The sequence below is a fragment of the Ranitomeya imitator genome, chromosome 3 (genome assembly GCF_032444005.1).
Source record: "Ranitomeya imitator isolate aRanImi1 chromosome 3, aRanImi1.pri, whole genome shotgun sequence".
In the NCBI taxonomy this organism is placed as follows: Eukaryota; Metazoa; Chordata; class Amphibia; order Anura; family Dendrobatidae; genus Ranitomeya; species Ranitomeya imitator.
The window spans coordinates 230,421,597-230,555,519 of NC_091284.1; the positions used below are offsets into that span (position 1 = coordinate 230,421,597).

Consider the following 133,923-nt stretch of genomic DNA (forward strand, 5'->3'; position numbering starts at 1 on the left):
ACTGACCATATGGCGGTAATGTCTATGTTGGTCTTTGTATAGAGATTATTTTCAGTAATAGGGTGGTCATCTGCTGAGGTTCTCCTCCACTATTAGCGTGTGTCACCCAGTTATAATCAAGGTCACCTGGTTTGGGCCCACACAAGTTTCACCCCCCCGAACCAAAATCCTAGCTGCGCCTCTGGTATGTGTGTTCTCAATAGGCTGTAAGCCAGGCACTGTGCATAACACATACTGTATCTGTGTGATTGGTGCCCTATGCGATCCTCATCTGTGTGCATTTCTAATACTAAACAACAACCGTGAATGATAGGTGTGTGAGTAGTTGTTTCTTCAGTATTTTACAACTGTGCTGTCCCCCACTTTTATCATGGGGGTCTGTTGCATACTACAGTGCTTTGATATTGTGATGTGGTGCTTCATGTAATTCTTTTCTTACTATTAAATATTTCAGACTTGCTGAAGAAGTATTTATGACAACTAATTGAGCTGAAAACAGTGGCATTTTATTCTGCGATAATAAAAGATAATACAAATAAATAAAGCCCTGGTATGTTTGTTGATTGCACTAATTAAAGACTTTATAGTTTTTAACGGATTTTGATTTACACACGAAAGTTGATAACAAGAGAGAAGCTGAATAATAAAAGTCAGATATTAATATTGCCTATTCAATGGTGGATCTGACCTGTCAACTACAGATATTTTCTTTATTAATGGCACATGTCATATTGTACAGTGGCAGAAACATTGATTGTCTTATCCGCAGGTTACAACTTTATGGGCCCGCTCACATGAGCGTATAACTTGGCCGAGTGCTACCTGAAGTTTTATCGGCTAGTACTCAGACCAGTGTTATGCTATGAGGCAGTGCAGATCTGCAATTATTTTCTCATGCTGAATCGGCATGAGAAAGAATCGCTACATGCTGCGAGTGCATTCAATAACACAGGTCTACAAAAAAATATTTTTTGTAGGCAGCTCAGGTGATTTAAAAAATGTATATAGTTTTTCTGTAGCACGTATAGTTTCCATGGAGCAGCATCATTATTATAACGTATCGGAAATATACTGGCGACATTAAGAAAACAGTAATCTACATCAGGAAAAAAATGCTTCACCTTACAAAAGTTTTTATTGAACCAAAATAATTTCACATGCAAAATAGAAACCAAAATATGAGCAGAAATTAAAAGTGCTTGATATTAGATTGTCGTTGATACGATTTTTCAGGGTTGTCCCTATATAACATCCAACAGTAATCTGCCATCATTGAATCATTCCAAAAACCCTGGAAGTGGTGTTCCATTACTTTAATGTCCTGGTGGAAAAGCTCGCCCTGTTCATCGCTTACATCCCCAAGATTTTGAGGGAAGAAATCTAAATAACACATGCATTTTCAGAGATTTTTGTTTTCCTAAGAAGTTTTCATAGATCCACTTGAAGCTTTTCCAAGATATCAATTCCTTATCATTTAGAGTTCCTTCAAACACATCATCTCTCATAAGCTCTCTGATCGGAGGACCAACAAATACCCCTTCCTTCAGTTTTGCTGGTGAAATGCTGGAGAATTGATAATGTTGGCCCCCTCAATGTAATCTGGGAGAAATGGTGCAAGAGGATCAGGACAAACCAATCTACTATATGCCTTTATCTCTACAGTATGTACACAAGAAAATCCCATGATTACGTGATCAGTGTTTTCCATTAAGTGTCAACTGCTTTTAACCCAGTAGGAAGTACAGCACAGTCTCAAAATTACTAAAGTAGACACATCAAAAGACCCTGATGATATACACCCCCGAGTACTGCAGGAATTAAGGAAGCACTCCCAACAAAGTTTTTATTCTGTAAGGACAACTTTTTATTCTCTTAGTATATTGCAATCATCATGTTATATAGCACTGTGTATTTACAATTGATCATTTTGCTCTTCGACCCAGTTAATTCTTCTCTTTTCCATTAGGTCTATGATTAAAAACTGACTTGCTGAATCTTTCTAAGCTCTATGTAGGGACAGGAGGTCAATTTTCACAGCACAAGTCATGAGTCGCTGCAAAAGTCTATGAGGAGGGCAGGGTGAGCAGCTGGGTCAGGAGTTGAAGAGGGGAATGATTCAGGCAGGGAAAAGAGAATTCCTGTTTCTACATGGATCAGAGAAAAGAGAAGAATTAACTGGGTAGAACGGCAAAATAGGGGGGACATGGCAGTGACATCTTGCGCCATGGCTCGCACATCGAAGTTCATGTATAGCAAGAAGGGAGCAGCAGATCAGAGGCAGGAGCTGCTGGACAGACAGAGGACAAGCGTTTCACCTATCATGTCCTCCCACACACTGGGAAACTTTCAGTGCTGAGAGAAGAGAACTGTTCTGCATCTATGCCAGGTATCGGGGCATTATTCCCTGATGTCAGAGATAGAAGCGGAGCAGTGTATGTAATGACACACGTCTGCTCTCTTCCTCTGCACTTGTAATCACAGTAGGTGAGGACACTGAGAGCTGTGTGACCCCATTAGACATCAGTTTTACAACATCTCACTAAGAAAGCTAGTTCTGACCTTCTCAGGGGGCATTTTTTCCCACAGTCATCTAATTATTATTACAGGCAAGAATAAATGAAAGTTATCACATAAATATATGATTTTCTATGAAAAACAGAACCATGTACAGGACAATGATTTTCTGGTCTCATTCATCAAAATTGTTGTGAAACAATAACATAACATAACAAACAATCACAGCTCAGTTTTCATTTTACTACTGAAGCTAAAAGTATCTGGTCTAAAATGATGAGTCTGCAGTCCCTCCGTGTGACTGCAGACTCATGAATCCCCCCAGTGTACGCACTGTGTACTGCGAGTATTCGCTGGTTCCTGAGCCGGGACCTGTGAGTTGCGTTGTGTATACTCCAAGCCAGACAATGACTAGTGGGCACTATCTGGCACCATAGACTTGTATTGAGTGAGGCCTCACCTGTCTACTTACACAGCCGTCCAGTGGGTGTAGCCTTGCTCAATAGAAGTGTATGGAGCCAGGCTGCGCCCGCTGGCTGGGGGAATGTATGACACATATGTTCTCTCCGGTCCCGGTTCAGAAAAGGGTGAATCCCCACAGAGCACAGTCATTTTAGACCAGAGAACCTTTTAAAGAATTGAATCCTTCTCTGCCAACTTAGTAGTACTCTTTTTGATAAGCAGTAGTGATCTCCATGAAATGCTGGGAGAAGAAGAGACATGTGACTGTATGAAGGGGGAACCCTCAACTTCTGGAGATTTTATCTAATATATAATTGCCTAGAATACTACTTCCTGCAATTTGTGCCAACTTCCTGTCCGGAGCTAATGTCCGGAGCTAATGTCCGGAGCTAATGTCCGGAGATAAGTGACGTCAACAGTGTCCAGTGTCTGATTGGTTGCCGCCTGCTGCGAGCGACCAATCAGAAATGTGCCGTACTGTGACACACTCCGCCCGCCATTTTGGTGTGATTTTTGAATTTTTACCTCACAGCAAGTTTCAACTGCGTGGAGGCGGGCCCAGTGACGTTGCTCTTCAAGCTCCTGCCGAATTTCGTCAAAAAAATGATAATACCATTTACCAAAACTATATATATTTAGTTGTGAAGTGGTTCAGTGACATTTTCACACCAATTTTGAACTTTTGTTTGGTGTTTTCTCCATATACTGCCTATTATTCACTGACTGTTATACTGAGAGACTGCCGTTTATTAACCTCTTCTTTGCCACATTGGGTATATTGCTCTATTATTTGCCACATAAGGACATTGTCCATTATTGCCCAGCAATTTCTTAAATAACAAGAATTGTCAAGAGCTGGTAAGTGCAGCCATTTTTTGTTCTTTCTTACTATTATTTATTAATTGTATTATTCTTACATTTGAATAAATAAAGTATATATGGATTCTAGACTCCCGATTCTTTAGAATCGGGCTGCCATCTAGTTATCTATAAACTGATTGGATTAGGCTGAGTGCTTCCCCTTTCAGAAACAGGAGTCCATTTGTGTGCCTGGTTTCTAATTACTGTTGGGAGGGAAGAGTTTAGAAAAAATATAACTTATTGTCTTATTGTTTCTATGTCTTTCTCCTATCAAAAGAGATGGCAGAAGTATTTCCTGCCCACCCGCTCCCCATTTTTCTTTGTTTTACTGTGCAAATATATACTGTAGTTGATATCTTACTTGATTGCTTTAGTTAAACTATATGTATTATTGTATGTTTTATCTGTAACCTTCCTTTGTTCATATTATCATAGAATTAAAGAAAATGATTGGCATTTTTGGCATAAAAAAACTTTGAAAGAAGAACTATAAGCCAACTCACCCGTGATGCATTAACCAAGTTTCAGGAGCACAGACCCGCTGTGTCCAGGCGTATAAAGTCCAAAAAAAAGGAAGAGAATGTCCAGCTTCACCGAATCCGTAAAAAAGAGTTTTCTTTATTCACAAACTTTAAGCATAGAGGATACAGACTTCAGCACGAACCATATGGGTAAGCATCTCAATGCGTTTCTGGAGACTGAGTTGATGGTTTTTGGCATCAACCTTCTAAGACTAATAGCAAAAATACTGACTGGCACTACCAAGCTAATGTGAATAGGTACAAACAAGGAGCAGCTACCTCCATATACAATAATCAAAAAAGTTGCACTCTGTAGTGCTAAAGCATGTCAATGTGAAATATATGAAATACTAGCTATTGAACTCGTTCTACGCTCGGGTGGCGAGAATTTATATTGGTATATGGTCTCCATCCTGGTATGTGCTGCTTCCATCCTGCGCCCTAATCTTGTCATGTGCTGCCACCATCTTGCGCCCCCATCCTGTCATATGCTGCTCCCATCCTGTGCTCCCTTCCTGTCATGTGCAGCCCCCATCCTGCGCCCTCATCCTATTTTGTGCGCCTGCTCCCATTCTGCGCCCCAATCCTGTCATGTGCTCCCATCCTGTGCCCCAATCCTGTCATGTGGTGCTCCCATCCTGTGCCCCCATCCTGTCGTGTGGTGCTCCCATCCTGCACTCCCATGTTGTCATGTGCTGCTCCCATCCTGCACCCCATCCTGTCATGTGCTACTCTCATCCTGCGCCCCATTCTGTAATGTGCTGCTCCCATCCTGCGCCCCATTCTATCATGTGCTGAACCCATTCTGCGCCCCCATTCTGTCATGTGCTGCTCCCATCCTGCTCCCCCATTCTGTCATGTGCAGTAAAAAGTGACTGGCTTGCTGCCCTGACGTATTTTCTATATATATTCAGTAGAAAGTGCCTGGATTGCTCCACTGATGTATTTCATATATGCAGACCCTGTAGAATAAGTCAGCACCCCATAGGCAGACCGTGTAGTATAAGGCAGCACCCCACAGGCAGACACTGTAGTATAATGCAGCACCCCCCCCACAGTCAGACTCTGTAGTATAAGGCAGCACCCCCTTCACAGGCAGACTCTGTAGTATAAGGCAGCACTCCCCCACAGGCAGACTCTGTAGTATAAGGCAGCACCCCCCACAGGCAGACCCTGTAGTATAAGGCAGCACCCCCCTTCACAGGCAGACTCTGTAGTATAAGGCAGCACCCCTCCACAGGCAGACTCTGTAGTATAAGGTAGCACCCCCCCACATGCAGACCCTGTAGTATAAGGCAGCCCCCATAAGGAAAGCAATAAATAAATACTCACCTCTCTTCCTGGTTCCTACGCTGCTCCCTGCTACTGCTCACCTCCAGACCACGAGCGCCGGGCAGTGACATCACGCCCCCTGTCAGCGTCAGCATCGGAGATGTCAGACGCTGACAGGGGGATGATGGGAGAAGGAGCGTAGCACTCTTTCCCTCATCAATGCGGTCAGCTGCATCGGCTAGATGCCAATACAGCTGACCCTGTGATGACAGGTGTGGAACCCACTGCTGGCACTGCCCCCCCTCCCCCCCCCCCCCCCCCCGCCTGCTCAGGGGCCCAGAGCGACCGGGCGGCAGAGCAGGGAGAATCGATTACCCTGCTCTGCGCAGAGTGTAACTGTATCGGTGTGCTGTGCATGCCAATATAGTTACAGTAGCATAGCTCTGGGTGGGCCCCCTCTGAGCACTGGGTCTGTTTCAATGGCTCCCTCTGCCCCCCCAGTAGCTACGCTACTGCTGGATAGGTAAGTTGTTGTGCCGGAAATCATGGTATGCATTCAGTGCTTACGCATACCGAGATCTCCTGGGCCACAGTCCTCATCCCCGGATGCATAACTCTGTGGGGTCCAGACTGCGCAGGCATGTCACGCTTGCACAGTCTATAAAGGCTTTGGACAGAATGACGCTCCTATCATTATATTATAGATGAATAGCAATACTGCTTCTGGATACTAGGAGAAAATGAGACGCTTAGCACATAATTTGTCCAATTCATGCATGCACATCAACCAACGACAATTTGGTCTCAAAACTGATGGGTCGCAACGTGTCTAGTGTGAATACCTCTCTAAGATTGAAGTCTGAATTCCTGGGTAGATGTGAATACCTCTCTTCCAACTCTGATTGTATTGGTAGATAGGACCCTTCTAAGACCAAGGGAAGGCAATCCTTCAGTCATGGTTCCCTAGATGTTTCCTCCTCAGGGTTTTTTCCTCTCCTGAGTGCTGAAGTGTAAGCAGGTTGAGGGATACACTGATGCAAGGAAGACAAAGCAAGGGTTAACAATTTAATTAACAGTAGAGATACCCCTCCCAGGGAGATATACAGTTAAACAGGGGATGGATACTGAGCAATGGCACAGTTCACTCAGCAAACTTATTGTGTCTGGGGTCTCCTCAGACGCAGATGTCCCGCTGAGGGTTGTAGTCCTTGGTGACAGCCGACGAAATGTCCTCAGATGGGGATTATCAGCTCCTGGTCCAGCTTCTGGCGGCAACTGGCAGTCTCTGGTTTCACCCATTGAGCCCCTAGTCCATGACCTCGTGCAGTCAAATTCACAGATGCTGCAACAATCCCGGTATCAGATGAAGTCTCTCATGTGAAGGTCAGTAAGGGGGACTGCAGTGCTGCGTCCAGTACAGAGCCCACGCTTCTATGCACTCTGGCGGCCCTAAACTTAACTGAGCCTACATGTCTGCCTCTGCTCACAGTTCTGATGCCGTGCCCGCGGGAGGTCAGCTGCAGCCAGTTGCGACTCTACTCCCCAGAGACTGGAGCATGCTGCGCACGCACCCCTTCTACCTCAGTCTCTGCCAGCGGGAAACTGCTTGCCGTTGCGAGCGCCTTTGCTTTTAACACGCTACTCCTTCCCGGGTCAATGGGTCTTTCCGGTCCCCTATTCCTTTCCCCGGGCAACATGGGATGCAGCCTCAACAGTTCCGGACCCGGCTCAGTACAGGTACCCGCAGCCGGTCTTTCTCCTTACAGGACAACTCTTCATGAGTTGGAGGTTTAGTGACTTTTTTGCAGAAAGACATTAACCCATCTAAAAGTTATCACCTACCTTCTAGATAAGTGATAACTTGTTCCAACCAGACAGCCCATTTACAGTTCTTAAGTCACTTGACTTCTTATCTAACTTCTATCAGTAATAACATTAATTATACTAAGCATTTATACATTTAGAAACTTTGAAGTAATTATAATTCACTCCAATACTTGACTCTAATAACACTAGTTGTACTAAATGATCAGTAAAAAAAATCTACTTTCTTGGCATTACGTAAAGTAATAGAGGCTTATATCCAAAAACTAGAAAAACAAACTGCTTTCCTTCTCGCTGACCGATATCCGTTTAAATTCCTTCACTCCAGGGGCCTCTTTAATTAAATGAAGATTTAAAAGTATATCAATGTATAATCCAATTAGAAATGAGGCTGCTGGTGAGTTAAAGCCTAAAGCAGGAAAAAAATGGTAGAAGTGACAGAGAACAAACTAACTTAAAGTAGACATAATTTCATTTATTAACCATTTCATAATATGGTCTGGTTTAAATTTGAATGCACAACATTGTAGATACAACTGATATATCAAATCTAAAACTCCAGTCCTAAAAAGATACACAAGATCTGATAACACTTTAGAAGATAAAGCTAAGATAAAATCCCATGTTGATTGCTACCCCTAAGGCTATGTTCACACTGCGGTAGCAGCAGCCCGTTCTGCACATACGCTAACGGGCTGCTGCTAGCGCAAGTGCCAACGTTTGCATCGCGCTAGCGCAAATAGAGCATCTGCTAGCTCTATCTGCGCTAGCAGTGACGGACCCGGAAACGCTGCAGCCCGCGTCTCCGGGTCCATCACTCAATGACGGCACATCCCTAGCGCACGCCCATCGCGCTAGCGATGCGTCCGACATTGCTGTCAATGGCGGCCGTAACGGACTATGTTACACCGCGTTTATGCCGCCGTGTAACGTAGTCCGTCTAACGGACTGCCTAGACGCAGTGTGAACCCAGCCTAAGTGAGGTAAAGGGTGCTATATTGAAAAATGATGTTTCTGCTGCGTCTTCTATAACACCTTTAAATACTGGCCATTTTTTACTTTTTTGCATTATTTTCATCTTCGAACACCGATAGCATGTATCTTTTTTACATTCCTATGAGTGATTGCTTATTGTTAGAAAAGTTGTAATTTTGAATGATAATGTTTAAAAAAAAAAATAGAGACCAGAATTGCAAAAAAAGAAGATCTGCCATTATTTTTTTAACAAATAGTTTGCTTTTTGTTGCCATATTCTGAGACCCATTCAATTCTTCTTTTCTGCCAATGGAGCAGTACGAGGGCCAATTGTTTTTTATAATCTGTCAATTTTATTGGCACCATTTTGGGTTACATACAGGTTTTTGCCAACATTCAGAGGATTTTCTGCTGTTTATTAGTTTGCGGAAAATTAAATGTGTTTTTAAGAATTCCAGTTTAGATGTTGAAAAACAATGTAAACTGGTTAAACTAATATTATATAAAAATATGTCTCGTTACCAAGGTGCCACACAAGAAACATCTCATGATGGGTAAACCCACTGAGCTGTCTCAAGACCTTTACAGCCATTGTTGCGAAAAATATCTGCAGCATAAGCTGACAAGAACTGTGGGTTTGAGATCCAGAGCATGTCAATCTGTGCTGTGCATGTCAATATGAATTTCTGAATTTCATTATTTGCAATGCAATAAGTGAAATTTGCACCACCACATCCCCTGCATACCGAGAGTGGTAAATATTGTTGCAGGAGAACCTCAATTAATATGTAGCGGGTGATATGTGTATTTAAGAAGTCACCAATTTTCTAAGTAAATATACACTGCTCAAAAAAACAAAAGGAACACTTAAACAACAGAATATAACTCCAAGTAAATCAAACTTCTGTGAAATCAAACTGTCCACTTAGGAAGCAACACTGATTGACAATCAATTTCACATGCTGTTGTGCAAATTAAATAGACAACAGATGGAAATTATTGGCAATTATCAAGACACACTCAATAAGGGAGTTCTGCAGGTGGAGACCACAGACCACATCTCAGTACCAATGCTTTCTGGCAGATGTTTTGGTCACTTTTGAATGTTGGTTGTGCTTTCACACTCTGGGTAGCATGATATGGACTCTACAACCCACACAAGTGGCTCAGTAGTGCAGCTCATCCAGGATGGCACATCAATGCGAGCTGTGGCAAGAAGGTTTGCTGTGTCTGTCAGTGTAGTGTCCAGAGGCTGGAGGCGCTACCAAAAGACAGGCCAGTACACCAGGAGATGTGGAGGGGGCCATAGGAGGGAAACAACCCAGCAGCAGGACCGCTACCTCAGCCTTTGTGCAAGGAGGAACAGGAGGAGCACTGCCAGAGCCCTGCAAAATGACCTCCAGCAGGCCACAAATGTGCATGTGTCTGCACAAACGGTTAGAAACTGACTCCATAAGGGTGGTCTGAGTGCCCGACGTCCACAGATGGGGGCTGTGCTCACATCCCAACACCATGCAGGATTCTTGGCATTTGCCACAGAACACCAGGATTGGCAAATTCACCACTGGCGCCCTGTGCTCTACAAAGATGAAAGCAGGTTCACACTGAGCACATTTGACAAACGTGACAGAGTCTGGGGATGCCATGGAGAGCGATCTGCTGCCTGCAACATCCTTCAGCATGACCGTTTTGGCAGTGGGTCAATAATGGTGTGGGGTGGCATTTCTTTGGAGGGCTGCACAGCCCTCCATGTGCTTGCCAGAGGTAGCCTGACTGCCATTAGGTACCGAGATGAGATCCTCAGACCCCTTGTAAGACCATATGCTGGTGCAGTTGGCCCTGGGTTCCTCCTAATGCGGGACAATGCCAGACCTCATGTGGCTGGAGTGTGTCAGCAGTTCCTGCAAGATGAAGGCTTTGAAGCTATGGACTGGCCCGCCCATTCCCCAGACCTAAATCCGATTGAACACATCAGGGACATCATGTCTCCCACCATCCACTAAGGTCACGTTGCACCACAGACTGTCCAGGAGTTGGCGAATACTTTAATCCAGGTCTGGGAGGAGGTTCCTCAGGAGAACATCCGCCGCCTCATCAGTAGCATGCCCAGGCATTTAGGGAGGTCATACAGGCACGTGGAGGCCACACACACTACTGAGCTTCATTTCCTTGTGTTGAGGCATTTCCACTGAAGTTGCATCAGCCTGTAACTTCATTTTTCACTTTGATTTTGAGCATCATTCCAACTCCAAACCTCCAGGGGATATTAGTTGTGATTTACGTTGATAATTTTTAGGTTTTATTGTTCTCAACACATTCCACTATGTATAATGAATAAAGATTTACAAGTGGAATATTTCATTCAGTGATATCTAGTATGTGGGATTTTAGTGTTCCCTTTATTTTTTTGAGCAGTGTATTTCTAAAGGTGTTATTAACATGACATTCTCACCATCTAACAACCCTTCCAATCCGCACAGGCAATGACATCAAATCATAGATGACCATAAATTAAGTTCTGCGTAATAATGATAAATTACACAGGGAAAAAGTATTGAACACAAGAGGAAAGATATGTGCAAAAAACATGGGAATTCAAGTCACCATCTGAAATCTATAAGTAATTAGAAAGCAATCTTGCCACTCAGTGAAAAACAATGTAAACTGGTTAAACTAATATTATATAAAAATATGTCTCGTTACCAAGGTGCCACACAAGAAACATCTCATGATGGGTAAACCCACTGAGCTGTCTCAAGACCTTTACAGCCTTAGGCCGGCCTCACACTTGCGAGTTTTTCGGACGTAAGAGAGGTGCAGAAAATACGGATTGCACACGGTACAATGCATCTCTATGGCCAAGCTTCTACCTGCCGTATTTTACGGATCCGTATTACACGGGCTTCTACGGCCATAGAAAATCGCAGCATGCTGCGTTTGTCACCGTATTGCGCAAAAAAAATCGCCAATGAAAGTCTATGGGGGCGAGAAATATACGGATTACACACGGAACAACAGTGTGACTTGCGTGAAATACGCCAGACATCTCCAGACATCGCCAGGTGCAAGGAATTGAGACAAGCCCTCAATCATGAATCTCAGACATGCTAATTAGCTCAAAAAGCCACACAAACATCCCGGAAGTCTGGTGCTCGCCTCCACAGAGTTCCAAGCAGCATGGCATCCATCATTAACGTGGATATGCTCCTCATCCTGGTCCAAGAAAGGCCAGAAATATGGGACCAGCGGGATCCCAACTACTCCAACCGGGCCAGGAAAGAGGCAGCTTGGAGGGCCATCTGTGGGCTACTATTCCCCGATTATGCCCAACGGCCACGTGCGGAGCAGACAAGTCTATGTAAGTACACTCATGTATTCACAAGATTGAACTTTACAAGATGCTTTCCCTACATGATTACTTGAGCAATCATTTTTATCTTTTTATGTCATTTATGGCCATTTTTGGCAATTTCTAAAGCTGAGTAACATGCCAAAGTGTTTCTGGACATAGTTAATCTTGATCTTGCCCTGCTAAATATTTTCTTGGCCTCATACCCCGTCCAGAGGGGTGTTGTCCCTTGTCTTATTTTGACATAATTTCGCACATTAGGCTCATTATTGCACAAGGCTGTTGTGAGTTCTGTTTTTGGGCTCCCTCTGGTGGTTACTGATGGTACTGGGTGATTTGTGTTCTGCTGTCTCTGGTGTCCACCTGTTCTATTAGGGTTTGGGAGTTTCCTATTTAACCAGGCTTTCTTGTCATTTCCCCGCCGGCTATCAAGGTTATCAGAGTGTTTTGTTACCTCAGCTTCTGGCTTCAGTAATCTTCAGGACAAGCTAAGTTTTTGATTTTCTTGTTCCACGTTTTGCTTTATTTTTGTCTTGTCCAGCTTGCATATAATTGTTTCTTTGCTGCTGGTTGCTCTAGCGGGCTGTAATTGCTCCTCATGTTCCATGAGTTGGAACATGAGTTCAAGTAATTACAGGATGGTTTTTTGAAGGGTTTTTTGCTGACCGCGCAGTTTACTTTTGTATCCTCTGCTATCTAGTTTTAGCGGGCCTCATTTTGCTGAATCTGTTTTCATACTGTGTATGTGCCTTCCTCTCATTTCACCGTCATTATATGTGGGGGGCTGCTATTTCTGTGGGGTATTTCTCTGGAGGCAAGAGAGGTCTGTGTTTCTTCTAATAGGGGAAGTTAGATCTTCGGCTGGTGCGAGACGTCTAGGATCAACGTAGGCACGTTCCCCGGCTATTGTTATTTGTGTGTTCAGGTTTAGGGTCGCGGTCAGCTCAGGTTCCATCACCCTAGAGCTCGTTGGTGCTTGTCCTTTTGTGATTCCCTGCCATTGGAATCATGACAGTATAGCCGGCCCAAGATGTTTGGGCTGAAGTAGGAGGAAAAGTAGTCTGAGGAAGTTTTTATTTTTTCTCCTCTGAGCTTGCTGCCTAGCCCTAATTGCAGCCTGGCTGATTTTTTTTTTTTCCTCCTCTTAATCCTTGAATGGCTCTGACCTTAGCTGTTTATCATGGACGTCCAGAGTTTAGCTTCCAGCTTGAATAATCTTGCTGCTAAGGTTCAAAATATACAAGATTTTGTTGTACATGCTCCTATGTCTGAACCTAGAATTCCTATTCCAGAGTTCTTTGCTGGAGATAGATCTAGTTTTCTGAATTTTAGGAACAATTGCAAGCTGTTCCTTTCTTTGAAATCTTGCTCTTCTGGAGACCCTGCTCAGCAGGTTAAGATTATTATATCTTTCCTGCGGGGTGACCCTCAAAATTGGGCATTTGCATTGGCACCAGGGGATCCTGCGTTGCTTAATGTGGATGCGTTTTTTCTGGCATTGGGTTTGCTCTATGAGGAACCTAACCAAGAGATTCAGGCTGAAAAAGCTTTATTAGCTCTCTCTCAGGAGCAAGATGAAGCAGAAATATATTGTCAAAAATTTCGGAAATGGTCAGTGCTTACTCAATGGAATGAGTGCGCCCTGGCTGCAAAGTTCAGAGATGGCCTTTCTGAGGCCATTAAAGATGTTATGGTGGGGTTCCCTGCGCCTACGGGTCTGAATGAGTCTATGACTATGGCTATTCAGATTGATCGGCGTTTACGGGAGCGCAAACCTGTGCACCATTTGGCGGTGTCTTCTGAACAGGCACTTGAGACAATGCAATGTGATAGAGTTCAGTCTAGAAGTGAACGGCAAAACTATAGGCGGAAAAATGGGTTGTGCTTTTATTGTGGTGATTCAGCTCATGTTATATCAGCATGCTCTAAACGCACAAAAAAGGTTGATAAATCTGTTGCCATTAGTACGTTACAGTCTAAGTTCATTCTGTCTGTGACTCTGATTTGTTCATTATCATCCATTTCCGTCGATGCCTATGTGGATTCAGGCGCTGCCCTGAGTCTTATGGATTGGTCATTTGCCAATCGCTGTGGGTTTAGTCTGGAGCCTCTGGAAGTCCCTATTCCTTTGAAGGGAATTGACTCTACACCTTTGGCTATAAATAAACCTCAGTACTGGACACAAGTGACCATGCGTATGACTCCCGTTCATCAGGAGGTGATTCGCTTCCTGGTATTGTATAATTTACATGATGTTCTAGTACTTGGTCTGCCATGGTTACAAACTCATAATCCAGTCCTTGACTGGAAAACAATGTCTGTGTTAAGCTGGGGATGTCAGGGGGTTCATGATGATGCACCTCCGATTTCTATCGCTTTATCTACTCCTTCTGAGGTTCCTGTATTTTTGTCGGATTATCGGGATGTTTTTGAGGAGCCTAAGCTCAGTTCGCTTCCTCCTCACAGGGATTGCGATTGTGCTATAGATTTAATTCCTGGTAGTAAATTTCCTAAAGGTCGTTTGTTCAATCTGTCAGTGCCAGAGCATACTGCTATGCGGGATTATGTTAAGGAGTCCTTGGAAAAGGGACATATCCGTCCATCTTCGTCCCCTTTGGGAGCAGGTTTTTTTTTCGTGGCCAAGAAAGATGGGTCCTTGAGGCCTTGTATAGATTATCATCTTTTGAATAAGATTACCGTAAAATATCAGTATCCTTTGCCTTTGTTGACTGATTTGTTTGCTCGCATTAAGGGGGCTAAATGGTTCACTAAGATTGATCTCCGGGGTGCGTATAATCTTATACGAATAAAGCAAGGTGATGAGTGGAAAACCGCATTTAATACGCCTGAGGGCCATTTTGAGTATTTGGTAATGCCTTTCGGACTTTCTAATGCTCCTTCAGTCTTCCAGTCCTTTATGCACGATATTTTCCGTGTATATCTGGATAAATTTATGATTGTGTATTTGGATGATATTTTGGTTTTTTCTGATGACTGGGAGTCTCATGTTCAGCAGGTCAGGAAGGTGTTTCAGGTCCTGCGGGCTAATTCCTTGTTTGTAAAGGGCTCAAAGTGTCTCTTTGGAGTCCAGAAGATTTCTTTCTTGGGGTATATTTTTTCCCCTTCTACTATTGAGATGGATCCCGTCAAGGTTCGGGCTATTTGTGACTGGACGCAGCCTGCATCTCTTAAGAGTTTGCAGAAGTTCTTGGGCTTTGCTAATTTCTATCGTCGTTTTATAACTAATTTTTCTAGTGTTGTTAAGCCTTTGACGGATTTGACTAAGAAGGGTGCTGATGTTGCTGATTGGTCTCCTGCGGCTGTGGAGGCCTTTCAGGAACTTAAACGCCGGTTTTCTTCTGCTCCTGTGTTGCGTCAGCCTGATGTTTCGCTTCCTTTCCAAGTTGAGGTTGATGCTTCCGAGATTGGAGCGGGGGCGGTTTTGTCACAGAGAAGCTCCGATTGCTCGGTGATGAAGCCATGTGCGTTCTTTTCTAGAAAATTTTCGCCCGCTGAGCGGAATTATGATGTGGGTAATCGGGAACTTTTGGCCATGAAGTGGGCATTTGAGGAGTGGCGTCATTGGCTGGAGGGTGCTAGACATCGTGTGGTGGTCTTGACTGATCACAAAAATCTGATTTACCTTGAGTCTGCCAGGCGTCTGAATCCTAGACAGGCTCGTTGGTCACTGTTTTTCTCTCGTTTCAATTTTGTGGTTTCATACCTGCCAGGTTCAAAGAATGTGAAGGCGGATGCTCTTTCTAGGAGTTTTGTGCCTGACTCCCCTGGAAATTCTGAGCCCACTGGTATCCTTAGGGATGGGGTGATTTTGTCGGCCGTCTTCCCAGACTTGCGACGTGCTTTGCAGGAGTTTCAGGCGGGTAAACCTGATCGTTGTCCACCTGAGAGACTGTTTGTTCCGGATAGTTGGACCAGTAGAGTCATCTCCGAGGTCCATTCTTCTGCGTTGGCAGGTCATCCTGGAATATTTGGTACTAGAGACTTGGTGGCCAGGTCTTTTTGGTGGCCTTCCTTGTCGAGGGATGTGCGTTCTTTTGTGCAGTCTTGTGAGGTTTGTGCTCGGGCTAAGCCTTGCTGTTCTCGAGCCAGTGGATTGTTGTCACCTTTGCCTATCCCGAAGAGGCCTTGGACGCACATTTCCATGGACTTTATTTCGGATCTCCCTGTCTCTCAAAAAATGTCCGTCATCTGGGTTGTGTGTGACCGCTTTTCTAAAATGGTTCATCTTGTACCCTTGCCTAAATTGCCTTCCTCCTCTGAGTTGGTCCCTCTGTTTTTCCAGAACGTGGTTCGTTTGCATGGGATTCCGGAGAACATCGTTTCTGACAGGGGATCCCAGTTTGTGTCTAGATTTTGGCGGACGTTCTGTGCTAAGATGGGCATTGATTTGTCCTTTTCGTCTGCATTCCACCCTCAGACGAATGGCCAGACGGAGCGAACTAATCAGACCTTGGAAACTTATTTGAGGTGTTTTGTTTCTGCTGATCAGGATGACTGGGTTACCTTTTTGCCGCTGGCCGAGTTTGCCCTTAATAATCAGGCTAGTTCTGCTACCTTGGTTTCTCCTTTCTTTTGTAATTCGGGGTTTCATCCTCGTTTTTCCTCTGGTCAGGTGGAGCCTTCTGATTGTCCTGGAGTGGACATGGTGGTGGATAGGTTGCATCAGATTTGGAGTCATGTGGTGGACAATTTGAAGTTGTCCCAGGAGAAGGCTCAGCAGTTTGCTAATCGCCGTCGCCGCGTGGGTCCTCGACTTCGTGTTGGGGACTTGGTGTGGTTGTCTTCTCGTTTTGTTCCTATGAAGGTCTCTTCTCCTAAGTTCAAGCCTCGGTTCATCGGTCCTTATAGGATCTTGGAAATTCTTAACCCTGTGTCGTTTCGTTTGGATCTCCCGGCATCGTTTGCTATTCATAATGTGTTCCATCGGTCGTTGTTGCGGAGGTATGAGGTACCTGTTGTTCCTTCGCTTGAGCCTCCTGCTCCGGTGCTGGTGGAGGGAGAATTGGAGTATGTTGTGGAGAAGATCTTGGATTCTCGTGTTTCCAGACGGAAACTCCAATATTTGGTCAAGTGGAAGGGTTATGGTCAGGAGGATAATTCTTGGGTGGTTGCCTCTGATGTTCATGCTGATGATTTGGTCCGCGCTTTTCATAGGGCTCATCCTGGTCGCCCTGGTGGTTCTCGTGAGGGTTCGGTGACCCCTCCTCAAGGGGGGGGTACTGTTGTGAGTTCTGTTTTTGGGCTCCCTCTGGTGGTTACTGATGGTACTGGGTGATTTGTGTTCTGCTGTCTCTGGTGTCCACCTGTTCTATTAGGGTTTGGGAGTTTCCTATTTAACCGGGCTTTCTTGTCATTTCCCCGCCGGCTATCAAGGTTATCAGAGTGTTTTGTTACCTCAGCTTCTGGCTTCAGTAATCTTCAGGACAAGCTAAGTTTTTGATTTTCTTGTTCCACGTTTTGCTTTATTTTTGTCTTGTCCAGCTTGCATATAATTGTTTCTTTGCTGCTGGTTGCTCTAGCGGGCTGTAATTGCTCCTCATGTTCCATGAGTTGGAACATGAGTTCAAGTAATTACAGGATGGTTTTTTGAAGGGTTTTTTGCTGACCGCGCAGTTTACTTTTGTATCCTCTGCTATCTAGTTTTAGCGGGCCTCATTTTGCTGAATCTGTTTTCATACTGTGTATGTGCCTTCCTCTCATTTCACCGTCATTATATGTGGGGGGCTGCTATTTCTGTGGGGTATTTCTCTGGAGGCAAGTGAGGTCTGTGTTTCTTCTAATAGGGGAAGTTAGATCTTCGGCTGGTGCGAGACGTCTAGGATCAACGTAGGCACGTTCCCTGGCTATTGTTATTTGTGTGTTCAGGTTTAGGGTCGCGGTCAGCTCAGGTTCCATCACCCTAGAGCTCGTTGGTGCTTGTCCTTTTGTGATTCCCTGCCATTGGAATCATGACACAAGGCATTTTCCTTTCCTATCCTATCTTACCTAATGTATGTTTTCAAGAACAGGGTTCTCTCCCCTCTCTACCAGTCTGTTACTGTCAAGTTATTAACTGTGGGCGATATATAGACCTCTGCATGTAACCCCTTTATCATCTGCATCACCATGGAAATTATGGTGCTATAACAAATTTTTACACAAAAATACAAAATATGACTGACAACTGGAATAAGCTATGTTCAGAATGATATTGAACAATATTTCTGACCATGTAATTGCAGTGGATGATGTTATGACACGATGGCGCAGCATCCGGGACCAATACCGGCGGGAAAGACAGCAGCGGGCTAGAAGTGGGTCAGCAGCCCCACTGAAGTAGCGCAAATATATATACTATGACCGTCTTTCCTTTTTGGATGTCAGTATGGATCTTAGGCAGTAAGTAAAAACCACTCAACACATTTGTAATGAAACTAAATCTTAGTCTGTTTTGTGGTTTAGGGTTATTACATTGCAAATTACATGTAAGGATGTGTCAATATAGTGCAAACAATAATGTAAACAAGCATAAATTCCAAAAGGGTCCTGGAGGAGAGAGGACCCTGGCCGCAAAGCATCCCAAGCTTCAACAAGGGATGGGTGAGAATGTAGTATGCAAGTTTAGAGATGTTCATGCAGTGTTTTGTTGGATGGGTTGTTACTGCATGTTATCTGATTGTTTGAAGAGGTGGGTCTTCATGGTTTTGGTCTAGCTTGAAATGGTATGCCACATTATGATGTGTTGTGATAGTGTTTGGTACATTTGTGGGGATCCACAAGACAAATCTTGTATATTCTTGTGTGCATATGAGATAAGAGGGGAGTAGAGAAGGAGATGTTGTGCTGATCTGAGGTTGTGTTTTTTTTGTGGTAATATTGCTCACAGATGTGTAATTAAACAATGGCCACAAAATAATTACCTTTTATTGTTTTATTAACAGAACACAGTCTAACCTTACAGAGAGGGAAACCGGATCTGAATCTGAGGCTCTCATAGATCCTGTAAGTGTGGATGAAGAGGTTGCAGGACCATCTTTGGCTTCATCAGCATCCATCCTTGAGGACCCATCAGCATCATCATCACTGCAGGCAGCAGCAAGTGAGGAAGATGCAGCACCACCACCCTCAGCAGCACATGATGCGGAAAGCCTTGAGGAACATGGCCAGAGCAGCAGCCCTACAGGCCCACTGGTGTCATCCCCACAGGCAGCTGGGCCTTTACGGAGATCCCGCCGAAGGAGAGAGCTGGAAGCCAGAAGAAGTGATGTTGATGCTGGGGTCCTCAATTATTTGGCCAGTGCAGCCACGGATGATGGAGAGGAGGCCTTTGCCCGCAGCCTTGCCCGTTACCTTAGACCCCTTCCCCGTGAGGTGAGGCTACGTGTGAGAGGGTGTATGCAAATCCTGATTGATTTAAGCACCCCTCCAAATAACCCCTATGAGGTTTTTGAATATCTGGAGCGAAGGCAGCTTGGCCAAACCAACCTCTTGCGCCTTCAATTCCCTCAACAGGATCGCAATCAATCAGGATTTGCAGCACCTACTCCACGTATGCCTCCACCTCAACCCCTCCCACCCCAAAATCTACAAAGGCCATCAGACTACCAAATGGCAGGCTACAACCCCCAATCCCAATATGGCCACTTTTCCAGACCCAGTGATGTTGGCTGGTCCCAACCTGGGTTTGGACAACATGGCCATTTTGGGTTGGGGTATGATGCAAGCCAATATGTACGTCAGCATGATGCCCAGAGACAATTGGCTTATGGTCACCACACAACTGGCCAATATGGACAAGGCCAGTATTCTGGCCCACAAGCCACTGCATCCTCACAGGATGAACTCCCATCGGCCCAACAAAGGCCCCCTTACCAGGACCCAGAGCTGTAAACATCTCCCCCACCAACTTACAGGGATCTGTAATTGTTTTGTGTTTTTGCTGCTTTTTTTTTATTTTGGTAGCTGGCTACCATGTTAATTTTGTGTTTGCCCACCATTTCCACTTTGTCGTGGATCCTTGTTAGAAAGCCACCCAAAAAAAGGGTTATACAAACCATATGCCAAATATATGGTTTAAAGATACAAAAAAAGGGTTGCTATGTTAGTAAAAAGTTATCACCAAAGCCAATTGATGTTTGTGGATTAATCATTTTTGCATCACATACATATTCAGAAAACATAAACATATGGTCAGTAAGGAAGCAAAACACTCACAGTACTGTTTCAGAGGATGAAAATAGTATATTTCCCAAACATATCTTTAAAATAATGAAATCACAACTGAGAAACAGCATAATCTTGCCAGGGAGTAGAACCCTGAGGAGAAACAAATAAATTGGTCAATACATCCCTAACTTTTAGGCCAGAAAGGGGACGGCGCGGAGGAGGGCCATGTGGTTTTGGCCTAATTACACTACGCAACATGTGTTCATCATTACCATCTGAGAAGCAATCATGTATGCGGGTATAGTTGTGCAAAATTACTGATGCTTTGATTACTTTATTTACTGTAGCCTCACTGAGCTGTATGGCAGTCTGTAGGACACGCCATTTGGCCACCAGAATACCAAAGGCGCACTCCACCAGTCTGCGTGCCCTAGAAAGGCGCAAATTAAATATCCTCCGACGGTGGTCCAGGTTGCGCCAGGGATAAGGCCTCATGACGTGTCTGGTGAGTTGGAAGGCCTCATCTCCAACAAAAAAAAAGGCAGTGCTTCTGAAGTGGAGCCTGGGAGTTGTTGTGGTGGTGGGAGGTCTAACTGGTTGTCACGTAGCCGCCGACCCATTATAGACGAATTGAAGACCCTAGAGTCTCCAGTTCGGCCATAGGCCCCAATGTCTACAATTATAAACCTGTAGTTACTGTCAACTACAGCTAACAGAACTACAGAGAAAAACTGTTTATAGTTGTAGAATTGTGAGCCAGAGTTCGGCGGCTTACGTACCCTAATATGTTTCCCATCCACCGCTCCAATGCAGTTTGGGAAGTCACAATTGACCTGGAACCCACGGGCTATTTTGAGCCAATCAGCCTGTTTTGGCTCAGGCATCACAAGGTCCTTGAGTCTATCCCATATTTGGCGACAGGTTAACCGCACAATGCCAGAAATGGTGGAGCGGCCAATCAAAAATTCAAGGTGGAGACCCGCAAAGTACAATCCAGTGGACAGGAATCTGTAAGGCTACGTTCACATTAGCGTTGCGCGCCGGTGCGTTGGCGACGCAACGCACGACGCACAAAAAACGCGCGCAAAACGCGCGCAAAAACGCTGCGTTTTGCGACGCGTGCGTCGTTTTTTGACGAAAATCGGACACACGAAAAATGCAACTTGTTGCATTTTCTTGCGTCCGACGCTAGCGTCGAAAACGACGCACATGCCGGAAAACGCTACCAAAAAAACGCACGCGTCCCCCATGTTAAACATAGGGGCGCGTCGCCGCTGCGTCGCCGCTGCGTCGCCGACGCAACAGCGACGCACATTAGCGAAACGCTAATGTGAACGTAGCCTAAGTGAAAAACAAAAAAAAAAAAAAGGTATGTTTCAAGAGTGAACACAAAACATGAATAAGCACAATCATATTTGCATTTGTCTGATACTAGATTAATGCTGGAAAGGGAAAAATGTCCTTAAGGGGCTTAACTATAACAGTTACGTCACTTTGTCACATCTGCTTGGGACATAATGTACACATATTCCGGCAAAAAACAGATTAAAACAAAAAAACGAAAAGAAAAAAGATCATCAACATACAGTATGTGAGGATGTAGAATACATACCGTAACGTGAGGAGAAGACGCTCCTCAGCGGAGATGGCTTTGCGCATCCTTGTGTCCTGAAATGTTATTCCTGTGCGTAACATCTCCAACAATCTGTCAAATGTTTGGATTGTCATGCGACAGTAGAGATAAAACTTTTCAGGATGTTCCCGCAGAGTTGTATATAGCCGATGAAAATGGCCTTTAGTGAGGCGTTTAGTCAGAAGAGGATGCACCCACAATTCTTCTGCTCCTCCTTCGCGGATCCACAATCACAGGGTATGGGTGCCCAAACCGACGAGACAATAGCCAGTTAAACAAAACCCGCTGCGTTGGGGTGAACTGCAGGTGGTCAGACATGGTACAAATGTTACCACAACACTACAACAGTTGACAAACCACAAAATGACCATATGGGAGTGAGACACCTGTTGTAGAGGCCTTAAATAGGGTTGATGAGGGTAATTGAAATCAATTTCACCCTCCAAAACCGTTAAATGTCCATTTTGTCAGGTTGCGTGAAAAATACGCATTACGGTGGGCATACGGATTACATACGCAACATTACATGCGCAAAATACGCGACCACACCTTGCCTACGGAGTTCTTACGGATCACCGTATTTCTAATTTTGAGGCGTATTACGGCCGTAAAATACGGACCGTATTTTTCAACGCTGAGTGTGAGGCCGGCCTTATTGTTGCAAAACATACTGATGGAGTTGGTTAGACAAGAATTTCTAATCTACTCAAGGTTACAGTGAGCACTGTTGGGGCCATAATCCCGAAGTGTAAAGAACATCATTTCACCATAAACCAGCTGTGACCAAGTGCTCCCAGCAAGATTTCAGATAGAGGAGTGAAGAGAAGTATCAGAAGAGTTGTCCAAGAGCCAAGAACCACTTGTGGAGAACTACAGAAAGACCTAGAATCAGCAGGTGCAATTGTTTCAAAGAAAACAATAAGTAATGCACTCATCCTCCATGGAGTCACATCTCCACCAGAACCTGCTAGTGCAACTTCTGCTTCTGTCACCAGGTGCAGTTATATTCACTGTGTAGGCAGTGCTGGTGATGTCAGAACCAGATGCTCTGGACGGTAGGTTCTGTCCAGCCACTAATGTTAGATTGTCTGGGACCTGTAGTACTGTCAGTCTGGTATGGCAGTATGCGTGTGTGTGCTTCCAGCTGAAGTTATCAGTAGAGTTGAGCGACCTTGACCTTTTTAGAGTCGAGCCGGGTTTTGCGAAACCCGACTATGTCCAAAGTCGGGTCGAGTGAAATCGGCCGATTATGACGTAAAGTCGGGATCGACCGAAACACGAAACCCAATGCAAGTCAATGGGGCAGCATAGTCGGCAGTGAGTGGGGGCCAGGAAAACACCTAGAGTACACATTTTAATGTCAATACCATCCATTCTTCTTAATGAAGCTTGTCAAGCGTAATTTACCTTATAATAATTGGAAGGCATTTGAAATTGGGGGTCATTTGGCTAAAGTTGTGGGGGGTAGGGCTGGTTCAAGTAATTAGTGGGCCCAGGAAATCTGGACCACGTCACGGCAGTGGAGCAGGGAGAGGTAAGTATTTCAACTTTGCAAGTGCTGTGAACCTGAGCAAGCAGGGGGGGCCCACTCGTTGGCATTGGCACTGGCACAGGGCCCCTCAAAGTACAGCGGTGTGTTTGCACGGCGGGGGCGCCTCCCACCGGCAGCAACACTTTTGCGTACTATGAGAGGCCCTGTGCCAGTGACGTCGCCAACTAGTATTCCTCCCCCCACCTGATGAAGGAACCTGCACTTTCATCTGCACCTTCCTCTTTGTCCCCGTGTAAGGTGGTATGGTATGCGGGAAGAGCAACCTGACTTTCAGCAGGGTCACAATGTTGTTGTGTAGCGTGCACGGGGAATGTTGCGTTATGGGTCAATGTACCAGCAGACTCATCTATCACTGGCTGGGCAATGGGCACGATGAAGTGGAAACACAGATATAGGCCCAAAGAAGAAAGTGGGCTAAATGCAGTTCAAAATTGGTAACACAGGAATAACCAGGGGGCATTGCAGTGGAGGACAACTGGAATGAGAGGCTGACACAGAGAGTAGGGCCAAATCAGTAAGTAGTCAAAATGCAGTTCAAAATTGGCAACCGTAGTAAACAGGCGGCACAGCTTTGTTCAGTGGAGGAGAACAGCAAGGAGTGGCAGACACCGATAGTAGGCCCCAACCCAACAAGTAGGCCAAATGCAGTCTAACATTAACAACTACTTAACGAGAGGCTGAAAATGGAATTTCAGGACAGGAAACCAGGAGAACAGCAAGGAGTGGCAGACACCGATAGTAGGCCCCAAACCAACTAGTACGCCAAATGCAGTTGTTCCATTTAACCACAATTTAATGAGAGCCTGAAGATAGAAGCTCAGGAAAGGCAACCTGGGGAACACCTTGGAGTGTAACACACCATCTCTCTCCACCCCATACCCATTTTTTAGGCCTAATGCAGTGTACTTTTCTACAACTACTAAACGAGAGTCGGAAGACCGAAGCAATGGCAAGGAAACCTGGGGAACACCTTGGAGTGTAACACACCATCTCTCTCCACCCCATTCCCCATTTTTTAGGCCTAATGCAGCCTACTTTCCGACACCTACTAAACGAGAGCATGAAGATCGAAGCTCAGGAAAGGCAACCTGGGGAACACCTTGGAGTGTAACACACCATCTCTCTCCACCCCATACCCATTTTGTAGGCCTAATGCAGCGTACTTTTCTACAACTACTAAACGAGAGCATGAAGATCGAAGCTCAGGAAAGGCAACCTGGTGAAAACCTTGGAGTGTAACACAACCTGTCTCTACACCCCATACCAAATTTGTAGGCCTAATGCAGCGTAGTTTCCACCAACTACTAAACGAGAGCCGGAAGATCGAAGCTCATGAAAGGCAACCCGGGGAACACCTTAGTGTAACACAACCTCTCTCTACACCACGAAAGGGCTGATTCTTAGGAAGGAAGGCTGTTGTAAATAAGCATTGCGCGTCCGAGGGTGATTATATTCTTATTCGGTATCTACTCACCCTTGGACGCGCCATGCTTCTTGATTTGTAATTAATGTTTATTTGCAATGTGCTTTTGACTTACTCAATTAATTTTTTAATTATTGATTTTATTAAATTAATAGTTTAACATCTTATTGGAAATAATTTAAAGGAGACGCGACAGGACAACACTCGGTGGATGCCATATCTGTGTTAACAACTCCAAAAAACTTTCAGTTAACTTCTTGCAGGAGAAAGAAATTGTAGCTGTTGGACCTTTGTAGTACAGTTCCAGATATTTGTTGTGTGTTTGTTTTGATTGTTAAAATGTCTGCATTTGAGATCTCAACACGATCTTATTTTTTATAATCAAATTAATTTTTAAAATATTTTATTAGGTTGGTTCAAGGGGTACACGGGCCGCAGTAGACAGGTCAGAGGAGGCCTAGTGGAAGGAGGGACCGCAGATGTGCCACTGTTTCACCCATACACAATTAGTAGGCCTAATGCAGCGTAGTTTCCAACAGCTACTAAACGAGAGCCGGAAGATCGAAGCTCAGGAAAGGCAACCTGGGGAACACCTTGGAGTGTAACACAACCTCTCTCTACACCACGGAAGGGCTGATTCTTAGGAAGGAAGGCTGTTTTAAATAAGCATTGCGCGTCCGAGGGTGATTATATTCTTATTCGGTATCTACTCACCCTCGGACGCGCCATGCTTCTTGATTTGTAATTAATGTTTATTTGCAATGTGCTTTTGACTTACTCAATTAATTTTTTAATTATTGATTTTATTAAATTAATAGTTTAACATCTTATTGGAAATAATTTAAAGGAGACGCGACAGGACAACACTCGGTGGATGCCATATCTGTGTTAACAACTCCAAAAAACTTTCAGTTAACTTCTTGCAGGAGAAAGAAATTGTAGCTGTTGGACCTTTGTAGTACAGTTCCAGATATTTGTTGTGTGTTTGTTTTGATTGTTAAAATGTCTGCATTTGAAATCTCAACACGATCTTATTTTTTATAATCAAATTAATTTTTAAAATATTTTATTAGGTTGGTTCAAGGGGTACACGGGCCGCAGTAGACAGGTCAGAGGAGGCCTAGTGGAAGGAGGGACCGCAGATGCGCCACTGTTTCACCCATACACAATTAGTAGGCCTAATGCAGCGTAGTTTCCAACAGCTACTAAACGAGAGCCGGAAGATCGAAGCTCAGGAAAGGCAACCTGGGGAACACCTTGGAGTGTAACACAACCTCTCTCTACACCACGGAAGGGCTGATTCTTAGGAAGGAAGGCTGTTTTAAATAAGCATTGCGCGTCCGAGGGTGATTATATTCTTATTCGGTATCTACTCACCCTTGGACGCGCCATGCTTCTTGATTTGTAATTAATGTTTATTTGCAATGTGCTTTTGACTTACTCAATTAATTTTTTAATTATTGATTTTATTAAATTAATAGTTTAACATCTTATTGGAAATAATTTAAAGGAGACGCGACAGGACAACACTCGGTGGATGCCATATCTGCGTTAACAACTCCAAAAAACTTTCAGTTAACTTCTTGCAGGAGAAAGAAATTGTAGCTGTTGGACCTTTGTAGTACAGTTCCAGATATTTGTTGTGTGTTTGTTTTGATTGTTAAAATGTCTGCATTTGAGATCTCAACACGATCTTATTTTTTATAATCAAATTAATTTTTAAAATATTTTATTAGGTTGGTTCAAGGGGTACACGGGCCGCAGTAGACAGGTCAGAGGAGGCCTAGTGGAAGGAGGGACCGCAGATGTGCCACTGTTTCACCCATACACAATTAGTAGGCCTAATGCAGCGTAGTTTCCAACAGCTACTAAACGAGAGCCGGAAGATCGAAGCTCAGGAAAGGCAACCTGGGGAACACCTTGGAGTGTAACACAACCTCTCTCTACACCACGGAAGGGCTGATTCTTAGGAAGGAAGGCTGTTTTAAATAAGCATTGCGCGTCCGAGGGTGATTATATTCTTATTCGGTATCTACTCACCCTCGGACGCGCCATGCTTCTTGATTTGTAATTAATGTTTATTTGCAATGTGCTTTTGACTTACTCAATTAATTTTTTAATTATTGATTTTATTAAATTAATAGTTTAACATCTTATTGGAAATAATTTAAAGGAGACGCGACAGGACAACACTCGGTGGATGCCATATCTGTGTTAACAACTCCAATAAACTTTCAGTTAACTTCTTGCAGGAGAAAGAAATTGTAGCTGTTGGACCTTTGTAGTACAGTTCCAGATATTTGTTGTGTGTTTGTTTTGATTGTTAAAATGTCTGCATTTGAAATCTCAACATGATCTTATTTTTTATAATCAAATTAATTTTTAAAATATTTTATTAGGTTGGTTCAAGGGGTACACGGGCAGCAATAGACAGGTCAGTGGAGGCCTAGTGGAAGGAGTGACGGCAGACAGGCATCAAAGGCCTAACATTGGGCTGGCTGTAGGCAAGTTAAAATTGGTTCCAGGGGAACACGGCCATCAGTGGCCTGGTCAGTGTAGTTGCAGTTGAAAGAACGGGACGCAGACAGGCTTCGAAGGCCTAACATAATAACATAGGGCTGGCTGTAGGCAAGTTAAAATTGGTTCCAGGGGAACACGGCCATCAGTGGCCTGGTCAGTGTAGTTGTAGTTGAAAGAACGGGACGCAGACAGGCTTCGAAGGCCTAACATAACAAACTTGGGCTGGCTGTAGGCACTTTTAAATTTGTTCCAGGGGTACATGGGCAGCAGTGTATGGTCAGTGGAAGTCTAGTGGAAGGAGTGACCGCAGACAGGCTTCCAAGGCCTAACATAACAAACTTGGGCTGGCTGTAGGCACTTTTAAATTGGTTCCAGGGGTACATGGGCAGCAGTGGTCTGGTCAGTGGAAGTCTAGGGGAAGGAGTGACCGCAGACAGGCTTCCAAGGCCTAACATAACAAACTTGGGCTGGCTGTAGGCACTTTTAAATTGGTTCCAGGGGTACACGGGCAGCAGTGGTCTGGTCAGTGGAAGTCTAGTGGAAGGAGTGACCGCAGACAGGCTTCCAAGGCCTAACATAATAAATTAGGGCTGTGGGCACTTTTAAATTGGTTCCAGGGGTACACGGGCAGCAGTGGTCTGGTCAGTGGAAGTCTAGTGGAAGGAGTGACCGCAGACAGGCTTCCAAGGCCTAACATAACAAACTTGGGCTGGCTGTAGGCACTTTTAAATTGGTTCCAGGGGTACACGGGCAGCAGTGGTCTGGTCAGTGGAAGTCTAGTGGAAGGAGTGACCGCAGACAGGCTTCCAAGGCCTAACATAACAAACTTGGGCTGGCTGTAGGCACTTTTAAATTGGTTCCAGGGGTACATGGGCAGCAGTGGTCTGGTCAGTGGAAGTCTAGTGGAAGGAGTGACCGCAGACAGGCTTCCAAGGCCTAACATAACAAACTTGTGCTGGCTGTAGGCACTTTTAAATTGGTTCCAGGGGTACATGGGCAGCAGTGGTCTGGTCAGTGGAAGTCTAGTGGAAGGAGTGACCGCAGACAGGCTTCCAAGGCCTAACATAACAAACTTGGGCTGGCTGTAGGCACTTTTAAATTGGTTCCAGGGGTACACGGGCAGCAGTGGTCTGGTCAGTGGAAGTCTAGTGGAAGGAGTGACCGCAGACAGGCTTCCAAGGCCTAACATAACAAAATTGGGCTGACTGTAGGCACTTTTAAATTGGTTCCAGGGTAACACGGCCAGCAGTGGCCTGGTCAGTGTAGTAGTTGTAGAAAGAAGGGACCGCAGACAGGCTTCGAAGGCCTAACATAACAAAAATGTCAAAACAATGGTATTGTCAGTGCCAGGCATTGAAGGATGTCAGCGCCTAGACTACACATTGGTGAAGCTGTGAGAGATAATTTTGCTAGTGGTAGAGCACTGTTTGAGCTGGGGGGGGGAACTGTCTTGTGGCCGGCGGTACAGGCACAGGACCCCTCATATTACAACGGTGTGTCTGACGTTGGGTGCGCACCACCACCGCCAGAGACACTTTATTGTACTATGAGGGACCCAGTGGCAGTGCCGTCGACCAAAAGCGGCCACACCCACCTCTTCAGACAAACAGCACTCTCAAGGGTCCAAGCGCAAAGTGTCGATAGCACGGCCCCGTGTGGGGAGTTTGGCCATTTCGTGAGGTGGAAACATGTCGTATGCTGGACAATCAGGTGAAGAAAATTACGAGATTGGAAAAGTCATTCAGAATAGTCCACAGGCAAGACCTTTTCATAGGAAAGCTAGGTGGCAGCCGGGCAGGGTGGGGCAAAAGATTTTGAAATCCAGTTGTGGTTCATTTTAATGAAGGTTAGATCATCTACATTTTGGGTAGCCAGACGAGTCCTTTTTTCGGTTAGTATTGAACCTGCAGCACTGAATACTCTTTCTGATAGGACACTAGCTGCCGGGCAAGCAAGCTCCTGCAATGCATATTCTGCCAATTCTGGCCAGGTGTCTAATTTGGATGCCCAGTAATCAAATGGGAATGACGGTTGAGGGAGAACGTCGATAAGGGATGAAAAATAGTTTGTAACCATACTGGACAAATGTTGTCTCCTGTCACTTTGAATTGATGCTGCAGTACCTGTCCTGTCTGCGGTCATAGAAAAATCACTCCACAACCTGGTCAGAAAACCCCTCTGGCCAACGCCACTTCTGATTTCTGCCCCTCTAACACCTCTGGTCTGCTGGCCCCTGGAGCTCGTGTGAGAACGATCACGGGCGCTGTGTGCAGGGAATGCCAGAAGCAAACGGTCAACAAGAGCTGATTGTTTTGTTGCTAATATTAGTTCCAAGTTCTCATGTGGCATAATATTTTGCAATTTGCCTTTATAGCGAGGATCAAGGAGGCAGGCCAACCAGTAATCGTCATCGTTCATCATTTTTGTAATGCGTGTGTCCCTTTTGAGGATACGCAAGGCATAATCCGCCATGTGGGCCAAAGTTCCCGTTGTCAAATCTGCGGTTGTGCTTGGTTGAGGGGCAGTTGCAGGCAAATCTACGTCACTTGTGTCCCTCAAAAAACCAGAACCCGGCCTTGCCACGCCACCAATTTCCCGTGCCCCCGGGAAAGCTTCCTCATTAAAAATATACTCATCCCCATCATCCTCCTCATCCTCCACCTCCTCTTCGCCCGGTACCTCGTCATGTACACTGCCCTGACCAGACAATCGCTGACTGTCATCAAGGCTTTCCTCTTCCTCTGGTGCAGACGCCTGATCCTTTATGTGCGTCAAACTTTGCATCAGCAGACGCATTAGGGGGATGCTCATGCTTATTATGGCGTTGTCTGCACTAACCAGCCGTGTGCATTCCTCAAAACACTGAAGGACTTGACACATGTCTTGAATCTTCGACCACTGCACACCTGACAACTCCATGTCTGCCATCCTACTGCCTGCCCGTGTATGTGTATCCTCCCACAAAAACATAACAGCCCGCCTCTGTTCGCACAGTCTCTGAAGCATGTTCAGTGTTGAGTTCCACCTTGTTGCAACGTCTATGATTAGGCGATGCTGGGGAAGGTTCAAAGAACGCTGATAGGTCTGCATACGGCTGGAGTGTACAGGCGAACGGCGGATATGTGCGCAAAGTCCACGCACTTTGAGGAGCAGGTCGGATAACCCCGGATAACTTTTCAGGAAGCACTGCACCACCAGGTTTAAGGTGTGAGCCAGGCAAGGAATGTGTTTCAGTTGGGAAAGGGAGATGGCAGCCATGAAATTCCTTCCGTTATCACTCACTACCTTGCCTGCCTCAAGATCTACAGTGCCCAGCCACGACTGCGTTTCTTGCTGCAAGAACTCGGACAGAACTTCCGCGGTGTGTCTATTGTCGCCCAAACACTTCATAGCCAATACAGCCTGCTGACGTATGCCAGTAGCTGCCCCATAATGGGAGACCTGGTGTGCAACTGTGGCAGGTGCGGATGGAGTGTTTGTGCGACTGCGGTCTGTGGACGAGCTCTTGCTTCTGCAGGAGGACGAGGAGGAGGAGGAGGAGGAGGGGGTGCGAACGGCTACAGACAACTGTTTACTAGACCGTGGGCTAGGCAGAACTGTCCCAAACTTGCTGTCCCCTGTGGACCCTGAATCCACCACATTTACCCAGTGTGCCGTGATGGACACGTAACGTCCCTGGCCATGCCTACTGGTCCATGCATCTGTTGTCAGGTGCACCTTTGTGCTCACAGATTGCCTGAGTGCATGGACGATGCGCTCTTTAACATGCTGGTGGAGGGCTGGGATGGCTTTTCTGGAAAAAAAGTGTCGACTGGGTAGCTCGTAGCGTGGTACAGCGTAGTCCATCAGGTCTTTGAAAGCTTCGCTTTCAACTAACCAGTAGGGCATCATCTCTAACGAGATTAGTCTAGCTATGTGGGCGTTCAAACCCTGTGTACGCGGATGCGAGGCTAAGTATTTCCTTTTTCTAACCATAGTCTCATGTAGGGTGAGCTGGACTGGAGAGCTGGAGATCGTGGAACTAGCGGGGGTGCCGGTGGACATGGCAGACTGAGAGACGGTGGGAGATGGTATTGTTGCCGCCGGTGCCCTAGATGCAGTGTTTCCTACTACGAAACTGGTGATTCCCTGACCCTGACTGCTTTGGCCTGGCAAAGATACCTGCACAGATACAGCAGGTGGTGCGCTAAATGGTGGTCCTACACTGCCGGAAGGGATGTTGCGTTGATGACTAGCTTCATTGGCCGAGGGTGCAACAACCTTAAGGGACGTTTGGTAGTTAGTCCAAGCTTTCAAATGCATGGTGGTTAAATGTCTATGCATGCAACTAGTATTGAGACTTTTCAGATTCTGACCTCTGCTTAAGGAAGTAGAACATTTTTGACAGATGACTTTGCGCTGATCAATTGGATGTTGTTTAAAAAAATGCCAGACTGCACTCTTTCTAGCATCGGATACCTTTTCAGGCATTGCAGACTGAGCTTTAACCGGATGGCCACGCTGTCCTCCACCAGGTTTTGGCTTTGCCACGCGTTTTGGGCAAGATACGGGCCCGGCAGATGGAACCTGTGGCGATGTTGATGCCTGCTGCGGCCCCTCCTCCTCCTCTGCTTCAGAACTGCTGCCGCCTGCACCCTGTTCCCCCAATGGCTGCCAATCGGGGTCAAGAACTGGGTCATCTAATAACTCTTCTTGTACCTCCTGCGCAACTTCGTCTGTGTCACCGTGTCGTTCGGTGGTATAGCGTTCGTGATGGGGCAACATAGTCTCATCAGGGTCTGATTCTTGATCACCACCCTGCGAGGGCAATGTTGTGGTCTGAGTCAAAGGACCAGCATAGTAGTCTGGCTGTGGCTGTGCGTCAGTGCACTCCATGTCAGATCCAATTTGTAATGGGCATGGACTGTTAACTGCTTCACTTTCTAAGCCAGGGACGGTATGTGTAAAGAGCTCCATGGAGTAACCCGTTGTGTCGCCTGCTGCATTCTTCTCTGTTGTTGTTTTTGCTGAAGAGGACAAGGAAGTGACTTGTCCCTGACCGTGAACATCCACTAACGACGCGCTGCTTTTACTTTTACCAGTTTCACGAGAGGAGGCAAAAGAGCTAGAGGCTGAGTCAGCAAGATAAGCCAAAACTTGCTCTTGCTGCTCCGGCTTTAAAAGCGGTTTTCCTAATCCCAGAAAAGGGAGCGTTCGAGGCCTTGTGTAGCCGGACGACGAACCTGGCTCCACAGCTCCAGACTTAGGTGCAATATTTTTTTCCCCACGACCACCTGATGCTCCACCACTACCACTACCCTCATTACCAGCTGACAATGAACGCCCCCGGCCACGACCTCTTCCACTAGACTTCCTCATTGTTTTAAAAACGTAACCAAACTAACGTTATTTGTTGCAGTCACACAACTTACACGGTGAGCTATAACTTCAGTATGATTTAGCTACCCCTTTACAGGTTGGTGAGACCACAGCGAAAATCAGGGCCAATGTTACACACTCTTTTTTTGGTGGCTGCAAATTAGAGAGATGCCCCACACGCAGGACTGTCACTGAAGCACAAATGTTAATATTAATGTCACACTATTATTTTTTTTTTATTTTTATTTTTTTCAGGAACACTTTAGAAACCGCAAAAAAAAAAAAAAATAGATTTTTGCAGGGAGAATTTAGAAAACAAATGTAACAAACTATATGCTTTCTATGGGCCACTGAGTGAGAGATGACGCACACAGGAATCAGGAGTGGCACACAAGCCCAGAGGCCAATATTTTTCTACCAATGATTGATGGAGTTATTTTCTCTGGTAGATTTTTGAACCCAAATCAAGGAAAAAAAATATAGGCTTTCTATGGACCACAATTGGAGAGAGAGAGAGAGAGAGAGAGAGAGATGGCACACCCAGGAGTCAAGACTGGCACACAAGCAGAAAGGCCAATATTAATCTCCCAATTTTTTTTTGGGTTTGTTTTTTTTTTTTTTTTTTCAGGGAGACTTTAGAAAAAAAAATAATAAAAAAAAAATGATTTTATCAGGAAGAATTTAGAAACCAAATAAAATAAAATGATTTTTTCAGGGAGAATTTAGAAAACAAATAAAACCAAAAATAGGCGTTCTATGGCCCACTGACTGAGAGAGAGAGAGAGATGGAACGCTTAGTACTGGCACACAAGCCCAAAGGGCAATATTAATCTCCCTTTTTTTTTCAGGGAGAATTTCTAAAACCCCAAAAAAAAAAAAAATAGGCTTTCTATGGCCCACTATTTGTGAGAGAGATGGGACGCTCAGGACTGGCACAGATGGCACGCTCAGGACTGGCACAGAAGCCCAGAGGCCAATATTAATCTCCCTTTTTTTCTGGGAGAATTTATAAAACCAAAAAAATATTTAAATAGGCTTTCTATGGCCCACTATTTGTGAGAGAGATGGCACGCTCAGGACTGGCACAGATGGCACGCTCACAACTGGCACACAAGCCCAGAGGCCAATATTAATCTCCCTTTTTTCAGGGAAAATTTATAAAACCAAAAAAAAAATTAAATAGGCTTTCTATGGCCCACTATTTGTGAGAGAGATGGCACGCTCAGGACTGGCACAGATGGCACGCTCACAACTGGCACACAAGCCCAGAGGCCAATATTAATCTCCCTTTTATCAGGGAAAATTTATGAAAACCAAAAAAAAAATTAAATAGGCTTTCTATGGCCCACTATTTGTGAGAGAGATGGCACGCTCAGGACTGGCACAGATGGCACGCTCACAACTGGCACACAACCCCAGAGGCCAATATTAATCTCCCTTTTTTTCAGGGAGAATTTATAAAACCAAAAAAAAAAATTAAATAGGCTTTCTATGGCCCACTATTTGTGAGAGAGATGGCACGCTCAGGGCTGGCACAGATGGCACGCTCACAACTGGCACACAAGCCCAGAGGCCAATATTAATCTCCCTTTTTTCAGGGAAAATTTATAAAACCAAAAAAAAAATTAAATAGGCTTTCTATGGCCCACTATTTGTGAGAGAGATGGCACGCTCAGGACTGGCACAGATGGCACGCTCACAACTGGCACACAAGCCCAGAGGCCAATATTAATCTCCCTTTTTTCAGGGAAAATTTATAAAACCAAAAAAAAAATTAAATAGGCTTTCTATGGCCCACTATTTGTGAGAGAGATGGCACGCTCACAACTGGCACACAAGCCCAGAGGCCAATATTAATCTCCCTTTTTTCAGGGAGAATTTATAAAACCCCCAAAAAAATAAAATAGGCTTTCTATGGCCCACTATTTGTGAGAGAGATGGCACACTCAGGACTGGCACACAAGCCCAAAGGCCAATATTAATCTCCCACTGTATTTTTATCAGGGAGAATTTATACACCCCACACAAAAAAAAATACAGAAAAATGAAAAGGCTTTCTATGGCCCACTATGTGAGAGAGATGGCACACACAGGGATGGCACTCTAGCAGAAATGCCAAATTGCCAATCTTAATCTCCCACCAAAAAAAAAAAAAAAAAAAAAACAGGGAATGTCCTACAATTACTATCTCCCTGCCTGCAGTAATCTCAGCCAGGTATGGCAGGCAGCTACTATCTCCCTGCCTGCAGTAATCTCAGCCAGGTATGGCAGGCAGCAATAAGGAGTGGACTGATGCACAAATGAAATAAAAAGTGTGGACAAACAAAAAAGATAGCTGTGCAGAAAGGAAGGAACAAGAGGATTTGTGCTTTGAAAAAAGCAGTTGGTTTGCACAGCGGCGTACACACAGCAATGCAGCTATCAGGGAGCCTTCTAGGGCAGCCCAATGAGCTACAGCGCTGAGGGGAAAAAAAAAAAAAAAAAACTTCCACTGTCCCTGCACACCGAGGGTGGTGTTGGACAGTGCAAATCGCTGCAGCACAAGCGGTTTTGTGGTTAATGGACCCTGCCTAACGCTATCCCTGCTTCTGACAAAGCGGCAGCAACCTCTCCCTAAGCTCAGATCAGCAGCAGTAAGATGGCGGTCGGCGGGAACGCCTCTTTATAGCCCCTGTGACGTCGCAGACAGCAAGCCAATCACTGCAATGCCCTTCTCTAAGATGGTGGGGACCAGGACCTATGTCATCACGCTGCCCACACTCTGCGTTTACCTTCATTGGCTGAGAAATGGCGCTTTTCGCGTCATTGAAACGCGACTTTGGCGCGAAAGTCGCGTACCGCATGGCCGACCCCGCACAGGGGTCGGATCGGGTTTCATGAAACCCCGACTTAGCCAAAAGTCGGCGACTTTTGAAAATGTTCGACCCGTTTCGCTCAACCCTAGTTATCAGCTCCCTGTTCCAGCCAATTGGAGAGCACTACACCCTACTAAGGCTTCCTGGTTGCTGCTGGAAACTGCCAGATATAGCTTTGTGTTTCACTGGCTTGGTGTCTGTATTCTCCTGTTTAATGTAGTGTATTTCTCTTTTAACCTCAGCTTGTTTCTGACTATTCTTACAGATCCTGATTTTGTCCTTGATGTGATCTCTCACCTCTTACCCTGCTTGGCAGCCCTTCAATGGTATCATTCCACTGGGTCCTATTGTAAAACCAGATCCCCATACAGGTGTTAAAGGGTAGAATTTGCCAGATGGAGTGGCTTGTTGCAAGTCTGTCGGAGCAAGCCTTCTGAGCCTGTGGCCTCAGGCAGACATTATTATTATGTTTTATTATAACGCCATTTATTCCATGGCATTTTACATGTCAGGAAGGGGGTATATAATAAAAAACAAGTGCAGTAATATTAACCCCTTCATGACCGGGGGATTTTTCGTTTTTCCGTGTTCATTTTTCGCTCCCCTCCTTCCCAGAGCCATAACTTTTTTATTTTTCTGTCAATTTGGCCATGTGAGGGCTTATTTTTTGCGGGACGAGTTGTACTTTTGAACGACATCATTGGTTTTAGCATGTCGTGTACTAGAAAACGGGAAAAAAATTCCAAGTGCGGTGAAATTGCAAAAAAAGTGCAATCACACACTTGTTTTTTGTTTGGCTTTTTTGCTAGGTTCAATAAATGCTAAAAATGACCTGCCATTATGATTCTCCAGGTCAGTACGAGTTCATAGACACCAAACATGACTAGGTTATTTTTTATCTAAGTGGTGAAAAAAAATTCCAAACTTTGCTAAAAAAAATAAATAAAAATTGCGCCATTTTCCGATACTCGTAGCGTCTCCATTTTTCATGATCTGGGGTCGGTTGAGGGCTTATTTTTTGCGTGCCGAGATGACGTTTTTAATGATAGCATTTCGGTGCAGATACGTTCTTTTGATCGCCCGTTATTGCATTTTAATGCAATGTCACAGCGACCAAAAAAACGTAATTCTGGCGTTTCGAATTTTTTTCCCGCTACGCTGTTTAGCGATCAGGTTAATACTTTTTTTTAATTGATAGATCGGGCGATTCTGAGCGCGGCGATACCAAATATGCGTAGATTTGATATTTTTTTTATTGATTTATTTTGATTGGGGCGAAAGGGGGGTGATTTAAACTTTTACGTTTTTTTTATTTTTTTCACATTTTTTTAAACTTTTTTTTTAAACTTTTGCCATGCTTCAATAGCCTCCATGGGAGGCTAGAAGCAGGCACAGCACGATCGCCTCTGCTACATAGCAGCGATCTGCTGATCGCTGCTATGTAGCAGAATTGCACGTGTGCTGTGAGCGCCGACCACAGGGTGGCGCTCACAGCGACGGGCGATCAGTAACCATAGAGGTCTCTAGGACCTCTATGGTTACCATCCAGATGCATCGCCGACCCCCGATCATGTGACGGGGGTCGGCGATGACGTCATTTCCGGCCGCCTGGCCGGAAGCGGTAGTTAAATGCCGCTGTCTGCGTTTGACAGCGGCATTTAACTAGTTAATAGGTGCGGGCAGATCGCGATTCTGCCCGCACCTATTACGGGCACATGTCAGCTGTTCAAAACAGCTGACATGTCCCGGCTTTGGTGTGGGCTCACCGCGGAGCCCTGCATCAAAGCAGGGGAGCCGGCATCGGACGGTATAGTACGTCCGATGCCGGTAAGGGGTTAAACAATACAATTCACAACTGGTACAGAGGGGGGGCTGTAGGAACGGAGTTAAGGAAAGCCCCCCATGACTGCGCTGCCAAGGGAACGCAGGGGAGCAATTTTTAAATAATAGTGCAGGGAGAAGGGATTGGTTCAGGGGATGGGGAGGAGTAGAGGGGTGGACTAGTGGGGGGGCGGGTCATGGGAAAAGTGCGGGAAAGGGGCCATTACTGCTGGAATATCTGACCTGAGAAGACGTGCAGGATGGCCTCCGTCGACGAAATCCTGGGGCAGCTGAGGGAGATGGCGAGGTCGCGGCGGGGAGGCTGGCTGGAGGACCAGCTGGCGTCTTTACTGGGCAGTCCGGGAGCCCAGGGGACCAGATCCAGGAGGACCCGTCCTCCGGAGCGCCTGTCGCCGGAGATCGGAGGGCGCGGCAACCACCGGCCACGGAGCCCCTCTCGGGACCCTGCGGAGTGTGCGGGCCGGCGGTCACCTACTCCCCCCGGCCCGTCCTCCGGCAGGAATCCACAGGCCGGCGCTGCTGGCGCTGGACGGCGGTCGGGAGCAGCGGCGTCGGAGGCCCAGAGAGGAGCACAGGCCGCACCGGAAGTGCCTGGAGGAGTTCCGGGTCGCGGCTCCAATATGGCGGCGCGCAGCAGGAGCGGTACCCAGCGAGCAGCGGCGGTGTCTGCGGCGCCGGCGACGTCACCGGCGACAAGGAGCAGAGCGCAGGGAGTGGTGGGACAAGTGAGCAGCAGCGGAGTGGCGGCGGGTACTTCGGGGTTTGAATCACCCCGGGTGCCTGGCAGAGGCGGCGCGGCAAGAGGCAGAGCGACGGGCAGGCGTACCTCAACCCCACAGCCTGGCCCAGCACGGCGGGGGCGAACGTTGGCAGCTGCTGGGGCTCGTGGCAAAGCCCAGCAAGAAGCCAGGTTCCGGAGTCGGGCTGGCGGCTGCCAGGTCCAGGTTACCCAGAAGGTCCAGGGAAAGTTCCAGTTCTCCTGCTCCGGTCCCCCCTGGTGATGTGGAGGCCAGGGGCGCGGGCCAGGAGCAACACAGCGGCGCAGAGGATTCCGGTTCCAGGAGCGACCCGCGGGAGTTCGGTGATCGCACGGCTGGCGAGGACACAGCACCCGCGCAGCTTGGTGAGTACGAAAATAATTCTGTTGCGGGGTGGGATAGTGGTGCTCGGGTTGGGGATAGTTGGTATGGTGGGGTCGATTTGGTGGGGAGTGGGGGGCCCAGCACCGGGGGGGTCCCGGGGGTCAGGTAACTTTTGGCGGGTATGTCCCAGATTTTGAGGAGATTGGATGGGGAGGGCCGGGATAGTGTGCGGTCGTCTCCGTTAGGGGCTTGGTTGCCGGTTTCAGGTACGGGTTCGGGAGTGGGAGTCGGGTCCGGTAGGGCTAGTGGGGTAGAGCAGGCGTCGTCGGCGGGGGTGTCGGTGTCGGTACAGACTGACAAGGATAAAAGGGATAGGAGCAATTTGGATGATAGAGCTAGGGGGGAGGTTTATGTGTGTTTTGAGGGGCCGTTGGGGGCTCATTTAAAGAAAGAGGTTAAGGAAAAAATATGGAAAGATGAATATGTAGAGATTTTCTCCCTGTTGCCCCTGGAGAAGTTTAATCTGGATAAGGGTAAGAAAGAGGATAGTAAAAAGGAGGAGGAGGAGAAGAGGCGTTGGCGATTGATACCGCAGGCATTTGCGAATTGGCAGCAGGCGTTTTTTATTTTGGCAGGAGTTATAGGTGAGAAGTTTCCGGAGAATTGTACAGGTTTGTTCTGCTATGTCGATGCGATAGGGGAAGCATACAGGGCGTATGGGGGCCAGGCGTGGTTACGCTATGACGAGCAGTTTCGGCAAAGGAAGGCGATTAGACCCGAGATAAAGTGGGAGCAAAAAGACATAGGTTTGTGGTTGAAGGTGATGGCTCCGACGAGGTTTGGGCAGTCCTTTCATGGGGGTGGAGGGAGTAGCGGTCAGCAGTCAGGACAAGGAAGTGGGGGACAGGGGTCACAAGGGGCCAAGGACAAAACAGGGACGTGTTGGCAGTTTAATGATGGCCAATGCAAATATGGCAGTACATGCAAGTTCAAGCATGTCTGTTCCCACTGTGGAGGGGCCTCACATGGAGTGGCCAAGTGTTTCAAGAAAGCGAGGGGTAAACCAGGAGTGGGAGGCGGTCATGGGGGTGACACCGGTGAAGGTTCTAAGGATATACGAGTGCAGTGATTACTTTGACTTTATGACTTGTGGGATCGAGTATCCCGTTCACTGGCACCGTGAACTTTAGTTGATTGAGTGCTAGCTTTCAATTCTTTCTACTATTTGGATAGGTGTTTGCCGATGGGTTGTTCGATATCCTGCTCGCTGTTTGAAGCCTTTAGTACTTTTCTGGAGTGGGTCGTTCGGGATGTTTCTCAGGTTCCGTCTGTTATTCATTACTTAGACGACTTTTTGTTTGTTGGCCCCCCGGATTCTTTGTTGTGTGGTAATTTGTTGGCTACGATGGAGTGGGTAGCAGGTCAGTTTGGTGTGCCCTTAGCGCGTGATAAAACGGAGGGACCTGTCACGGTGTTGAGTTTTTTAGGAATTCTCATAGATTTGGAGAAGATGGAGTGTCGCTTGCCTGAAGAGAAGCTGTTGGCTTTACGGCAAGAGGTGATGAGATGCGAGAAGTTGCGCAAGGTTACGTTGAAAGAGCTTCAGTCACTGTTGGGGCGGTTGAACTTTGCGTGCCGTATTATGCCTATGGGCAGGATATTTTGTAGGAGATTGTCGAGAGCTACGGCCGGAGTGCGGTCTGCACATCATTTTGTACGCTTGAACAAAGAGCACAGGGAGGATTTGGCGGTTTGGAGGCGTTTTTTGGACAACTATAATGGTAAGGCCCTGATCCAACAGGAGGATTTGAACGATTTTGATTGTGAAATTTTTACGGACGCGGCTGGTAGTGTCGGATATGGGGCTTATTGTGCTGGAAATTGGAGCGTTGGGGGATGGCCGGATTGGTGGCGTGAAGCGGGGTTTACAAAAAATTTGGCGTTGTTGGAGTTGTTTCCAATTGTGGTTTCGGTGGTCATTTGGGGCAGTACTTTTAAGGATAGGCGGATACGTTTCCATTGCAACAATTCGAGTGTGGTGTCGGTGATCAATAGTCTGTCTTTTTCATCCCCTCTGGTAATCAAATTGGTTCGGGAGTTAGTTTTGCGGTGCTTGGAGTTGAATACATGGATTTCGGCTGTACATGTTCCCGGCGTGCAAAACTCTATAGCCGATGCTCAGTCTCGTTTACAGTGGGAACGTTTCCGGGAGTTGGCTCCAGAAGCGGAAGATGCAGGAACGACATGCCCTTTTCATTTGTGGCAGATTGTTGCAGACGAGGAGGTCGGCTGATACAGTCGTCAGTGTCTGGAAGGACGTGGTCAGGTTATGAGGCGTCATGGCATTTGTGGGAAGGGTGGTTGGAACAGTTGGGTTCAGTTGAATCGGATGGTGACAGGGTAATGGCGTTTTTGCTTTTAATTGGATCGGCGGAGGAATTGAATAAATTTATAGCTGGTGTTGCTTTTGGTTTTAAGCTCCAGGGTTCCGTTGATGTCACTAAGGATTTCTTGATTCGGCAGGCATTAAAAGGTTTTAGGAAGGGTTTTTCAACTTGCGATACTCGGCGGCCCATATCTTTCGGGATGTTGGAGCGTCTGGGGGTAGCATTGGGGGAAGTTTGTAGTTCTGATTACGAGGCTGTTTTGTTTCGACTGGCGTTTTCGTTAGCCTTTTTTGGGGCCTTGAGAATAGGGGAGCTGGCTTCCCCTAGCAGGTTCACAGCCGGGAGTTTGTTGGCGGAGGATATTGAATTTTGGTCAGGTGGGGTTGCTTTTTGGATTCGGCGGTCGAAGACTGATCAGTTGGGGAAAGGAAGGCGTGTGGTTTTAGGAAAAGTGATTGGGGGGGCGATGTGCCCTCATAGGTGTTTGGAAGAATATTGGGGATTGGATCCAGATAGGTCTGGCCCACTTTTGCGGCACCGTCAGGGTGAATTTTTATCGCGGTTCCAGTTCACGGCAGTTTTGAGACAAGCGTTGACAATTTTAGGCCTGGATCCGTTGTCATTTGGGACGCATTCATTTCGAATTGGGGCAGCATCTGAGGCTGCTGGTTTGGGGCTGGGTCCGGAGGTTATTCGTCGTATTGGCAGGTGGTCGTCGAATCGTTATTTATCTTATGTGTGTAATTGATTTTGTTTATTGTCTAGTGGGGGCATTAATTATCATTGTATTTTGCAGGACGGACCCCACTTCTGGCGTGGATTTTCGGACATTCTTTTGTGCATTGGGGGGCGATTCGTGCCGATGTTAGACAAAATGGTAGGCAATTGGGATTTCAGAGGGAGGCGGTGGTGGTCCGTTGGTTGGGTTTTCGGGGCATGTCGTGGCGCGGGTTTTTGACCGAGTTTTCCAGATCGGTTAGTTTTGATCGTTCCCCGGACATCGCAGTGGTACATTTGGGTGGTAACGATTTGGGGTCTAAGCTGGTGAGAGAATTAATTCGGGATATACGGTATGATCTTTTGCGATTGTGGGTATCCTTCCCAGGGATGGTTACGGTGTGGTCCGACATAGTGCCCAGAAAAACGTGGAGGGCAGTACGCTCTATGAAGGGTATCAATAGGGCCCGGGTTAAGCTAAACAGGGCTGTGGCGAGTTTTGTTTCTCGTAACGGGGGGGTGGCGGTCCGCCACTTTGAGTTGGAAGGTGGTGTTGGAAATTACTGGAGGAGGGATGGCGTTCATTTGAACGATATTGGCTTGGATTTGTGGATGTTGGCAATACAAGAAGGGGTAGAGAGGGCCATGGCGGTGGTGGGGCACTCACGAGCCTGAGGTGTTCAGTGCTGCTCGTGGTTGGTGGGGGGCGGGGTTCTTGGAGTTGGTTTCATGGGGCTGATCTGGCTTTGGTTTACTGGCTCTGGACGAGGATTTGGCCTCGGGTGGTTACGGCTGAGGGTAAAGAAGGGTTTTTCCATGTTGGTTTTGGGCTTTGCCTATTAGGTGCCAGATTTATTAGCTCCAAGAACCCTTCCCTCAAGTTTTTATACAAATGTATAAATGGTTTTTATGTTTGTTATTTAATAAAATGGCCGCTGTGGCCAAATTATCCAAAATAAATAATTGTTGTGTTTTAATTTAGGGGTATTAATTAGTTCTGGGGTATAAGGATCAATGTGGTAAGAGAGGCCTGGTATCTCGGAGGTCCCATCTTGGAATACGCAGTCAAGGAGGAAAGAGGACCCTGCCAGCGAGGGCTTACAATCTACAAACATTACACATGTAGCCCAGTATAAAACGGTCCTCTGTGATATGCATTTCCAGTAATATACAAATCCAAGCAAAGAGCGGAAGCAAAAGAGCATAAAGATATCTTTAAAAATATATGTATTCTATATTAAAGAGTAAATATTAAAAAAATATATGTGAAGAAACCCCTGAGCAAGCCGACGTGAAACGCGCGTTGGGGTTAGCGGTACCTCAACACCAGGTTGTATATGGCTCCATTATAATATCTGATCAGTTGACATTGTGGTCTTCTTTATGCATGTTACAGGATCATAGCTGGTCTGTTATTTATAGCATGATTTTGACTGATGGAGTGTTACTATACTACTTAAGATATTTCCTTCTAATTTATAGTAGTACCTACGGTATTTATTTATCCATTTCTCCACTGCTGTCATTGTTGCATTGTATTACTATTTCATATGACAAGTGACCTCTGCTATTGATGCACTGATACTTTTGTTGATCACTCTTTATTGTATTATGCTGACAACCATCAAATTATTTGTGACATTATGTTCAAACTATTTTTACTTATTTTTACTCAACGATACATCTCCTGTTTTTATATTTTTTAATATTTACTGTATAATAAATAATATATATTTTTAACGTTATTTGTATGCCCTTTTGCTTCCGCTCGGATTTAGACATTACACATGGCCTGGATGCACGCTCACCACGCAAGACTCCATTTCTTAGCAAAAAGCACTTTAAACATGTCTAAAGCTTTCTCAGCAACATTTAGAAAAGCCTGTGAAATACTGGCAAAATAGAGTCTGGTCAGATGAGACCAAAATTGTACTCTTTTCATGCAGTAATACACAGCATGTTTGGAGGCCAAAAGGCACTGTATATTACCCCAAAAGCATCATACCAACATCATAGTGTAGGACTTTCTTTCAGCATACGGCACTGGCAAACTTCATATAATTTAAGGAAGCATCACCCTCCCTCCCCCCCTCCCCCACCCAAGATCTCACGTGCAATGGTTTCTGCAGTATGCATGGTTGCGGGGCATTATACTGTGTTGGGATTCTTGGGGGTTTCATACTGTCTTGGGGGCACAGTTGGGGCACCATACTGTGCGTGTGAAGACTATCATAATGTGTTGGGTGGGGGCATTTTTATCAGCTTCATACTTTATTTTAGCTTTTAAAGGATATCAAAGAGGGTGAGAACAGTGGGGAGCTTTAATTGGGGCAAAATTACTTTGTAAATTAAGGAAATATTTGTCCCTCTCTCTGAAGTCTGAACTATGGTAAAAGAAAACTGCAAAAATCTTTACAAAAAATACCTTAAACACAAAAACCTGCTTTAAGTAATTCAGTAGGTTTTTATGGGGGTTTTTTATTGTGGATTTTGACTAAGGAATCAGCACCATCAGAATATGCTTCTAATCAGCTTGCAATATTCTTCAAATTCATTAGTTTGAAAAAACTTTACTTTACTGACATGTTTTTTTCCTTAATAATTTATTACCGCACGTATAATGGTAATGTGATATGCACTCAGATAATGTACCTTGGAAAAAAATCTAATTGTGAATATTGTGTCTGAGTATGTAGGTATTCGCTAATTCATGCCTCGCAAACAATGATCCTCTAATCAGGTTTATACATTCCTCCCCAGCAAAGTTGAGAGTGTGTCCTGGTATTGCCTGGGAAAATATACACTGGCCTTGGGCTCCCCCTTCTGGTTTTGTCTAGTCAAATAATTTTACATCGTATTTATTCTAGCTTGATATTGCCTAATTTAGCTTTACCAGATATGTATGATGTATGGTAGTAGGAAGAGCTGCTAGTTACTACCGCTACGCTTGTTTCGTATGGGCCATAATGGAAGACCATACATCACTGGTCTGGATTTCAATGGTATCTGCATTTATTTTATTTATCATGCATTGCTTATATCATATTGCTTTACATGTGTTATCATCACTGTCCCCATTGGAGCTCACAAGCTAAATTCCCTATCAGTGTGTCTTGGAATGTGGGAGGAAACCAGAGAACCTGAACCCCATGCAAACATGGGAAGAATATACAAACTCCTTGCAGATGTTGTCTTTGGTGGTATTTGAACCCAGGACCCCAGTGCTGCAAAGCAACGGTGCTAACCGCTGAGCTACCACACCTCTATAGTTGCACACACTAGTGGAAGAGAGCTGAAGAGTCCTCCTCCGTCATTTAACCTGTCTATTTAATGCAGAAGGTGTAATAATATCACTAGAGCTTCAGTCCAAATGCTGCACAGAGCAGAGTGGTTTATCGGGGGATCACAGCTAGGTGAGTAGGTGTTAGTCAGTACTTGAGGCTGTGGGGGCCTTCATACTTTGTATAGGGAGCTGCAGCTGCGGTGATATCATACTATGTATAGGGGAATATGCAAGGGTGTAATGATCACGGTTGCAGGGGTGTAACTGCAACAAGACCCAGGGACGAGGGGATCGCATCCAAGCCATTGCTATTTTCCACTGAAGGTGAGCCCTTGGAAGCCCCTCCAGTTGAAATCTATTTCAGAGCACAGAGCCACTGGTTCCCCGCCCTTGACTCTACATCCTCAATTGTAGAGGATGCAGGGCACGCTGGCGTAATGGCAGCAGGCGGCGCAATGCAGTGACGTTATTAGGTTAGCGTGCTCTGAATCTGATAGGCCTAGAGAAGGATGAAAACCAAGAAACTCAGCATGGGAAGGTGGACAGGTGAAAATGTTTTTGTTTAAATGGTAATATGAAGATTATTTTGTGGCTACATGTGGGCACATAATTAGAGTATATCAGCTTTATAGAGGGAAATAATTATGGTATGGGGGGCCTCACTATGGGAAATAATTAGGGTATGAGGGCCACATAGGGGGGAAATTATTAATGTGTGGGAGCCACAAAGGGGAATATTATTAGATATTGGGGACACCGAGGAGGCTATTATTAATATATGACGATCATGTAGGGGGATATTATTACTACACATTTCTGTAAGCAGAAATTTTCTAGAAACACTACTATACTGTGTCATTATTTTTCTTGTTCTGTATGTTAGGGTGTATGTTAGTTGCATGCTACCAGGGCCAGTTTTAGACAATATTAAAAGTGGAGGATGGGGGACAGCAAATGATGAATTGAGGGTGGGGGACGGGGACCATAAATGATGACTTGAGGGTGGGGGAAAGAGCAAAGAATGATGAATTGAGGGTAGGGTACGGCAAATTATAATGAATTGAGGATGGGGAGAGAGAAAATGATAATAATTTGGGGGTGGGGAGAGCAAATAATGATGAATTGTGGGAGGGGGACAGCAAATGTTTAACTAAGGGTGGGGAATAGGGTACAGCAAATAATGAATTGAGGGTGGGAGGAGATCAAATGATGAATTGAAGGTGGGGAGAGCAAAAAATTATGAATTGAGCGTATGGAACAGCAAATGATAATGATAATGTTTTGATGATGGTGGAGAGCAAATGATGATGAATTGAAGGTGGGGTGGGAGAGAGGACATAACATAATTATTTGGGGGGAGCGGGGCATGTAAATATAATGAATCAGTGGATGCAGGAGTGTGACTGGTAATAAATTGGGAGACAAAGTACAGATTCCAATTCATTTATGTATTTATTGGGTGGGGAAAGTGGCTATTTATTGTTCATGCAGGCACAGTGGTGGATTAATTTATATTTGAAATGATGGGTTGCATAATAACTAATTATATATTAATTTTGGGTGCATGTCTATATTCAGCTACATTGTGCAGAAGTTGGGGAAAAAAGTGGGGAATGTGCTCTGGAAGCGGTGCTCTAGATAACTGTGTTATTTCCTGCAGAGACCGGAAGAAGTGATGGCGGTCTGAGCTGGTTGAAGAAGAAAAGCCAAGATTAAGGACTTCAACTAGACACGTCACTGGTGAGTCAGTGTATTACCTGTACACTTACACTATACACTGAATACTACATAGAGATCTCTTACCTGTACACTGACACTATATACAGACCTCCTGTGTACAATGTCACTGGTGATCTTTGTATTACCTGTACACTGACACTATAGACAGAGCTTCTGTGTATAATGTCACTGGTGATCACTGTAATAACTGTACAATGACACTATATACAGAGCTCCTGTGTATAATGTCACTGGTGATTATTGTATTACCTGTATACTGCATAATGTATACAGAGCTCCTGTCTAATGTCACAAGTGATTATCGTATTACCTGTATACTGACACTACATGCAGAGCTCCTGTGTACAATGACACCGGTGATCACTGTATTACCTGTACACTGACACTACATACAGAGCTCCTGTGTATAATGTCACCGGTGATCATTATATTACCTGTACACTGCATACAGAGCTCCTGTGCATAATGTCACTGTTGATCACTGTATTACCTATACACTAACACTATGTACACAGCTCCTGGGTATAATTTCACTGGTGATCATTGTATTACCTTTACACTGACACTATGTACAGAGTTCCTGTGCATAATGTCACTGGTGATCACTGTATTACCTCTACACTGCATACTATATACAGAACTCCTGTGTATAATGTCACCAGTGATCATTTTATTACCTTTACACTGACACTATATACAGAGCTCCTGTGTATAATGTCACTGGTGATTACTGTATTATCTGTACCTGTGATCACTGTATTACCTGTACACTTACACTATACACTGTATACTACATAGAGATCTCCTATGTATACTGTCACCTGTGACCTCTGTATTACCTGTAGAATGACTCTATATACAGAGCTCCTGCGTATAATATCACTGGTGATCACTGTACTACCTGTACACTGACACTATATACAAAGCTCCTGTGTATAATGTCACTGATGATCATTTTATTACATGTACACTCCATACTATATACAGAGCTCCTGTGCATAATGTCACTGGTGATCACTGTATTAATTGTACACTGACAATATGTACAGAGCTCCTGTGTATGTCACTGGTGATCATTGTATTACCTGTACACTGACACTATATACAGAGCTCTTGTGTATAATGTCACTGGTGATCACTGTATTACCTCTACACTGCATACTATATACAGAACTCCTGTGTATAATGTCACCAGTGATCATTTTATTACCTTTACACTGACACTATATACAGAGCTCCTGTGTATAATGTCACTGGTGATTACTGTATTATCTGTACCTGTGATCACTGTATTACCTGTACACTTACACTATACACTGTATACTACATAGAGATCTCCTATGTATACTGTCACCTGTGACCTCTGTATTACCTGTAGAATGACTCTATATACAGAGCTCCTGCGTATAATATCACTGGTGATCACTGTACTACCTGTACACTGACACTATATACAAAGCTCCTGTGTATAATGTCACTGATGATCATTTTATTACATGTACACTCCATACTATATACAGAGCTCCTGTGCATAATGTCACTGGTGATCATTGTATTAATTGTACACTGACAATATGTACAGAGCTCCTGTGTATAATGTCACTAGTGATCATTGTATTACATGTACACTGACACTATTTATAGAGCTCCTGTGTATAATATCACTGGTGATCAATGTACTACCTGTACACTGACACTACATACAGAGCTCCTGTGTATAATATCACTGATGATCACTGTATTATCTGACACTATATACAGAGCTCCTGTGTACAATGACACCGGAGATCACTGTATTACCTGTACACTGACACTACATACAGAGCTCCTGTGTATAATGTCACCGGTGATCATTGTATTATCTGTACACTGATGCTATGTACAGAGCTCCTGTGTATAATGTTAACGGTGATCAGTGTATTACCTGTACACTGCATACTGTATACAGAGCTCCTGTGCATAATGTCACTGGTGATCACTGTTTTAATTGTACTCTGACACTATGTACAGAGCCCCTGTGTATAACGTCACTGGTGATCATTGTATTACATGTACACTGACACTATATACAGAGCTCCTGTGTATAATGTCACTGGTGATTATTGTATTACCTGTACACTGCATACTGTATACAGAGCTCCTGTGTATAATGTCACTGGTGATTACTGTATTAACTGTACACTGACAATATGTACAGAGCTCCTGTGTATGTCACTGGTGATCATTGTATTACCTGTACACTGACACTATATACAGAGCTCCTGTGTATAATGTCACTGGTGATCATTGTATTACCTGTACACTGCATACTATGTACAGAGCTCCTGTGTATAATGACACCGGTGATCATTGTATAACTTGTACACTGCATATTATATACAGAGCTCCTGTTTATAATGTCACTGGTGATCACTGTATTACCTGTACACTGACACTATATACAGAGCTCCTGTGTACAATGTGACAGGTGATCACTGTATTACCTTTACACTGACACTATTTACAGAGCTCCTGTGTATAATGTCACTGGTGATCATTGTATTAACTGTACACTAACATTATATACAGAACTCCTGTGTATAATGTCACTGGTGATCATTGTATTACCTGTACACTGCATACTATATACAGAGCTTCTGTGCATAATGTCATCGGTGATCACTGTATTAGCTGTACCCTGACACTACATACAGAGCTCCTGTGTACTGTACAACATCACCGTTGATCACTGCATTATGTGTACACTGACACTATATAGAGAGCTCCTGTGTAGAATGTCACCTTTGATTACTGTATTATCTGTACACTGACACTGTATACAGTTGTGTGAAAAAGTGTTTGCCCCTTTTCTGATTTCCTATTCTTGTACATGTTTGTCACACTTAAATGGTTCATATCACCAAACAAATGTAAATATTAGACAAAAATAACACAAGTAAACAGAAAATTTAGTTTTTAAATAAATTAAGGTCTTTATTATTAAAGGAAAAATAAATCCAAACCCACTGGGCCCTGTGTGAAAAAGTGATTGGGTCATGTAGCATCATCTCTATGGGCCAGAAATTGTTTTCATCACTGCAATCCTGAGAGATTCCAGCATCTTATAGAATCATACTGATCAAGCAGCTTCCTGTCCACACAAAAGACTTTGCCTGAGACAGCTAGTTTGAAGCGAAAAAGAGAATTGTTGAAGCAAACAAGAGAATCAACCCCCTTTAAACATACAGTCCCATGTAAATACCATCACATCCCACCTTCAATTACTTTCAACACACAGTCCCATGTGCAAAACATCACTCCCTTCCCTTCAGCTCCCTCCAATACATGGTCCCATGTAAATAACATCACTCCCCTTACTTCAGCCTGCTCCAGCATAAAGTCCTATGAAAAAAGACACCATTTTCCTTCCATCAGCCACCACCATGTTTCTAAAAAAATGCACCTCCCTCTAAATACAGCTCCCTCCTGTAGTACATCACTCCTCTCAGCCCCTTTATATATAACTAGATGGTTGCCTGATTCTAACGCATTGGGTATTCTAGAATATGCATTTCCACATAGTATATTGCACAGCCCACATAGTATATAGCCCAGCCACGTAGTATATTGTCCAGCCACGTAGTATATTGTCCAGCCACGTAGTATATTGCCCAGCCACGTAGTATATTGACCAGTCATGTAGTATATTGCCCAACCACGTAGTATATTGCCCAGCCACGTAGTATATTGCCCAGCCACGTAGTATATTGACCAGTCATGTAGTATATTGCCCAACCACGTAGTATATTGCCCAGCCACGTAGTATATTGCCCAACCACGTAGTATATTGCCCAGCCACATAGTATATTGCCCAGCCACGTAATATATTGCCCAGTCACGTAGAGGAAAAGGCAACAGAAAATGCTTTGCTACCTTCTTATAGCCTTCTTCTGCTTTGTGGGCCTCCGCCATTATCCTTTTCAGAATGCTGGGCAACTGTTTAGAAGGATCCACGGCTGCTGTTTTTGGTACACGGTTAGAGGATGCTGGGTTTTTATAAAGCTGGGAAATTTGCATCACCTGGCATTTCCTAACAATGATTGTGAACAAGCCACAACTATATCAGGCTAGTTAGGGTCTGAAACCTTGGCTAAAGTTATCTGAGCACACAAATCTCCAAGGGTGATAAAACTTTTGCGTTTGCCCATTTTCCTTTTTGTAGTTTTTATTATGAAAATAAAAGAATATATATATACTAGATGGTGGTCCGATTCTAACGCATCGGGTATTCTAGAATATGTATGTCCATGTAGTATATTGCCCAGCCACGTAGTATATTGCCTAGCCACGTAGTATGTTGCCCAGTCACGTAGTATATTGCCCAGCCACGTAGTATATTGCCTAGCCACGTAGTATATTGCCCAGTCACGTAGTATATTGCCCAGCCACGTAGTATATTGCCAAGTCACGTAGTATATTGCCCAGCCACGTAGTATATTGCCCAGCCACGTAGTATATTGCCCAGTCACGTAGTATATTGCCCAGCCACATAGTATATTGCCCAGTCACATAGTATATTGCCCAGCCTGTTCCTGGCAGTGCGAGTCCTGTTTACAGAGAATGATGATCTTTTGTGCAGCACAAAAAATCATTTCACCTGATGAACAAGCGTTTTGCCTATTCAACAGGTGATCAGCAGCATGTTCACACTGAAAAAATGTATCATAAGAACACTTCTTCAAGGATTATCTTTCAGTGCAAATGCAGCATTATTTGCAGAGCGATGACCGGAGTAATACTTTTGTTTGCAAAGGAAACTCCCTTGTTATGTAAAACGCCGTCCCCTAGTATATAGGGTCTTCCCTTGTTATGTTCAGCGCTGTATGTAAGGGAACAAATTTTCCCGTTTTCCATAGCAACCAATCTTGTTATGTACAGCGCCGTCCCTTATTACATAGAATCCTCTATTATTATGTTTAGTGCTGTATGCAAGGTAAAAAAATTGGCATCTACATCTAAAGATGTGCATCAGAGCACCTGTGTTTTCATCATGCTGCCTATCAAATGACCTCACAAAATTAACATGTGTTGGGGGTCCCATGCACCCTAAACTGCCCAGATCCCTGGCTACACTTAATCTGCCCCTGAAAATGCCCATTGTTATTTATTACAGTGATTTGTTCATAGTATAATGCTGCTTATGAGCTGCATTGTTGGGTTTATGCTGTAGGAGGGCACATAATATTAGGCAGAGTCTACTTAACAACTTTGGCTATGACACACCTCATGTGGCCAAAGATCACGTAATGTTGTTAATGAACTGTAATGTTAGTTAATATGGTCGCATGAAATGTAAAAGTCAAAATCGTTTGGATTTCTCGCAACCTGCTTTACAGCGATCACTTACAGCACAGTGTGAAGTAGCTGCAGGATAATGCAATCTTTGTATGTGCAATGAGTGCCATAGCCAAAATTGTCACATAGTAGTATCAACTAAAGGGTTGCTGCCACCTAAAAAAAACCCAACAACTTTTTTTGGTATTTTTCATGGCATTTTAACTTTATTATATTTGCTGGGGTTCGATTCTTCCAGGGATACATTTTTTTATTGCGTAGACTGGACTATATTTATTTTACTTGTTTACATAGTACCGTTATTTCCGCAGCCTTTAATAGACTTTGTCATCATTTTCCCCATTGGGGCTCACAATTTAGGTTCCCTATCAGTATGTCTTTGGAGTGTGGGGGGAACCAGTGAGCCTGGAAGAAACGCACAAAAACACGGGGAGAACATACAAACTCCTTGTAGATGTTGTCCTTGGTGGGATTTGAACCTAGGACCCCAGCTCTGGAAGGCTTGGCCACCAACTTAAAAATAATAAACCCAGAGCCATACTCACCTACCCGTGCACCCAAGCCAGCTCCCTACCACTACCCTGTTCTTTTACGACCTCATAACTAAAATATATGTGAACTATCTCTGGGCTCAGTGGTCCCGTGAAATGTAGTCGTAATATCACAACTGCAGTCTGAGAACAAAAACTAAGGGAGGGTGAGTTTGATGGTTTTGTCATTTCCAGCGTATGCAAATCTGTGGGAAATAAGATTTTATCCTGGGCAAACCCTCTAAAGGAGTGGCGAAGGTCATGACAAAGCAAAGCAAGACTCACAGAACCTTGTCGTAGAACCTTGCGCTGTGAGCTGTTTTGTTTGCTAGATGGGGGGCAAATGTATATGTTGCCTGGTGGGCTTTGTATGTCAGGGCTGATTTTTAGCCCCAGCCTGGGCCTTGAGTCTACATAGATTACCGAGGCACCAGGTTATCTGCTCACATCACACATGGCCTTAATCATTTGACTGTATTTCATCATCTGTCCATTCACATAGAAGTAACTAAGAGTCAATATAATAATATAACGCGAAGATTTCATCAACAGCAGGAGTCCCCCACGGAGTGTTTCATTGGAGTTAATTTGATAGAATCAGTAAGATGACTTTCTCGACACTCCTGGTACTGTGAAAATAAAAAACATACAAATATAAGCAGATAAAAAAATGAAGAGGAAATGTTTATGATTTTACACTCCCAACAACAATATTAAGTTTGAAATAGTTCTCTTAGACCTGATGAGGCTGGTGTCATTGTGCACCCGGAGCGCATGGGGAACCCTCCAGTACACTGGGCATAGGCTGGGTCCTGTTCTACTGTCACATGGCCAGTGGTAGAGAGATATAAGGTGCGCCTTCAGTGTTAGGGCTCATACCCATATGTGAGAAAAACAAAGGTCCAATTTCAGGACTGAAAAAATGGACTAGTGCTATGCGAGTGTCATGCGAGTACAATGCGATTTTCACACCTAGCATCCGATTTACATCCGAGTGCATTGTGATTGCTATCCGATTGCAATGCGATTTTAACATGCGCTTTTACATACAGCAGTTCTGTATGTCATTTACACATCCTTTTTAAAGGAAATATTAGTCAAAACACACACAGATATATAGATAATAGATAGATAGATAGATAGATAGATAGATAGATAGATAGATAGATAGATAGATAGATAGATAGATAGATAGATAGATAGACACTGACAGGTTTGACACTGATAGGCTTCTGTAAAATCAATGCAGGAGTCGACAGGATAGGAGACATGGTTTACATACAGTAAATCCATGCACAATAGTTAGATCTAATAGATGTGTGTAATCAATACAATTATTATAGTGTGTGTGCAAATTAGGGGACATGTACTGTATGTATTTAATAAAATATTATTTTCGGGGGAAAAAATGGCGTGGGCTCCCGTGCAATTTTCTGATCCAGAGAAGGAAAGCCAGTGACTGAGGGCAGATATTAATAGCCTAGGAAAGGACTATGGTTATTGCCCCCACCTGGCTAAAAACATCTGCCCCAGCCACTCCAGAAAAGGTGCATCTTGGAGATGCGCATCTTAGCCTCGCTCTTCCCACTGCCCTATAGCGTTGGCATATGGGGTAATAGTTGGAGGTTGATGCCACCTTTGTATTGTAAGGTGACATCAAGCCCGGCTTAGTAATGGAGAAGTGTCAATAAGACACCTATGCATTACTAACCCTATAGTTGGTAAAGGGTTAAATAAAGACACAGCCAGAATAAAATCTTTTAATGAAATAGAACACTAAACACAGTTTGACCATTTTATTGTTACTGCTAATCCATGCAACGCCCTTGATCTCCTGAAATAAATAAAAAAATAACAAACCAACAATCTACCATACCTTCAATCAATCGAGCCAAATCTTGTGCTCGTGAGGATTTACTGCGCCCTAAGATTAGGCAGAATAAAATGGAAAATAAAATCCGCTATATATCAACATATAATGGACAGTGGGCGGAGATGAGAGCCTGCATTCAAAAAAACTGGTGCTCAAAATTGACGTGACACTTGCTAAATGTCTCACTGATTTTCCTCTTATGACCTCGAGACGTAGTAAAAATTTGGGGAATTTATTGATAAGCAGCCATTATGTCTCGGCCATAGACCACAGAGGTGCCTATTTTGGTTCAAGTGGACCCGTTAAAGGTTGTTTTTCTTGCGGGAATTGTATCGCGTCTAAGAACATTACCCATTCCACAAATTTTGAATCAGCAGATGGAAAAAACAATTTACCATTAGACAGCATATAACTTGTAAGACAACACAGGTCATTTACTATGCGCAATGTTACTGTCCAAAGATATATATTGGTCTGACCTCGAGGAGTCTTGGCACTCGTACACATGAACATGTCTGGGACATTATGGCCGCAGAATCAGAAATTGAGATTTTACATTTAAAAACCTTGCCCCGTCATTTTCGGTTGTTTCACAATTGTAATCCCAAATTTCTCTACGTGAGGGGTATTGAGCATGTGCAATGTGGGATAAGGGGAGGCGATATCAAACGCCTTCTAGCACAAAAAGAATGCAGGTGGGTCTTTACCTTGGGCACTATGGTGCCCGATGGGTTAAATGAAGCCACAGGCTATTCATCCTTTTTAGGCCGCCGTCACACATGCGAGTTTTACGGACGTAAGAGCGCAGAATCTACGTCCGTAAAACTCGCAATAAATACGGCACAATTATTCTCTATGCCCCTGCTCCTATTTGCCGTATTTTACTGATCAGTATTATACGGCTTTCTACGGCCATACAAAATCGCAGCATGCTGCGTTTGTCACCGTACTGCGCAAGAAATACGCCAATGAAAGTCTATGGAAGCGTGAAAAATACGGATTACACACGGACAAGCAGTGTGACTTGCGAGAAATACGCAGCGCTGTTAGAGAGAAAAGCCGGTAATTCAGTGCGGTGTACAGTAAAATCACACTGACAGCTTACAGTAGAATAGGTAGAATAAATGTGTACACATAGAATAGGTATATATATATATATATGTCAGTGAGACACATATATGTATATATATTAATATTTATTCCAGCGCTAGACAGCTTGAAAGCCGGTAATTCAATTACCGGCTTTTTCCTTCTCCTTCCTAAAACCCGACATGATTTGAGACATGGTTTACATACAGTAAACCATGTCTTCTCTCCATTTTTTTTGCAGATTCCACACTACTAATGTCAGTAGTGTGTATCTGCAAAATTTGGCCGTTCTAGCTCTTAAAATAAAGGGTTAAATGGCGTGTGGCGTGTAGCGGGTGGCATTAACCCTTCATTACCCCATATCCCACCGCTACACGGGAATAGGAAGAGAGTGGCCAAGTGCCAGAATAGGCGCATCTTCCAGATGTGCCTTTTCTGGGGTGGCTGGGGGCAGATATTTTTAGCCAGGGGGGGGCCAATAACCGTGGACCCTCTCCAGGCTATTAATATCTGCCCTCAGTCACTGGCTTTACTACTCTGGCGGAGAAAATTGCGCGGGAGCCCACGCCAATTTTTTCCGCCATTTAACCCTTTATTTTAAGAGCTAGAATGGCCAAATTTTGCAGATACACACTACTGACATTAGTAGTGTGGAATCTGCAAAAAAAATGGAGAGAAGACATGGTTTACTGTATGTAAACCATGTCTCAAATCATGTCGGGTTTTAGGAAGGAGAAAGAAAAAGCCGGTAATTGAATTACCGGCTTTCAAGCTGTATAGCGCTGGAATAAATATTAATATATATACATATATGTGTCTCACTGACATATATATATATATATATACCTATTCTATGTGTACACATTTATTCTACCTATTCTACTGTAAGCTGTCAGTGTGATTTTACTGTACACCGCACTGAATTACCGGCTTTTCTCTCTAATATATGTGTCTACTGACATATATATATATATATATATATATATATATATATATATATATAGACAGTATATATATATTTTCTTTTCTTTTTGGGACACATGGATCACTTCTATAGCGGTATGTTGGTTTTGCTAGCCTGCGAGAAAACCACGCAGTACGGATGCCATACGGATTACATACGGAGGATGCCATGCGCAAAAAACGCTGACACACCCTGCCTACGGAGGAGCTACGGACCACTTTTTTCGGGACTTTTCAGCGTATTACGGCCGTATTATACGGACCGTATTGTTTTACGCTGTGTGTGACGCCGGCCTTATAGATTTAAAGTAACTCATATCCGGACTCTGTATTGGTTGAGCTCTTCTTTCTTCCGATGTATCACCGCTTGTTTGTTGATCTCCCTTTTAATTGCATATTTTTTATTTGTTTTTAATTGCATTTTTTTTTGCCAATTTTTAGTTTTACATTGGTCTGATGTGATCTGAACTTATAGTCAACTATGATGACGTCTGGTGAACATTCATCTTTATTCATTGCAAGTGATTGCCATTTTCTTCAAGAACTACACCTTGATATTTTATATAAATGTTTACTAATTATGGACAATTTAATGGAATAATGTGCCGATTATTCATTTTTCACTTTACTTTATTACACCAACTCACATATTTTTTATTTATTTTTTGTTATTTTTTTATTTTATTTTCCATTTTCTATAATTTTTCTATTTCATATATTAGAAATTTTGGATGTTTCATCACACATTGTAATATTATTCATTATTGTATAATGGATTAATGTATATGACATTGCTTATACATATTTGTAATCGAGTGATACATGTGCACATTGTATTTTTCACATGTCTCCCTAAAGTATTATATATACAACTAGATGGTGGCCCGATTCTAACGCATCGGGTATTCTAGAATATGTATTTATGTATGTATATAGCAGCCACATAGTATATAGCACAGGCCACGTAGTATATAGGAGCCATGTAGTATATAGCAGACAAATACTACGTGGCCTGTGCTATATACTATGTGGCTGCTATATACATACAGCACATATTGTAGAATACCCGATGCGTTAATACAGGCCACGCAATATATAACAGTGGTCACGCAGTATATAACACAGCCACGTACTATATAACACAGCCCACGCAGTATATAGCAGCCACGCAGTATATAACACAGGTGACGTAGTATAAAACACAGGCCACGCAGTATATAACACTGGCCATGTAATATATAGCACAGCCCACGCAGTATATAGCAGCCACATAGTATATAACACTGCCCAGGCAGTATATAACAGTGGCCACGTATTATATAGCACGCAGTATAGAACATAGCCCATGTAGTATATAGCACAGCCACATAGTATATAACACTGCCCACGTAGTGTATAACACTGCCCACGTAGTATATAACACTGCCTATGTAGTATATAGCAGCCACATGGTATCTAACACAGCCCACGTAGTATACGGCAGTGTGGGCACCATATCTCTGTTAAAAAAAATGATTAAAATAAAAAATAGTTATATACTCACCTCTAGGATCCAGCGAAGCTCTGGCGATACGCGCACAGCTGCCACCATCTTCTGTTCACAGGATGCATTGCGAAATTACCCAGATGACTTATCGGTCTCGCGAGACCGCTAAGTCTTCTGGGTAATTTCGCAATGCATCGCCGGGAACGGAAGATGGCGGCAGGCACGTGCGGCTCGGCGGACTACGGAGGGTGAGAATAGCAGGTTTTTTGTTTTTTTTTAAATTATTTTTAACATTACATTTTTTTACTATTGATGCCGCATAGGCAGCACTATTAGTAAAAAGTTGGGGACACACAGGGTTAATAGCAGCGGTTACGGAGTGCGTTACCCACGGCATAACGCGGTCCGTTACCGCCGGCATTAACCCTTTGTGAGCGGTGACTGGAGGGGAATATGCGGGCGCCGGGCACTGACTGCGGTGAGTAAGGAGCGGCCATTTTCTTCCAGAATGTGCCCGTCGCTGATTGGTCGCGGCAAAACAGCCACGACCAATCAGCGACTTGGATTTCCATGACAAACAGAGGCCGTGACCAATGAATATCCATGACAGACAGACAGAAGGACAGAAGGAAGTGACCCTTAGACAATTATATAGTAGATTGATCACTTTTTCATCACTTTTTTTATTTCTATTGCCATTGTTGTTTTCACTCACTTTGTTATTGTTTTTCCGTTTGCGTATTCGCCATATCCTGGGTTCCTGTGCCCTCGCCACAGTGCTCTGTCCCTGTCAGGTGTCATGCGGCTAGGCGCCAGCTGCTGCTCCTGGCTTGTGCATTGGCGGTGTGGAGTTTGTGCTACTGGACCTGGGAGTGATGTCTGCGCATGCGCGAAGACGAAATATGCAATTGGTCTTTTTCGGTCATGTGACCGGAACGACCATGTATTTAATGCCGATGTTTATCTAATTGAGACCACGCCCCCTTGAGGAAGCGACAGTTAGGCTTGCGAAATGCGCATCGGGTGAGTGGTCGCCCCTGGACTGGACCGGAGAGACTATTACTATAGGTAATTAACCCTTGACTTATCTTATGCTTTATATGTTTTTGGTGCAGCGCTTCAGCATGGTCTATTTTGTGGCTCTCATAGCCCATCTTAGCCATATGTTTTGACTGGGATTGCCTTACTTTTTTGCTTTGCTATATGTGGGTTAATGGCTTATGACCTTTTCTTGTTACTATCATAGGGCTATATATACATGTCCACTTGGACATTGTATCTGGTGCGGCACCATTTGGGTCCAGGTTAGCGGCTACTCAATATTTTCACCTTTCAGGATCACACTTTTATCCATACAAATGTAATATTTATAGAAATTGTATTGAGTACTTATTTTATGTTTTTGTACCAATAAATGCTATTCTTTAATATATGAGGACTCAAGTTCTCCTATTTTCTAAATCTACCAAACCTATCCGGCGTTCAGTCCCATGCCGTAATCCATATTTAGGGGATATACAGTTTACAACCAGGAGCGGTGCTAATGCGACCGCCTCGGCTATAAACCACTGATGAATGAATGAGAAGCTGCCGGAGGCAGCATCAGTGACTAGCGCTGACTTCACTAATGCTGCGCTGACTCAAAGCTTGACCGGTGGTGAACTCTTGAGCGTGGGAAAATGAACTGGCATTTTCCCATGCTCCAGAGGTCATCTCAGTTCAGCATAGCTGCGAGCGGCAGCTTCAGTGACTAGCGGTGCCGTCACTCAAGCTGTGCTCCCTCACAGCGCCTTGACACCTCTCCATTACTAAGCAGGGCTTGATGTCACCTTTCAATTCAAAAGTGACATCAACACCACAACTATTACCCCACTTGCCACCACTACAGGGCAAGTGAGAAGAGCGAGGCTAAGTGCCAGAATTGGCGCATCTTACAGATGCGCCTTTTCTGGGGAGGCTGAGTGCTGATGCTTTTAGCCAGGGGGTGCAATATCCATGGTCCCTTCTTAGGCTACTAATAATCTTTTATTAATTAAATACATATCCAGTAAATTGCACACACACTGTACTAATTGTATTCGTCACTGACATCTATATATCTACCTATTCTATATGTATTTACTGTATGTAATCCATCTCTTCTATTCTGTCGGCTCCTGCAGTGATTTTACAGAAGCCGGCAAATGAATTACCGGCTTTTCTTCCATCTCTCTATCTATGTAATATAAATACATATATATATGTGTGTGTCACTGACATGTATATATATATATATATATATATATATATATATTCTATGTGTATATATCTTTTCTATCTTTTCTATTATAACCTGTCAGTGTAATTTTTACAGTAGCGACGTATGAATTACTGGCTTTTCAAAGGACACCGGTGCGTAAAAAAACAGACAGCACTCACATGCTGCGAGTGCTGTGCGTTTTTTTCTCGCATCCATTGATTTGCATTGGTGAGTCTCGTACGAGATACGCAGCATATTGCAGCATGCTCCATTTTTTTCTCAGTCCGATTTCAGCTGAGAAAAAAAATCACAGATGAGATGTCACCCATTGAATAACATTGGTCCGAGTGCAATCCGATTTTTTATCGGATTGCACTCGTCCATATTTCTTGCAAGTGAGTATGAGTGCTTAGGTAGATAGAGGTGCAGGCTGAACAGGAGAATCGAAATTAAGTCAAATTGCAGGAAATCAGCCACACTCACATTGAGATTTTTTTAAAAGATTGCTTGTATTTATTTACAGTACAATATTTCACTGAAGTGCAGGGCAGAAAAATATAGAGCGACAAGTCATATATTTCCACCTGTTGCGGGTCTTTCAAACGTCACTTTAATCACAAGGATAGGGTGTACTGCTCAGCACACACTTCAGCCAGTTCCAGAACCCGGAAACGGAGGAGGGTATGTATGATTTATACTGTACATACCCGCGGCCTCACTCCATACAAGTATATGGAGAGGGAGGCCGGGCTCAACTGTCAGGGGTATGTATAACTCATATATACCCTCTGTTTTCGGATCTGAAGCCAGCAAATCCCAGCATAGCCCAGTGCATGTACTTGGGGGATTCAAAAGTCCACAGTCACACAGAGTGACTGCAGACTTATCAGTTTTGACTGGACAACCTCTTTAAACTGTGTACACTTGAGGGTCAAGGCATTCCTCCAACTCCAGTAGTAGAAGCGTAAAAAATGCTAAAATTGCTGTACAATCCTTTCTTTAACCCCTTTCTGACATTAGATGTATCCGCCCATGTGACCTGGGTCTATCTGACCAGGGACAAATTATTACATCTACGTGATCGCCTGCACACACGTGTGGTGTGCGGGCGATCGCCACTGGGTGTCATCTCATTCTGACAGCTGACACCCGGCAGTAAGTGCTAGTAGTGGTCACACACCACTCCTGGCACTTTAACCCCTGAAATGCTGCTATTGAACGAGATTGCGACATTCTGGGAGCCAGCAGAGGGCTGACAGCCCCTCTGCGTTTGGATTGGAGACCCCGCAGCGTGATGCAGGGTCCTGATCATTGCCATGGTGACCTGATGTCATCATGACGACATCTGGGTCACTAGGGCTAGGAAACATGCTGATCGTGCGCAGAGCATGTGTGGCACCCCAGGAGTCTGGGTACCACAGTAGTATTGCCTTCCTCACTGGGAGGGTGATGCCATGCCTGGAAACGAGGAGGATCCCTTTAACAGGTAACACGTACATTCAACACTTTCTGACTCCAGGCCAGAAGGGGGAGCTCTAGACCTGGTTTCAGGGGAGCTTCCCTATATATATTCTGGCTGGGGGAGGAGTTAGTCTGTTAGTCTGTCAGTGAGTCAGTCAGTAGGGAGTCTGTGGAGAGTGTGAGGGGAGAAGTGAGGAGCTGGAGGGGAGCTGCGACTGAGCACCCTCCACGCTGAAGCGCAGGAAACGGACACCGGGAGTCCAAGGCTGTGTGGGACTGTATGCCCCGCAGCAGAAACCGGAGAGCAGGAGATTTCAAGTTGCTTGTCCACAACTACACCCGACGGCACAGCAGCATATAGAGCCCGGGGTCTCTGCAAGTAGGGACATCTGTAAAAGGCTTGCGTTGCCTACCATGCGGTTACTGTCCTACATATAGGACAGATAGAGAAGACCTTGTGTGAAGCCTCAGGCAGCAAGGGATGCAAACTACAGCACAGAAAGGAAGGCTCCCAACGCCACCTAGCTAAGGGGATTCCAAACCACTTCCAGGCTGCCCGGATTCCAAAGATCACCTGTAATCGGGGTACCTGAACTACATCAGTAAGGCTGGTTTCACACTTGCGTTTAAAAAAAAACCGCATGGTGGAAAAATGCATGTTATGGGTTCTGCTGTTCTGGCACCTCATGGACTCTCCCAGTGGGTCATAGCACCTGGAAACCATAACAGTAAAATCTTGCCTTCTGAGCTTTGCACTGTGCCTTTAAAATATTTTCCAATTACATATAGGGTATTGGCGCACTCAGGAAAAAATGGACCTCAGTTTGTTGAAAAAAAAATCCTACTAGCCCTTAGAAAAATTAAAAACTTGGGGCTACAACAACATTTTAGTGGTAAAAATGTAATTTATTCCGTCTTCACCATTCAGTGATATAATATTCTGTGAGGCTCATGTCATCACTGCACCACTAGATGAATTAATTGGGAAGTGTGGTTTGTAAAATTGGCCGACATATAGGGGGTTTCTGATGTTCTGGCACCCAAGGGGCTCTGCCAATGTGACATGGCACCCTCACACTAGTCCAACAAAATCTGAACTCCAATATGGCGCCACTTCTCTTCTGAGCTTTGCACTGTGCCTCAAAAGTAGTGTTCTTCCACATATGGGTTATTGGCGTACTCAGGAGAAATTGCACAACAAACTGAATAGTGCAATTCCCCCTGTTACCCTTATGAAAATGCAAAATTTGGGGCTAAAATATAATTTTTGTGAGGCGGAAAAAGTGATTTACCAGTAATTATTTTCACAGCTCAACGTTATAAACTTCTGTGATGCACCTGGGGGTTCAGGCTGGTCACCACGCATCAAAATATATTCCTTGAGGGGTGTAGTTTCCAAAATGGGGTCACTTATGGGGGTTTTCCACTGTTTGAGCACATCAGGGGCTCTCCAAATGGGATATGACATCCGCTAATGATTCCAGGAAATTTTACATTAAAAAAGTCAAATGACGTAGTTTTCTCCTTCATATGGGGTATCGGCATACTCAGGAGAAATTGCACAACAAATTGTATTGTGCAATTTCTCCTGTTACCCTTATAGAAATGCAATATATTGTGCTAAAAACATATTTGTGGAGAAAATATTTTTTTTTTTTTTTTTTTTAAGGCTCAATATTATAAACTTCTGTGAAGCACCTGAGGGTTCAATGTCCTCATCACACATCTAGATCAGCTCTCTGAGGGGTTTAGTGTCCAAAACAGTGTCACTTGTGTGGATTTTCACTATTTAGGCACATCAAGGGCTCTCCAAACACAAAATTGCATCCGCCAATTGTTCTAGCAAATTTTTCATTCAAAAAGTCAAATGACGTTCCTTTCCTTCAGAGCTCGTGCACCCATACAGTGGTTTTCTCCCTCATATGGGGTATCGGCATGCTCAGTAGAAATTACACAACAAATTTTGGGAACCTTTTTTTTCCTGCTACCCTTGTCAAAATAAAAAAAATTGGATCTGAAGTCAATTTTTGTGAAAAAATGTTTATTTTTTTCCTAAAAATCCTGTGAAGCACCTAAAGTGTTAATAAACTTCTTGAATGTGGTTTCGAGTACATTGAGAAGTGCAGTTTTTAGAATGGTGTCACTTTTGGATATCTTCATACATATAGACCCCTCAAAGTGACTTAAATGTGATGTTTTCCCTAAAAAAAATGGTTTTGTAAATTTTGTTGGAAAAATGAAAAATCGCTGGTCAACTTTTAACACATAACTTCCTAGCAAAAAACAGTTTGGTTCCAAAATTATGCTGATATAAAGTAGACATGTGAGAAATGTTTTTTTTTTTAAGTATTTTGTGTGACATATCTCTGTGATTTAAGGGCATGAAATTCAAAGTTGGAAAATTGCAGAATTTTCCAAATTTTTTGCCAAATTTCTGTTTTCTTCACAAACAAACACAAGTCATACTAAAGAAATGTTACCACTATTGTGATGTACAATATGTCACGAAAAAATAATCTCAGAATCACCGGGATCCGTTGAAGTGTTCCAGAGTTATTACCTCATAAATTGACAAGAGGTTAGAATTGTAAAAATTGGCCCGGTCATTAATGTGCAAACCACACTTGGGGGCAAAGGGGTTAAGTTTATTTCATGGTATTAAAATGAGAATTTTCTAAATTCAGTTGTTCATTTTGATACAGGAATAGATGGAAAAGACATTTAATAGGGGGTGTGGTTGGACCAGGGCTAACACAGCAGTAGTTCAGGCAGTGATCATCTCCTGGTGATAAAACATTAATTGTACTAAAACACAAGCACACAGACAAATAAGTGACACATCTCTGAAATCTGTCTAACATCATACTGGGAGCAAGGAAGGGGATAAGGTGCCTCACAGGTGCCAGGAGCAAGTGGCTGGATACCACTCATTAGCAATAGCAAAGGATGGAAAAAAGTTCCAGCACCAGGCATCTCTTCATAAAATAAATCTTCTATATATTTTTTTCGTGTAAAAAATAAGACAGCATCCGGGGACATAGCCCCTAAACGCCTGAAGCATTTTGAGCAAAGTTCTTAATCATAGGCATAGAGCAGTAGTGTGGGGGAATACTACTTTTGAGGCACAGTGCAAAACTCTGAAGGAAGAAGTACCATATTGGAGTTCAGATTTTGCTGGAATAGTTTGAGGGTGCCATGTCACATTGGCAGAGCCCCTGAGGTGCCAGAATAACAGAACCCCACATATGTGAACTAATTTTACGAAATACACTCTCCAATGAATTCATCTAGGGGTGCAGTGATCATATTGACATCACATATGCCTCACAGAATTTTATACCATTGAGCGGTAAAGAAAGAATAAATTATATTTTTAGCACTAAAATGTTGTTTTAGCCCCAAGTTTTTAATTTTTCTAAGGGTTAATAGGTACATTGAGTGCACCAATATCTTACATGTAATCGGGAAATATTTTTCAGGCACAGGGCAAAGATCAGAAGGGAAGGAGCGCCATACTATAGTGCAGATTTTACTATTATTGCTTGCGGTGCCATGACCCACTGGGAGAGCCCCTGAGTTGCCAGAGCAGCAGAAACCCCATTTTACAAACTACACCTCTCAACAAATTCATCTAGAGGTACAGTGATCATATTGACACCATGGGTGTGTCACAGAATTTTATACAATTGGGCAGTGAAGAAAAAATAACTACATTTTTACCACCAAAATTTTGTTTTAGCCCCGATTTTACATTTTTGAACAAGAAATGGGTATAAATGGCACCATAATGTGTCCCACAATTTCTACTGTACATTGGAATACCACATATGTGGCTGTACAGTACTGCTTAGCCACATGGCGAGACTTAGGAGGGACATTTGCCTCGTGGAGCGCAGATTTTCCTAGAATAGTTTGCGAACTCCTTATACAGAGTCCCTAAGTGCTAGAAGAGCAGAATCCCTTCATCAAGTGACCCCATTTTGGAAATTATACCTCTTTGGAAATTTATCTACAGGTGTAGTGATGATTTTGACTCCATGTGTGTTTTCCAGAAACGAGCAGCAATAAATGTTGCCGAGTGAAAATTGCAAACAGCTGTTGCAGTGACCAGTACGTTGTAGTGACCAGTACCTTATAGTGACCAGTAGGTTATGCCCAACTCATGGTTCTGGAGACACGCAACCATAAATTAGGCGGCCTCTCATCGCTTCAGAAATGTCAAATATGTGAACACTAAATGTGGTTTAGGCACAATAGGTCTCAGAAGGGGGAGCGGGGGGCATTTGGATTTTGGATCACAGAATTTGCAGAATTTCTTTTGGAGGGTGAGGAGCCATGTTGCTTTTCCAGAGGCTTTGTATACCAGTGGCGTGGAAGCCCCTATACTTCCATTAACAGATGATGGACCTGAGTGGGGATTTGCTTTTTTTGTGGATTGAGTTGAAGCTTTTTTTAGAAACATAGCATAGTGATATGGCGACTTTATTCTTCGGGTCGGTGCGATTACAGCGATACCATATTTATATTGGGTTTTTATGTTTCGGTGCTGTCACACACTAAAAGATGCTTTTTATTGCAGAACTAAGTTTTTGCATCACCATATTTTGAGAACTATTATTTTTCCATATTTCAGCCGACACAGTCATTGTGATAGCTTGTTTTTTGCGGGACAAGTTGAAATTTTTATTGGAACCATTTTCAGACACATGACATTTTTTGATTTATTGCTTTCTATTCCATTTTTTGGGAGGCAGAATTAACAAAAAACAGCAATTCAATAATTGTATGTTTTTTATGCCTTTCTGCGTGTGGTAAAATTGATAAGGCATCTTTAGGTCAGTATGATTTTTTTCATGTGTTGCCGCTTTTATACAATAAAAACTATTTTATAGAAAAAATAATTATTTTTGCATCCCTTTATTCTGAGAGCTATAACTTTTTAATTTTTCTGCTGATGGAGCTGTTTGGCTTGTTTTTTTGCAGGACAAGAAGACATTTTCAGCGGTATCATGTTTATTAATATTCATCTTTTTGATCGCGCGTTTTTGATACCAAATATTGTGTACTTTTATTGTTTTTTTCATAAAAATGTTTTTATTTTTTATATATATTTTTACAATTTTATTTTAACTTTTTATTTACTTTTTTTATTTTGTCCCACTATGGGACTATCATTTTTTGCAGGCTCATCGCTTGTATTGCATGAGGATGCAATGAGACTTTCCCATTACTGGGTTAGCATCCTCAATAATCAGAACCACCCACTCCCATCTCCAAGACTTTACACATGCTGTGCCAATTCTTTGGAATGCACTACCCAGGTTAATACGATTAATCCCCCTTCTCCACAGTTTTAAGCGTACCCTAAAAATGCATTTGTTCAGACTGGTCTACCCATTCAAAATTTTTACCATAACCAGGTTCCTCGCCCTCGCATCATGTTCTCACACGCTTTATGCAGTTAATAGCCCTCTGAACTGTTACAGTTGGAGCGCCCCCAGACACAGGGCCACGCGTTTCGGTACCGGACCTCTCTCTCTGGTTCGGTTCTGAGGCTGTCACGGTGGCTAAACCCGGTCCGCGACCCTGCTAAGGGGCGTCCAATGAAAGCAGTAAAGCAGTCCGTCAGGGGTTCGTGACGCCACCTGTGGTGTTCGGTCAGGGTGACCGACGCTGCTATGGGGTCCACTGGGGTGATGGAATGGCAGCTGGATGGTATACCTTCCCACAGGTGAAGTATGTCCCCAGGGCTTCCCAGTAAGGTGGATGGTGATGGTGTGAGGTACAGTCAATAATGAGAACACAAGGTTGCAGTCTCTTTACCTCTTTACTGAAGGCTTCAGGATCCTCAATCCAGAGTACGTTTAACAGGGCTCTCAGAGACCGGCCGGTCCGATGGGCACATCCAGAGTTTCCTTCGCAGATGGAAATCGTTGCCTACCACTAGCGCCTGTGTGTTGTAGTCCTATCCTGCTGAGCATTCGGAATAGTCCTCACAACTGCTGTTCTCGTTCGTTCGTTCTCTACAGCTCTCTCTCGTTCTTTGGTTCCAGATGTTACTAGTTTCTAACGTCCCCCAGGTATGTTATGGCTAGGACGCCACCCGTGTGACGGGAAGGCTTGGAGGTCTTCCGGGACCCTAGAGACGCCCCTCTCCCAATGTTGCCCCCTATGTCTTCGTAGGTGTAGTAAGGTAGACAGCCAACCTATGATTAACTGTCCAGCAGAGTTTGAAGTAAGGCCTGAAGTCAGTTACTCCTACGGTGCTCCGGCCACCGACTACGCGCCTCGGTAAGATGTTGCCTCTCTCTCTCTCGGCACGACTCTTACTGGCTCTCCTTTGTGCTTGATCTCGTTTACACGGTTCCACAATATCCTTCCCTTCTTGTCTCTTTCTTAGGATACCGCCGCAGGGTGTGCAGGCACGGTTCCGTTACGTTCTGTTCTGTTTACTAGGCACCTGCCAGGTTCCCACGCCCGACAGGGGCCCCCCTGTGCCTTCTCCCTGCAACACCCCCTGCCACGGGATGTTGCCTGAATCCAACCCAGTCAGCTTCTGACTAACTTCCTCCCCAGCCCCTAGTTTTACCAGTGTGAGGAGTGGCCCAATAAATAAAGCCTTTTTCTCCCCCTAGTGGCCGGAGTGTGAAGTGTAATGTGTTCTAGTGATACCTGGTCAGGAGAACTCCTTAGTGCCATCAGATGTACCGCTACTCCCCTTAGCGGCAGAGTGCCATACTGCAACGACCAGGTCTCTGGGGCGCTGCACTCCCCCCCGGTTAAATCCAGTACTCCTGGACTGGGAAGAAGAACAACAATACAAAACAACAAAAGACATACAAAATTTTTGAAATGCTTAGAACAAGTAGATAGAAAAGGTACTTCCCTTTATGGGAGGTAAGGACACTTGAACGTTACAAACAAAAACAGGATTAATATTTTTAAATAACATTTTTGACTATAAGTAACTCTCAGTACCCAGCCGGGTATTCTACTAAGTGCAAACTTTTGAACAATAAGTTAACTTTCCTTTAAGGGCGTATACGCTAAACCCACTAAAGGCCTACCATAAAATGCTATATAAATAACTCAACTTTCTTTCCGTTCCAACTTCACCAATGCAGGACCGCCTAGCTCCTTGACTGGGCCTACTGCCATTGTGCCGACCATCTTTCTACATCTCTCAGGAGGACTCTCTCTCTAACCCCTACGGGTTCACTTCAAACTGGAAGCATCATCTTCGCAAAGTCTTCTCTCACTTGTAAAACCAGTAGGGAGCACCTTTAAGAAGGTGCAAACTATATACAAAAACAGTTTTGAATCATTCACCGTCCATGATCCGGCAGTCTTTTAAACAGTGATAACTTGTGCAAACGTAGAAAAGAAATAGAAAACATTAGGGATCCCGGGTAAACAAAGGAATCCCTAGGAGTTAACCCTGGACGGGTTTAAAGTAGCAGCAACAGCAGGAAACAGTTTACTATATACATTTTCGGATCTTCGAGGTTTAGTGATGTAAAGGTTGTGGCCTTACCTGGCAGACCACTCCTCTCCGTTGAGCACGGGTGGGATCCACAGTTGTCTGCGGGGCCTGGTCAGCCCGGCGATCCGGAGCGGGGACCTCATCATCCGGGGTCCCAGCTGCGACCTGGAGGACTGCGCACCGCTGAACGCCCCTGGCCATCCAGCCGGCCCCCCTTGACCATCGGGTATAAGTTACTGCATCTCCAGGTCTTAAGTCGCGGTCCTCGACCATCCCCCAACACGGCTCCACCTCGCTCCGATCAACACGGACCTGTAGGGAATCTCCAATCTCCTGGATGACCCCCCTCTCCTCCTTGGGGTTGTAGAAGACCACCACTCCCCAGTGCGACGGCAAGACCTCCACTTCCTCCGTGAGGTCGATTATGATCGCGGGTCGAGGTTGCTTCCTCCGGGCCGCCACCAGGCGCCGCTGATGCTCCGTCACCGTCAAGATCTTCAGATCCGACCCCTGCGGTACACAATCCCCTGGCCGGGTTCGGGGGTCCGCCGTGGCCGGGACGGGTAAAGGAGGAGACATGGGCGACCCGCGAATCTCCGTCGGGTGGCCCAATCGGGAACTCACACGGGCTTGGGCCTTCAGGCAGCACGCCAGCTGCCGGGCCTCGGCCATCCCACCGTCAGGCATCCATCTGCCGGGTTTTCCTTCCGGCTGCTCCGCGATGGGAAGTCCCTGCAGCGGTGATGACTCCAAAGTCGCTGCAGGGGATGCAGGTCGCTGCCTGGCCGGGTTGTCGCCATGCGGTGGCCTGGACATCGCCATCTTTGTCTCCTCCTCTGGGTTTTCTTCCCGGGCTCTTTTCCGAGGGCGGTCCAGTCTCCATTGTCTCCACTCTCCATGGAGAATGAGGAGGCGGATCTCAGCCGCTGACGGACATGCCCTCAGGATACAGGAATGCTTAGACTGGGCGGCCATTATCCTTCGCGCTCTTCAGCTTGCTCACGCCCACTTCCACGCCCTTCTTCTTCTCCTGCGCCCCTCGTGGCGCTGCAATGGCGGCGGTTTTGGCGGGAATCTTGCGGCAATTGCAGTACACAGTCTTTGCAATGAATCACAGTCCAACACGTTTCAATCACAGTTCCAAGGCACACATGACCCAATTCTTCAGGCTTAAGTACAATCCTGTTCGTGAGACCAAGTTGGAGCACCCCCAGACACAGGGCCACGCGTTTCGGTACCGGGCCTCTCTCTCTGGTTCGGTTCTGAGGCTGTCACGGTGGCTAGACTCGGTCCGTGACCCTGCTAAGGGGCGTCCAATGAAAGTAGTAAAGCAGTCTGTCAGGGGTTCATGACGCCACCTGTGGTGTTCGGTCAGGGTGACCGACGCTGCTATGGGGTCCACTGGGGTGATGGAATGGCAGCTGGATGGTATACCTTCCCACAGGTGAAGTATGTCCCCAGGGCTTCCCAGTAAGGTGGATGGTGATGGTGTGAGGTACAGTCAATAATGAGAACACAAGGTTGCAGTCCCTTTACCTCTTTACTGAAGGCTTCAGAATCCTCAATCCAGAGTACGTTTAACAGGGCTCTCAGAGACCAGCCGGTCCGATGGGCACATCCAGAGTTTACTTCGCAGATGGAAATCGTTGCCTACCACTAGCGCCTGTGTGTTGTAGTCCTACCCTGCTGAGCATTCGGAATAGTCCTCACAACTGCTGTTCTCATTTGTTCATTCTCTACAGCGCTCTCTCGTTCTTTGGTTCCAGATGTTACTGGTTTCTAACGTCCCCAGGTATGTTATGGCTAGGACGCCACCCGTGTGACGGGAAGGCTTGGAGGTCTTCCGGGACCCTAGAGACGCCCCTCTCCCAATGTTGTCCCCTATGTCTTCGTAGGTGTAGTAAGGTAGACAGCCAACCTATGATTAACTGTCCGGTGGAGTTTGAAGTAAGGCCTGAAGTCAGTTACTCCTACGGTGTTCTGGCCATCGACTACACGCCTCAGTAAGATGTTGCCTCTCTCTCTCTCGGCACGACTCTTACTGGCTCTCCTTTGTGCTTGATCTCGTTTACACGGTTCCACAATATCCTTCCCTTCGTGTCTCTTTCTTAGGATACCGCTGCAGGGTGTGCAGGCGCGGTTCCGTTACGTTCTGTTCTGTTCGCTAGGCACCTGCCAGGTTCCCACGCCCGACAGGGGCCCCCCTGTGCCTTCTCCCTGCAACACCCCCTGCCACGGGATGTTGCCTGAATCCAACCCAGTTAACTTCCTCCCCAGCCCCTAGTTTTACCAGTGTGAGGAGTGGCCCAATAAATAAAGCCTTTTTCTCCCCCTAGTGGCCGGAGTGTAAAGTGTAATGTGTTCTGGTGATACCTGGTCAGGAGAACTCCTTAGTGCCATCAGTCGTACCTTTACTCCCCTTAGCGGCAGAGTGGCATACTGCAACGACCAGGTCTCTGGGGCGCTGCACATTCTTAGGCTGATAACCGGTTCATGCATCTTTACATGAACACCCGCTTCTTACACTATGGCTGGTCCGAACAACGAAAGCAATTGTTACCATCCACCTCTTGTGTTTCCCCTTTTCCTCATAAATTGTAAGCTTGCGAGCAGGGCCCTCATTCCTCTTGGTATCTGTTGATCTATGTGTTTATTGTTATGCTGTAATGTCTATTGTCTGTACAAGTCCCCTCTAAAACGTAAAGTGCTGTGGAATATGTTGGCGCTATACAAATAAAATTATTATTATTATTATAGTAAATGAGAGCGGATACTGATGAGATTCTATGTAGATGGGAGGAGGGAGAAGCTCTGTCTCTAGATCCTGCCTCCTCCTATATTCATAAAATTTTTAAGGCATCAACTGCCATCTCCTATCTCAGTAATGGGAAAGTCCTTCTCCAACTGAATACAGTTTCAGTAAGACATGTAGAAATAGTTTAGGGCACTGCCTACAAAAATGTACATATTACCTAAATAAAAAAGGCATATTTCCCCTCAAAATAACACAAACTATAAACTTTATAACAACCTTACAGTGTACTATTATTTGTGTGTATGGTATGGCTGCATTATCAGAATTTTTAATCTGTAGTAACAATGAACACAAAAGGGGTAGTAGTGGACAGCGATGGAAGTCTAAGATAAATATTAGTAGCCAAAAGATGATGAATTCCTCATTGTTATATTGGACTCTTCCTGTAAATCTCGAAATTTCCATAAGTGTCTTTTCACATAATATGGAATATTGTAACATTGCTTATATGGGAGGCAGAAGCTGATTTGTAGATAAATTCATATTATATCATTATATATTATAGCATATTTTGCAAGAGAAAAATGTAAGCATTAAAAACTCACATGTATTAAGGCTTCCTTGGCAAGTGTCTCAAATGCCAGGTCTACATTTATATTATCTTTGGCACTGACTTCAAAATACAGAACTTTTCTTTCTTCACACCAGGAAGCTGCTAATTCTCGAGAAACCTGCAGGAGGCAAAGACATTGACTAATTTTGAGCAATTCCCCTTCGTGACCGTTTGTGTTTTTATGCATTTTGTATTATTAAACCTTTGAAAGGAAATTTAATCAGCAGGTATTTGCTATATAATCTGACAGCTGCATAAAGGCCCCTTCACATTAAGCGACGCTGCAGCGATACCGACAACGATCCGGATCGCTGCAGCGTCGCTGTTTGGTCGCTGGAGAGCTGTCACACAGACCGCTCTCCAGCGACCAACGATCCCGAGGTCCCCGGGTAACCAGGGTAAACATCGGGTTACTAAGCGCAGGGCCGCGCTTAGTAACCCGATGTTTACCCTGGTTACCAGCGTAAAAGTAAAAAAAAAAACACTACATACTTACCTACCGCTGTCTGTCCCCGGCGCTGTGCTCTGCACTCCTCCTGTACTGGCTGTGAGCACAGCGGCCGGAAAGCAGAGCGGTGACGTCACCTCTCTGCTTTCCGGCTGACCGACGCTCACAGCCAGTACAGGAGGAGAGCAGAGCACAGCGCCGGGGACAGACAGCGGTAGGTAAGTATGTAGTGTTTGGTTTTTTTTACTTTTACGCTGGTAACCAGGGTAAACATCGGGTTACTAAGCGCGGCCCTGCGCTTAGTTACCCGATGTTTACCCTGGTTACCAGTGAAGACATCGCTGGATCGGTGTCACACACGCTGATCCAGCGATGTCCACGGGAGATCCAGCGACGAAATAAAGTTCTGGACTTTGTTCAGCGACCAACGATCTCCCAGCAGGGGCCTGATCGTTGGTCGCTGTCACACATAACGATTTCCTTAACGATATCGTTGCTACGTCACAAAAAGCAACGATATCGTTAACGATATCGTTATGTGTGAAGGTACCTTTAGGTAGGGGCTGAGACACTTATTTCAACAATGTATCACTTATTACCCTATGTGCTGTTGTTTCAATACAATGAGTGTTTTATCATTAAGAGATTATCACTGATAGACTAGCTCCCTAGTGCATCCTGGTCAAATCCCGCCCCCAGTACTGATTAGCAGCATACTGTCAATATACAACATACACATAAAGCTGCTACTCAGGGGTGTGGGGAGCGTTAGCTTTTGAGCTCTGCTACTTGCTACATCTAAAAACTCTGATTGTATCACAACTGCTGCACCCAGGGAAAGTGATACATCGCTGGAATAAGGGGCACTTTCTCTACATTATGCTGCTCTCAGATGAGGTAGGAAAATTCTGGTGACAGATTCCCTTTAAGAACAGAATTATCTATTGACCGGTTTATGAATAAATCAATACAGAAGTGACTCACACACATAGATGAATTAGCTTCATAACCTTTAAGGTATGTTTCCACGTTCAGGAAACGCTGCGTGTTTGACGCTGCGTAGAGCCGCAGCGTCAAACACGCAGCGTCCAGATGTTACAGCATAGTAAAGGGGATTTCATGAAATCCCTTCTCCACTATGTGGTAAAACACGCAGGCGGCAGACCCACGTAAATGGACATGCGGCACGTCTTTTCAGAACGCAACATGTCTGTTTACAAAGCGGCGACGCGCCGCCCTGTAAGATTATTATAGACTATCATTAGATGCGATAAAATCGCATCTAATGATTAGTCACATGCGTAGAAACTGCATACACGCAGCCTACTACGCATGTTTGCCGGCTCACCTGTCCCGCTGCCGAAAGTCCCTCGTCCACTGCAGTTCTCGCGATAACTTATGTTATCTCGAGAACTGCCGTGCACGTGACCGGGAGTTATCTCCGGTCACTAGTCTGGTTCTCGCAAACAGCTGATCAGCTGATTGTGAGAACACTGCAGTGTAGGTGATCGCTGGAGAGTTATCGATCATCTTCAGGCTCTGCTACATCTGGATGTCAGGCATCCAGATGTAGCAGAGCCGGACTGGTCTAGACTGTGTGCACATACAACACACAACATACACCATGCAACATACACCATGCAACATGCGACATAAACATGCGACATGAGACATACGACATGCAACATGAGACAACATGCGACAAAATGTGACAACATGCGACATGCAACATGTGACAACATGCGACATGCAACATGCGACATGCAACATGCAACATGCAATGACATGCAACATGCGATTACATGCGACATGCAACATGCGACAATATGCGACAACATGCGACAAGATGCGACATGCAAAATGTGACATGTGACAACATGCAACATCATGCAACATGCAATATACTGTACATAAATACAGAACATGCAACATTCATAACATACATACAATACATACATATAGACATACAGTACATTAAACATAGAATACATACTCACCATCACCTTGTCACCTTGATCCCCGAAGCCAGTGTCACCTGTAACAAATTATAAAATAATAAACAAACAATATACTCCCTGATCCGCAGATATCCAATTAAAACGAGTGTCCCACGACGATCTCCCGTGGAGAGCAGCAGCATCAGCTGATGCGACCACTCTCCAGGGGTGCCAGGAATACAATGATGGAAGGTATCCTTCCGCACTGTATTCCTCCGCCACTGTAAAAAATAGTCCCTAGTCTCACTTGTGGCTCTGCTGTGTGAGAAAGTTTCCACGCAGCAATGCCATAAAGTGAGACTCTGAACTAAGGTAACCTCAGTGATGCACTGCAGGATCCATTGTCTTCTGTCAGTGTGTCACTGGAGGTCTATAGAGCAGTGATATCACCTGATGTCACTGTTCTATAGGGGAGATCGTCGTGGGACACTCGTTATTAATTGGACTACGGCGGAAAGTAAGTAAATGGTTGGTTTATTATTTTAATTTTTATGCAGGTGATCGAGTATGGTAAGTATGGTAAAATTAAGAATATTAAAATACTTTTTTCTGGCTGTGTCTTTATTTTTTTTTAACCCTTTCACCAGTCTAGGATTAATAATGGATAGGCGTCTTATTGATGCCTCTCCATTATTAACCAGGCTTAATGTGACCTTACAATAGCAAGGTGACATTAACCCCTTACTACCCCATATCCCACCACTACAGGGGAGTGGGAAGAGAGGGGCTAAGTGCCGGAATTGGCGCATCTTACAGATGCGCCATTTCTGGGGTGCCTGGGGGCTGGTATTTGTAGCCAGGGGGCCAATAACCATGGCCCCTCTCTAGGCTATGAATATCAGCCCGCAGCTGTCTGCGTAGCCTTTCTGGCTATAAAATACAGGGGGACCCACGTCATTTTTTTGGGGGGTCCCCTTAATTTGATAGCCTGTAAATGCTATGCAGACAGCTGCGGGCTGATATTCATAGCCTAGAGAGGGGCCATGGGTATTACCCCCTTCCCAGGCTACAAATATTGGCCCCCAGCTGTCGGCTTTCCCCCTCTGGCGCAGAAAATTGAGTGGGAGCCCACGCCATTTTAAAAAATTTTTAAATTTAATTTTTAAATTTAATTTGTAACATATTGCGTTTAAGGCCGGCGTCAATACCCAGCACTGCCGCTGGCACTTGGGACCGGAGCGTTCAGCTGCATAGAAATACATGCAGTGGCATGCTCCGCTCCCGAGTGCCGGTGGCAGTGCCGGGTATTGAAGCAAGAGACTTGTATGAGTTTCTCGTGAGTGTGACCCCGGCCTAACGCAGATTTCGTGTGTGTGTTTTTATTTAAGGCTGGGATCACACATGCGAGAAACTCGGATGAGTCTCGCATCTTAATACCTTACACTGGCACCGGCACTCAAGAGTGGAGTGTGCAGCTGCATAGAAATACATGCAGCTGCACGCTCCACACCCGAGTGCCGGCGGCAGTGCCGGGTATTAAGATGCGAAACTCGTCCGAGTTTGGCTACTTTGACACTAGCGTCGTTGTGGGGGGCCGTCGCCATGTGTCGGCCCGACGTACCGACGCAAACTGCGAAAAAAATGAACAACGGGGGCAGCAGATACTGTTTTACAACGCATCCGCTGCCCCATTGTAAGGTCCGGGGAGGAGGGGACGGAGTTCCGGGTTTTCTCACAGACCATCTGTCCATGCAGAACTCACAGAGACGTGTCCGATTTTCTCCAGTATCACAGATGAAAAGGGCCAAAACAAGTTTAAGGGGCCGGGAAAAAACATGTACAGCACACAAATGGCATCGGTACAGCCCGTGTGTCATACGTGTGCTCTACATATTTACCATTGTAAAGTATAGGACAAGCTTTGAAATTTCTTTATCTATCCATGAAAAACACTGAAGACAGACACTGATGGTAAAAATGGACACACAGATGACAAATTGATGGAAAAAATGGACATATGGATGACACACTGATGGTAAAAATGGATGAACGGATGAGACACTGATGGTAAAAATGGACACACGGATGACACTGATGGTAAAAACAGACACACAATCCACACACTGATGGTAAAAATGGACATACAGATGACACGCTGTTGGTAAAAATGGACACGTGGATGACACACTGACGGTAAAAATGGACAGAGATGGCACAATGATGGTAAAAATGGACACACGGATGACACATTGATGGTAAAAATGGACACAGATGACACTGATAGTAAAAATGGACACAGATGACACATTGATGGTAAAAATGGACAAATGGATGACACTGATGGTAAAAATGGACACATGGATGACACTGATGGTAAAAACAGACACACAATCCGCACACTGATCGTAAAAACAGACACACAATCCACACACTGATGGTAAAAATGGACACAGATGACACTGATAGTAAAAATGGACACAGATGACACTGATGGTAAAAATGGACACACAGATGACTCACTGATGGTAAAAATGGACACACAGATGACACATTAATGGAAAAAATGAACATATGGATGACACACTGATGGTAAAAATGGACACACGGATGACACTGATGGTAAAAATGGACACACAGATGACACATTGATGGAAAAAATGGACATGTGGATGACACACTGATGGTAAAAATGGACACACAGATGACACTGATGGTAAAAATGAGCACATGGATGACACTGATGGTAAAAATGGACACACGGATGACACTGATGGTAAAAAAGGACACATGGATGACACTGATGGTAAAAACAGACACACAATCCACACACTGATGGTAAAAATGGACATACAGATGACACACTGATGGTAAAAATGGAAACATGGATGACACACTGACGGTAAAAATGGACACATGACACAATGATGGTAAAAATGGACACATGACACACTGATGGTAAAAACAGACAAACGGATGACACACTGATGGTAAAAATGGACACAGATGACACTGATAGTAAAAATGGACACAGATGACACATTGATGGTAACAATGGACAAATGGATGACGCTGATGGTAAAAATGGACACATGGATGACGCTGATGGTAAAAACAGACATATAATACACACACTGATGGTGAAAACAGACACACAATCCACACACTGATGGTAAAAATGGACATACAGATGACACACTGATGGTAAAAACGGACACACGGATGACACACTGATGGTAAAAATGGACACAGATGACACTGATAGTAAAAATGGACACAGATGACACTGATAGTAAAAATGGACACAGATGACACTGATGGTAAAAATGGACACACGGATGACACTGGTGGTAAAAATGGACACATGGATGACACTGATGGTAAAAATAGACACATGGATGACACTGATGGTAAAAATGGACACAGATGACACTGATAGTAAAAATGGACACAGATGACACTGATGGTAAAAATGGACACACGGATGACACACTGATGGTAAAAATGGACACACAGATGACACTGATGGTAAAAATGGACACATGGATGACACTGATGGTAAAAATGGACACACAGATGACACAATGATGGTAAAAATGGACAGACACAGATGACACTGATAGTAAAAATGGACACAGATGACACTCATAGTAAAAATTGACACATAGATGACACTGATGGCAAAAATGAACACACAGATGACACATTGATGGTAAAAATAGACACATGGATGACACACTGATGGTAAAAATGGACACAGAGATGACAGATTGATGGTAAAAATGGACACATGGATGACACACTGATGCAAAACACTGACATCAGTACCATTATTTCATGTATATGTTTAAACACAGATGTGTTAACTTAATAACATTTGAGTTGTTTTATGAACTGGTGAGTGCCATGATTAAATTCCTACTTCAGTGAATATTAGATATGTAAATATACACACTGGCGCTCCACCAGAAGGAATATAAATGTAGAAAAAAGTGAAAAAGCTGCTGGTGATTGAACAGGCTCTGTGTGACTTTCCTGTTTGTGCACTAAAGCTTAATATGAAAAGATGAAAAAGTAATCACTGCGCTAAATACAGTTAAGGAAAATAGATTGATATTGTGCTTACATATGCAGATATGGTATTGCATGTATCCGCTGCATATGGGAAGATCGGCTATATGGGTGAGATGAGTATAATCCGTAGTAGATTTGTACTACCCCGACTGAATGCTAGTACCTGTAATATGTTGAACCAATTAGATTCAGATTTTATCTGTGTTTGAATATTCTACGTATTGATACACTTACTTAGTGTGCCAGTTAGATAGTGGATCCATCGTAGAAGGAAGGATAGTGGAGACAGTAGGATATGTTATTAGTCCACCGTCGACAGTCCAGATGATCCAATATTTGTTAGGAACCAGTCTTGGATGCACTGCGATATATGTATATAATTACTTGGTTTAGCAAACTAAGACAAGATTAGGATTTGCATTTGATATATATGGCTATACTATGAGTCAAAATAAAGGCACCTTACTTGTAGAAGTGTTGGTAGTACAGTGTGCTGCGGTCCATCAGGCTATTGGATATAGTGGGTAGCCGTGCTGGGTTGCCGCTCGCAATCTCCCGCTAGATGCCTTGCGTGCTTCCTCTCGCACAGCGCTGCTTCCGGCCGGAGCATGCGAGGCACTGGTGTCTCTGCTAATCTAGCGGGAGATTGCGAGCGGCAACCCAGCACGGCTACCCACTATATCCAATAGCCTGACGGACCGCAGCACACTGTACCACCAACGCTTCTACAAGTAAGGTACCTTTATTTTGACTCATAGTATAGCCATATATATCAAATGCAAATCCTAATCTTGTCTTGGTTTACTAAATCAAGTATCATAACTATCAATATTAACAGTCATATAACCACACCATTGCCAGTGCACCAATGAAGGAGACGATCTGAAATCGTCTGTACCTCATTGAATCCACATAAGATCAAGTAAGTGAACCAGCATTGTCCCTTGAAGCAAGGCATTTTTAAAGTTAATATAACTAAGTCATTATATACATATATCGCAGTGCATCCAAGACTGGTCCCTAACAAATATTGGATCATCTGGACTGTCGACGGTGGACTAATAACATATCCTATCGTCTCCACTATCCTTCTACGGTGGATCCACTATCTAACTGGCACACTAAGTAAGTGCATCAATACGAAGAATATTCAAACACAGATAAAATCTGAATCTAATCGGTTCAACATATTGCAGGTACTAGCATTCAGTCGGGGTAGTACAACTATACTACGGATTATACTCTTCACTCACCCATATAGCCGATCTTCCCATACGCAGTCAATACCATATCTGTAAGCACAATATCAATGTATTTTCCTTAACTGTCTTTAGTGCGGTGATTACTTTTTCATCTTTTCAATATTATTTATGTGTTGGATAAACCCATAGCATGGGGCCCGTTGGCAGCAGTAGACCTATTCAATTCCTTCCTATGACTTGATAATAGAAATGAGGTAGGGGGTATAATCTCCTAATTGCAGAGCTCCTGGGACTGAAATTTGGCTCAGGTCTTTGAATGCAGACCCATGCTGCCCCAAGATTTCACATGTGCTTTCACATGGTAATAATGCCTCCATTGCATTTTAACATAGCAATAATCCCCCCATTGTCCTCCATATTGTGTTAGTGACTTCCACTCTGAATCCAGATAGTAATAATGACCCCACTGTGCTTTCACATGGAAATAACGCCCTCAGTGGGCTTTAGCATAGTAATAGTGCCTCAACAATGAAGTGACACAATCGTAATTCCTTTTGTCCCATTCATGTTGCTACCTCTGCAGGCCACAAAGCTTAAAGTAGTCCTTGGCTTATGAAAGTGAGTTGCAGAGCTGGAAGCTGATGTCTCTCTGCTCTGCTACTGTTTTTAACAGGGTGCAGATTCTGTTAAAAGTGAGGTGTACCCTCTTCCCATGAAGTTCACTGCTGGTGCTGGCCCATTTGACAGAATAACCAGATGGGAAGCCTGACCCGCTGCTTACTGGGAAGAATGTGGTGCTTCACAAAGGCATCATTCGTGGCACAGTGTCTACAGATCCATGTTATGGACGCTCAAGCACCTCAGTTACTGCCATGCATACTTTTTTTCATTCGAATAAACCCTTAGAGTTATCAAAAAACTAAGTGAAGCATCTGCCTTTTTTCAAGACCACTTTTCTTCGCCATTCCAAGACACCCTACGACCCACACATATCAAAAATGGCAAGAGGCTATATAAATACAATCTGAGCCTTCTGCAGTATCTACTGCATACCCGGTGCCCTCTTATCCTCACCTGTATCTGTTTCTGGTTGCATTTAGGGTCTGAAACAGTCAAACACTAAACGAATAAGACTACACAATGCCATTTGACCACAACGGATAGCACATCCATACCTGTCGATCCTCCAGGTCAATCTTGTTGCCTAGAATAATTATAGGGAAATTCGTGACAGGTGTTTGTATTTTATCCATAAAGTCTGCCCTCCAGGTCTCAAGATTTGAAAAAGATTCTTCATCTGTGACATCAAAGACCAGAAGACAACCATCAGAGCCTTTATAGAAGGAGGACACCAAAGATCGGAATCGTTCCTGGCCACCTGTGTCCCAGATCTATGAAAAAGAACATATCTGAGATGGTGGCTCTACAGACATAAAGTCACTAATATTTTCAGATACAGACCTCTCATCTTATAAAGAAAGACGAATATGTAAGTAAAATGCAAAATATGTGTGTGTAACATAAAAGGAACTATATAGGCACTATACTGTAAATACTGTACTATACAGTGCTAATCTCACATTTCTAAGACAAGTAAATATACGGTAGAAGTAATGCATGTACCCACTTATTTCCCTTATTTTTAGCTATTTATTGCATTGTACATGTGGTGGGGTGACTGCCTCCATCTTGGTCATGCACTTATGTTGTCCAAAGCTATTTTAATCAATATAATAAAAGTTCTTACATATTGACTTAAATGCATTGTCCATCTTTTAAGGCCATTTTTGTACGTAAATGCATGTATTTTGGGATAATGATATTTTTTGTAATTGGGTTTCATTACAAATTTTGCACCCTTTGGCTTTACAGGATCTTTGTTTCCCTTCTACTATATTGTAATCTGTGGCCACATATCAGTGATTACACACTTTCCTGATGGATTGTCAAAACGAGGTCACTGACAGATTCTCCGGAAAAGAGGTCAGCCACTTTCTCTAATTAGGGCAGCTTTCCTCGTAAACTGCACAGCTCTCCTGTCGATACAATGGCTGCCGATCATGTGACCAGAGGAGATAATCAGTCTCCTTCAAATGTAAAACACCTGAGATGGGAAAGCTGCTATCCTATTGGAAGAGACTCATGGACTGGTTTGGTCACAAGCGCCTCCACCGGCAGCCATTGTATGGACAGAAGTTCTGGTCAGTTTGTGTGGAAAGCGGCAATAATGAGAGAAAGTGGCCAACCTGTTTACCTGATAATCCGTCAGTGAGCTCCTCCTGACAGGAAAGTTGGTCACTCTTTCATCTGTCGTTTTTTAGCTCTTCGCAGTTGATTTATTGCCGCTGACTACATTAAAAAATAATCAGTTAAGTATATTTTTTCATAACTAACCTGCATCTTTAGGGTCTTGTTTTCAAGCTGGATGGTTTTGGTGAGTATATGCGCTCCTAGTGTATTCCGGTAGTCATTTCGAAACCAATTATGCACATATTGATTCAAAAGGGAGGTCTTTCCAGTTCTGTAGACATAGGAGGAATCATAGCATTTCATAATGTTTTCCGGTTTCATGTTATATATTGTATTTGTACTTTTTGTGTGAAAAACAAGTTGTTTGCAATTTGGCACTTTATTTAGGTTTCCATTGTGCAGAAGATCTGATGTAACCCTTTTAATTACTGCTCAAGGAAAAGTAGTAGCTGTTTTTCAGGTTACTGCGAAGGAAATGATTGAGGCCCATCCCTGACTTTATGTAGTTACTGGCGCAAAACATTAGCGTACTCGCCAACATTCCTGATTTTTTTTTTAGAAGAATCCTGATACTGGACCAAAACCATATAACAAAGTGGAATTTGGGAGTATTTCTAAGCAATCCTGGGATCAAGCCTATAATATTCCATATTTTTCATCTAAAATGTTGCTGAATATATATTAAGAAGCCTACCTGTAATAAAAACTTAGGCCAGTCTTTTCAATAGGTGAGGAGGTTGAGGAAAATGGGTGCATTGCCCATGTCTAGAATTCCAAGGGGGCGGCATGCTCTCCTAGCTGCTTCCGCCTTTATGCGGAGGTAAAGGAGGGGGAAGTAGTTCCTCATATACATGTGAGAACGTCTCAGATTCTACTACCAGGATCTCCCATGATATTAGTTTAGACAAGTATTGACTCCTGATAGAAGGAATTTCCTTTTTAATACTTTTTCATGTATCCAATTTATGCCCAAACACTTTTACTAAAACCAGGAGCGATGCTCTCTATTTTGATGGTCTTCGATTGTTTTTGCAGAATGTTTTAGGACATCATCGTTAAGCTGACATTGCTTTCTTGCAAGTTTTTAAAGAGGCTTTTTATCTCACACTAGCTGAAGAGCCCGGCGTTGCCTGGGCATAGTAAATATCTGTGGATAGTTATAGCACCTCACTTCTCTTATTTTCCCATCATGCCTCCCATTTTCCCCCTCACATTTCTCATTTTCCCCCTCACTCCTCTCATTCCCCCCTAACACTTGTCATTTCGACCTCACATCTGTCATTTTCCGATCAGTCCACTATTTTCCCTCACTCCTCATTTTGCACTCACACCTTTTCATTTTCACCTCAACACCTCTCATTTTCATCTCACACCTCTCATTTTCTCCTCAGTATATACATGTTTGTCATCTCCCTTATATATAGTATACACCTGTATGTCATCTCCTTTATATAGTATATACCTGTATGTCATCTCCTCCTGTATATAGTATATACCTGTATGTCATCTCACCTGTATATAGTATATACCTGCTGTATGTTATCTCCTTCTGTATATTGAATATACCTATGTGTCATCGCCTCCTCTATATAGTATATACCTGTATGTCATCTCTTCTGTATATAGTATATACCTGTATGTCATCTCCTCTTATATATACTATATACCTGCTGTATGTCATCTCCTCCTGTATATACCTATGTGTCATCTCCTCTTTTATATAGTATATACCTGTATGTCATTTCCTCCTGTATATAGTATATACCTGTGTGTCATCTACTCCTGTATATAGTATATACCTATATGTCATCTCCTCCTATATATAGTATATACCTGTATGTCATCTACTCCTGTATATAGTACTGTATTTTCTGGTGTATAAGACGACAGGGCGTATAAGACGACCCCCAACTTTTCCATATAAAATATGGAGTTTGGGATATACCTGCCGTATAAGACGGGGGTCATCTTATACACCCAGTCATCTTATACGGCGTGTGTGGTGCGAATGGTTCCCAGGGTCTGAAGGAGAGGAGCGGAGGCCTCCGTTCCAAAGGATGCATTGAGCGAAGGACCTTTGATAATGTCGCGGTCGCGTGACCGTGATGTCATCGAAGGTCCTTCGCTCAATGCATCCTTAGGAACGGAGGCCGCCGCTTGCACCGCTGAGAGCCGTGGGCAGTCGGAGTGTAAGTATACCCATATTTTTTATTTTTATTCTTTTTTTTTACATGAATATGGATCCCAAGGCCTGAACGAGACTCTCCTCTCCTCCAGATCCTGGGAACCATACAGGACCGCTCCGTGTGGCACACGCCATACCTGGCGTATAAGATGACCCCCGACTTTTGAGATGATTTTCAGAGGTCAAATAGTCATCTTATATGCCGGAAAATACGGTATATACCTGTATGTCATCTCCTCCTGTATATAGTATATATCTGTGTGTCATCTGCACCTGTATTAGACCTTGTTCACATGTTATTTGGTCAGTATTTTTACCTCAGTATTTGTAAGCTAAATTGGCAGCCTGATAAATCCCCAGCCAACTGGAAGCCCTCCCCCTGGCAGTATATATTAGCTCACACATACACATAATAGACAGGTCATGTGACTGACAGCTGCTGTTTTCCTGTATGGTACATTTGTGGCTCTTGTAGTTTGTCTGCTTATTAATCAGATTTTTATTTTTGAAGGATAATACCAGGCTTGTGTGTGTTTTAGGGCGAGTTTCATGTGTCAAGTTGCATGTGGCGACATGCATGTAGCGACTTTTGTGAGATGAGTTTTGTGTGGTGACATGCGTGTAGCAACTTTTTGTGTGTCGAGTTGCATGTGACAGGTTAGTGTAGCAAGTTGTGTGCAGCAAGTTTTGCGCATGGCGAGTTTTGCGCGTGGCGAGTTTTATGTGTGGTGCATTTTGAGTATGTGCAAGTTATGTGTGAGGCAACTTTTGCATGTGTTGCAACTTTTGTGCATGTGTCAATTTTTCCGTGTGTGCAAGGTTTGCGTGTGGCGAGTTTTCAGTGAGGTGAGTTTTGCACGTGTGGCGAGTTTTGCTTGAGCCTAGTTTTGCATGTGGTGAGTTTTGCATGTGGCGAATTTTGCGCGTGGCGAGTTTTGAGTGGCGACTTTTGCGTTTTGACTTTTATGTAGCGAGGTTGGTGTATGTGTGGTGAAATGTGTGCTGAGGGTGGTATATGTGTTCAAGCATGTGGTAGTGTATGGCGCATTTTGTGTGTGTGTGCTCATATCCCTGTGTGTGGTGAGTATCCCATGCCGGCAGGGCCGGCGTCAGCACCTGGCGCACCTGGTCAAATGCCGGGGCCCTGGGGAGAGAGGGGGGCCCACTCACTGTCATAGATACAGCTGGGAGAGCAGAGCAGGAGATAACATGCTCTCTCCGCCCACAAAGTCACTGCTGGATGCGTTCTCTTAACCCCTATGTGCCAGCTCTGACACAAGCATCTTCTCACTCAGTCAGTGCAACCAGGCAGGCACACATAGGGGTTAAGAGAAGGCAGCCAGTGTGACATTGTTTGTGGGCGGAGAGAGCACGTTCTCTGCTCTGATCTCCGCCCCTGGCTGGCTGCCATGCTGCTGAAGTTATGAGGCAGGTTCCAGAGGAGCTCCTAGTCCTACCAGTGCCTGAGTGAGTGGCGCTGCTATATACTACGTGGGCTGCGCTGCTATATACTACGTGGGCTGCGCTGCTATATACTACGTGGGCTGCGCTGCTATATACTACGTGGGCTGCGCTGCTATATACTACATGGGCTGCGCTGCTATATACTATGTGGGCTGCGCTGCTATATACTACGTGGGCTGCGCTGCTATATACTACGTGGGCAGTGTTATATACTACATGGCTGTGTTTATGTGCGATCATGAATCCGGGTATGTGTTAAAGGGGGGGCCCACTGAGACTCTTTCGCCCGGGGCCCTCAAAAACCTGGAGCCGGCCCTGCATGCCGGGGCCCCACCTTAGCAACTGTACGGTATATACTCTTTGGCGCCATCGCTCTCACTCTTTAAGTCCCCCTTGTTCACATCTGGGATCTGTCAATTTGCCTCCAACACTTTTCCTTTCACTTTTTCCCCATTATGTAGATAGGGGCAAAATTGTTTGGTGAATTGGAAAGCGCAGGGTTAAAATTTTGCCTCACAACATAGCCTATGATGCTCTCGGGGTCCAGACGTGTGACTGTGCAAAATTTTGTGGCTGTAGCAGCGACACACACACACACACACACCTTTATATATTAGATAACAACTCTTAATGTGGTGTCCCAGGGCCTTAGAATTAGTTTTTAACCACATTTTGTCACTTATGCACTGCACTCATAGCAATGAAATGTCAAAGTATTATGGGTTTTTTGCAAAAAAAACGGATTCCCTTATCGATCTTACCCCATGGGACCAATAATATTTATTTTCAGATCCACTTTCTGTTCGGAATTCATGAAGAGCTGAAAGATATAAAACAGACACGTGTATTATTAATTTAGCAAGTTTCGACATTTCTTTATGCATTTCGTAGGTGAGTTTGTATGTGCAGTAACACTATGTGATTATTGGATATTGTGAACTGCCCTCTGTCCTTAGTGTTTCACTTTCCTAATGGATTTTGGTAAAAAGTCACTTTCACTTGTCAGCATTCTGGTCAGTATTTTACATCAATATTTGTTAGCCAAAACCATTGACGAAACCTACACAAGGTATGATGAAAAAATTGTACGTCTTCTATGCTATGGACTCACTAATTGTTTAGGCTTTGAGATACTAATGCCAATTACTGACCAAAATACAGCTGTGTGAAAGTGGCCTAGGCTAAGTTCAATAAAGGGAACCTGTCACCAGCAAAAATGCTATTAACATGCAGATATGGGGATAATATGCAGTTTAATAGCGTTATTAACCTGCCTGGCGGTCCTGCACATAGTTGAACGCTGCGGGGAGAAAATGAAAATGAACTTTATTCCCCCAGGAAATGTTCTAGTTTCATTCATGAGGGGGCACCGTCGCTGGTTCAGTCACCGCTCTTGGTAACTGCATCCCCCGCACTGACTGACAGCTGAGCCCCAATGCAGAACCAGTGTCAGACAGGACCGGGGGCGCGGATACAGCCACCGCACTGTATTCTCAGAACGGTGACTTAACCTATAAACCCGCAGGTTAGCCCCATATCTGCAGGTTAATAGCGTTTTTACTGGTGACAGGTTCCCTTTAAGCAATCCATTTGATATGCATGTGTTATTTTTGTAAAAATAATCATGTACTTCAATTTATCCTTTTTGTTTCTATAGCAACATTTAAAGGGACATTCCCATCTCCAAGATCCTATCCCAATAAGTAGTAGGCATAATAATAATAATAGCAAATACCTCCACTTAGAAATATAGTATAGTTTTTCTGATTTGCTGTGTCTTTCCTCATGTGCAGGCATCACAGGACCTTAGGTATCCATGGTTATGACCACTAGTAACTAACTAACTGTCACTATATCAGTGGTCATAACCATGGATACCTAAGGTCCTACAATGCCTGTACATGAGGAAACAGACATAGTGAATCAGAAAACCTATACTACATTTCTAATTGGAGGTATTTGATATTATTATTATTATTATTATTATTACACCTACTACGTATTCTGATAGGCTCTTGGAGATGGGCATACCCCTTTAAAAAGTAAAAGTAGTCTTAAATATTACTTTATAAATCAATAGTACACATAAGAACACGCAACTTTGTAATATATCTTATCAGAGGAATCAGCTTCTTTCTCCTCCTGATCATTCAGACTGATGATACAGTCTCAAAATTCTCAATTCACTGGTAGAATCTGTATTCAGTAATTTCTGATTATTACATTAATGAGATAGGAGATGACAATTGCGACTCTATGGAGAGGGGAGTGAGGAGCTAGAGGCTGGTATTTAGGCAGGTAAATAGAGAATTTTGCTAACACTGAGAGAGTTGACATCCCAAAAGGGTCTTCTTAACATTTTTTGAGCATATTTTTTATTTAAATGAAAAGCAGAAACGGACCCCAACACAGGACAGCGTTTCAATCCTCAACTTGTGACAAGAGCAGTTAAGGCCCCTTCACATTTAGCGACGCTGCAGCGATACCGACAACGATCCGAATCGCTGCAGCGTCGCTGTTTGGTCGCTGGAGAGCTGTCACACAGACCGCTCTCCAGCGACCAACGATGCCGGTAACCAGGGTAAACATCGGGTAACTAAGCGCAGGGCCGCGCTTAGTAACCCGATGTTTACCCTGGTTACCATGCTAAAAGTAAAAAAAAACAAACACTACATACTTACCTACAGCCGTCTGTCCTCCAGCGCTGCGCTCTGCTTCTCTGCACTCCTCCTGTACTGTCTGGGAGCCGGAAAGCAGAGCAGTGACGTCACCGCTCTGCTTTCCGGCTCACAGCCAGTGCAGGAGGAGTGCAGAGCGCAGCGCTGGAGGACAGACAGCGGTAGGTAAGTATGTAGTGTTTGTTTTTTTTACTTTTAGCATGGTAACCAGGGTAAACATCGGGTTACTAAGCGCGGCCCTGCGCTTAGTTACCCGATGTTTACCCTGGTTACCAGTGAAGACATCGCTGGATCGGTGTCACACACGCCGATCCAGCGATGTCTCCAGGGAGTCCAGCGACGAAATAAAGTTCTGGACTTTATTCAGCGACCAACGATCTCCCAGCAGGGGCCTGATCGTTGGTCGCTGTCACACATAACGATTTCATTAACGATATCGTTGCTACGTCACAAATAGCAACGATATCGTTAACAATATCGTTATGTGTGAAGGTACCTTAAGTGAAGGGACTGATGACTGTTTATTTTAGTAACTAAACCTGCCCCTGTCTTTGGCCCAGACGATGTACAGGTTGTAGTGCAGGGTCTACTTATCTGCAGCCTGCTTGATCCCATCTCTGGCTGTGCCTAATGACCTAATGGGCTTCCATGCATAGTTGACCTGACTCTGTAATTATACTAAAGGTACCGTCACATTTAGCGATGCTGCAGCGATATAGACAACGATGCCGATTGCTGCAGCGTCGCTGTTTAGGTCGCTAGGAGACGTCAAACACGGCAACAGCAGAATGATGCAGGAGCGATCCAGTGACGTACTTATCGTTCTCGCTGGTTGTTCGCTCCATGAAGAAACATTGCAGGCATCGTTGCTTTTGCTGTCAAACATGACGAATCACGCCGACCTGACGACCAAATAAAGTTCTGGCCTTCTAGCTACGACCGGCGATGTCACAGCGGGATCCTGATCACTGCTGCGTGTCAAACACAACGATATCGCTATCCAGGACGCTGCAACGTCACGGATCGCTGTCGTTCTCGTTGGTTAGTTGCTTAATGTGACGGTACCTTAAATAATCTATAATCATGTCTAAGAACTATTCGTTATACTGTATATAGCATACTATAGTATCTTATCACCATTCTGCAATTGCATCATATTAACTTTGTCTAAAGAAGGGGGGCTGTAATGGGCGCAGCTGGATGAAAGCCCCCACATGACTGCGTTGCCAAGAAGGGAGTTTTAGAGTTTTGAATAAAAAAAGGGATCTTATAGGTGATTGGTGGAAATTTTTGAATAAGGGGTGGACCTAGTGGGGAAAGGAGGCAGGGGCTGGAGAAGTGCGGGAAGGATCACTTGTGAGGTGAATCATCAGGAGAGAAGAAGTGTGCAGCTACTCACCATGGCCTCCATAGACAGCCTCGTGGAGCAGCTGCGCAGGGAATCCAGGTCCAGGAGCGATGGATGGCTGGAAGAGCAGCTCACCAGGCTGCTGGGCGACTGCGGGAGCCGGGGCAGCAGGACCAGGAGAACCCGGCCCCCAGAAAGATTGTCCCCCGACATGTCACCGCGCGGCAGGCGCAGGCCGCGGAGCCCCTCCGGGGACCCTGCGGGGGCTGCGGGACGCGGCGCGACCATCCTGCCCGTCCCCCCCTCCGGCAGGAATCCACCCGGCGGCTCTGCCGGCGCGAGGCGGCGACGTGGAGCGGCGACCAGCCAGGCACGGCCCGATGCCAGGGCCGCAGCGGAAGCCAGGGCCGCAACGGAAGTGCGGCCTAGTCCGGGAGCGAGCGGCGGTGCGGCGCCCTCTAGCGGTGCCAGAAGCAGCCGGAGCACAGCGCGGGCAGCGGCGGCAGAGTCAGGAGGAGAAGGGAGCACAGCGACGTCAGCGGTGAGGGCCGCACAGGTAGTGCGGCCTAGTCCGGGATCGAGGGGAAGTGCGGCGCCCCCCAGCGGCGCCAGGAACAGCAGACTTACAGCACAGTCAGCGGCGGCGACAACAGGAGGAGCCAGGAGTCCAGCGACGGCAGCAGTGAGGGGGAGCCATGGAGCAGCGGTGACAGCGGCGGGCTCACCTCCCCTAGGTGGGCCTGGCAGCGGCACGAGACGACAGAGTAGGGCGACGGGCAGGCTGGCATCGGTGGTTCAGCTGGGCCCGGGACGCGTTGGTCGTGGGGCAGGTGCCGGTCGGGCAAGTAGGCCAGGAGGCCGAGGTGGATTGCAAACAGCCGTCAGGTCAAGATCCGCCAGGAGGTCCAGCGACAGGAGTGTATCGCCAGTCTCGGTCCCCCCTGGTGACGTGGAGGCCAGGGGCGCGGGCCTGGGGCAATTCAGCGGCAGCGACGACCCCGGATCTGAGAGCGAACATCCAGAAGATGGCGAACAGCGGGATTCCGGAGACACGGCTGGTGGGGACACAGCACCTGCGCAGCCTCGTGAGTACATGTCTATTCCTATTTCGGTGCCGGGTACGGTGGGGTTAGTGGAGGGGGTAGGGGACGCTGGTTCTGGGCTTCCTGGCGTTAGAGAGCTTTTGGCAGGTATGTCGCATATTTTGAGGCGATTGGACGCGGGGCCAGCAAGTAATATGGGAGGGTCACCTGCTGGGGCTTGGTTGGTGGATCCTGTTAGTACAGCCGGGGGAGGGGGCTCCGGTGAATTAGTGAGGTCTGGGGCGGCCGCGTCGGCCCAGGCAGCTGGGGTGTCAGTGTCGGTTCAAACGGAGACGGGTAAGAAGGATGAGATAAAGTTGGATGATCGGGCAAAAGGGGAGGTCTTTGTGTGCTTTGAGGGTCCCCTCGGTGCCCATTTAAAGAAGGAGGTGAAGGAGAAGATCTGGAAGGATGAATTTGTCGAGATTGTCTCCCTCCTCCCTTTGGAAAAATTTAATCTGGACAAAGGGAAAAAAGATGATAGCAAAAAGGAAGAGGAGGAAAAAAGGCGTTGGCGCCTGATTCCGCAAACGTTTGTTAATTGGCAACAGGCTTTTGCTATCTTGGCCAGTGTGATAGGAGAAAAATTCCCGGAAAATTACTCGGGTCTTTTCTGTTACTTTGATTCTATTGGTGAGGCACATCGTACGTATGGGGGCCAGGCTTGGCAGCGTTACGATGAACAATTCAGGCAGCGGAAGGCGGTTAGGCCTGAGATAAAATGGGAGCATAAGGACATTGGATTGTGGCTGAAGGTGATGGCCCCTGTGAGGTACGGGCAGTCCTTTCAAGGGGGCGCGGGGAGTAGTAGTCAGCAATCAGGACAAGGGGGAGGAGGAGGACAGGGGTATCAAGGGGCGAAGGAAAAAACGGGAACGTGCTGGCAGTTCAATGACGGCCAGTGCAAGTATGGCAATACCTGCAGGTTTAAGCACGTGTGTTCCCATTGTAGCGGAGCTTCACACGGGGCTTCAAAATGTTTCAGAAAAGCAAGGGGCAAGCCAGCAGGGGGTAGCGGTCATGGGGGTGACGCCGGTGAGGCTTCAAAAGATGGCCCCTTATCTAAGTAGATATCCGGACCGGTTGAAGGCGGTGGTGATTAGGGACGGTTTTGCTGAAGGTTTTAGGATTCCTCACCCGAATCATACGGTCCCCTTTTCTACAAAAAATCTGAGGTCAGCAAGTTTACATGCGGATGTTGTTTCGAGTAAGTTAGCAAAAGAGGTGGAGTTAGGAAGAATGGCGGGCCCGTTTAGTTCGCTGCCTATGGAAGGGGTGATCGTTTCTCCATTGGGGGTGGTGCCCAAGAAGGAGCCAAATAAGTTTCGTTTAATCCAGCACCTATCGTACCCAAAAGGTTGTTCTGTTAACGATGGCATTGCGGAGGAATTATGCTCGGTTGTATACACGTCGTTCGATGCGGCAGTGCAATGGGTTCGTATGTACGGAGCGGGGGCCTTGATGGCGAAGACAGACATCGAGTCTGCCTTTCGGCTTCTGCCGGTACATCCGGAGAGCATTCCGTTACTAGGTTGTTTTTGGAATGGAGAATTTTATTTAGACAGGTGTTTGCCGATGGGCTGTTCCATTTCTTGCTCGTTGTTTGAAACTTTCAGTACTTTTTTGGAATGGGTTGTTAGAGACGTTTCTGATGTTGCTTCGGTCATTCATTATTTGGATGACTTCATGTTTGTGGGCCCCCCGGACTCTGCGGTTTGCGGTAATTTATTGGCCACCATGGAATGGGTGTCCGGGCATTTCGGGGTCCCTTTGGCGCAGGAGAAAACAGAGGGTCCCTGTACGGTCTTAAGTTTTCTCGGGATTCTTATCGATTCTAGAAAGATGGAATGCAGGTTGCCCGACGACAAATTGTTGTTGCTGAAGCAGGAGGTGTCCAGAATCGGAAAATTGAGGAAAGTGACGTTGAAGGAGTTACAGTCGTTGCTAGGGCGCTTAAATTTTGCGTGCCGGATCATGCCTATGGGCCGGATTTTTTGCCGAAGGTTGTCCAGAGCTACGGCGGGAGTCCGTGCAGCTCATCATTTCATACGTTTGAGCCGGGAGCACAAGGACGATCTGTTGGTTTGGCAGCGTTTCTTGGAAAATTATAATGGCAGATCATTGATTCAGCAGGAGGATTTGAACGCCTTTGATTGTGAAATTTATACGGACGCAGCAGGGGGAGCCGGTTATGGCGCCTACTGTGCAGGCAAATGGAGTGTCGGAGTGTGGCCGGAAGAATGGCGGCAAAACGGGCTAACCAAAAATTTGGCATTGTTGGAGTTGTTCCCAATTGTAGTGGCAGCGTTTATTTGGGGCGAGAATTTTAAGGATCGTCGGGTACGATTCCATTGTGATAACTTGAGTGTCGTGTCAGTTATCAACAGTTTATCTTCCTCTTCTCCCCCCGTGATTAGGTTGGTTAGGGAATTGGTGTTGAGGTGTTTGGAATTGAATTCGTGGATTTCGGCGGTGCATGTACCAGGTGTCCAAAACAATATAGCTGATGCTTTATCTCGTTTTCAGTGGGACCGATTCCGGGAACTGGCGCCAGATTCGGAACCTACAGGAGCGGGATGTCCTTCGCATCTGTGGCAGATTGTTGCGGAAGGGGAGGTCGCTTGATACAGGCCTCACTGTCGAGCAGGACATGGTCGGATTATGCAGCGGCGTGGGAGATGTGGGAAGGTTGGTTGGTCCAATGCGGCCCAGTGGAATCCGACGGCGATAAGATTATGGCTCTGCTGGCTTTGATGGGTAAGGCGGCCGAATGGGGATGGTCCGTTTCGAGGTTAAACAAAGTTGTTGCGGGTCTGGCCTTTGGTTTTCGGTTGCAAGGTTCAGCTGATCTGACAAAAGATTTTTTGATAAGGCAGGCTTTGAAGGGTTTTCGGAAGGGCAATGTGTCTTTTGATAAGCGTAGGCCGATTTCTTTTGGTATGCTGGAACGGCTTGGGGAGGCTTTGGGCGGTATTTGTAGTTCGCAGTTTGAGGTTGTATTGTTTAGGTTAGCCTTCTCTTTAGCGTTCTTTGGCGCTTTGCGCCTGGGGGAGCTGGTGTCCCCAAATAAAAATAAGGTGGGTGGTCTGTTAGCGGAAGATGTTGACTTTTGGGCAGGAGGTATTGTATTTTGGATCAGGCGTTCTAAGACTGATCAGCTTGGTAGGGGTAGGCGAGTGGTGCTGGGGAGAGTTGACGGTAGCGGGATGTGCCCGCAGCACTGTTTGGAATCTTATTGGCGTCTGTCGGCACTGAGGGCAGGCCCTTTGTTACGACATCAGAACGGGGAATTTTTGTCGCGCTACCAATTTACGGCGCTGTTGAAGAGGGGTTTGGGATCGTTGGGTGTTGACCCGAAGAATTTCGGGTCGCATTCATTTCGAATTGGTGCTGCGTCCGAGGCGGATGGTCTGGGCCTAGGCGTTGATGTTATCAAAAGAATAGGCAGATGGAGTTCGGATCGATATCTGTCTTATATTAGGAATTAGGTCTGTGGGGGAGAGAGCCTTGTTATGGTGTTAATCATTGTTGTGTTTTTTCAGGTCGAACCTCCCTCCTGGCATGGATTATCGGACATTCATTTGTTCATTGGGGTGCGCTTCGTGCGGATGTCAGGCGAAATGGTAGGCAATTAGGCTTTGTAAGGGATTCGGTGGTTATTAGATGGTTGGGATTCCGGGGTATGTTATGGCGGAGTTTGTTGCCGGCAGTTGCCAACGCCGCTAGATTGGATCGACCCCCGGACATTTTGGTGGTTCACCTTGGAGGAAATGATTTGGGAGTTAGGCCAGTGAGGGAGTTGATCAGAGACATTCGTTTTGATTTTTTACGGTTGTGGGTATCTTTCCCGGGTGTTGTGACGGTGTGGTCGGACATTGTACCAAGGCGGAAGTGGCGTGATGTACGGTCCCATAGAGGGATCAATAGAGCCCGGGTGAAGCTGAATAGGGCGGTGGCAGGATTTGTGTCTCGGAACGGGGGTATTGCCGTTAGACATTTGGAGCTGGAGGATGGGATTGGCAATTATTGGAGGGATGATGGAGTGCATCTTAATGATGTTGGTATGGATTTATGGGCACTCGGGCTACAGGAAGGAGTCGAGAGAGCTTTGGTGGCGGTGGGGCACTCACGAGCCTGAGGTGGTCAGGGCTGTTCGTGTGTGGCGGGGGGTGGGGTTCTTGGAGGTGGTGATGACGTTTTTACGGGGTTGATCTGGCTTTTGTTTACGGGCTCTGGACGGGGAATTTACCTCGGGAGCTTTGGGGTTTTGGTTTGCCCGAAATGGGTTACATGGTGCCCTTGAGCTGGTGGTCACGGCTGAGGGTAAAGAAGTGTTTGGTTTTAAAGTTGGTGGTGGCTTTATGCCTATTTTTGAGCCAGATTTCTTACCCCCAAGAACCCTCCCCTCCAGGTTTTTTACATATGGTATATATGTTGTTATTTATGTTATTGTTTGTTTAATAAAATGGCCGCTGTGGCCAAAATTATCCAAAGAAATTTACGTGTTGGTGTTTAATTTAAATTTACAGGAGAAGGGGAGAATGGCCCCCTGGGGATGGGGTGGGGGTCAGGAAGATTGAGTACGGGAAAGACCCTGTTTTGGCGATACGCGGTCAAGAAGGGGGGCTGTAATGGGCGCAGCTGGATGAAAGCCCCCACATGACTGCGTTGCCAAGAAGGGAGTTTTAGAGTTTTGAATAAAAAAAGGGATCTTATAGGTGATTGGTGGAAATTTTTGAATAAGGGGTGGACCTAGTGGGGAAAGGAGGCAGGGGCTGGAGAAGTGCGGGAAGGATCACTTGTGAGGTGAATCATCAGGAGAGAAGCCCACCCTCCCTCCCTTTATTGTGGATTAGTTTAAGTGAACAGTTTGATGGAGGGGTAGCCGGGGAGTTGGGTTTTTTCTCATCTCGGTTTTTTAATCAGTTATTGCCAGAGGGGAGTTTTCGTTATCATTGTCACAGTGGCAGTTTTGGCGGGGGGTGGGGTTCTTGGAGGTGGTGATGACGTTTTTACGGGGTTGATCTGGCTTTTGTTTACGGGCTCTGGACGGGGAATTTACCTCGGGAGCTTTGGGGTTTTGGTTTGCCCGAAATGGGTTACATGGTGCCCTTGAGCTGGTGGTCACGGCTGAGGGTAAAGAAGTGTTTGGTTTTAAAGTTGGTGGTGGCTTTATGCCTATTTTTGAGCCAGATTTCTTACCCCCAAGAACCCTCCCCTCCAGGTTTTTTACATATGGTATATATGTTGTTATTTATGTTATTGTTTGTTTAATAAAATGGCCGCTGTGGCCAAAATTATCCAAAGAAATTTACGTGTTGGTGTTTAATTTAAATTTACAGGAGAAGGGGAGAATGGCCCCCTGGGGATGGGGTGGGGGTCAGGAAGATTGAGTACGGGAAAGACCCTGTTTTGGCGATACGCGGTCATGACTATGATGCCATGAATACTTTTGACTGCAAAACGTTGGGGCTTAAACAGTCTGGTTTGTTGTTTGCACCCAGCCAGCAGGGAGTTAATTGTATGTTACAGCTGACACCCATTTCTGATGGAGCAGGCTCAAATCCTGGGTTGGCACTCTACTGTGAATATTCAGCCATTTATATTAAAGCCCACTAAATGATAATATAAATGCATTTTGCAGTGCAAATAGATTAATGGGAACTTGTCAGCTGCATAAACGCTATTTACCTATTTAGTGCTTAAAGGGACACTGTCACCTGAATTTGGAGGGAACAATCTTCAGCCATGGAGGCGGGGTTTTTGGGTGTTTGATTCACCCTTTCCTTACCCGCTGGCTGCATGCTGGCTGCAATATTGGATTGAAGTTCATTCTCTGTGTCCTCCGTAGTACATGCCTGCACAAGGTGCAATCTTGCCTTGCGCAGGCGTGTACTATGACCACACCACAACTACATTTACAAATAGGACTCTGACCATGAATGGTTAACTGAAAAATGTTTAAAATTTTTTTTTGTATAATAAACATAATAATATAGCAACTATATACGTATAAATATGCAGATTTATAGCATTGGATTCGTATCTTAGCTTAAAGGCGTTGTCCAGTCACATCCAATTTGATGACCTATCCATGGGATAATGTCATCAATATGAGATCGGTGGGGATCTGACACCCAACTCCCTCACTGATCAGATGAAAATAACTCTGTTGGAGATTCTAGCTGTTCTGCAGCACCTGGCAGCAGATGCTACACATTAAATAGAGCAGTATTCTGCAGCTCGTTCCATGTGTTTACATCTAGATGGTAGCAGAGCAAATAACAGCTGATCGGTAGGGATGCTAGGTGTCCAATCCTCCCCTCCATCTCACATTGGATAGATCTTCAGTATGGTGTGACCGGATAACCCTTTTTCCCTATATGTGATTCATGAAAACAGAGTCTCACCTTTTACATTTTTCATTCTTTGAAACAGATAAGATCTTTAGCAAGAATCATTATTTACTTTTATCAAAAGCAAATCATAATAGTAGGTACTACAGTCACAGGGAGAAAAATTAGCAAAATTAAGACTTTCCCACATTATTCTACAAATTCTGTATGATATACATACCTTCTGGTGCACATACTCCTTTTTAAAGCTGTTCTTTGCACTTTTGTGGGCTTGAGCAGACACTGAGTATGAGGAAAGTCAGCGAGGAACAAAAACTATCTTGGCTGTCACAGGCCTCCACGTCACTCATTCTCTGCATTCAATGACTGGTGACGTTCTGCTGCTCTTTGAGATCTATTATGGCAGTAGCTTGTTTCCCTGCATGAGCCCCATTGTGCCTCTCCTTCTTCCCCTCTTATACCCAGCCTGTCACAGTTTTCCACCCTCCCTTTTGAAGAGGATGTCCTATAGTGACTTCTGTACAACTTTGTTCTCTCCACTTCTACCACAGCACAAGGGAGGAGCACAGTGTAATGTGTGAGCAACTATTACATGTGATCGTAGAACTGCAAATTGTGTGGAGCCCTAGGCTTAGGGATAGTCTGTGCTATAACCCTGTAGAATTTGTACTAGACAGCACATTTCATAGCCCTTATCTCCGGTTACACAGGGAGGCCCTTCCATCTAACTACTAGATATACTGTATGGCATAATACATAATATACAGTTCATATGTTATTTACATTACCATAGAACTGGAATGTAAGGCGTGCCTTAGACATGTCCTAAAATGTGAGAGTCTGTTCACATTATTTTATATTTATGCTACATTGGGCAGAGGGAAAGTTCCCAGGGCCTACAAATGTTCCCAGGGGCAACCAAATCTATAGACTTCCATACACCCAGACTATATGTTAAAAAAGTATCCTTTTGGCATATTCTGGTCTGGTGTGCTTTTAAATGTTTTTTTTTTAACTTCATAGAAAGTAAGATTTTCTACAGCCAGAGAGGATTCAAGAGGTTCAACATACTTCTTGAGCAGAGACCCGTGGAACACATTGTGAATTTTAAGAGCCATGGGCAACTCAAAACGAAAAGATGCAGAGTTATTGACGGTGGTTATTTTATAGGCACCAATAAACCTAGATCCAGTTTCCAGGAAGGGATCTTCAACTTGATATTCCTGGTAGACAACCACACAAAGTCATTCACACTTTGGTCCGGACCTGCAAGCATTTTCTGTCAGCCATACGTTTGTACCTGTCTCCCATGACCCTCAAATTACTCTGAACCCCTTGTCACACTGAAGAGAGCAACGAAGCAAAATGTTCCTCCTCAGGAACTCCCGAAGCCCATTCCCCCACTAAAAGTACCAAACTGTGGATCAAAACCATATGCACCAAAGAATGGTGATCTGCCGGTAGATTCTTGTTGATTATTAATAGCAAGCTCATCGTCAACCTTGATGACTCCAGCTGCACTGTCCACAAACAGAAATGTTCTCAGTCCTGCTCTCTAGCATCACCTCTGCTGTCAGGATATTACAGGTTGAAGACGAACATACCCCTTGATTATCAAACTACCAGCTCCCAAGGGTTAATCGAGTCTCTTTTTGTTTAGGAAACAAAGGACAGGCCCCAATGAACTTTCCCTTCTTCCCACAAAAAAAACCACACACCTTTTTTCTTGCGAATGTCAGGAGAGACATACGACACGGATGGACCTTCTAACTGCATGGGTTCCTCTAGCTCCACAAGTACAGGTTCACCCCCGGACCGCCCTCCGACACAGGGGTATTGTCCCGGAAAGAGGGCTCAGGAGAAGGTGGTCTTACCCATCTATTCCGCAGGCGTCTATCCACCCATATAGCCAATGACATGGCAGCCTCCAATGACTCAGGAGTTTCATAGACTGCCAAAGCATCTTTTAATATTTCAGTAAGACCTTGACAAAATTGGCTTCTAAGAGCCTGGTAATTCCATTTGATAGCGGTTGCCCACCTGTCTAATTCAGAGCTATACGTCTCCACTGAATGATTCCCTTGCTGAAGGCAGCAAAGCCTGGATTCAGCCAAGGAAATACGGTCTAGATCATCATAAATAAGGGCTAAAACACTGAAAAACCTTTCAATGTCATGGAGACAAATAGAATCATGTGGCAGAGAAATAGCCCAGGACTGAGGATCCCCTTGCAACAGTGAAATCACAATTCCCACAAGCTGCTCCTCATCCCCAGAGGAGTAAGGACAAAGTTTAAAATACAATTTACAAGCTTCTTTAAATAAAAAAAAAAACCCTGTCCCTACCTCCTGAAAACTTGTCCAGGAGGGCAATTTTTGGTTCAAACTGGATCAGCCTACCTGCAGAGTCCCCCACAACAGCAGTTTGCAGCCACTGCCTTTGCTGCTGAACCTCAGAATGAAGTTTGGTCACCTCCAGTGACAACCTCTGTAACTGCTCTGCCAGCACAGAAAGAGGATCCATGAACGTGGAAAAAGAATAAAAAACACACTGAAAAAACACACAAATAAAAACAAATGTGAGGTTTTTTTTCTTTTACAAAAGTGTAGGGCTGTGTTAATGTCACGCTGGGTGATGATTACGAGTAAGTGCACAACAAAGATGAAATGGAGGGGGGAGCCAAAACACTAGGGAAGTGGGGAATCAATATAAACCTTTAGCATAGGTGTCTAATTAGCAGCAGAAGGTGGAGGTAACCGTTGGGTCCTAAAGGGAGAGGGATATCGCTTCACAACAGAGATACAAAAATCAAGAAGGTGCTTGAGCTGATCGCAAAGACCTTCTACAGCTGGATCCAGGATGACTGTCTGTTACACGTGACATACCTCTGACAATAAGACTACTTTATCAGCAAGCATCCTGCAGATCTTGGGCTAGTGGGAAAAGCTATTCATAAGAGATGGCTTGTTGTATTGAAGGATCCAGCTCCCTCGAAAATTTGACATCACCTGGCAAGTGTTGGCTCCAGAGGGATTACTGGTGCAGTTAGCTAAAGGTACCGTCACACAGTGCAATTTTGATCGCTACGACGGCACGATTTGTGACGTTCGAGCGATATAGGTACGATATCGCAGTGTGTGACACGATCTTGCGATCAGGGACCCCGCTGTGAATCGTACGTCGTAGCGCATCGTTTGAAACTTTCTTTCGTCGTCTAGTGTCCCGCTGTGGCGGCATGATCGCATGGTGTAACAAAGGTGTGCACGATATTGTATACGATGTAAAGGGCGGAGGAGCTGGCTACGTAGGAGCGCTGAATTCTCCACCTCCCGTGTGCTGATTGGGCGGTACAATACTGTGCGCTCATTCGACAGACAAAGGACTATTGTTCACAGCGGATAAAACCGGAGCTCTCGAGCGCGCTATTCATTTCTCTTTGTAGCACGTGCTGTAAACAGAACTCCTAAATTCGCTGGATTCCCTGGACTTTTCTAACTACTAGACTTTTACCGCAAAAGGTATGTATAACGCTACAGCGCAGCATATGTTGCGCTTCAACGGGGATAAACGCTGGAGTGTGGTCGATTGTTCCTTTATGGAGAGTAGGGTAGGCCTGAGAACCTCAGGTACACAGCTGTAGCGTGGCCCAATTAATTAATCCTTTTACAGATCGGGATGGTTGACTGCCCCATTTAATACCAGTAGTAACATATATAGTTATTAGATCAACGGTCTTTTTAGGAACTATGCTCACTTCCGATGAGAGTTCTGTTGTTGCTGCTGCCCTGGTGTTTGAGGCAGCACGTCTTCAAGAGGAGAGACGTCCTAAACGAAAACGTCGCATGTGGACCCGGAGCTGGCTGCAGAAAAGATCCACATTGTCACACATGGGTCTCATAAGAGAGTTACGTGACAATAACCCTCATGATTTCCGAAACTACCTTCGGATGTCCGAGGAATCCTTCAAGATAATACTGTCTGCTGTTACGCCACTCATACAAAGGCGTGATACGCCGATGCGTGCAGCCGTGCCCGTGGATGAAAGGTTGGCGGTGACACTGCGGTTCCTGGCAACAGGAAGGTCTCTTCAGGATTTGCAGTTTTCCGCAGCTGTTTCCAGACCTTTCCTGAGCGTTGTGATTCCGGAGACATGCGAGGCCATTGTGCACAGCTTAAGGCATTATATGGAGGTACTACTATATTTTTTTGGCTGCTGTGTTATGTCGATATATTATACTAGCTATTTAACCCGTTCTACGCCCTGGTTGCGCGCATTTCTCTTGGTATATGTTCTACATCCTATCATGTGCTGCTCCCATCCTGCGCCCCCATTCAGACATGTGCTGCTGTGATCCTGCGCCTCCATTCTGACATGTGCTGCTACCATTTTGCGGCTCCATTCTGATATGTGCTGCTCCAACCCTGCGCCACCCTTCTTTTATTTGCTGCTCCCAACATAATTTTAGTGATTATATAATTTCGATATATTGTTTAGCACCCCCTCTCATTCACCGAAGCCATCTGATAAAATGGCTGCCTGCATACTCAGGGTTGTTGACTTTGTTATACTAATCCATACTGCGCCTCAATCACTGTAGGATGTCATCATGAGAGTGTATGTGCATAATATATTTGACCTAAATTGTACATGTTTCCTTCTCATCTTGCAGTTTCCCAAGACGGCGGATGACTGGAAGAGGATTGCTTCCGATTTTGATGAGCTGTGGCAGTTTCCAAACTGCGGTGGTGCATTAGATGGAAAGCATGTGCGCATCACGCAACCAGCCAACTCTGGATCCTTTTTTTTCAACTACAAAGGATATTTCAGTGTGATCCTCATGGCCCTTGTCAATGCGAACTATGAGTTTGTCGATGTGGATGTTGGCATGAATGGTCGAGTCTCCGATGGTGGAGTTTTTGAACACACTTCATTTGGGGAAGGCTTGAGGAACAATGAACTGCTGTTGCCACTAAATGAAGACACAAAAGCAAACCTAAATTTTGTCTTCATCGCTGACGAAGCTTTCCCTCTTCATCCACATTTGCTGAAGCCATTTGCACAGAGAACACTCACACCGGAGCGCAGAATCTTTAATTACCGGTTGTCGAGGGCCCGTCGTGTGGTTGAAAATGCCTTTGGGATTATGGCAAATCGGTTTAGAGTGTTCCACACAGCTATCAACTTGAAGCTGCCGTCTATAGACTTTGTGGTTTTGGCATGCTGTGTGCTCCATAATTTCCTGAGACGTCATGATACGAGCTCCTATTCTCCTCCTTCGTTTATTGATGCAGTGGACGCAAGAACCGGAGATATTGTGCCCGGGGAATGGCGTACACAACCTGATAATTTTACAGGTCTTCAAGCACTTGGATCTGGCAGACAGGCAGACGATGCAAGGGACTGTCGCGAAAAATACTGTCAGTACTTTAATGGTTCTGGAGCTGTACCCTGGCAGGATCGCGCCGTATAAAAAAAAATATTTTTTTTTGCTTTGCTGTCATATAAACATCTCAAAATTACTTTAAATGTGATGCCTATAAAATGGTGCTGTTAACCCTTATAGCTTGGTAAACATTAAAGAAAGAATGAGAAGATTTTTTGTTTTTTTTGTAACAATTTCTTGGTTTTAAATTATTTACCAACAAAATATAACATAACCAAAAAAAAAAAAAAAAATTATCTCCTTCCACGGCCCAAGAGGTGTCGCAGCGTCACGCCCTGCTGCTCTACCTGATTCTGGAGGAGCGCTGCTGTCTGCTGCAGGAGCGCTGCTGTCCGCTCCAGGCGCAATTGTCTCGCCAGGAGCTCTCTTACGGTGGGCGGTTCTGTGGATAGAAGAGGTTGGAGAACCAACGTTGATTCCGCTGAAAATACATCCCGACCTCTGGGGCAGGAACAAATTTTGTGTGTTGTAAATTTCTATTTGGTCTGGCACCACAGAGCGATGTTAATTGTAATAAATTTTACTGTTTTAGTTGTCTATTGTGACATCCAGCAGAAAACCACTCGTATTATGTTGATACTTACGGAGAAGGGACGCCGGTTCCTCATTGCCAGAACCTGAGCTGCTAATTTCCCACCCCAGCGATCTGGCCACTGATGCAGCACCTAAAAGGAAATAATAACAGATCTGGTGAACTATGGAACACGCCGTTGGGAAGCGCTCGCTGTTTTGGTCACTTACGTATGTTAGCTTCTGGGGAGAATGCCGCCGACCCGGGGGAGGAAAAGGAGTGGCGGAAGGGAGGTGTTGAGGGTGGTGTAGGGGTGCGAGGGCGTCTGCTGTCTGGTGGAGGCGTGGTAGGCCGCTGGGTCATTACTGCGTCTGTAATGTATTCAAATATTTCCGCTACCCTCTTATGTCCCGTATGCAGTTGAAAAACTGTAATCAATGATTGTTAACTTACGTGACGTCACGGACTGTGGGCTCCCGCTGGTGGTGGATGCTGTGGTGCTGCTGGCAATGGCAGGTACCTGTTGCCGCCGCTGTCTCTCTACACAAAGTTAACAAACGCAATCTTTAAAAACACATGTAGAGTGCTGCAGATCAAAGCTAACAATATACTGAAACATAAAATTTATATCACACTTCACAGGGGTGCGAGGGTGCATGGTCGCAACAGATGGTGGCGGCGTGGTAGGCCGCTGGGTCATTACTGCGTCTGTAATGTCTTCAAATATTTCAGCTACCCTGTTATGTCCCGTGTGAAGTTAAAAAAATGCAATCAATGATGGTGAACTTACGTGATGTCCCGGACTGTGGGCTCCCACTGGTTTGTGAAGATGGGGTACTGGTGGCAATGGTGGGTCTCACTTGCCGCCGCTGTCTCTCTACACCTAAAGTAAAGAATCACAATGTTTACACACAAATGTTGAGTGCTGCAGATCAAAGCTTACAATATACTGAAACATAAAATAGAGATCACACTTTTCAGGGGTGCGATACTCTGACATGTCTGTGGGCTCTGGTGTTCAATGGTCTTCCTGTCTTTGGAAAACGTATCATTTCATCAGTAGGCCAACCTCCTCCGATAATATTTTTGGTAAATTAAGAAATTAAAATTTACGGACATCTTAATAATTTCAAGATGGTGGTCGAGATTAGGGAACCACGACAAGTTTTCTCACGGACAACGCATATTCTGCTTGGAAAATAACTACATTTTACAAAAACGGGGCATGTGTTTTAATGCATTTGAGGTCACGTTGGCAACCATGAGCGCAAGCCTCACTCCCAAAACCCCCCCTCCTGACAGCGTGCATCTCCCAATCCCCCCCATACTAGTACTTGCCTCGCCTTGCCTCCGCACGCAACTCAGCAAACATTTGTGGCGTTTTAAAGCGTAGTTCAGCCCATTTTTTACGTAGCTGAAGCTGACTGCGGTAGACGCCAAACCTCCTCTCCATCATTCTGCTAATGCGGCCAAGCACTTCCCGTTTGTGGATGTGTGGGTGGGCAGGGCGGCTCTCCAGACCCTCGTAATCCAGGGCATCCATCTCAGTAATAAAAAAAAGGAGCTCTGGCTGCCCCAGAGGAGCTGAACGCATTCTCGCCGCCATTTTAGATGGAATGACTCTGAACGGCAACGCCCAGAGGAGGAGCTTGACTCCGCCGTACTGCCGACAGATCGGCATCGCAATAGCGTTACCGTTTATGGACAGCGTCACATTTGTGACGGCTGAGCGGTACGGAAGGAACGCACATAGTAAATGCCGTTCGAAGGATGGTTATATAACGCCGGAGCGTCACGTAATGTACGCTCGTGGTCTATGACGGCGTGATGACGTTACAGCGTTCCGGCGTGCCTGCGCTAGCTTGTTTTGTATCCCTGACATCGTGATAATGGCTGCCAGTCGCCGTGATCCTCCTTTGGGCATCCCAGAGTTCAAGTTCCTTATTGGAACAATGGATCGGATGCAGTACGAAACAACAGGGCTGGTGCTGCACCGCAACCAGCACAAGGAGGAAGTTGTCCGTGTGGTGTCTGAGGGCCTCAGGAAGCGGTTTGGGATAATTCGCAGCAAGGCCCAGATTGTGAAAAAATGGGGCGATCTCAAGTTCAAAAGCCCAGAGCGCCTGCAGGAGCTTCGCAAGGAGATTCGCAGAGGTCAGTACGCAGGTACCCAAAAGTATGTGGCCCAGTTATGGGGCAGTTTGAACGTTGCAGAGCCACTATGTCCCACAGCTATGGGGCAGTTTGAACGTTGCTACAGCTATGGGGCAGTTTGAACGTTGCCACAGCTATGGGGCAGTTTGAACGTTGCAGAGCCACTATGTGGCACAGCTATGGGACAGTTTGAACGTTGCAGAGCCACTATGTCCCACAGCTATGGGGCAGTTTGAACGTTGCTACAGCTATGGGGCAGTTTGAACGTTGCCACAGCTATGGGGCAGTTTGAACGTTGCAGAGCCACTATGTGGCACAGCTATGGGACAGTTTGAACGTTGCAGAGCCACTATGTGGCACAGCTATGGGACAGTTTGAACGTTGCAGAGCCACTATGTCCCACAGCTATGGGGCAGTTTGAACTTTGCAGAGCCACTATGTGGCACAGCTATGGGGCAGTTTGAACGTTGCAGAGCCACTATGTGGCACAGCTAACTGCTGACCGAACTGTTTTTTTTCCTTCACAGAGGCAAAGAGACAGCGCCGCCGCCACGAGGCATCACACACAGCCTCTTCGGGATCTGTGCCCTCCGGGTCAACTGTCCCAGTGCCCTCAGGGTCAACTCCTCCAGATCCTAGTAGGTTCCCACAATAATGTGATTTGGATTTGGTTGCAGGTCCCCTTTCCACCCCCTGCCTCCCCCGTCAGCCAGTGTTGCCATATATGCTAACAGACTTTTTTTTGTTTTGTTTTTTCCTTCACAGAGGCAAAGAGACAGCAACGCCGCCACCACGCAGCACACACAGCCTCTTCGGGATCTGTGCCCTCCGGGTCAACTGTCCCAGTGCCCTCCGGGTCAACTCCTCCAGAGCCTAGTAGGTTACCACAATAATGTGATTTGGTTGCAGGTCCCCTTACCCCCACCCCCCCTCCCCCGTCAGCCAGTGTTGCCATCCCCCACCCCCCCTCCCCCGTCAGCCAGTGTTGCCATATATGCTAACAGCCTTTTTTTTGTTTTGTTTTTTCCTTCACAGAGGCAAAGACACAGCACCACCGCCGCCACGAGGCATCCCGCACAGCCTCTTCTGGATCTGTGCCCTCCGGGTCAACTCCTCCAGATCCTAGTAGGTTCCCACAATAATGTGATTTGGATTTGGTTGCAGGTCCCCTCTCCCCCCCCCTCCCCCGGCAGCCAGTGTTGCCATATATGCTAACAGACCTTTTTTTTTTTTTTCCTTCACAGAGGCAAAGAGACAGCGCCGCCGCCGACAGCACGAGGCATTCAACACGGACTCTGATCCCGAAGTGCCCTCCGTGCCTCAACATCCTAGTAGGTTCCCACAATAAAGTTATTTTGATTTTGTGGCAGGCCCACTCTTTCACCCCCAACCCAAACACCCCCCCCCCCCCCCCAAGTCAGTATTGCCTTATATGCTGACTGTTTTTTTTTTCTTTTTTCCTTCACAGAAGCAAAGACACATCGGGAGACTACAGTGTTATTAATGTTATGTTTTTTGACCCACAGCTGTCGTCAGTGTGAACAAGGAGGATCTGGAAGCCGGCATAGAAAGGCTTATCCACACTATGGCGCGGATTCAGGAGCAGCATAATGTGGCAATGGAGGAGCTGCAGAGCTGCAGAAGCTTCGGGACATGTGCCAGCAGTTGGAGGCGGGCCAATAATACATTTTTGGTTGTTACATTAAAAATATTTAGTTAAACTATGATTCCATTTTTTTTGTATTAGTTAACTGTACATGAATTTGTTACGTTCATTTGTGCCCTCATACAGTGCTGTGATCGAGACACACCAATCAAACAGTCGTGATAGAATTTCTAATAAAAGCTTTTATTTGAAACATTATTTTAACAAGACAATAAACTAAAAAGTAATGTAAAAGAAGTTAGGAAATCACAAATTGTGATACGACGATTCTTCCGGCTGATAACTTTGGTGCCTGACGGGCGAAGCCATATGTGAAGGTATTGGCGTGTAGGAGTGGTTAGGGGGTGGCTGGCCAAAGTGGGAAACGGGAACATTGTGTCGCATTGGTGTCTGACACTGTGACCAACCATTATAATATGAGGGCTCTGTCCGCTGCATTGGCCGGGAATAGACCAAACGAGTGTGCTTGTCCAAATCGCCACCTGTACCCTTGTTTACTGCTTCCAATATTAGACGCTCCGCTAGTGTTCTTTGGCTGTCGTCCATTTTGCCCAGTTTGTCAACAACATAGTGTCCAAACCCCTGCAACGCAGGGCTAACATTGTTTGTTAACACCTTTTTTGCAAGGCTCAACAGTTCATGTGAAACATCTGAGGTGGCTTTCCGTTTCCTTGGACCTTGCCTCGATTGAGTCCTGGCAGGTGCCGCCTCCACTAAATCTGTTGTCGTGCAGTCCTGTGAACAGTCCAGTGTACTGTCCTGCGCACTGTCATCCTGGGGGAAAAAAAAAAAAAAACAAGTTACGAACCTGGCAACAAAAAGTTTGACCACCATAACCGCATCCAAACTATATATTCGTAGTAGGTAAAAAAAGGTTGTAATATATTTTAAGCTCAGTAATATTCTTTAACCTTCCCATTTACTTTTAACTACACTGTTCTGACTGCTAGGGGAACCTGATGAATATTTTATAGTCTAAATAGTCTCAACAAGAGTACATCGGCAGCTTGAAGCGATACTATTTTCTATATTGCTTAGATGGTATGGTTTAGAAATATCGCTATTTCATACATATTATGTTCCCCATATAATACTTTACTGCGACAGGGTTACTTATGTGGACATGTTTTTGTAATAACTTCAAACTGATGTGATAATCAGAAGTATAAAACATAAAATGCAGAGAAAAATTATGTAATTATAGGACACATTGGTGAACTTTCATCCAAAGAGCTACTTACTTGTTGCCCTTGTGACTCCTGCTCGGCGTGGTTCTCCGAAACAATTTGTTCCACAGGTGCCAACAAGCGAAAACACGTGGAAGTCCGTGGCACCTCTTGGTCCCTCAGAAAATTCAGATGTTCAAAATACCAAAGCTTTGGCACATAAACATCTTCGGTGGAAGCCCCGGACTTTGTAGTGTGAAGAACCTTGTTAAGCTCCTTCCTCCACACCGTGCGGAGCGCCTGAATTTTCTTTTTAATAACCGCTTCGTTTGCTGGCTCTTCTGGTGCATGACGATTGTAAAGCTCAATGAGCTTTAAATAACCCTCCTGCCTCTTTTCCCTGTTACAATACTCTGGAGATTTGATTTTCCAGAGGCAGGGAAAAGACTGGTATATTTCGATGAATTCCCTGATGAATTCCACACGATTTGACATCTGAAAAATAATTATAAAAAAAAAAAAATTACACGGTTGACAAAGAGTCCTTTAAACAATACTTTTGCCAGTGTGCCAAACGCTTAACAACAACAGCCACACAAAGAGCTCATGCCTACCATCCATTGTTCCATCTGCCACGCCATAGGCCACCATAACCCAAAACAGTGTACCGCCTGCTTCACTACAGCAGCCACACAAATCGCTCATGGTGACCATACATTGTACCATCTGCCACGCTGTAGCTCACCAGACACAACCAGTCACAACCAGTCACAACAGCGTACCATCCGCATCGCTTCAGCGGCGGAACGAAGCGGTCATGCCGACCAAACAGCGTTCCATCTACCACGCTCTAGCCCACCAGTCACAACCAGTCACAACAGCGTACCATCCGCATCGCTTCAGCGACGGAACGAAGCGCTCATGACGACAGTACATCGTTCCATCCACTATGCCCAAGCGGTCTAACATACCTCGAAGCTGCGGTGCAAAGCGTGGAATATTCTGTGAAATACTGAATCCGATGTCCTAGTCCAACAAGTGTCCAAGTACAAAGTGAAGAAAGGAAATTTTGAAACCGGTAAGGTGGCTTGGAAACAATAGCGCTCAGGTGACAAATTTTCCAACCAATTGTGTGCACAGAACCTGTGGCCTATCAGCACATAGCTAGCAGCTCGACACGCCCCCTAGTGAACAACGTTACGCACAGATTATGCAAAATTTGCTCTGAATCGTCTTGTGTGACACGACCGTACGACTGTCCCATACGACTTCTACATCGCAAATACGTCATGAAATTATCGCTCCAGCGCCGTACATCGTGAAGTGTGACCGCAGTGGAGCGATAATTAAGCGACGATGTAACGTCGTAGCGATCAAAATTGCACTGTGTGACGGTACCCTAAGGAAGTCCAAGAAAGACGTGTTCACATCGGTGCTGAGAAGACCTTTCAATGGCTACAGCAGCTGGTGTATTGGCCCCAACGGCGACAGGTGGTTTAAAAGGGTTGCCGAAGATGTCCCCCGTGCAAGCTGAACAAACCTCCAGAACGGAGTTCCCATATGCATCTGAACCTCTGTAGGTGTTGATGATCGACTACCTGATAATCAGGGCATTTCAAAATGGTTACAAATAATGCTTGGTAATGACTGACCACTTTACCATGTTCACAGTAGTGATCCCAACTTGGGACCAGATAGTAGCGTGGCAGCCAGAGCCATCTGCTGGGACTTCATTCGCATATATGGGTGCCCAAAGACGATTCATTCCAAACATTGGGCTTGCTTCCAGAGAAGAGTAATTTAAGAGCTGCACTGTCTCCATGGAATTGATAAGTCTCGAACCACACCATATCACCCAGAGAGGAAAGGGGCCTGCGAATGCTTCAATCGGACCTTGTTACAAATGTTACAAACTTTGGAAGAGAGCAAGAAGATAAAGTGGCCCAAACTAGTCTCCGAGTTAGTGTGGGGCTACAATAGTGTAATCTACGTGACTACTGGTAACATGCCCTATACGCTGCTGTTTGGGTGAAGTGGATCAGAGATTACTGAGCTGGAGCTTGACTCCAAAACATCTGCCCACATAGTAGTACCAGTACCTGGGTCCTGCAACACTGGCACTGACTCCAGACAGTGAGGCATCTGGTCGAGCAGAAGTTTCAAGAGTTGACCATTCAGGTCAGCCCTCCAGTCAGGAATCTGTGCGCTATTGCAGGCCAAGCGACCAAAGAATAAGTTGGATCATCACTTGGAAGAAATACCCTACCGAGCAGTGAGGAAGATTCACCCAGAAATCCAGTCTATGAAGTCCAACCCGAGGCCTCCGAGGGAGCACCGCTGTTCCTCTGAAGCGGAGAAGCCTACCGATATGATGTCCCCAGTGGGACTGGCTGAGAGTACCTGAACAGGAGCCATAAGAGATTAAGTAGACCGGATCACTGTACTGTTGACATCACCAGAGTTGCCAATGCCGCTTTCAAATGGGGCAGGAAATGAGTCAAGGGATTAACTACGGTCCCAGGTGAGTACTCAAGAAGAACTTTGGAAAATCCCCGCTAAACCAAACGCACCAGTAATACACACAGGACGAATTTGTTTGAGAACAGATACAGCAGAAAACCCAAGAGTGGTTGGGTTGGCCAAAATTGGGGGAGGAATGTAAGAAGAGCCAATGAAACCCCTGAAAGACCCTGCGTGATGTATCTTTAGTGCAAGAAGGCTGCCACCTACTGGCTAGGTGGGATCATGGGGAACCAACTGACAAAGGAAAAATTACAGGGGCACGGGTTCAAATGCGACACTTGGTCAGGTTCCTTGAATGATGATGCTCACAAATCTAAAGGTCCTGCATGCCAAACCGTGGGGGGATTAGGCACCAAGAGAGAAAGGTGCTGACATGGACCAAGGACGATGCTGAAGTCAGAGTGACAGGCCTCAGTGGAAAGCATGTGCTGGCTGCTGTTAGACAGAGCCCGATGTCGCCCAGTGAGATGTGAGAACCCGACTATGCTGGTCACAACCCGATGACCAGATCTACTCTGATCAAATCGCCCCGGTCACGGTCTGAATCCATGCTGTACGCCAATCAAATTCCAGTGTCCAGATGATGCCAGCCGAGAGCCGGAGCCCTGCTTTCTTTATCCCAGGCCCAAGAGACACCAGTTTTCAGTCAAGCACCGAAGATCTAAGAGGAGACTTTGACTGGGGAGGATACCTGCGGTGATAAGAAGGAGACACAAGTGATCCGGACCGTCGCTTCCGGCACCAACATACAGTAAAGGGGTCGGCCTAGGCTAGGACCCAGTTGAGGGGTTCAAGAGAGGCCTGGATGTCTTCCTGGAATGTAACAATATTGTATCTTACAGTTATTAGGTTCTTTAGAAGGACGTAGATCTGGGGATTTATTCTGACGGAATATAGGCTGAACTGGATGGACAAATGTCTTTTTTTGGACATGCTATGTTACTATGTTAGGACAACTGGTGGGGTGGGGGCTGGCTGGGGCAAAGGAGGCTCTGTGTTCCTTGAAAGACTTCGTTAGGAGGACTTGCAGCCTAGCAGGAAAACACAGTGCCTTCGCTAGGGCCATTGTGTCAAGAAAAGCTAGCGTAGCAGCTCTCCCAGAATAGACTCCAGCATAAATCTGATTATTATTCAGATTGAGCATTAAGATTTATTGCATGTTCTGTATTGTATAACATGTATAACACATTTGTGTTTATGCTGTTTTCGATTGCTAAACTGTTTCCCAAGTTCCACAAGTTCCCCCCATACAGGAAGTAAATAATTCTTGGGCTGTTTCCCCCTTCTGCTCATCTGTATGTTTCATCCGGTCAATTGCTTAGACGTGTTTTAGGGTGTTTATAAAAGTTGTCTGAACCTGCTGATTTTGGCAGGATTGGAAAATCATCTTATGTGTATGCTGAAGCTTTGGGCACCTGAAATTCCAATGCCTGATCCTTTTCCATACAGGGAAGAGGAACCACTGCCAGATGTGTCTGGCAGCAGCTTTTTCTGCTCTCCCCTGGCAAGCACACATGTGTATGGGAAAGTAGAGAGAGATAGCTGTCTGACAAACAATTGTTCTGCTGACAACTATCCTGTGTATGGCAGTTTAAAGGGGTTAGACCCTGTAAAGCCTGTGAGAAATAAAGGAACTTCATTATTTACTGTTAAAATTCTGCTCTGTCCTTGAATTTTGTGGTGATGTGTGACCTGCAGCTCCTTACTTCCTGCTACTGTCTGTTCAAAGCACAGAGAGTAGAGATTTCCTGTCTGTGCTTTGAAAGGCTCATTCAGAATTTCTGAAGTATGCTTTGATCAGTGATGTTAAGGAGGGTGTGGCCTGAGATCCTCAGCAAGGGGATGTGTACAGGAAGAAACGGAGAGACGGGAGAGCACAAGGACGTTGCAGGCAACGCATAGGACAAATAATCTTATCAACTTGTGGCTTTGTCCTGAGAGGATGGTGCTGGGTGCTCCAGAGTGCTAGATTACATTGCAATACATTAATACATTATATGAGTCTTTGTGCCCCAATGGTGTAGTAAGCCTGTGTGTGACCAGTGTCAGGGCCTGTAACATTATAGTATGTAATATTACTGACTGCTGGAGAGTGTCAGGAATGAGCAACTGCATGTGCAGCAATTTGTCCTTCTTGAGACTGTATAGGAGTCTCAGGATGTTGCTTTTTGGTGGAGTGAGCAGGCACAGATGGTGGACATGTGTGAGTTGTGGAACAGATACAATGCTGCTTTTTAGAAATTGTAGCATGGAGATAGAGGTGGCAGAATGTTCAGAATTTAAACAATGACTACAATTATCCAGAGTTTGTTTTGCCTTCCGCTGGAAAGAGAAAGTCTGAGAAATGTTGAGCTTCATAGATATGTTAAAAAGAGGCTGTCAACCCATACTGTATGTACATGTACACATTGCATTTGTTATAACAGGTTGCTGGCACTGTTTTTTTGTTTTGTTTCAGTTTCTTGTACTCAGTACATTTCGGGGGTATGGCCACCTCTTTGAGCTGTGAAACTCATTCACTCAGCTTCCCAGGGACAAGTGTCAAACACAGTCAGGCACTAGTCCTGCCCTTGTCTATTTTGAGGCCTGCTGGTAATGTGAGGTAAAATAATAAATATACTGACCATCCGGATTGGGTACACCTTGTTGCGGTTGGATGACATTTATGCTTTTTTTATTTAGAAAAATGTAATCGAAGTACCCCACATTTTTTACACGTGTTACTATTTATTTACTTACTGGGGTGTATCAGCATATTATTTTTGTCTGTTGATGGCCACAGTCTGTATGTGCACCTACATATTGCACCAGTACTAACAGGTTTGCTGGCCTTGGTATTTTGGTTTTGGATTGTGTAATAAAAAAATACCTATTATTTAAATCTAGTTTTTATGCTAGCATTTTTATTTCTCGATGATTTTTATATTATTATTTTATTTAGTCATTACTATTTTAAAAAATGTAATCTTGCAATACTAGCAGACACGATCTACCATTCAAAGATGGTGATGTTACAGCTTACCTCCTCCCACTTCCTGCACAATGACCTGTGCACAGGACACAGAACATGGCTTTGAACTGTTTGCCATAGTAGTCAATCAACATCTATCTGCTGTTCTTTATTGTCCATGTGGCCATCTCTGAATATTGCTAACAGAAGCTGATTCAAGATGTCCAGCACTATAAATATGTATAGAATATAAAATAAAAAAACTAAGACCAGAAAGTAAGAACAGATTAGAAAAAAAAAACTAATTTGTATTTGTATCTATTTTTAATTATTAAAAATAATACAGATGACACAGTACATATTTGACTCTTTCCAAAAGAAAGAGCACTGTTTTTGGGGCGACTGACAGTAAAAACAGTCAAATTTTTCAATTTTTTAAATTACGGTACTTCTTTACATTTAAACAGGATAGACAGAATTGGTAATGGTTGTAAATAACTGTAAGTTGAGATGAGCTACAATGCCTCTCCAGCACATTTAAAAAAGAAACAATTCTTCTGCCCTTTGCCTGCTTGCAAATGTGCAGAGACTGGCGGCTGATTTCAGTTTGCCCACCATGGGCAGCGCATGTCGTCATTGTTATGGAATTGCCAAATTCCATCCACAAAGCGAAAAGCAAAAAAAACCTATATACTGTAAAATAGACTGATAAAAAGTGCAAATAGAATAATGAATTGGGTGGAAAAATTAAAAAAAGTAGCAAAACACACAAAACTAAGCGCAAAGGAAATGATGAATCAGGGTCTTTGTTTCTGTGAACTTCTCTGACTTTTGTTATAATTCTTAAATGATAATATATTGTATTTCCCACAAGTTTAATTGTTGAACAGTTGCCAAGAAGTTTTCTTATTTGCCATCTACCCAGAAGGGAGGATGCTATGTTTTAAAATGTTGATGAATATATCAGTAACTCTACTAAAGTAACATATTTCACATAAATCATAAAATACATTATTTTTTATAATTACTCTGAGCTGAATATGAAAGCAATATTTTCTGAGCTAGTCTAGCAGGAGGGGATTTTTTTTTAAGTAAAACATGTGATATGACTTTATTAAAATGCCCCCAAAATGTCTTAATTTTCATAACTGGAATAACAATTTACAAATTTCCAAGTACATTAGAGTGCTCTTTTGTCTCTGGACTGAACAGTGACATTACTCACGTATAATCATTCTCTCTGGCGCCCTCTGAACTATGCCTTCCCTTCTGTTCCTGTCCTACAGCACAAGAATATGAAGTGTATAGACAATGCTGTGTGACATTCAGGATGGAGCTGTAGACACTATTTAAAAGGATTTAACAGGATAGTTAGCATCAAAAAGTGATAAGAAAGATGCCCAAGCAATGTGAGCATATGAGTGTCTAGCAAGATGCCTCCAGATGATGCAGGGTTGAGAGAAAGTCCAACTTGGGGAGTCCAGACTGACCAGTGGCTATGCAGGACCAATGACTGCCGGAAATTGGCTTGACAGAGAGATGGAAGGATACATTGCTATCATCCAAGAAGCCTTGCTTCAGTGAGAGAAGCAGGCAGTCTATAGGAGGCCAACAAAGGTGTGATAGGAATCTGATAGTGCTAAAGACTACTAGTGAAATGCTATCGTATTGTGAGTCCCATGGAGTCGGTGCAGGTGGATGCAGTTGCGGCGCCCCAGGGTCCTGGCCATCGCAGTGGTATTGCTTTCCTCTTGGGGAGAGTGATGCTTTGTTCGGAGGCAAGGAAGGATAACTGCATTCAGGTATCACAAACTTGCAACACATTTCACACTCCAGGCCACCAAGGGGAGCTTCTGCTCCTATTTATTAGGTCACTCCCCATATACAGTATATATAACTGGTAGTCTAAAGGTAAAGTTAGTCAGTTGCTGGCTGAGCTCAGCTCAGTTAGTTCCAGACTGGAGTCTGAGGAGGACAGAAGGTTAATGGAGCTGTGCATGCCCTCAGAGCTGCAGCTCCTGGAAAGGGACATTGAAAGGCAGAATCGTATTGCAAAGAAGTCGAAGCAAAGGAGAGGATACCAGAAGGGGATCAGCCCTGCTCAGGCTGTCTCCTTCTGAGGCGCAAAATCCTGGTAGCCGGAACACCGAGGGAGTAAGGACCTCTACTCCTTATTTCAGAGACCAGCAGGACAGGTAATTGCAGGTTACCTGTCCGCACCTACACCCAGGAGGCACGGTGACACCTACAGAGCTGGGTTATCTAAGAGACCCTATAAACAGGCTCAAGTCACCAGTCATACGGGTTTTATCCTATCCTATATTGGGGACATAGAGAGCGAAACACTGCACCTGTGAGTCCCTTATGTGAAGCCATACGCAGTAAGGGACTACACCACTGCAGCGCAAGGGAAAGTTACTGATTTCCACCTGGACAAGGGAACTCTGGACATGCCTCCAAACCGGTCGGACTCTGCCTGCCCTGTGATCTGGTGCCCTGGACTGTGGATGCTGAAGTCTTCAGTAAAGGTAAAGAGACTGCAACCTTGTGTCCTCTTTCTTCTCTGCGCCTCTCACCATACCACACCGGGAAGCCCTGGGGACATACTTTACCTGTGGGAAGGTATACCATCTAGCTGCCATAACATCACCCCAACGGACCCCTTAAAGCAGCGTCGGTCACCCTGACCGAATACCACAGGTGGCGTCACGAACATAAACTCTATCCCTTTAAAGACCTTTCCCCTCTAATATGGACGTCCCAGGGCCACGGACCGGGTCAGCCACGTGACATCCCCCTGTGAACCGCAGGACCCGGTACCGAGTACCCCACTGCCCTGACGGTGCGCTCCACAGTCATCAACCAGCGTCCCGCAGTTCTACAGGACTAACTCCTCTGCTGGAACATAACCAGTCTGTGAGAACCAATTTTATCTCTACCAGATGTTGTTGACTGTTATGTCACCTTCAAACACACTATGGGGCAATTTATGAAGACTGGGGTGACTTCCACTAGTCTTAATGAAGTGGACACCAGAATACTTTTACATGAGTCATTCATTAAGTGATGGGTGGTCTTTGATGGATTATGTGCATCTGTTAAGGAGGACGTGCCGTCACTAGAAATGTATGCCAATCGAGTACTCTTAGCGGCGTAACTTATGAAGAAATTGACGAGAGGGCGTGACTATGCTAAATCCTGTTGTGTCGACCCATTCTAAGCCAATGGCTGGAGTCACACTAGCATTGAATACGGATGAGTGCTATGTGATAAAACATCATATAGCACTCGGACCAGTATTCATCTATGGGGAAGCTCACATGACTGTGTTTTTTCTCAGCCATTTGCAACGTGCAAGTGAAATTGCAGCATGCTGCGATTGTCACCAACACTGGGCCGATTCTCAGCTCACTCGCACCCATATAAGACTATGGGTGCGAGTGAGATAACGCACATCACTCGGATATCATCCGAGTGATGTGCAGTATACTCTGACCCCAGCAATGGAGGTGATGGAGAAATCAATTTCTCCGCCTCCTCCGCAGCTGTGCTCCGATCCTCTCTGTGCAAGAGGCTCGGAGCACAGACGCATAACACTCGGCTCCTGCTCACAGCAGAGCAGGAGCCGAGGGTCATTAGCATATCGCATCTGATGCTCTTGCATTGGATGCTATACGCTCGTCTGACACTGACCTATATTGGTGTTACTGGCCGGGACTGGAGTGTAAATTCCAATAGTCACAATATTTTTACGAAACTTTCGACCTGCACCAAAAATATTGCAACTTATTAAGGTGTTCATTCCAGATTTCTGGTGTAAGCACTTTAATTAATTGCCCCCTCTATTTCTGTCATTTTACATGCATTTTGTTAAGAGAATTTTTTGTTGAATTTTTACAAAACTATATTTTAGTACTAGTGGGTTTTTTTGCTACATTTTTTCTGTTTTTATTACAAGTCATGGAAGGGAAGAGAGTATGTGATTGCTAGATTACTCATACAAGTAGAAAAGTGAAATGTGCAACAACAAGAATGGTTAAAAATATGCAAGTACTATAATTATTACATTAACTCATCTAACAAACATGGTGCGGATGAGTTGTGTGCCCGCTGGCTTTGGAACAGGTCACAGCTTTATGAAACCTGTTTCAGATTCACAGTCGAAAATTTTGTTAGCTAACAGGCAGCTAACAGGCAGCAAAGTACAATAGAAAGATGTATATGGCTGCTGTACAGCTGCTATATACATCTCACAGCCTGTGTGCACCTGTAATTACAGAACAAGAAAAAGAACAGCAGAGCCTGTGTCTTGTGTTGCAATCTGTTTTGTTTTGTTTTGTGTCTCCCATAGAAATACCAGTGAGTCACCTCCTAATACAGCCAACTGTACTTACAAAACCAAACACCCTCCGATTACTGCGGGGAGGAATCAGACATCTAAAATAGGCAAAAATATCCAAGATAGAATTGAACTGTCTCAAGACATACAATAAGCAGATGAAGCGGATTGATAAAGATTCAGATCAGTAGAGTAGCTACTGCTGGGTGAGGGGGCAGAGGGGACGGTGGCCCAGGGCCCCGTCATCTGAGGGGGCCCACCCGGAGTTACGCTACTGTAACTGTATCGGCGTGCACAGCACGCTGATACAGTTATATTTTGCGGCAGAGCAGGGAGAATCTATCTCCCTGCACTGCTGCCCGGCCGCTACCTGGCCCCTGAGCAGGCGGTGGGCAGCAGTGGGCCCCCCGCCCATCATCGCAAGGTCAACTGTATCGGCTAGATGCCGATACAGCTGACCGCATTGATGAGAGAAGGAGCGTTACGCAGTGCAGGAACCAGGAGGAAGTGAGGTGAGAACTGTACTTTTGTTATGGAGGTGCATCATACTATAGAGGCCTGAGGGGGTGCATTATATTACAGCCTGCCTATGGAGGCTTAAAATATATTAGAGTCTGTCTGGGGGTGCATTATGTTAGAGCAGGGGTGGGGAATCTTTTTTCTGCCAAGGGCCAATTGGATATTTATACCATCCTTCAGGGGCCGTACAAACTCCGCCCACAAAGTACATCCTGACTCTGGCACTGGTGTCAGGACATAATGTTTCATTGCATGCCATTCAGTGTTCAGTAGTGAGCACTGTGTGTGTTTGTGTGTGTGCTAACAGAGCAAGAAGAAATTAATGAGCTGTTTTTAATCAAAATACACCTCAATGCCCAAGAATGCGGTCCCTGAGAATCTGCTCAGGGGGCCTGATAAAAGGTCATCGATAACCGTAAATGACCCTGGAGCCTGAGGTTCCCCACCCCTGTGTTAGAGTTTGCCTATGGGGGCTGCATTATATTAGAGTCTGCCTGGGGGTGCATTATATTAGTCTGCCTATGGGGGGCTGCCTAATATTAGAGTCTACCTGGGGATGCCTTATTTTACAGTCTACCTATGGGGGGCTGCCTTATATTAGAGTCTGCCTGGGGGTGCATTATATTAGAGTCTGCCTATGGGGGATGCCTTGAATTACAGTCTGCCTATGGGGGGCTGCCTTATATTAGACTCTGTCTGGGGTTGCATTATATTAGAGTCTGCCTGGGGGTGCATTATACTGTATTAGTCTGCCTATGGGGGATGCCTTATATTAGAGTCTGCCTGGGGGTGCATTATATTAGAGTCTGCCTATGGGGGGCTGCCTTATATTATAATTATTTATTATTATTTATTATTATTATAGCGCCATTTATTCCATGGCGCTTTACACGTGAGGAGGGGTATACATAATAAAAAGCAAGCACAATAATCTTAATCAATATAAGTCACTCACGACTGGTACATGAAGATAAAGGACCCTGCCCGCAAGGGCTCACAATCTACAAGAATGGGTGAGAATACAGTAGGCGAGGGTAGAGCTGGTCGTGCAGTGGTTTGATCGATTGGTGGTTACTGCAGGTTGTAGGCTTGTCAGAAGAGGTAGGTCTTCAGGTTCTTTTTGAAGGTTTCCATGGTAGGCGAGAGTCTGATGTGTTGCGGTAGAGAGTTCCAGAGTATGGGGGATGTGCGGGAGAAATCTTGTATGCGATTATGGGAAGAGGAAATAAAAGTGGAGTATAGAAGGAGATCTTGTGAGGATCGGAGGTTGCGTGTAAGTAAGTACCTGGAGACGAGGTCACAAATGTATGGAGGACACAGATTACAGATGGCTTTGTATGTCATGGTTAGGGTTTTGAACTGGAGTCATTGGGTAATGGGGAGCCAGTGCAGGGATTGAGAGAGGGGAGTGGCTGGGGAATAGCAGGAGGACAGGTGGATTAGTCAGGCAGCAGAGTTTAGAATAGATTGGAGGGGTGCGAGAGTGTTAGAGGGGAGCCCACAGAGCAGGAGGTTGCAGTAGTCAAGACAGGCGATGATGAGGGCATGGACTAGGGTTTTTGCAGATTCTTGGATTAGGAATGCATGGATCCAGGAAATATTTTTGAGTTGAAGTCTGCAGGAAGTGGAAAGGGCTTGGATATGTGGTTTGACAGAGAGATCAGTGTCAAGGATTACCCCGAGGCAGCGAGCTTGTGGGATTGGGGAGAGTGAGACTCTATGAGCTGTCCAAGGTCAAAGGTATAAATGGAGAAGAGCAGAGGCCCTAGGACTGAACCTTGCGGGACTCCGACAGATAGGGGCGAGGTTAGGAGGTGGTATGTGAGTGAGAGATGCTGATTGCCCAGTCTGTTAGGTACGACGAAATCCAAGATAGGGCCAAGTCAGTAATGCCAAGAGATGAGAGGGTCTGTAATAGTAGGGGATGGTCCACTGTGTCAAAGGCAGAGGACAGGTCTAGGAGGAAGAGGACAGAGTAGTGTCGCTTAGCTTTGGCAGTTAATAAGTCATTGGTGACTTTACCTAGGGCAGTTTCAGTGGAGTGATGCGGCCGGAAGCCAGACTGAAAGCGGTTGAAGAGGGAGCAGGAAGAGAGGTGGGAGGACAGTTCAAGATGGACATGTTGTTCCAGTAGATTTGAGGCGTAGGGGAGATGTGATATGGGGCAATAGCTAGATGCAGAGGATGAGTCAAGAGAGGGCTTTTTGAGGATAGGTGTGATTGAGGCATGTTTAAAGCTTGAGGGGAAAACACCAGTTGTTAGTGATAGGTTGAAGAGATGGGTTAGGGTTGGGATGAAGACTGTGGTGAGGTTTGGGATGAAGTGGGATGGCATCAGGTCAAGTGCACATGTGGTGAGATGTGATCTTGAGATTAGAGTGGAGAGTCGATCTTCAGTAATGGTGGAGAAGTTTGTTTTGGAGAAGGAGGGCTGAGCAGTTAGAAGGAGGGCTCTGGGGGTTATCGGACAAAACTGGCTCTGAAGTTATCAATCGTCTGCTTGAAAAATAAGGCAAAGTGTTTGGCCGAGATGAGTGGAGAGGGAGGGGGAGCTGGGGGACGGTAGGAGAGAAGTGAAAGTGTTGAATAAATGTTTAGGGTTGTGGGACAGGGAGGATATAATAGATGAGTAGTAGGTTTGTTTTGCTGAGGCGAGTGTGGTCTTGAAAGTAGTGAGGGACTGTTTGAATGCAATGAAGTGCTCGTTGGAGTGGGATCTTTTCCATCTCTGCTCAGCAACCCTGATAGCCCATCTCAATTCTTTGGTCAGGCTGGTGTGCCAAGGCTGTCTGATTTTGTGAGCTTTGATATGTGTGAGTGGGGCAACCGAATCCAGAGCTACCGCTATTGTGATGTTATATAAAGCAGCAGCAGCATCCGCATTGTGTAGGGAGTGTAGATCGAGATGTTTGAGATTTCTGTGAGGGTGTGCAAGTTTGTGGGGTGGGGATTGTGGACCTGGAGAGGAAATGTAAGAGAATGTGAGTAGGTTGTGGTCAGAAAGAGGGATAGGTGAGTTAGAGAGCTGAGATAGGGAGCAGAGGCGGGTGAAGATGAGGTCCAATATGTGGCCATCTTTGTGAGTGGCTGCAGAAGGCCATTGAGCAAGGCCAAAGGAAAAAGAGAGAGATAGAAGTTTAATAACAGCTGAGAGTGAAGTGTCAGTGGAGATGTTGAAGTCGCCAGTGATGATAGTGGGGATGTCCACGGAAAGGAAATGAACTAGCCAGGTGGTCAAGTGGTCAAAGAACGTGGTGGCTGGCCCTGGGGGGCAGTAAATGACAGCCAGTTGGAGGTTGGAGGGGGAATAGATGCGCACAGAGTGCACCTTAAAGGAAGGGAAGGTAACAGAGGGTGGCAGTGGGATATGGGTGAAGGAGCAGTTATCTGACAGGAGAAAACCAACTCCTCCACCATGTTTGCTGCTGGGGTGGAGTGTGTGGGAAAGGTGGAATCCACCATACAAGAGTGCAGCAGGAGAAGCTGTGTCAGAAGGGGTGAGCCAGGTTTCGGTGATGGCGATCAAGGAAAATTTGTGATTAATGAAAAGATCATGGATGTAGGAAAGTTTGTTGCAGACAGAGCGAGAGTTCCATAGAGCTCCTGTTAGTGGGAAAGTTGAGATAGAGCGTGGATGGGAGGTAGAAATGACTGTGGGAATTTACTGAGGAGGACCAGGATTTTGAGCATGACCGCGTATCGCCAAACTGGGTCTTCTCCGTGCCCCATCTTCCTAACTCCCCACGTACCCAGTATACCATCCTCCCCTCCTTCTGTTAAACCTTAAATTAACACACAACACGTAAGTTTCTTTGGATAATTTGGTCACAGCGGCCATTTTATTAAACAAACAATAACATGAATAACAACATATATACCATATGTAAAAAACCTTGAGGGGAGGGTTCTTGGGGTAATAAATCTGGCTCAAAAATAGGCATAAAGCCACCACCAAAACTTGAAAAACCAAACACTTCTTTACCCTCAGCCGTAACCACCAGCTCAAGGGCACCATGTAACCCATTTCGGGCAAACCAAAACCTCAAAGCTCCCGAGGTAAACTCCCCGTCCAGAGCCCGTAAACAAAAGCCAGATCAAACCCCGTAAAACGTCATCACCACCTCCAAGAACCCCACCCCCCGCCAACCCGCCACTGTGACAATGCTAACGAAAAAACTCCCCTCTGGAAGTTACTGACTAAAACGACAGACTCCCAACTCCCTGGCTATCCCCCCCCCTCAAACTGTTCCCTCGAACTGATACGAAAAATGGGAGGGAGGGTGGGCTTCTCTCCTCTTGATTCACCTCACAAGTGATCCTTCCCGCACTTTTCCGGCCCCCGCCTCCTTCTTCCACTGAAAACACCCCCCTACTCAAAATTCCCACCAATCCCCTTGCGATCCTTGTTTTTATTCAAACTAACTCCAAACCCCCTTCTCGGCCACGCAGTCATGTGGGGGCTTCCATCAAGCTACGCCCATTACAGCCCCCCCTCTTGACCGCGTATCGCCAAACTGGGTCTTCTCCGTGCCCCATCTTCCTAACTCCCCACGTACCCAGTATACCATCCTCCCCTCCTTCTGTTAAACCTTAAATTAACACACAACACGTAAGTTTCTTTGGATAATTTGGCCACAGCGGCCATTTTATTAAACAAACAATAACATGAATAACAACATATATACCATATGTAAAAAACCTTGAGGGGAGGGTTCTTGGGGTAATAAATCTGGCTCAAAAATAGGCATAAAGCCACCACCAAAACTTGAAAAACCAAACACTTCTTTACCCTCATCCGTAACCACCAGCTCAAGGGCACCATGTAACCCATTTCGGGCAAACCAAAAGCCCAAAGCTCCCGAGGTAAACTCCCCGTCCAGAGCCCGTAAACAAAAGCCAGATCAAACCCCGTAAAACGTCATCACCACCTCCAAGAACCCCACCCCCCGCCACACACGAACAGCCCTGACCACCTCAGGCTCGTGAGTGCCCCACCACCACCAAAGCTCTTTCAACTCCTTCCTGTAGCCCGAGCGCCCATAAATCCATACCAACATCATTAAGGTGCACTCCATCATCCCTCCAAAAATTGCCAACCCCAGCCTCCAGCTCCAAATGTCTCACGGCAATACCCCCGTTCCGAGACACAAAACCCGCCACCGCCCTATTCAGTTTTACCCGGGCTCTATTAATCCCATTATGGGAACGTGCATCCCGCCACTTACGACGTGGCACAATGTCCGACCAAACAGTCAGAACACCAGGAAAAGCTACCCAGAACCTTAGAAAATTGAAACGTATGTCTCTAATCAATTCCCTAACTGGCCTCCTACCCAAATAATTTCCTCCAAGGTGAACCACCAAAATGTCTGGGGGGCGATCAAGTCTGGCGGCATTAGAAACTTCCACCAACAACCTCCGCCATAACATACCCCGAAAGCCCAACCATCTAATAACCACCGAATCCCGTGCAAAGCCTAATTGCCTACCATTTGGCCTGGCATCCGCCCGAAGCGCACCTCAGTGAACAAATGAATGTCCGATAATCCAGGCCAGGAGGGAGGATCGACCTGAAAAATATAACAATGATTAGCGCCATACATATCTTGCCACCATCACCCCCAGACTCAATACCTAACATAAGACAGATAACGATTCGAGCTCCATCTGCCTATTCTCTTAATCACGTCCGAGCCCAAACCCAGATCATCAGCCTCGGACGCAGCACCAATTCGAAACGAGTGCGACCCGAAATTCCTCGGGTCGACACCCAGCAATCCCAAACCCCTCTTCAATAGAGCCGTGAATTGAAAGCGTGACAAGAATTCCCCGTTCTGGTGTCGTAACAAAGGGCCTGCCCTCAGCGGCCACAGACGCCAATAAGACTCCAAACAGTGCTGCGGGCACATAACGCTACCTCCAACTCTTCCCAGCACCACTCGCTTACCCTTACCGAGCTGATCAGTCTTAGAACGCCTGATCCAAAAAACAATGCCCCCCGCCCAAAAGTCAACATCTTCCGCTAACAGACCACCCGCCTTATCTTTATTCGGGGAAACCAAATCCCCCAGGCGCAAAGCCCCAAAGAACGCTAGAGAAAAGGCTAACCGAAACAATAAAACTTCGAACTGAGAACTACAAATACCGCCCAAAGCCTCCCCGAGCCGTTCCAGCATTCCAAAAGAAATCGGCCTGCGTTTATCAAAAGACACCTTTCCTGAAACCCTTCAACGCCTGTCTTATCAAAAAATCTTTTGTCACGTCAGCCAAACCTTGCAAACGAAAACCAAAAGCCAGACCCGCAATAACTTTATTCAACCTTGACACAAACCATCCCCATTCAGCCGCCTTACCCATCAATGCCAGCAAAGCCATAGTCCTATCGCCGTCCGACTCAACCGGCCCGCATTGGACCAACCAACCTTCCCACATCTCCCATGCCGCTTCGTAATCCGACCACGTTCATCTCGACAATGAGGCCTGTATTAAACGACCTCCCTGTCCGCAACAATCTGCCACAGATGCGAAGGACATCCCGCTCCTGTAGGTTCCGAATCTGGCGCCAGTTCCCGGAATCGATCCCACTGCAAACGAGATAAAGCATCGGCTATAGTGTTTTGGACACCTGGAACGTGCACTGCCGAAATCCACGAGTTCAATTCCAAACACCTTAACACCAATTCCCTAACCAACCTGATAACGGGGGGAGAAGAAGAAGATAAACTGTTGATAACTGACACGACACTCAAGTTATCGCAATGAAAGCGTACCCGGCGATCCTTAAACATGTCGCCCCAAATAAACGCTGCCACCACAATTGGGAACAACTCCAACAATGCCAAATTTTTGGTAAGCCCATTTTTTCGCCACTCTTCCAGCCACACTCCGACACTCCATTTGCCTCCGCAGTAGGCCCCATACCCGACTCCCCCTGCTGCGTCCGTATAAATTTCACAATCGAAGGCATTCAAATCCTCCTGCTGAATCAACGCCCTGCCATTATAATTCTCCAAGAAACGCTGCCAAACCAACAGATCCTCCCTGTGCTCCCTGCTCAGGCGTATGAAATGATGAGCTGCACGGACACCCGCCGTAGCCCTGGATAACCTTCTGCAGAAAATGCGGCCCATGGGCATGATGCGGCACACAAAATTCAGGCGACCTAGCAACGACTGCAACTCCTTCAACGTCACTTTCCTCAACTTTCCGATTCTGGATACCTCCTGCTTCAGCAACAACAATTTGTCATCGGGCAACCTGCACTCCATCTTACTAGAATCAATAAGAATCCCGAGAAAACTTAAAACCGTACATGGGCCCTCTGTTTTCTCCTGCGCCAAAGGGACCCCGAAATGCCCGGCCACCCATTCCATGGTGGCCAATAAATTGCCGCACACCGCCGAGTCTGAAGGACCCACAAACAAAAAATCATCCAAGTAATGAATGACCGAAGGAACATCAGAAACGTCTCTAACCACCCATTCCAAAAATGTACTGAAAGTTTCAAACAACGAGCAAGAAATCGAACAGCCCATCGGCAAACACCTATCCAAATAAAAACCTCCATTCCAAAAGCAACCTAGCAACGGAATGCTCTCCGGATGCACCGGCAGAAGCCGAAAGGCAGACTCGATGTCTGTCTTTGCCATCAAGGCCCCCGCTCCGTACATACGAACCCACTCCACTGCCGCATCGAACGACGTGTACACAACCGAACATAATTCCTCTGCAATGCCATCGTTAACAGAACAACCTTTTGGGTACGACAGATGCTGAATTAATCGAAACTTATTCGGCTCCTTCTTGGGCACCACTCCCAACGGAGAAACAATCACCCCTTCCATAGGCAGCGAACCAAATGGGCCCGCCATTCTCCCTAACTCCACCTCTTTTGCTAACTTACGTGAAACAACATCCGCATGCAAACTTGCTGACCTCAGATTCTTTGTAGAAAAAGGGACCACATGATTCGGGCGAGGAATCCTAAAACCTTCAGCAAAACCATCCCTAATAATCACCGCCTTCGACCGGTCCGGGTATCTACTTAGATAAGGGGCCATCTTTTGAAGCCTCACCGGCGTCAACCCCATGACTGCTACCCACCCCTGGCTTGCCCCTTGCTTTTCTGAAACATTTTGAAGCCCCGTGTGAGGCTCCGCTACAATGGGAGCATACGTGCTTAAACCTACAGGTATTGCCATACTTGCACTGGCCGTCATTGAACTGCCAGCACGTGCCCGTTTTTTCTTTAGCCCCCTGTGACCCCTGTCCTCCTCCTCCCCCTTGTCCTGACTGCTGACTATTACCCCCCCCCCCCCCGCCCCCTTGAAAGGACTGCCCGTACTGCACAGGGGCCATCACCTTCAGCTACAATCCAATATCCTTTTGATCCCATTTTATTTCGGGCCTCACTTCCGCTGCCTAAATTGTTCATCGTACCGCAGCCAAGCCTGGCCTCCATACGTACGATGGGCCTCCATACATACGATGTGCCTCCCCAATAGAATCAAAATAACAGAAAAGACCCGAGCAATTCTCCGGGAATTTTTCTTCTATCACACTGGCCAAGATAGCAAAAGCCTGCTGCCAATTTACAAACGTCTGCGGGATCAAGCGCCAACGCCTTTTTTCCTCCTCCTCCTTTTTGCTATCATCCTTCTTACCTTTGTCCAAATTACATTTCTCCAAAGGGAGGAGGGAGAAAATCTCCACAAATTCGTCCTTCCAAATCTTCTCCTTCACCTCCTTCTTTAAATGGGCACCGAGGGGACCCTCAAAGCACACATAAACTTCCCCTTTTGCCCGATCGTCCAGCTTCACCTCATCCTTCTTACCCGTCTCCGTTTGAACCGAGACTGACACCCAAGCTGCCTGATCCGACGCAGCAGCCCCAGACCCCACTAAAACACCAGGGACCCCTCCCCCGGCTACGTTACCAGAATCTACCAACCAAGCCCCAGCGGGTGACCCTCCCACACTGCTTGCTGCCCCCGCATCCAATCTCCTCAAAATGTGCGACATGCCCGCCAAAGTTCTCTAACTCCAGAAAAACCTGAACCGGCCTCCCCTACCCCCTCCGCTAACCCCGCCGAACCCGGCACCGAAATAGGAATAGACATATACTCACGAGGCTGCGCAGGTGCTGTGTCCCCACCAGCCGTGTCTCCGGAATCCCGCTGCTTGCCATCGTCTGGATGCTCGCTCCCAGATCCAGGGTCGTCGCTGCCACTGAGGTGCCCCAGGCCCGCGCCCCTGGCCTCCACGTCACCAGGGGGGACCGAGACTAGCGATACACTCCTGTCGCTGGACCTCCTGGCGGATCTTGACCTGACGGCTGTTTGTAATCCACCTCGGCCTCCTGGCCTACTTGCCCGACCGGCACCTGCCCCACGACCACCGCGTCCCGGGCCCAGCTGAACCACCGATGCCAGCCTGCCCGTTGCCCTGCTCTGTCGTCCGGTGCCTCTGCCAGGCCCACCTGGGGAAGGTGAGCCCGCCGCTGCCATCGCTGCTCCATAACTCCCCATCACCGCTGGCGTCGCTGGACTCCTGGCTCCTCCTGTTGTTGCCACCGCTGACCGTGCTGTAATTCGGCTGTTCCTGGCGCCGCTGGGGGGCGCCGCACTTCCCCTCGATCCCGGACTAGGCCGCACTTCATGTGCGGCCCTCACCGCTGGCGTCGCTGTACTCCCGGCTCCTCCTGCCGCTGCCGCCGCTGTCCGCGCCGTGGTCCGGCTGCTTCTGGCACCGCTAGAGGGCGCCGCACTACCGCTCGCTCCCGGACTAGGCCGCACTTCCGGTGCGGCCTTGACTTCCGTTGCGGCCCTGGCATCGGGCCGCGCCTGGCTGGTCCCCGCTCCACGCCGCCGACTCGCGCCGGCAGAGCCGCCGGGTGGATTCCTGCCGGAGGGGGGAGCGGGCTGGATGGTCGCGCCGCGTCCCGCAGCCCTCGCAGGGTCCCCGGAGGGGCTCCGCGGCCTGCGCCTGCCGCGCGGTGCCATTTCGGGGGACAACCTTTCTGGGGGCCGGGTCCTCCTGGTCCTGCTGCCCCGGCTCCCGCAGTCGCCCAGCAGCCTGGTGAGCTGCTCCTCCAGCCATCCATCGCTCCTGGACCTGGATTCCCTGTGCAGCTGCTCCACGAGGCTGTCTATGGAGGCCATGGTGAGTAGCTGCAAACGTCTTCTCTCCTCTTGATTCACCTCACAAGTGATCCTTCCCGCACTTTTCCGGCCCCCGCCTCCTTCTTCCACTGAAAACACCCCCCTACTCAAAATTCCCACCAATCCCCTTGCGATCCTTGTTTTTATTCAAACTAACTTCAGACCCCCTTCTCGGCCACGCAGTCATGTGGGGGCTTCCATCAAGCTACGCCCATTACAGCCCCCCCTCTATATCATTGAGGAGGAGCTGAGAAAGTGTTAGCAGGTGGGAGCAGGAAAGAGCATGAGGAAACTGTCTGTGTTTGGAGACAGAGGATTGTATGTTGAGGAACAGTTCAGAGGAGGAGGTGAGATGGATAGGGAGGATTGAAGAAGAGATGACCAGTTCCTTACTAGGTGTAGGGATTAGGAGGGTTAGCAGAAAGTGAAGGATTATAGGGATGAGAGTGAAAACAAAAACATTGTTTGCAGTGTTATATTAGAGTCTTCTTGGGGGTGCATTATATTACAGTCTGCCTATGGGGGGCTGCATTATATTACAGTCTGCCTGGGGTGCATTACATTACAGTCTGCCTATGGGGGGCTGCATTATATTACAGTCTGCCTATGGTGGGATGTCTTACATTACAGTCTGCCTATGGGTGCTGCATTATACTATAGAGTCTGCTTATGGGGGCTGAATTAATAATAATAAATAATAATAATTTTTATTTTTATATAGCGCTAACATATTCCGCAGCGCTTTACATTTTTACATGGTGGGAATTATACTATAGAGTCTGCCTATGGGGGGCTGCATTATACTATAGAGTCTGCCTATGGGGGAGCTGCATTATACTATATAGAGTCTGCCTATGAGGAGTGCATTATACAATACAGAGTCTGCCTACGGGGGGTGCATTATACTATATAGAGTTTGACTATGGGGAGTGCATTACACTATAGAGTCTACCTATGGGGAATGCCTCATACTATAAGCAGGACTATGGGGAGTACATTATACTATATGGATGCTATCTAGGTGGCCATCATACAGTGTGCAGTTTACAATGAGAGGTCCATCATACAGTGTTGGAGCCATCGAACAGTTTGGGGGATACTAAGTGGTCAGTATATATACAGTGAGGGGGCATTATACTGTGTATAACAGAGCATCATTATGTGGATAGGGGAGCTGTACAGGGGGGAGACTCGGGACATTATTAAATGCAAAGTGGCAGTTATAGGGGAACTCAGGTTACTGTGATTGTCAAAGGGGCACACATGGCACTATTACTTTCTAGGGGACAAAATGTGGGCACTGTTTGGCACTATTACTTTCTAGGGGACAAAATGTGGGCACTGTTTTCTATGGCACTTGTACCCAACATTTCTATATTCTAGATGGTTGCTTTAGAATTTAAAGGGCACAGAGAACCACATAGTAGGTGCAGTAATAGAGACACATATGACAGCAGCGGCTCAGCATTGGTGTATCAGCAGGATAAAGAGTTTGTGCAGGTTGGGAATAGATATGGACGGTTCAGGAAATGTGAGAAGTGAAATGTGTCTTTGTTGTAATCTCTGCAGCCGAGTCCTGGCTGGAAGAAGTTATCATGTCAGTCTGGGCCAGATGGAAAAGACGGGAAAAGTGAACAATTCCATCAGAAAGAACATCATCGGTAAGTCATCATCTATAACTGTGCAGTAATCACTTATATGATTTGTAGGACTAGTATTTACCACTTCCCATATGTCGGTGATATCACTGCTGGTCTTTATAGACAGATTATTTTCAGTAATAGGGCGGTCATCTGCTGAGGTTCTCCTACATCCACTGTTAGGGTGCGTCACCGAGTCGCAATCAAGGTTACCTGGTTAGGGGCCCACTCAGAAGCTTGCCCCTTCCCCCCCCTCCCCCCGAACCAAAACCCTAGCTATGCCTCTGATTCATACTGATTCAAAATATTGAAGAAAATGTGTTTTCCTACTTTATAAACTTAAAGGGAACCAGTCAACAGAAATAACGGTATTAATCTGCAGATATGCAGTTAATGTGCAGGTTAATAGCGTTATGATTCTGTTGGGCGCCTGCACACAGGCAAATGCAGTGGGGAAAAAATTACCTTTATTCGGTTTTCAGTCATGGGGGCAGCCCTGACTGACAGCTGGGCACAAATGTAGAGCTAGTGTCAGTCAGGGTCAGGGATGCAATACAGGTCTGCAGGGCTGCCACTAGAAATTTCGGGGCCCCATACTGGCAAAATTTTCGGGGCCCCCTTGAGACTCCGCCCAGGCTCCACCCCAGCCCCGCCTCCAGGATCCACCCCACGAACTGTCCACAGTCCCACCGCTCTCTCTTGGAAAATCTCCACTTCTCACCTATCACACATTGACAGTTCCCATCACCAGATCACACATATAGCCGGCAGCTTTTGTTTTGGCCAAAAGATTTTTTAAGCCGCCACCATAACACGGTAGACACTTTTGGCCGGGCCCTACTCTACTGTAACCTACTAAATATTTGTTAAAATATGCAATACAATTTAGGTATATTTTTATTTATTTTTCAATTTTTAAAATGACCTATAATACTACATACAAGGAACAAATACCACAGCACTATGACCAGATGACATATTACCACCACAGTGATCGAATAATATCACATACAAGGAACAAATACCGCTACACCATGACCAGACCGCATATAACCAACAATGACTGAATACTACAATACTGATCAGTAATAAAAAAAAAAACCCACAATACTATCACCATCAGTGCCATTATGCACAGGAGATCTGTAATTAGTAAGCAGTGTCTGTGTACAGGTAATACAGTGATCACTAGTGACATTACACACAGGAGCTCTGTATATAATATATAGGTAATACAGTGATCACTGGTGACATTGTACACAGGACCTCTGTATATAGTATACAGTGTATAGTGTCAGTGTATAGGTAACACTGACTCACCAGTGACGTCTCTAGGTGAAGTCCTTCATCTTTCATCCAGCACAGACCGCCATCACTTCATCCAGCCAGGACTCGTCTCTGCAGGAAATAAAACAGTTATCTCGAGTTCCACTTGTAGAACACATTACGCAATTTTCCCAACTTCTACATTACACCACATGAAGAAGCAACATAGTATCACTCTACACAGTAACAGGACCGCCCCCCCATTTAAAACAGTATACTCAAAAAATAAAATAAATACATCACTGCAATAATAATATCCCTTAATTAGCCCCTATGGTAATATTCGCCATCCTAGCCCCCATGTGTCTCATTCCAGGCTCCAGCCATATGTTCTCCCATCCTGCCCTCATGAGTATCCATTCTGCCCCATATGATCTCCCCATCCTGCCCCATCTGTCTCCATCGTATCCATCCTGCCCCATCTGTCTCCATTCTGCCCCATCTGTTTCCAATCCTGCCCCATTTATGTCCAGCACTCTGTCCCATCTGTGTACAGCACTCTGCCCCATCTCTGTCCAGCACTCTGCCCCATCTCTGTCCAGCACTCTGCCCCATCTCTGTCCAGCACTCTGCCCCATCTCTGTCCAGCACTCTGCCCCGTGTCCAGCTTTCTGCCCCCCATGTGTCCAGCTTTCTGCCCCCCCGTGTCCAGCTTTCTGCCCCCTCTGTGTCCAGCTTTACTGCCCCCTCTGTGTCCAGCCTTCTGCCCCCCGTGTCCAGCTTTACTGCCCCCCTGTGTCCAGCGGCCTTCTGCCCCCCCTGTGTCCAGCTTTACTGCCCCCTCTGTGTCCAGCCTTCTGCCCCCCCTGTGTCCAGCTTTACTGCCCCCCTGTGTCCAGCCTTCTGCCCCCCCTGTGTCCAGCTTTACTGCCCCACTGTGTCCAGCGGCCTTCTGCCCCCGTGTCCAGCTTTACTGCCCCCTCTGTGTCCAGCCTTCTGCCCCCCGTGTCCAGCTTTACTGCCCCCCTGTGTCCAGCTTTACTGCCCCCCTGTGTCCTGCGGCCTTCTGCCCCCGTGTCCAGCTTTACTGCCCCCTCTGTGTCCAGCTTTACTGCCCCCTGTGTCCAGCCTTCTGCCCCCCGTGTCCAGCTTTACTGCCCCCCTGTGTCCAGCGGCCTTCTGCCCCCCCTGTGTCCAGCTTTACTGCCCCCCTGTGTCCAGCGGCCTTCTGCCCCCTCTGTCTCCAGCCTTCTGCCCCCCCTGTGTCCAGCTTTACTGCCCCCCTGTGTCCAGCGGCCTTCTGCCCCCTCTGTGTCCAGCTTTACTGCCCCCCTGTGTCCAGCGGCCTTCTGCCCCCTCTGTGTCCAGCTTTACTGCCCCCCTGTGTCCAGCGGCCTTCTGCCCCCTCTGTGTCCAGCTTTACTGCCCCCCTGTGTCCAGCGGCCTTCTGCCCCCTCTGTGTCCAGCCTTCTGCCCCCCCTGTGTCCAGCTTTACTGCCCCCCTGTGTCCAGCGGCCTTCTGCCCCCCCTGTGTCCAGCTTTACTGCCCCCGTGTCCAGCGGCCTTCTGCCCCCGTGTCCAGCTTTACTGCCCCCTCTGTGTCCAGCTTTACTGCCCCCTGTGTCCAGCTTTACTGCCCCCTCTGTGTCCAGCCTTCTGCCCCCCTGTGTCCAGCTTTACTGCCCCCCTGTGTCCAGCGGCCTTCTGCCCCCCCTGTGTCCAGCTTTACTGCCCCCCTGTGTCCAGCGGCCTTCTGCCCCCTCTGTGTCCAGCCTTCTGCCCCCCCGTGTCCAGCTTTACTGCCCCCCTGTGTCCAGCGGCCTTCTGCCCCCTCTGTGTCCAGCTTTTCTGCCCCCCTGTGTCCAGCGGCCTTCTGCCCCCTCTGTGTCCAGCCTTCTGCCCCCCCTGTGTCCAGCTTTACTGCCCCCCTGTGTCCAGCGGCCTTCTGCCCCCTCTGTGTCCAGCTTTACTGCCCCCCTGTGTCCAGCGGCCTTCTGCCCCCTCTGTGTCCAGCCTTCTGCCCCCCCTGTGTCCAGCTTTACTGCCCCCCTGTGTCCAGCGGCCTTCTGCCCCCCCTGTGTCCAGCGGCCTTCTGCCCAAACCCCCCCCCACACCCCCCACACCCCCCGATCGCCGCTCTCAATAAAAATAAAAAAAAGTTCTACTTACCTGCCGCGCTCCTCTCTCCACGCAGCTGCACCGTGCACTCGCCGGCGACTGACAATGACGTCAGACGCCGGCGACCTGCACGCTGCGGCTGGCGGCTGTTAACTATTGACGTGCGGGCGCGGGTCCGCACGTCAATAGCGTACAGCTGTAGCGCCGGCCGCCGCTAAGGGCCCGGTTCAGCCTGCGGCTGCCGGTAGGGGCCCGGTGAGCAGGTAAGAGGGGGCCCGATGCGG

At 45.7% G+C, this 133,923-nt stretch overlaps 2 protein-coding genes across 2 annotated transcripts; both read right to left on the bottom strand.

Moving 5' to 3' along the window:
• Positions 1–49,283: 49,283 nt before the first annotated feature.
• Positions 49,284–97,695, bottom strand: RAB7B (RAB7B, member RAS oncogene family). Its single transcript, XM_069756259.1, has 6 exons — positions 97,404–97,695; positions 86,481–86,539; positions 82,215–82,341; positions 80,996–81,211; positions 72,155–72,280; positions 49,284–52,829 (listed from the first exon to the last, which is right to left on the bottom strand). The coding sequence occupies exons 2-6, from the start codon at positions 86,531–86,533 to the stop codon at positions 52,746–52,748; spliced, it is 606 nt and encodes a 201-aa protein (XP_069612360.1). The 5' UTR covers positions 86,534–86,539; positions 97,404–97,695; the 3' UTR covers positions 49,284–52,745.
• A 9,240-nt stretch (positions 97,696–106,935) lies between these two features.
• On the bottom strand, positions 106,936–109,182 carry LOC138672012 (uncharacterized). The gene is made up of 3 exons (XM_069760100.1): positions 109,096–109,182; positions 108,200–108,619; positions 106,936–107,732 (listed from the first exon to the last, which is right to left on the bottom strand). The coding sequence occupies exons 2-3, from the start codon at positions 108,617–108,619 to the stop codon at positions 107,205–107,207; spliced, it is 948 nt and encodes a 315-aa protein (XP_069616201.1). The 5' UTR covers positions 109,096–109,182; the 3' UTR covers positions 106,936–107,204.
• Between the last annotated feature and the right edge of the window lie 24,741 nt (positions 109,183–133,923).

What these genes read in the sequence shown, in the direction of transcription:
- LOC138672012 (XM_069760100.1), bottom strand. Translation starts at nt 108,619, where the DNA reads ATGTCAAATCGTGTGGAATTCATCAGGGAATTCATCGAAATATACCAG. An exon ending in AGGAGTCACAAGGGCAACAA is followed by an intron (nt 107,733 to 108,199) that starts GTAAGTAGCTCT and finishes TTTTTCCCCCAG; the next exon opens with GATGACAGTGCGCAGGACAG.
- RAB7B (XM_069756259.1), bottom strand. Translation starts at nt 86,533, where the DNA reads ATGAATTCCGAACAGAAAGTGGATCTGAAAATAAATATTATTGGTCCC. An exon ending in TTGACCTGGAGGATCGACAG is followed by an intron (nt 72,281 to 80,995) that starts GTATGGATGTGC and finishes TGCCTCCTGCAG; the next exon opens with GTTTCTCGAGAATTAGCAGC. An exon ending in CCAAGGAAGCCTTAATACAT is followed by an intron (nt 52,830 to 72,154) that starts GTGAGTTTTTAA and finishes TTATTTTCACAG; the next exon opens with TACCAGGAGTGTCGAGAAAG.